At 30.8% G+C, this 144,179-nt stretch overlaps 1 protein-coding gene across 2 annotated transcripts; it reads right to left on the reverse strand.

Annotated features, from left to right (window-relative positions):
• Positions 1-3,928: 3,928 nt before the first annotated feature.
• LOC138931612 (zwei Ig domain protein zig-8) lies at positions 3,929-110,833 on the reverse strand. 2 transcript variants are annotated; one of them, XM_070292564.1, is made up of 6 exons: positions 110,765-110,833; positions 49,749-49,851; positions 34,091-34,227; positions 7,850-8,002; positions 6,299-6,632; positions 3,929-5,134 (listed from the first exon to the last, which is right to left on the reverse strand). In XM_070292564.1, the coding sequence occupies exons 2-6, from the start codon at positions 49,801-49,803 to the stop codon at positions 4,986-4,988; spliced, it is 828 nt and encodes a 275-aa protein (XP_070148665.1). In that variant the 5' UTR covers positions 49,804-49,851; positions 110,765-110,833; the 3' UTR covers positions 3,929-4,985. The 2 variants fall into 2 exon arrangements, with proteins under 2 accessions (XP_070148665.1, XP_070148664.1); XM_070292563.1 differs by lacking the exon at positions 110,765-110,833 and adding an exon at positions 86,417-86,650.
• Between the last annotated feature and the right edge of the window lie 33,346 nt (positions 110,834-144,179).

The raw sequence follows: 144,179 nt of genomic DNA on the forward strand, positions 1-144,179 counted from the left end.
TATACATATATAAGTGCTTTTGTTGGTAGAAATTTAAAAGATAAATATTTTCTGTATAAGAGAACAGAGAGAGATTCTATTCCAATAAATTTGGTATATCTTCGTCCCTTAATTTCTCTTTTAATATGACGGTGTTGTAATATTATTTTATATTATTTATATGTATCTTTATACACACATAGATGAGCTCTTTTCATATAAATAATAAAACACACTTCGCAAATAACGTATTAAAGGAAGCAAGATATCTTTAAAGAAATAATTTTTTTTTCCTGTACATATATATTTATCATTCGTTAATTATTTTATATTTTCGTTGTATTTTTCAGAGATATTATTTATATTACTAGTATATCTATGTATATAAAATCTATAGCATAAAAATTTCGTTATAAAGTAATATCAAAAATTCTTAGGAAATAATCTGCATACTTTTATAGTCATATATAATGCGGCCATATTCCAATGAATTTTTATTGTGTATTTTGTAAGTGTGTATGGGAGCGGGAGGAGGGGGGTTGTCGCGTAAAACAACATAATCTTTTTTTGTCGATTAATACATCGATTCATATTATATGCATGTTCGTATTGACTACAATAATAGAGAAAAGGAAAGATAAAGAAAGATAGAGAGATAAAAATCAATTGCAGGTCTTTTATGTTTTACGATAATGTTATCTTATGATTGGACGCTACGGGAATTAAAGTCGTTAATTTAAATAAGAAAATAGTCGTATATATATATATATATATAGTACCAGAGAGAAAACTACTATCACACAACGAGATTTAAAAGACAAACTATTCTCGAGTCACTCGCTCTGGGGACGCGTTTAAACGGGAATTTAATTTTCTGAAATCTCCCGACGATTTGAGTATAGCACGACCGAGACTTATCGGATGACTGAGTCGACGATTAGTATTTTCTGCAACAATGGCTTTTTAGTCGGATCGTTGAAAATTATGTTCTCTCTTCGCCAACTAATTGCGCAAAAAATAAGGCAATTTTACATGTCATTTTTTTGACATGTACTTATATCATGCAGATTATAATACCACCAACTGCTAATTTATATTTGCTACGAAAAGAATTTTGAATAGATTTAAAAGATTGATTAGATTGATATGATACCTCGTATTGAATACGTCAGTTTGATTCTTAATTCTCTATCTCTTGTCTATTACATATTAGCTGCTATCAGATATAAATATTATGGATAACTTTCTATTGGATTTGGTGTAATTGAGCGAATTAATCTGGCGAGAAAAAAAAACCAATTGATAATTGGTTCAATGTTATACGATTACAATTCGATTGTTAGTAATTAGTCTTCAGCAGAATCGAAGAGGAGCAAATGTCACACAATTTGCAAATATTGAAATTATAACGTAAACGCGCATGAACTCTCGTATCTCCAATCAAGTGTGATCTATTAACGTAGTATATATGAATTATATCTTGCGTTGTTGATCGATAATTATTAAACATCCTGTGTACTGCGATGCAGCGTGTTCAATTCTGAATGTGGCTTCATTGTACATCAATCGAAAAGGATTATTATTCGGCTTGGCGAAATGTCTCGGTTTGGACCACTATGACATGCGATGATTCATCTTATAAGCTCGTCAAGCGGACTCCATAGAGATAAAGCGATATTGTATCGCGATATTAAAACAGTCATGACAGTTTGACACATTTAGCACCTCTCGCGTTGATGAAATCGCGAAAGCAGCTTAAGTTAAAATATAATTGTCATGTGACTGTAATTACGTTAACGCTTCATGGACGCATGATATATCCTTAATTAGTGAAATTATCTGGAAAACCTGACACAAATTGAATAAATCTGTATTCAACGAGTCTTTAGCGATGTAATTGCGTGTGATATAATATATAAGTTAACGAGTAATTAAAATTTATTGGTCGTTTTAAACATGAAATACAGATGCATCTAAAATACATCACGACGGTGAATTATAATATAATATCTAACAATGAAAAATTTTAACAGATATGCAAACAATTATAGTTGAAAAGAAGTTATTAGTTAATTTATTATTGAGTAATAATTCTTTAGTATTTATAAACAATTTAATTTTTGTCATTTTTTTTACAAACGCACAAAATGTATGTGAACAAAGCATAATCATTCCTTAAAACAATCTAATGTTCCCCATTTGCTGAGATAATTTCGTTGTAATGTTCGGAGTCATGCAGACAACTATGACAACTTTGACAAATAAGAAAAGCACTTGGAGTTTTCCTTTCAATCACCACAGTTCTGAATTTGCTTTTACTTGTAGACGCTCGTCGGAATTTACCGATAAAATACATTCGAGGCATTTTAGTTGAATTACTTTGTCTGAGCTTTAGATTGTTTAAGTAATTGCCATTCTCTCAGAAATCACTATGCCATTGTTTAAATAGCTTTAACACAAACAGAGAAAACGAAGTTCTTTCGTCTTCTCTTTTTCTCTTTTCTATGCAAATTATATTTCTTAAGTAGCTAATTTTAATTAATGTGTTTATTAATCATATGATTTTTTACTTACCCCTTTTTCAAAATATTGACAATATATTTTCTTAATGGATATTTAAATTACTATAATATTATAAATTTTTATACATTTTTATTCAATTGCGATAAAGTAATATAATTAATTTATAAAACTTTAATAAAATCTTTATATAAATGCCAATATAAAAAAAATCATACTTTAGGAAAATGTGTTCGCTATTTTAATTAAAATATCCGGATATTTTTTATAATAATAATGTGTGTGTGTGTGTGTGTCGCAGTGTGATCAGCATTCAATTTTATATCGATCTCTGTTAATTATTTATGATTTTATTAACAATTGAGCCTTACCTACATTAACAACGCTTTATTTGCTATTCGCACAACCGAGAAATCGTAAGTATTAAAAGTAGTATTTTATAAATTTTTCTAATTTGAGATAAGACATATTTTATTAAGTTATACATCTTAATTAAATAAATATACTTCTTAATTTAATACATACAAAGTCAGTAAAATGTCATTGAAAATATTTTTTCTTAGATATATAGCGGACATATACATATGTAATTATTACACATAGTATTAATATAGGAATTACCATAGTCTCTCTTATGGTTACATTATAGTAATAGTTTAATTATAGTTACATAACATCTTTCTTACACAATTATTAATCTAAATAATTTATTAATAAGTTTTTAATAATACATGTAATATATCTGTTTTTCTTATAATTGTAAGATACCGAAAAAAAGTGGTATAATATGGTCAGATGTATATTTATATCCAATTGTATTATATCATTTGTTCTCGATATCATACGGAATCAATATATAATATTCAATATATAATATACAATATATAAAGATTTATTTTAAATCTTATTCGCACAACAATATGTTCCTAAAATACTAATTAGAAAAAGTTAATACATATATTATGTACGTGTGTATTATTATAATTATTCACATATATTTTAACATTATTAATTTTTGTTCAAGCACATAACAGTATTTTAATTTTTATAAACTCACAATTTCATTATATCATCAGATTAGAGAAAGAGTTTTTCTTATATTAGTAAAATAATAACAATTTTTTTAATTGTTATATATTTTTGTCTGAAATATTGTACGTGGCAGGTAAATCGTTGTTACTATAAACTCGAATTATTGCCTCTTTTATAGTTTAGAATATTACTTAAAGTTGCTTTAAGATAAATGTTTTTTCTCTATGAGTAATTAATTTGAGCTATCAACTGGCAATATATTCATGGACGCAATTTTAATTGTAATTTTTGAACATAAATGTATAATTAAAATATTAATTATAATTAAAAAATTAAAAAAAAATTTAATTGTTTTAAAAGCACTTAAAATCTGATATCAAGCAATTTTTGTCAGCTTATATTATTTATGTATTTATAATAACAGGACAATCCTAGATTATAAATTAATTATATCATCAATATTAGTAACAGCCACGTAGAATCAACGGGACCAAGCACAACTTTTGTTTACAGAACTCAATGTTCCATTTGTATCAAACTACTTGTTAGAAACTTGGAAAGTTATAAGGAGTAAATAATACCTGATTCTCTGATGATGAAGTGTTGCCTGCCTCGCGACAAGATTTCAGCGCTAAATTCATTCGCCATGATGTATATTTCGCGGATGTAATACTCTACAAAGCATAAAGATCTTTGAGAAGATTTTAAATTTTACGTTTGAAATTTAAAAACTTTTTTATAAAAGAATATACATTGCTAGATAGCAGGTTAAAAAATTATTTTGTTATTACTATATTCATAAAAATATAAATGGAATTTACGCGCCTATACTTCGCGAATAAATTTAGTTTCTGAAGATTTTACTTTGTTATAAATATAGAAACGATAAGTTTCCATGAAAAAAAAAAAAAAATCATATGTTTCAATATGTGAAAGTTTATGATGTCCAACGACACAGGACTGCAACTTGGTTCTCGAAGTTTGCGAGTGAATTTGTCCACGTCGAGAAACGACCAAATCTCATTCCGCGAATATTATTCACTCGTTACGAGTTCAAGCGGAGTTTCTATCAAGTAGTGTCACTTGGATAAGACGTTTCTTTAAACGAAAGTTACATGGTTACGTGAAACTTTGCAGTCCTCCTTGAATTTCACCACCCGGGATACGGAGACTCTTGGAAAAACGTCTGCAGTTGAATCTCTCGCTTTAAGTTTATTTGCAAATAGATTTTTCTTTGATCCCGAGCGGAATCTGTCACATTTTTCTTCGCGACGGTTGAATTTCATCGTCAGAGTCAAATAACATCAACGTACGAGAAGCAAGATATGTTGTAGGTCAGATTAAGAATATCTTTTGATACGTAAATATAATATTTCGAATCATTGAAAAAAATTCTAGGTTGCAAGCTCATTTGCATTCGATTTTTCTTTCGCGAAGATAGCGGTTTATGCTAATCACGTGGCATGGCAGATGAAAGTCTGGAAGTACCGTCTTATATCTGGAATAATTAGGAGAGCCGTAAGAATCAATATGGTGTTGCTCCATGTAGTTGCCGTGAAATTTCGTTGATCATCTCCGTGCATGGCCGCTGGTTTCTCTTCCTCTGTGAAAACAGATAATATTGCTAATGAGATAAAACTCAAATATATGGGAGAGAAAAGCGATTCAATATTGCAGAATGTTTTAGATATATTCGGCTGTGTATTCTACTGATTTTACTGATAAAGGAAAATGTCATATAAACATTGATCGGTAAACATTTTTAAAAACATATTAAATTAATAATCACAAAATGTATGTTTATATAATTGCAGATAATATAAAATTAAAATTATATTTAGGGCATACGTTTAATTTTCAAATAAATAAAAATTTAAGGCACAATTCTTTATGCGTCAATTACGTTATTGATTGTTGTATACTGAGTGTACATACATAAAATTTTACACTGTATTTTTACGTAAATGTACATTTCCCTTTCGATACATGGAAAACTTTGAATGGTCGTCCGTGATCCCGACCGGGATTGAATAACCAAAGTTGGTTAACTCTCCCTGTTGACTAGAAAAAATGGGCGACCGGTCTCATATACAGCCATCCTTCGAGATTGAGGACGGTTTGCGAATTTTACGGCCCATAAGACTCGCCCTATACTCCGACACAATGTCTGTTTTTGCCCGAATCCAGATTTCGCGCATATATATGGAACATAAATAAACGTCTCCTTAATGGTTCGAGGAGAGAAAGGGAGCTAGTGCTCGGCAATCTCGATGATCAACGAGAAAGTTTTTTGAAAGATTGGGCCGATGGAAAGAGAATGCAATGAAATCGATGGGGCGTAAAGAGATATGATAGAGCATTGTTGAGATGTATGTGTTACATTGAATCATATAAACATAAATTAAATGTGTACATATCCTTATATAATTTTCATTTTGATTATAATATATATTAGATTATATATGTACGCTGATATAATTGTCTAAAAATCTAAAAACATATATTTAATGTTTCTTTCATATTTTCTCATGTCCATTGTTAATAATATTAAATTAAAATAATTAGATAATAATAAAAGTTGCGTGTACGTGTACGTGTGTGTGTGTGTTTATGTAAGCATAACATTGAATGGATTATACATTATTATTGTCATGTATACACCGGATAGTCTAACTGATCCGATCCAATTGATCGAATGAAATTGTTTGAATATCCGGAATGAGAGAATGGATTTGCGATGCTGTATCCGCGCTCAACAATTGCTTACCCTCGATAACGTGTATCATGATATGAGCCGACCTGGCATTATTCGGCGAGCATGTGTAATTGGCGCCGTGCGAAAGCTTCACCTTCTCCACAATGAGTACTGAACCGTTTCTCTTCATCTCGAATCTAACACCGGATTCGTTATCATAATTTATCATACGTATTCCGCGATACCAGAATACGTAGTTGGGCGATTCCGCAGCTGCCATCAGCTGGCATTCCAAACGCAGGCTGGAGCCCTGTTTCACATGGAGATCCGGACCACCTGGTATCACAGAGTACGCTTCCGTGATGTTTAGACGTACAAATCGTTGCTGCACTGGTACCGTTTGTATCTATTATATTAGAACATAAGAAAATATATAAATTACAATTATATATATGTAGTATATTGCCTTTTAAAGACATTAGATATTTAAATCAATTTAATAATTAAAATTAAAAAAAAAAAAGATTAGTCAATTTCAAGTTTTATTTTTTAATTTTATCATAACTTTGCATACAACCATAATAATTCTTAATTTATCGTTTATTATGTAATCGATTTTTTTTTCCATAATGTTATTTAATTCGTTAAATTTTTTTATTATCTTCACTTGTATTTATCTAAGATTATTTTTAAATTTTTATTTACATATTTAATATAATTATTATTGATTGCTATGGGGGAAAGCGGTTCATTATTTTTTTTTTTTTTTTTCATACGTTCGTTAACATATAACGGTAAGTACGAAAGATAATAATACTATATATTATAAACTATTGTATGATTAAGAATAAATATCTAGCGATATTACATATAATTGTATTATATTATAATCATAAATTATATCGTCGAGAGAAATTTTTAACAGACATCGTAAAAATGCTGTTAGTATTAATCACACATATAGGATATGTTACTACCAATGTCTGACCGCGATTGATCGTCACTACTAGTTGAGTCGGATAAACGTAAATTTGACGCAGCCAGTAAAAAAGGTTAGCGTAATATAAATTAGATCGATATGTTGAGCGATTGTCCTGTTAACTTGTTATTCTTTCATGGATAAAAAATTTTCTCTAAAAGTCAGGAACGAAAAGAAAAAAAAATGGTACCATATAAAAGAGTCGGCAGCACAATACTAGTTGAAATAAATCAGGTTGACATTTAAAATTACATATCTTTATGGAAATAGATACCTATTTTTTTCTAGCTACATTTGAAATACTTAGATTTAATTATTAATATGAAAAAATTTAACATATTATAAAAGTATACTATTGCAATAATTACGTTTAATAGCATTTATGATTGAAAGTTTAGGTTAAATGTTAAATTCATAATTAAATTTAAAGAGATATAATCATATAATTGATTTAGAAAGAAATGATTGTGTATCAAACATGTCTAATCTCTTTTAAAAAATATCATATTTCGACGCAGAGGTATACATAGGTATTATAAGGCAATACTATAACTCTTTTGATCAGTACCATATCCATGTTCGAAAATGGCTAGTTTTTCTGTAAACATTATAATAAATATAATACAAACAATAGTGAGCATTACCTGACACTCGTAAAGGCCTGCATCTTCCTGATTGACGTTTTTGATTAAGAGACTCCAATCAGGATTGCTTAAGACAAGGAAACGCTTATCTATAGAGTGAGTGTCTCGACCCACTGTAAGTAGTTGTCTATCTTTCCGCCTAATCCAAGTCACCTGAAATATGAATTTTATTTTATAATTCGTTTTGATGAATAGTTGCGAATTATAAGTATTGATGATATGTAAGCAAGTTATTCATATAATTTATGCTTTACAATAAGATTACTTTAGTGCATGAAAAAATACTATGAACAAATAACAAGATTAAAGACGAATGTAAATTATAAATCTCTCTCAACTATCGTTTATTTTACTTATTTGCTAGGTGTATATTTTCTCTGATATATTTTCTTATATGTATGCATTTTCTCTGTTATTTATTCAAGTATAGTATATTATGCACACTTGCAGTGTATACAGGTGTCCTAGATTTTATTAAATCAGTCGATTATCATATTTTTAAAACACAGTACTTTGTATTCTCGACTGTGAATGTTATATAATTTTGTTTTACGGTTACTGTAAGTTGTAAATTACATTCAAAATAAATTTCTAGAACCGTCCTAAAAATCATTTTGCATTATTTATTTGCATCCCGGCAAAGCGACCGCGTATAGTGAAGAGAAACGACCTAAATCCGTATGTATTAACTTTGCTGGCACTCGATTAAATTTTCAGTCTCGTAGGTAATGGGAACAGAAGTACCTGTTTGACGGATCTTCTAAAATATCCGGCGCGATATTCTGCTAGAAATATATATTGCGTAGATTTCGCTCGACTGACTTCAAAGATAGACATCGGCGGTTATTTATGAAAAATGTCACCAAGATAGAAATAGATCTTCTGCACGGAATCTCAAGATATTCTCAATCGTCGGTCGATCGAGCGAGAAGTTTCTCCTCTTCGAATGTATATTTACTATAGATATATTTCGTTCAATATCTGAATCGTTAGATACTTTTCTTACAGTGCAGGGTATCGTATTATATTATAGTTTATATAAGAGAATACTCTCCTTTGTATATGTGTGACTTTCTGTGATCTTTGTATTACAGACTTTTTATATTCATTGTCACTGGAAAGAAGTCAGTTGTGAATTTTTAAAATTGGATTCTACGATGGGAAGAAAATCCTTTTTATAAATAAATATACGTAGATCCGGCTTTTTTCGTTTCTCTTTCTTATATATAAAATTAGATTTTTCTATCTAATTACAGCAGAAAACATATTTGATTTGAATTCAGTCATATCTTTTAAATGTTACGACATACTATATCGCGTGTCTAAAAGCAAGCTACGAAATAAGATATGTGGAGTAATTTCGCAAAAGACGAAAATATGTTTCAATATCGACATTTCAACGTTTATATTGCTTTTTGCAATCTCCAGGTTTACTCTTTTTAAACATCTTATATCAACACGGAGAATGCATATTCATTATTATGCGAATGACATTGCATGGTGATGAACAACATTACATTTAATATCTGTATTTCATGATATAAAAATTCAAGTAGTAATGGCCAAAGTTTTGACTGTATTAGAGAAGTTGAAACAACCTTGTAAATTTGCTAATGTAAAGAACAAAAATATATATACATCTTTAATAAAATATCTGTTTCATATATTAATGTATACTCTTTTAAAAATTGTTTATTTTTGTTTTTAATCAGCATCTCGTACGTGAGCAGGCTTTTCTATAATATTACTTTTTAAATTATTTAGGAATTCCCCGTTTTTTTCTTATTTAATACATTCATTCTGCAAAATAATATTATAATCTCGAACAAATTTTGGAAAAATTCTAGATATATATATATATATATATATATATATTTATATACGTATTTATAAAATGCGAGAAATTAGTGATGTTGCTTTTGGGAGATGCGTGATTGCCAGTCGGTTCAATCTGCTGATCCTGATAAAATTAAGCGGATTCGCAAGGATTATGAGCGGCATACATGTTGAAGCTAATTACCAGCAGGATATTTCAATCATAGAGGTAGATTTAATATTGACGAGCATAGAATAAATAATTCGCGGATAACGAGTGGGGGCGATGACGCGACGGTGCGTCCATTGTCGTCGATATGTAAAAAGTCGCGTCGCGTAAAAACAGACTTACATTAAAATTTGGAGAAAATTCTAACTTTCTCTTCTTTCTTTCATCAAAAATCATACGTATATGCGATGATTTGAATATTATTACAATTTATTGTCTCAATCCACCCCTTTCATCTCGTACATTCTTTTTACCTCCTTTATTCCTTTTTCCTCATTTTTCTTTTATCGCTAATTTTATTTACGATTGAGCTTTAAAGTATTTGTAAATCTTTTATCTGCAAACATCAAAGTACGATTTTTGATAAAGATTTGTCTTTAAAATTAAAACAAAAAATATATCTCAAAATATTCAAGTATTAATACAATAAAAAATCTTTATCTTATATTAAAATATAATTTATGTTACAATATATAATCATAATTTAAATTAAGAGAGAAATTATTATACTGATACCCAAAAATAAAATTTGTTTTACTTATGTAGGTAGGTATATTCCGCGTTGTGTTTACACGCGCATATATATGCATAATTAAAAAGAATTGCCTTTAACTGTAACTCAAATTAGCAATGCGCTGAACATACAATACTTTGTAAAGATATCCGTTATACGTATAGATAGAAAAAAACAATAAATGCGTGATACAAATATGTATGAAAACAAACAGGCTGCAAAATTAATTATATTTCGAGTCGAAATGTAATGGCCGACGAATAGCTCGTTATCCTCTCTTTTTCCGTTCATATTGTTTATCGGCTTCACATACTCATTGTTTCCGGTTTCCACGTTTTATACATATATGTTAATTAAATTATATGTTTAAAAATGAGTATTGTTGTCGATGTTATAAATTATACTATCCCCGAAACATATATATGTCAGAAATCGTACATATAGAGCTGGGAAGTAACGCGTTATTTTTTGTAAAGACGTTACTATAACAGTTATTTTTTTTATAGCTATAATGATAATAGGGTTATAAAACTTGTTTTTAACGGAAGAAGTAATTTTAATATATTTTACTTTTAGTAATGAATAATAAATAGTTACTTCGATGATTATTTTTAAAAATCTTCTGACTTTTCTCATCCTTATTATCACATTTTCAATATATTTTCTTCTATTTACGATACACGGATTTACGATAAACTTTGGTATAAATAAAGATCGAGTGTGCCTTACGATTCTACGATGCATTCTCGTCGCATACGTGACGGACCATCGCGAATGGCTTGGACCGTTCGCATGTCACGCATACCGTAACACGCACGTGTTATCGTGTAAAATGACACGTTCGTTGCAGACGCGTTACATTCGAAAGCAATTTGGACAGAAAGACAGAAAGAGTGCCCGAGGTTCCAGTCGATGCGACATGAATAAAAGATCGACCGTGCTACTTTCTCGGGCTATTTTCCTAGCGTGCCGATATCCACCGATAACTTTTCGATATCTTCGGTCAAACCTTTCGACAAAAGCTCTAATTAATCCTTTGAAAGCTCTTTCAATTGTTTTTACATCTTTGCGTTCGAAGACGGCAAGTTCAATGAATATACGGACGGTAGCGAAATATTCTTTCATCTGATTGGTTGTTTTATCAATTTAAAGTTGAGTTTTGGTATTTACTAAATAAAAATCTTGGACGTCGTCGTATTATATTTATAAGTTTTTTATTTTTAACATAAAAATTTTCACTTCACTCAAGTCTTAATAAGAAAAATTTATTTAACGTTTGATGCAAATATTAATAGTTGTTTATACACAATATTTCATCGCATCCATGAAATTTGATTTTCCAAAACTTATCATTTTCTAAATTATAAATGAAAAGCTACTATATCTTTCATATCTTAATTTTTAGTATTATTATTTAAAAAAAGTATAATATATCAAAAAATAGAAGGACTCTAGTCATCAAACTTTTCTACTTTAAATCTTTCTACTTAAATTTTTTATTCTTTTTATTGTAATAATTTATAACTTGTGATCAATAATATATAATAATATATATATATATATATATATATATATATATATATATATATATATATATATGAACGATTACATTGTGCAGTGCAATTACTGATCAAGTTATATATTCCCGCTTAACAACACCTGCTGCCTAACGTGCTCGAGTCTGTTTGTCAGCTGGTATGCGTGCGTTGGTGTATAAACTACTTCATCGCATTACATTAAGCACCAAAGGTTAATGATGTCAGTAATAAACAATATGGTCCGTAACACTATGTTCTCTTGCGAAGGATCGCGTTAGGAGAAATGTCACGTAATTGACCCTTCTATTCATATGTACTACAAATGTTGTATGTAAAATTATTAAAATTTTCGTCAGTAAAAACATACAGTATTTTTTTTCCTCTCTCTCTTCATTGATATCGTCCTAGTAATTTAATACTGTGCATAATGTAATTAATTTTCTTCTACTTCTTTTTTTCTACAAAACAATTGTAATTTTAATGACAACATAATCATATTAATCTGGATAAGCTAATGATTTTACGAATGAATTGAAAACTTTATACAATTGTACAACTATACAATTGAAGAACTTCATACGATTATACAATAATACGTTGCGGAAGGCCGCATGAATGCTGCTCGTTTAATTAAAGGGTCTCGCGGTATAACGAAAGGCGTTTGCTAACAGCGAGGCGTGTTTTAGTGACTATAAATTTCCAGCATAGTTACATAATCGGGCAAAACGTATGTCGTAACAAGAACCGGGATGTTTTAGCATTCGACTAGGGAGAATGCGATTATAAAGTTCCATGCATGTAATACTCTCATGTTGATCGCTCGTTAAAAGAACGATAGAGATCTTACTTTTGATATTTATAAGACTCTCTGTCAAATTTTTTATTCAAAATTTTGAATAAAAGAGAAATAATGAAGAGCATATTAAACTCACTTGCACTATGCTTTTTCAAAGTGATTATAAAATGATAATAATAGATCTTAAAAATTAATATGTGTATTAATGGAAAAAAAAAACTCTAAACTATAATTAATATACGCTTTGAGATTCACGTCCTTTCTTTCTATTATTGATAATTAATGTCTAAAGAATTAATATTAATGAGACGGCAACGGGGTAAAAGCAGTAGCGCTATTACGCAACTTTCCGCACGATTAATCGTAACATGGACTAAATAGGACCGTAATAGGAGGTATAAATATCCTATGATTTATTCATGTGACCCGTTTGAACGCAGTCACGCTACTAATTTTCCAAATCGTGGACGTTAAGTTGCATCTCTTTAAATGTTGTCCAAGAAAATCTTGCATTTTGACATCGTTTAAATTTAAATATTTTATGTTTAAGTTGTAAAATTATAGATGTTTTGTCATATGTGTTGTTATTCTTTATTGTTTTATATTAAATATATATATATATATATATATATATATATATATATATATATATATATGTATGTATGTAAATAAGTAAAGAATTAATAAAACATTGTAGATCTCATATGAACTATGTTTTTCTATCTTCTGGTATTTTTTAATTTAACTATCAATATTAAATATTTTTTATTTTTTCTCTTATTAGATTTTACAAATCCGTGAAAATTTATCGATCAAAATTTATTTAAGAAAAATGATTTTACTCTCTATTTGCACGCGCACGCACACACATGTCTACATATATTATATATACATTCAAAGCAGCGCTTTTCATAAATTTTCTTCATTTTTAATTTTTTATAATTTGAAAAATATTCTGATTTTTTTTGTGGAAAATGAATCGATTTCAATCTTCATATAGACGACGTCAAAGAGTTCATATAAAAGGTGTATCAAATATCATTGATAGGTAACACGCATCATAGGTACAATACACGTATAATATAGCGAAACAAACTCGTCAATAATTTTCGTTTCATAAATATTTTTCGAAATATCTTCTGCTAATTATTGTTACCATTATATTTTGCTCATAAGCTTTTCTCTCTACTTTTAATTCTTCGGGTTAAGAGAGAAACCTCGGTAACTGTTGCAACTCAAGAAATAGTGGGAAAGAAGTGACGCCTATTCACAAAATCTTTAGTGCAGCGTCGGGCTAGAAAGAAAATCCTTCTTTCACACGAGCATGATCCATTAATCATGGCTTTTCTTCGCACGTGTGAACCCGCCGCTCTGCGATAACATCGGCGCACTTAATTAATGTCCCCTCGAAAGAACGGTTTCCAATCGCAAGAAATTTATTGGTCCTCGACTGTCGCGCGGTCCAGCTCTCGGTCTCGAGACCACTTTTCTCCCCATTTTATTTATTCCGTTATCTTACGAGAGTGTTTTCTAGACCGGATAAACTTCGAAGATTTGGACGAGATGCGCGTTTTGTACTCTTTGACCGTTCCTCCATTTTTGGTTTTGTTTTTAGAGTTGCGTAAAATGGGGACGAATTGCTTTAGACGAAAAATCTAGGAACTAAATACTATGATTATTGTATATTTAATGCGCGCGTAAGATGCCTTAATACATTTGTAAATATTTTACTTTTTAAACAACCCGAAGAAAAACATTACATGCCAGATTGAGAAATATTAAAGTTCCTATTTTATTAAAATGTTATAAAAAGATTGTATAATAAATTTAAAATATTTTTCTCTAGCAAAAAAAAAAAAAAATAGAATAATTATTAACATCTTAAAATTTAGCAAAATTAACTATTTTTAATTACATATTTTATTTATAATAAAGTAGACGTATATTTTTTCGCGAATTATATTCTTAGCGCTATCTTCCAAAATCTACACAATACCGATATCAAATAGCAATTAAAATTATAATAATCATCATCAATTACAGTTACCGTAAAATATTCTATTTTTCTTTGTCTTGTGTCTGCGTCACCAATTTCCACCTCTGATTATTCTGTAATCTCGAATACGCGACCTTTGGTGCGTCGCGTTTCTCTCGCTTTCAGCTTATTACGGGAACTTCAGAATTAAATCATTCAATCTCGTAAATATTTATCGGAAGACTCGCGAAACGCGACTCGATCGCGTACTCCACTTAGCTTCTCGTATTTAAGCGTCATTAACAGCGAATTAATAGGCAACGTGAACACCGCACACCTGTACATTATCGGCTCGTGGTGTGTCATGCCGTCGGTTTATGGCCGTTGTTCCAGTGGTTTACATTTAAGGGTACTTCTCAAAGTTCTTGTCGAGCCACAGAGTATTGTTTAGTCCAAATGTCGAGTATTCCTCACGGAATCGACATCAATCGAAATAATTGCGCGACAGAGAAATTAATTTGGATTGATGGTATAATTTGTATCTTCTGATAATAATAGAATAGTGATAGGAAATTAAAAAATAATTTGTATTTAATTAACAATATTTATATTCGAAAGCTAGTATGTTGTATGTTGACATTCTATTGAATTTCAAATATTTTAACATAATTTTAGAAAAATTAAATTGATAAAGAAATATATCTCTAAAATTAAACAGATTGTAATCTATTTTGGGAGAAGCCTTTTGCATGTCACATTATAATTTGCCAATGAATGGATTTGCGTTTGACCGACGCGACGCAATGGACACGTTTAATTTGTCTGTTTAGAAGTAAATGGCGCGTTACATGGGAAACTGAATCGCTTCATCTCTCAGCTCGTCTGGATTGAGTTTCGGCAATAGGCATGTCTCTAGCCTGACATTCATTCGATGATCGGAACCACGCCAGCGTACGCTCGTTTGTCTTGTTACCGCAGATTCAACGCGCACTTGATTCGCTGCACCAAATTAGCCGATGTTTCGAATGATGTCCGACACTGTTGTTTCGGCCTATCGGCTCATTATCTGCTCTTTCAATGTGACAGATGAGGCGCGCGCCGTCGCGTTTGCATCACGGTACGTAAAGGACAGCGAATTTTAGAAGAGACAATTTATTTAAAGGGATGTTTTTAAAAATAAAAGAAAAAAAGAATAGGCGAGCAGAGCAGAAATTCATATTTTTAAAAAGCGTAACATAAATAAAAATTATGTTTTTTTTATCAATAATGCGCACAGATTTGTGAGGAAGATTTTATAATTCTTTCTTAAGCAAAAAGATAAAACGGGAAAATTTGATATGATTTGATGTTCTATTTTTCATTGATCTCATTTTTTTTACTGCATCGATGCACCTGTAAAGTACAACATTTTTTTTTCCAATAAAACGCCGCATGATTTTTGTATGAAGTCTGATTCCTCTCATCAATTCTATATACAAAAAAAGATTTTATAGAAATCTTAATGATTTACAAGACACTTTACACTTTATGTAAAATCTAAATATCCGCACAATTTTCACATTTTTATTTGATATCAATTAGTGGTATACAGTTTCTTTTAAAAGAGAAAGATTTTTCGGATTTAAAGAGCACAACAATATGTACGCAGATCGCAGATTAAAATGGAAAAATACCGGTTTCAATAACTTGAGGAATGTTTCATAAAAATCCTATTTACTTTTCTTACATAATTGAGCTTAGATCGAATATTCCTATCGCGCTTCTCGCGCACGTGTATGTACATCTAGCCATGCGTGATCGTGAGCGTTCTGATATGCGCGAGTGCATACGCGAAATTCATGGGATATTATATTCGGCCGATGTGTCGCGTATAAATTTCGCAGCAGTCGGCACCGATATATGAATATTTCGGAAATCGGCACACGCGCGTCCTAAAATCCTTGCGGAAATCCCAACGGAATGCGCGGAAACTTCTCCAATTTTCTGGCTGGCGTGGCAAATCGTCTCTGGAACGCGATACTAAGTTTGCCGCGGAATAGCGAACGCGAGCTCTTTTTTTTTTTCGGATGTTACTTGCCAATGGAAGATTCGCGTAGCTTTTATAATTTGTATATTTGCGATGAGACAAAAAAGCTGTAAGTTCTATAATTTCTAAAAGAAGAATTATTTTTCCTAAAAGATCTGAACCAATTGCATTATAAAAAGCTGCAAGTGCCATTTACTGTTATATTATATTTATGAAATGAAATGCAGATTATGCAGATTACTTTTTTCGAATTTTTCTCAAATAAATAATGTTAATTGAGAAAGCAAGATATTTTTTTTTCTGAAATTTACTAATTGTAGCTTTCCTTGTATCAAGCTTTTATTTGTTGGATTACGTAAATTTATCGTATTAAATGTGAGTTGGATAGAATTTTACGATAGCTGATAATCTCGTGATTCTGAAATACAGAATGTAAATTACCTCGACGTTGTGTGAACATACGAAGCAAAAATATTCATCCGTAATTGTCTGTTATAGCCAGGTATTTCTCACGAGCTTGTTAAAATGTATGCTATTATAAATTCTGGAACGCAAAATTTCTGTAATTCCATAATATTGCTTATTTAAAGAGTTTTCGATTAATATCACAAAATATAATTATCTCATTTTATCCGCTCACGTAAAAATGCCGTTGTTTCGATGAAACATGTATTTGTACATCGCATGCTAATAAATATTAAAGCTTAACAAAGCATCTCTAATTAGCGAGATTGTCGAATTTTCAATAAGCAGATAAATTTTGTGCAAGATAAATTCTGCCTAGACAGTTTATTATTTCACGATACATGAGAAGAGAGTTTTTAATAAAAGTCACTTTTTTATATAATATCTTTATAAAACTTTGATATAGAAACAAGATATAGACGAAAATATATAGAGTCGTGCGATCAAGTTGCAAATATACTTGCATATATAAAGGTTTTGTTTGCAAAAAGGTATTTTGCCTAATGAACATTCATCGATATTAGCTGATCTAAATTGTAATTATAAATTAATTACAATTCTATAACATGGATCTGAGCGATAAAATTAGGACATCATGTTTTCAGAAGCATACAAAGCGCACATATATAAAGCGTGGCCAAAAATATAATTATTAGTAAAATTATTGTATTACATATAATGCGCGTATTGTGTGCACGTATTGCATACGATTGTGATATTTATTCAACGACTTTGATGTTTTCAGATTTTATGGTTTCAAATATTTGATTACATCTGATTTAACATATTTCTAAAAGTTCTCACCTTTATTTATAACATGTAAATTATTTTTAGATTATTTTATCATAATTAAATTATAATATGACGTTGTAATATTTACAGATCAAATTAAATCGACAAATTTCGACGAAATAAACGGAGATGTGGTGCTTACAAAATTGAAAAACATAGTAGTTTGTAAGAGACTTTTACTATCTTGACATTGCAACGGCAATAAATGAGAACGTTTGTGTTTATTCGTCTGAAAAACAACAGAGATAAATTCGGCAGAGTAAGAGAACGCTTTCTATCGTCATGGAATAGGATATATATGCATCTGCGTGCGCACGATGCGTATGTGCACGTAACGCATGTGCGTCACTCGTTGCGTGCGCGCCGATATCACACACCGATACACGCGTCCCCGACATAGAAACATTGAAAAAGCCGTGTGGCAAATATTTTTGCCACAAAACGCGCCAGCAGCCCGCGACATTTTCCGGTACACGTTGCACGGTAAATTTCCCGGTGAAATTTACCGGATGCGAGTAGCGTTTCGAGCGAGGTTTCATCTCGTGTGCAGCACCGTGAGGAAGTATCAGCCGTTAACATTGGCCGATGTATTAGTGCTGGCAATATCGCGATAAGAAGTAAAAAGTATTATTTTTCGGATATCTAATTTACGATCGAGACATTTTAGTAATAACGGTTGCAATAAATGCGATATCGGAAGTGCTGTGCTAATAAATACGCTTACCGTAATAACTCATTGCAAGAATTAGAAGTGAAAGATGAATTAGAAAGATTATTAAATTACTGATATGACTATTGTATTAATATACGAACAACTGCAATATTAATTCTTTGCGCAAAAAATTTATATACCTCATTACTTAATTATCGCCATTTCAGCAGCTTATTTTAATAATGTTATAAGCAAAACGCATATATCGATAACTTAACGTTTATCTAATTTTTAATCGGCCATATTAAGATAAGATATTAATATTGTTTTCTCACTTAGCTCGTACAAGATAATCAATATTTATCTTTTATCTAAGTTTTAATGAAATATAAACGTTTCCTTGTCTTATACCGATAACTTTTCCTGTTAAAGAAAGAATTTAATCTATTTTATTATGTGTTCTAAATATATACAATATATTAAGTTTATTCTTGAAATAACAATGGAATTGGATACAAACGGAAGAAATACACGGATTCATAATTTAAAATTAATTTCTGATCATATTACTCAGTTTGCATGTAAAATCGCGAAGCGCTCTTCATGGTAAACCCTCGTTGTAAAGTGCGCGTTTCACCCTGTAATTTCTGCCCCGAGCGCGGGTGCGTGCACGCTTATATTTGCCGTTTAACTCGGTTAGGCTTCAGTTAGACCTATGCACCGGAATACAATAGGCTTCAGAAATAATTACGAAATTGCGAGAATTATTACTCAAGAGATCCTATATTCTTCGACATTACATCATACCAGCGCTTAGAGAGCTATTAAAACTCACAATGGCCCATTCATTTGGCTCACCGACCACTTGTAAATTCATTGTATATGTGCATATAAATGCAGACGCAATTATGATAAAAATTATATTGTAAATTATATAATGCTAAGGTATCTTATTATCATAAATATTTAAAATTAAAATTATAAATATTTAAAAGAGAAAATCCAAGAGAGAATATAATATAGTTATATTATTATTTTATTATTATATTAAATTCAAATCACATTTCAATAATTTACGTAATGATGATTTATAAGTACTTAAGATGTACAAAATATTCCTAGTTTTATTAAATTGGGTAATTTTCTTTAATAATTATCAGGAGATATATAATTTATTATTAAATGTATAATTATATAAATTGGAGTTGTAATATATTTCCAATACTAAATATATTATAATTTTAGTTTTACTGATGTGTGTCAATTAAATAGCTAAACTATATTATTACTATCTTTTATTTTGTAGAAAAGTTTAGTTTTTTTAAATAAAAAATTAGTCTATTTATTCTATTACCTAATAAAAACATTTTATTTGTTATTTATTTAATTTGATTACAATAATTTGACAAAGATTTGATAATAATAATTTTTTTTTTGAATAAGAAGATATACAAATTTTTTTCTGTCGATTTTTTAGCAAAAAAAATCATTACACTTTCATTTTATTTCATACTCTATTAAACTCAACTTGCGACATAATGTAACGATCGTCTCACGTACATATCGCATGTATACTTAATCAAGCCCGCCTGTGGAATAATTTCTGCAGTTATCGCGGGGATAAGACAAGCAGGAAAGAGATGAAATTTCAGCGATTGTCATCCCAATGTCATAGGACACGCAATAAAGCGCGATCGCAAATAAAGTAGTGTGCACCTACCATGTTATTCACAGAAGGGATGCCCTATAGGCATGGCGTTAAACGTTACCAATTCTACGAATGTACGAATAGATTGCAATTTCTCCATTGTATATGCGAGCACGCAAATAGCATTGCAACAGGTGTAACTGACATAATGACTTCTGCGTGATTTTGCCGCTTGCATTAGTTAACGTTGATAATATAAGTTAAACAATATTCCTATGATTTCGCACGTAGACTGCCTTATGCTCGGTGCGGTATTCGTGATCGATCACTATTTCACAAGTGGTTACAGTTTCACGAATCTGCGATTGTTTATGTTGGGCTAGGGTTATATTTGCCAAATTGATTCTTCCAAATAATTTTTAATACAAGAAATGTCGACTAATTGGAGATTAACGTGTATATTTAATACTTTTGAGTGTTTAAAATCTCTGCTAATTTGATCCATTTTTTTAATATAATTTTTGTAGTTATGTGTCGTCACCCATTAATTAATAACATTCTTGATATATCTAATCTAACATATACAATTAACACAATGACAGATGTCTATTGTGTTTATGCAACATAATTTCATGAAGTACAAATTCACAGAAAGCTCTTAATAAGTATCTATTATATAAATACAAACAAGAATTTGTAATTGTTCTTAATCAAAATAATTAATTTATTTCTATTTGTAAATTAATTGTTGACTATAAATACCGTTTTAAATGACATATGTAATGAAAAATTTTCTAATATTTTAAATTTTGTAAATTTTTATCGGGGATAAATATTTTTAAAGGCAGATATCGACAGCATTGTACCAAAATAAATTTAAAGAAATTGATTTTTATTAGAATTCATATAATAAACAGAAAAGTGCACCTTCTCTTCGTCGCAAATAACTGTAAAATATATGAAGTATGCAGGGTGAACATATTATGATGCCAATTTTATGATATTCTTTCCTCTTCCTAGCTTAAAATCCGTTTCGCGCAATATCTATTCTACATGGAATTAAGACATCCGCTTGTAATATATCTATTCATGTTAATTTATACATTGACAGATATATCTCTAATATATGTACATAAATGATCAACTATGTACATGATGCATCAAGGGCAATGTCTGGAACGAAGCGGCGCTGATAGCCGAGCTTGTATGGTCGATAAGCGCACATACGGATGCTATATATAGCAAGTGTATATACAGTTTAATATATGACACATCCATCGAGATGGTTAGGGCATATTCTCGAAGGCGCCCCGCTAACAAGCAACGTCGCCCCCCGCCGGGGGGGGTTGCTATGTCCGCCTGATGAGACAAACGATTGACCCGCGCAACGTGACGTTATATCGCTGCAGGTGTAACCGAGAATTTTGCCGCCGAATCTGTTACAGTTGCAAGCATGAAGCGTCTTTCAAAGGGACAATGAGGTGCCGCTAAACAGCGCAGACAGATCTGTACCCGAGCGGAATTTCAATTTCGATCGGTGAGAGAAATAGTTCGGTCGGCGATTCTGGGAAAAATCGAATACCCGCGGCACATCCTCGTGAACGATACTGTTGCTGTCACGAATTCGCGGCAGGTCTGCTCTCTATAGCTACATTTTTTCCATAGCTTCCTGTATTGAATGAGAGTTTACCGCAGTAATACTTAGAAGTAAAATAAAAGAAATATATAATAATAATATGGCATGTCTATGGAAAAAAATGTATACAGAGAATACGAAGCTTGATCTCAATTACAACATTGCTTACTTATTTTAATTATACTTATTTTTAATTTATCTTAATTATAACATTCAGTGTATGCATGATATTCCTAAAATAAAATTTTATACTTTTGAGCGATTTTATTGCGTGTTTTATAATTTATCTCGGTTTGTCCTTTTACGAAAATTAAATCTATTGACATTACGTGCATTATTAGAAATTGTAACTCTATAATTATGATCTAATACGTAAATCCTCATGGTAACGTATTTTAATAGGTAAAAAGAAACATATGGAGATAACGTTATAGACAACATTGTTTTTATACTAAATACGTAGCTAGTTGTTATTGCTGATAAATTTACAAGTAGATATCTCGGTGAAATAAAAGTATTTCTTCTTTATTTTTCTAGCGATATAAATTTTTATCGCAAGGAAAATGCAAAGACAGCGATGATAATGCTTTGGAGTCTGATGTTTTTCGAGATAAATTTTGACAAGCTTTCATAAAAATGACAGATCATATAGATATTTAAATATTACAATATTAGCTTTTTCAAAATGCTGCTTGTAATTATAATAGGAAACTCGTTAAGTTTTTCGGTAATACCTGATATGACAAATCTTCAGCTTCATTGTCTTTTTCATTCTGCGTAGATTATTATATATATGAATTCAATTATTGTATTTTTGTTGTAATTGTAAAATCTCAAGTTTCAGTTTTTGAGCCTGACCGATCACTTCGTTACATAATTCACTAAGAGAAAATAAAATCTTCATTAATACTAATTCTATTTTTTTAATATCGACTGAACCCCTCTTTATATCAGGTATAAGAACTTTTATTGTTTCGAACAAATTTTTTTGAATCCGTAAATATTTCAATATCTGATAATTTATCGATAGTATATTAGAAGATAATTTAGAATTAAGCTCTTTTAATATATAGTTCATTCCTTGTAAACTCTTATTAGCCCATATTTCTATGTCTGAAATAGATGACATATTCAATATTTTACGCGACGAATCAAATATCAACATATCGGTCGAGACACTGTCGCAAAAATATATGTAGTTTAGAAACTGTAACATAAATGTACTTATATACAAATATTACATGTAAGAAGGACAGAGATAGTAAACACAACCAAGACGCGAGTGTTGAAGGCAATATACAATTTTAAACACTATTTCAAGATCATTACCCGAAGAACTGTATACAATTGAAAATCCTCTGTTTGTTTAATTTCCAGTTTTAATATCCAGAAATAAATTTCTTCAAGTTCAACGGCTCAGGTCTATAAAGTATTAAAAATATTTCCGATGGTGACAAGATAATTAGGAGGCGGGAAGATCGATTATATGATATGAATAATACACTTTGCCTGCATTTAATTGCGATTTATATCTGCATTCGAGAGAGTCAAATATTCGAACTGCACATTTCCATCAATACAAGTAGTTCACTTTGTCTTAAAAGAACCACAGCAAAGCTAAAATAAATGTTCCGCAAAAATTATAGAAATGAAAGAACTCGTAAGAAACACGTCTGTGCTCGCATGTCTCGTTTTCACGTCTGGGAGCATATTAACCTTTTGTGATGTACGGAAATATACAAAGTCTGTTATTGTGTTCTCTGTTTACGATGAAGTTATTATGAATGTCAAGTCGTCAATATTATTAAGTTGCATATCATCTCTATCATTTCTCTTTCCAAAGCGTTTATATAAGAAATTCGATATAACTTTTTATTAAAACCTCTATTTTCTTATATATATTTATTTTTATTGCAATATATTTAATAATATGTTCTTATATGAATATATTCACACAGCACATTCATATTAATCTTTATTTTATCTAGTATATATTTTGATATTGCTATTACGTAATAGTTAATTTCGCTCATAATAAATAGCCAGTTTTCTATTGTTACGTTAATTGTTATTGCATTTATAGCGACATCGATATAACCACTTCCCAAAAATAAATATGATATCTGCGAGTTTACACATTTACAAAAAAATCCAAGTCACAATTTTGAAACTTATACAAATTTACAACTTTTTATTACGTAATAATTTATCATTTTAATAAATAAATAATTGTAATTGTGTTTGAAAGTACCGCTTTTGTCTCTAGAATAGTTCTGTGCTTAAAAGAATTTGCGCTATTTCTTCGGCGGTGGTTACTCCTAAACGTCAACAGCTACGTTGTGCGTCAAAAATTCCGTGCGAGATTGCACACATCCGTAAATGCTGAATCGAGCATTTCGAAAAACGATAGGAAATATTTTTGCGAAAGAAGGGGAAAGTATATGAATATTTACAAGAAATAAATCAAATAAATAGCGGAAATAAATCGAATGCCAATAGCGTATATTTACGGCAGCGATAAGTCGCGATACATTCGTTGACAAAATAGAACATATTCTGTCAATGCAATTCATTATAGAAATATTGAGATCGAAATATAAACACTTTAAATAAATTTTTTTCTATCATTTGTTTTTATGGGGAAATCATTAATTTTTATAAAGACATAGATTATGTTACTTTATGTGCACACATTCTAAATTTTATGGAACATTGAATTTCTACAATATATACAATTTCTCGATACCCTATTTATCCTCAGAATCTTAAAGTTTGTATTTTTTTTTTAAATTTTATCTACGGTTTCGACGATCAGTTTAAAATCAATTTCAATAAAAATGTTATAATTTAACGATATTATATAATTTAAAGATGTTATAATTTACGATACATTTGACTGCATCGGTAAATGTGTCTTATGATGCGAATGCATATACGGTGTCTTGAGTTATAGATACCGTGGTAGTGTAAGTCGAGGTCAGCTCTTGTGGCTCAATTATATCCGGTAGCCGCGTTGTCCTGCGTTGGCAACAAAAGCAAGACCATCGGAACAGAGTATCGATATATTGTCAGAGAGGGGCGATTAAGTGGGCCATTTCCGAGTGCTCGTTGCCCTGTCTATTGTTTCCGAGAGGGCCCATTTGCTGCTCTTGCCCGTATGCTCCCACTAGAATGAATCGGAAAACGAAAAAAACAAAAAAAAAAGAACGTACGATTCAATAAATTTTTCAGTGGACGCACCGGACTACGCTGTTCATACGCGTGATCATTGTTGTTACGTCTAATTCCTATATCGAATAAGAGCCGGATGAACAAATTTGAAACGTTTATATCGTTTACTATAAAATGCATTAACTTGCAACGCTAACGTGCTGGGTAACGCTGTGATTAAAAGTTTTACGCGTGAGATTAGTATTATCTCTTATCTGCCAGTTATATGGTATATATGTTTAATTCACGTCATTGTCACATTTTCGGTATTGAAATAATGCCGTATACACATTTGACATAAATATATCCACCAAAGTATATCGTCCGTGATAAATCGGTTAAGAATTTTTTATTGAAAATTAATTAATTCAAAATATCAATATTCCATCTGGTTGGTAATTAAATATCGTAATATCAAAATAATAGTAGTTGATCTCTCTTTTCTTAAGAGTCCATTTTTTTTAACCTGTCATGCTATCAATTAACCAAACCTTTGTTCAATCTTTTAAGCAGTTCTTTACCCCTCCCTTTCTATAGGATGAAGGATGAAGGATGAATTTCCTTATTTCGAACGAGAAAATCTCGACAAGGCTCGCTTTGATAACGCCCATTAAACGAAGTTATTTAAAAAGTACTTTGAGTGACACTAATTAAATGAAATTATCTACTATCCAACATGATTCTATCATGCATTAATATTGCTCTTATAAATTATTTCGGGGGGAAAGCTATTTTAACGTGTAATCAGAGATCATTTGTTTTATTTTGTTCCAAATTTTTTATACATATTAAAATTTTTATTAAACGTTTTGAGTGATATTTAAGTGAATAAAAATTTGATGGATTAAAAAAAGTTTTCTCTACATATGAGAGATTGCATAGCAACAATATGATATTTTCCAAGACGTTATGTTTAGTTGCAAAAGAATGGATATATAATAAATTTCTTTGAGAAATATCAAAAGTAATAATATAATATTGCAAAGTATATTATATATATATATGTGTGTGTGTGTGTGTGTGTGTATGTGCGCGATTGAAATAGTGCGTGTTAGAATAAGTACAGTTGCTAACATTTTGCAATTTTGTTAACCTTTTGCAATAAGTACAGTTTTGATACATATAAAATGCGAAATTGATCGGGCGATTTGGATCGCAAGCCGGTTGCGGAGATCAGTGACTTCGAAAGGAAGAGAAATATCTCTATATCCTTTGTGAGCATGAATTTATATGGACAAAGAACGCCTTTCTTCATCGTTACGGTCCAACGGTTATTTTACGGACGCGTAGCTACTGCCTCCATAATATCGGATTTCTTTATCCTGCAATAGAGTACCGCTGCCATCCGCATTCACACATATCTGTGTGTTACGTACTTATCTATACGCGATATAAAAGAGAGATCAAAGAATGGTGTTTTATGCTTTGTACGTATAACGTACTAAATTGAAGATACAGCAAACACGAATAACTCTTCGTATCCAATGCTTATCAAAATATAAAACATTTATTATATATATATCCATTTTTTTTTTTCGTTCACAAGTTTGTAATTGTTCAAGTGTTGTACGATCAATATCTCTTCATACAAAAAAAAAAAAAAAAAATTATATATCAATATGTGTAACGAGATAAACGAGAAAATTTTTTTTTCCATATAAATTTTTTCGACATTTTTTTGGAAGAGTTGTAAAACTATGAATTGTATTCAAATAATTTCAACTGAGATAATCACGTATAAACGGATCGCTTGTCGATAATAAAATCAAGATATAAGTTTACTACAGTATTTGTGATTTACGTACGTAAAATTAGAGCGATTAGAGGTATTAATTCATGTGATAAAGCGATCTCGTTTGCATAATCCTAGTTCATTAATTTATGAAGAAATTGATAAGGATATAAAGCGACTCGCTGAGAAACGATCTTGGAGATTCGGAACAAAGGGAATCCTTGGCTTTGACAGATTGATCGTTGATACGTATCGCCTTAAAGAGTGTCTTGACAGTGTCTATGATTGCTCTGGCAGTCAAGCGACATAGAGATATCAATGACGAGAAGCATATATTACGCGCATTTTCAATAAACAAATACTAAAAAACAACTTTTTGTGCATTTAAAGATGCAAGAATCAAAAAAATTTTATAAAAAGATTCTATTTTTAAAAAATTTCTGAGAATATCAAAAGGATATGGAGTAAAATATATATTCTTTTCTCTGACTTTGAATATGTATATCTCACAAAGAGAGGACAAATTGATTTGAGATACGATGTGTCTTCCGGTTTAACTCTAGGTAACGCGTGCAATATTCCGCCCTTGCATATCCGAGTTTACATATATGTATGGCCACTGCATTCTGCTTGTGCATTCCGAACGTGATTCTCGGTAGGCGTTCCGCATAGGAACGCCATCGTCCTTTGAAGGGATAATAAAGGGATGATTATCACGATTAATGAAATAATGTAGAGATATTGCTATCACATTGCATAATTATGTGGTAATAATTATCGCTTTAATATTTATAATTATTACGTAACACGTCAATTTATTTCCTTAAGTTAGGTCCAAGGATTAATATAAATTATTAATTACTTAATAATGTATGTATAATTGAAGAGATAAGCATAAAAATAAACTCTATATATCGCATACGGAACAGACAGGTTTTTAAAAACCAGCATTCGAAGAAAAGTCATAATAATAATACAGAAAGAAAAATAAATAATATAACATGTTTTACGATATAAATGTACAAGGATTGGAAAATAGAATAGAGTCTCAACCATTAGTTTTTGACATTTGCGTTTCGTCTTATCTTGTCTTGCGCTCAGCGTAGGCAAAATTACATGCAGCAACGAGAGGATTAATCGCCCGTTCTCTGAGACGCGGAAAGCGGGGGTTTTGCACTTAATCGCCAAATCTAAACTAACGAAAAGTGTCTTGGGATGGCCTGCACGCAGTATCTTCGTGCGCGCGCGCGCGTACGGGTTTCCAATTAAAAGTTGCTTGTTTTCTCGGCTGCGGCCTTCCCAAGTTTTCGACACGATCCCTCCTAGGCTGGTCCGTCGCGCAATTACCTCCGCCAGACGCTCCGCGAAAATTGGGTCGAGCAAACGTTTAATTTCTCTCCCGTCCCGTTCCCGACGTGACCAACTGTCATCTGTGCGCGATACAAAGAACCTATGTGACCCCGGTATCGTCATGCGTTCTCGATATCTATGTAGTTGAAGAATCGCCAATCGATCGTTATTGACGAATTTTATCCTTGAACTGTAACGGCATAATCAACGAGTTCATTTAGGTGACGTAGGTATCGATATCGAAAGAAATGCGACATGAATCGAAAAATAGTCCTCAAGGCTCGTTAAACTCTGCATTCTTCTTATATGCTAATGTCTATTTTACGTCAGAAACCATAAGAAAATGACGTTTGATGATATACGTAGTTTTCTTTCCCTTGTCTGTAATTTTATTATGCTTCACTTCTACTCATGGTCTCTTGGCACGACTTATTAAATTATATATTGCATAATGAGAATATAACGTTGCTATTAATAATGCTTAAAAAAAAAAAAAAAAATTTGTAGTTATAAAATTATATAATTGAAAAATTATTTTATAATCATAAAAATATTTTAATATATAAAAATTTTAATATATCAAGATTTTTTTTTTATAAGCAAATGATTATTCCATTAAGAATTCTATTTTAGTTCAGATTGCATAATATCAAGAATTTAACAAATTTCATAACACTAATTATTATTAAATTTGAGATTAGCACTCGACGAAATTCGTGCGAATCCCAGTTTAAATGTCTCTCTCCCGGTGAAACGCCCATTTGTCTGGGCACGAGGACGGTCCTCGGGCCATCCTTGTAAGCGTATACTGAAATCGGTGGCGAGCGTTTACGCCAGGACACCAGAGGATGGAGTCCTTCCGGTCACTTCAACTTTTGATGGCGGTATGCAATTGTCTCCGAGGCGTCATTCTTTCCCCGCTAACTCGTCGTTTCTCCGTTTTACAATCCCTCTTTCTCTCTCCCTCTCTTTGACTCCGTGGCGGTGTAATTAACTGCTGTCAGCGGCACGTGTGCTCCAAACGAGGCTACCGAGCGGCAGGGAATGAGGTGGTCTGAGGAGGCGCGGGCAGGTTGGTGAGGTTGTCGGTGGCGAGCGAGCACGAAGGAAGATAGCGAAGAGGGAGGGGGATGAAAATTTCGAGTCCTACCGCTTCTCACGCTATTGCGCCCCTCGACTGCCCCCTTCTTCTCCCTTCTTCTACCTAACCCCCTTCTCTTCTCGCACCCCGTTGTGATCACATTCTCGGTTAGGCGGCCGGATCGACGTCGGACTTTCACGCCCTTATCTATCCACTTACCCCACTTTGCTATCCCGGGCGTGAAATTGATCTCCGTTCCCTTGTTCACGTGTTCGTCCGACTAACGAAATTTCGAAAACTTTCTGGAAGTCGGAAAAAGTAGGTGTGTAAGATTAGATGTAGCGAGATGGGTATTGAGATAGTATTGATTGTGAAGCGCACTATAGAATGGCAAGTACTTCTACAACAGGAAATCCTTGATATAACGAATCTGAATAAGACACAGAGAGAGAGAGAGAGATAAGACTCTCTTATTAAGACATTTGAATAAAGCATAATAGAATATCGTTTGTACATGATGCACATCTCTGACATATAGCTTTCTTTTTAGAAAAACATATTAAAGCTTAGACTTCATATTTTGCTTTTTAATTCTTTTATATATACCTTTTAATATCAACGCTGCACTTTTTATGAAAATACAAAGTTACAAGAAAACCAATTAGTGTCGGGTCTTCAGATTTGATATTGATTAAAATTTGCCTGTCTCCTCTAGAATATTTTAATTTTGCAATGATTAATCGATTTTGAATATAATTTATTCGTCTTCTTTAAATAAATTACGTAAATGTGAAATGGTATGGAAAGTATTAGTCAAATGAAGAGGGACACTTGCACGGGTAATTTCATCGTGGTTATAAATTAACGCGCTGACAAATTGTCAAGAATTACGCTTAATTTGATTCGACTGGTCTGTGCCGAATCTGGCGCTTGCATTAGAAAGCAACTAGATTCCGTTCGCACGTACTAATAGTCGATGATGGAAGCGAAGCTTAAACTGTAATTATATCAGTGACTGTCGCCGTCGAGTGTAAAGCTGCTTCCATGTCCGCATGCAATTTATTCGTCGTTCTCATCTATAATTGGATCATTTCTGGCTTAGTAGTTTAACGAACGATGCAACATCGATATCCGACTGGAAGATGTCTAATGCGATTTAAATAATATGTATACGTTGATACATTTAACATCAGGATTAGATATAGATTGTTTAATCGTTTAAAAAATTTAAATATTTGTGGAATAGATATTTTTATATTATTATTGTAATTGGTTTATAAAGAACGCTTATATGAATAATATGTTTATTTAAAAAAAATATTTTGTTTTTTTATACAAATTTTTTAATTGATAGATCTGGCGTAGAAATGAAGATACATGATTTAAGAATGATATGATTTTATTATAATTTCTTATTCTTTATATTTTTTGAATTTTTAATATTTCTATTGAGATATCCTGCTATTTAAAAAAAAGTAAGTCATTCAAATTCTATAAAAATGAAATGTTCTTTTTAATTATTTTCATTAACATTATTTTTAATCATTTCCCGGTCAAGAATTTTATTAAAATCCTGATATATTATAAAAAAAGAAGCTGACATTTTTTGCTTTGTATCCCAAATATGACAGTAATATGGAGAACTCGCAATGAAAATGTTACTCTCTCTCTAGATAATAATAAAGTAAAATAATATTTTTACTTAAATGAGACATTATAAAACAAGAACCCTATCTAACATTTAATTTTTTTATGCGGATGGTATAGAATATATAAATTTCTATTATTTTTATTTCCTATGCAGCAACGTAAAATAAAAAAAAAAGGGGAGTTGTTAAAAGTCTTACGCGTATCTAATAATCATAACGCGTATTGATCATAATTTGTCGACCACGTGGAACTTGTTACAACAACGAACAGGAGTGAGCATTCAATTGAACGTATCCTATGTTTGAATGGTAATGGTCAACGACAGGTCAAAGGTAACCCGCGATACTCTCCGGTTTAAAGAACAAAGGAAATGCAATTCTCTCATGCAATTTCCTCGCTAGCGCCGAATGAAGTGGCGGAATTTGGCACTTCAAAGACCGCAGGAATGGCATTGTCGTTTCAGTGGTATCTACTTTTCATTCCGTTCTTGTTAGCTTTTTGTCGTGCTCTATCGATCGCGTGATGGTCTGGAATGAGACATCAACGCGTGAGACACATAAATCAAGATTACTGATATAAATTACATACCTATGGTATAAGACACATACAAGGTAATGAAATAAATTTTATTTTATAATAAGATTTTTTTATTGTTTTGATCGGAAAATTAGTTATTTTTTAAAATATTTATTATAATTTTATATTTCTTTGCTATGCTTTAAATTATCAGACTTATTATATTATGTTATACACCCAAAATATTTTTCCAAATTTTTTTCTCTTTTAAAATAAAATTTTCATAAAATTATCTTTTATATCTCTATTTTTAATTTCACTGCACAGTATATTATTAAATTTCTTTTATTTAATATATTATTAATACATTCACTAATATTGGAAATTTGTAGGATATTACAAGCAAAATAAAATTTGATATCATCCTTATATATTAGTAAAATACAGACAAATGAATAATAGAAATGATTTTACGAGAGATTATTGGCAAAACGTTAGCGATTCAATAATACCGTTCGATACCTGAGGTCTATTTTTTGACAATTTAACAAGTTTTAATCAAAAGTTATTACATACTACGTTTTGCGCGTGGATTGCCAGCGAATTTCGACACGGCTATCTCATCAATTTGTTGCGATGTGTGTATGATATCGGGCCTTTTCAAGCAAAATTGATTACCGCAGTAATTTATCCTTGTCCGGCAGATAAACGGAGGAGAAAGATTACAAATTGCACGCGTACTCTCTTCAATCATTTACTCTCGTCTCGGATAAACGCGATCAGTCTGATTTTTAACTTTCAAAAAAAATTCTGATTGTATTAATTGCTTCGCGTTATTTTGCCGGAACAATGTCAAGTGTGCACTCGTCGTCAGAGAAGCAGATAAAATTAATTCAGATTTTTTTTTTTGCAACCGCGTTAGTTTGATGGTCTCTGACAAAACGGCTAACCACCGTTGGATCGCTGTTGAATTTACCATGTAGACAGATCTAATTGGAATTGGTCGGCAGCGGTCGCACTGACAATTGCACAGCAACATTTCTGTTTATGCGATGATGATTATCATTAAATTCATCCTCTCTAATTGTCCGCAGTCGCATATAGCGTAAGGAAATGAATTGAGATTAATTTGGGTATATCATCAATTGTTAAATATGATGGATCCACCTTTATCGTAAAAAATTTTCTCTCTACCGCGTATTTTTATATAACAATATATTTCAATAAATTTTAATATAAACATTGCAGGCAGATGCAATAATGATTTATACTTTTTATTATATACTTTGTTCAAAATTTATTTTTTAAAGCTTGTCAATCCACTTTAATGACGCGCTATACAAAAAAGCTTAAAGATATCGCGTTTCTTTTTTTATTCATAGATATTGGAGGAATTTAATTGAGAGCAGTATTGTCTGTTGAAGATTTCTGACTTATAAATAATTAAAGACCTTTGATAAAGTTTCTTCGTGAAAAAAAATTGATTGAATCAAATTTTTAAAACCTATTATAAATTATTTTATTACACATTTCACATTGACAATCTTGCAAGATTTTTTATTATTTGATAATATTGCTCATATTGCCATTATCGATAATAGATTGATCTTATGAAGACCCTAATGTAATCCGTTTTTTACGCCATTATTGCAGTTCACTAGGTATAATCTATCCGATTCTCTTTATCAAGTCATCGTGAGGAATGAAAGAAGCAAAATGGAAGAAAGGGAGATCGGGATGCAATTTTTTGGCATTAATGTTGCAGGAGCGTTAACCATGAGCGATCGACTCGCTGAAAATTCTAGGTTTCCTCCCTACTGACAGCTATTTTATATTCCGTGCTGAGAAACGAAATCGCACGTGAAAATTTCACATATTTTTTACATATTTCTTTCGATATATGACGAAAGTCATATGGCACAAACGAAATGTTTTAAAGAAACTTGAAAACAGAAATCGCGCAGAATTATAGAATTTTGATATATAAATTAATTCTCATGTAATCAACGCAAGATTTAATTTAGCGGTCGAAATTATTTTTGTAAGAAATCACATAGAGACACTAGTAACATGTAATTGTGTTAGAATAGATAATTAAATCGTTCAATATACGTAAAATTCTCATAGAATCAAAATGTCAAATGATATATATTTATATCATATTCATAGAATATTTAATAAGCGATAAATAATATAATATATGCATTTACTTAAATATTATAGGTAATATTTTTCAACTTAATAAAATCTGTCATTTAATATATAAATAACAAATCAAATTTTTTTAAATTGTAATTGTGCTACACTGGCAAAACGATTGCCTTTAAATCATAATTAGCATTTTAGCAATTTTCTATCTACTTACAGATTCTACGTATCAAGATGATCAGGCGCGTCTCATAGGCATAAATATACATATAGTCGCGTATAGTTCTATATTAGTCGCGTATAGTAATATTGCTAAACACAAGCTAAATTTCCTCCATGCCTATCGGCCGCATATAATGCACATACACGTACTGCATCATGTGATGCCCATATACGCGCGCTTTTAGGCGCGTATACCCGTATTAAATGTACATATTTGCGCGTCGTCGGCTATGTATATGTACTTACTATTCCGGGATTGTTGAATCGACAGGGCAGTATAGCGTTTCCGCTGCTTTGTGCTAAAACATCCTTGACGGATTTGGATCTCACATAGGGGTCAATGTCGCTTTCCTTCACCGATCCACTTCGTTCGATTGCACCGTCTATAAATATTCAGTAGAATTTAAATGTTTATATTTTTGAAAAATAATTTGCGGAGAAATTTATATCTAAAAACTCTTTCTCATAATGGATACTTGAAATGTGTCTTAGAAAATTAATTATAATAAAAATAATTACATTTTATATAAATTATAATTTAATTTAACATAATTTAATAAAAATACTAAATTTTTTAATCGTCTTAATTTATTAACACTTGTAACGGGGTCACTTTTCGCGAGTGCGTGGATAAACTCGGTCGGGATCAGGGCTCGTGAAAAGGTGAGACACACGAAAGATTTAGATATTGTCTTTATTTGCCTCTTTCGGCAATGGTCGATTTACAATAGTGAGCGCGCGGCGGATGATGCAGCGCGCTAGATGCAACGGGCGTTCGTTATTCGGTGCGTGATGTTCGATATATATCGAACCGCGTATAATATTCGTAACCGTGTTTATTTTGACGGCACGCTAGACGCGCAAGAAATCTGGCGCGGTCGGTCGGCGCGTGTACGGCAAGGCCGTGTTTATTTTGACGGCGCGCGAGACGCGCAAGAAATTGGGCGCGGTCGGTCGGCGCGTATACGGCAAGGCCGTGTTTATTTTGACGGCGCGCGGAATAGAATGAACTATTAGGCGGTAGATATTTCGGCGCGATAATTATAATTATAGTATTATAATATTAGGATTAGTGTGGTCGCGGGATTAATCGCGTGTTCCCAGTGGTCGGGGAATTCGAGCGGAGATCGAGTACCCTCGACCGGGCGGAGAACTCTCCGTCCCTGCTTCCGTTCGCGGAGTGGAGGAGAGCGTGTCGGAGTCGAGAAAACTCGACGGGGCAGCGAACTCGCAAACCCACGATCCGGCTAGCTGGAGCGGTTGAATGATAGACCGTAGTCTCGGAGAGCGGCGAACACTCCGCTCTCGTCGAGTCGGTCGGATCTGTGTCAGGAGTTCGGAGACTGCACGGAAGCCGAGAATGCTCGGCGGAGGCTGCGAACTCGTCAACCCCACGTTCCGTCGTTGCTACGACTGTTCAGGATCGGTTTCTGGTATCTCGGAGCGTACAGCTCGAGCGGATTCAGGAATCGTTCTGGTCCCGAGATGCCGAAACGCTGTCTTCTTATACCCGAGCGTCTATCGGTAATTGCGTCGTTCGCCCCCGGGTGGGGATAACGACGCGTTGTTTTTCGGCGGGTAAATCACGGTAAACGCGTCGCTTCCCCTGGGCGAAACGACGCGGAGTTTCGGCGGGTGACGCTCGGGATCTTCCGGCAGTGCTCGGCTATGCTCGGTCTTCGGCGTACGGCGGCCGTATAACGGCCGTATAGTTGTTTATCACAACCGCGGTTTTGAGAGATTAAAAAAGGGCGCTAGGCGCCTCTGCCACTGCCCGGCTGGTGTTCGCCGGGCGGCAGACTTCCGGCTGGCTACGTGCCGGGTAACGATGGGGGGTGCATCGTTACACACTATTAAATATTAATTTTTATAAGCAACTTTAATTAAATCTTGTAATTTATCATTAAATTATTGATGTCCCAACATATATTTATAAAATTAATGTTTAAAATAAATAATTAAAGTAGTTATAAATAAATATATATATGTATGTATAATAAAATTGAATTTAATAAAAATAATAATGTTAAACTAAATATGTATATTTTAATTTATTAAAGTATTAATTAAAATGTATTATATTGTATATCGATTTTAAAATTTTTTAAAGTAACGTTAATTAAAACTAAATATTCGTACTTCACCACTTCGGATCGTTGGTGAATTTCGATGACAGTTACGTAAATTAGACCAAAGAGACAATCAATTTTTTTAATCAAATAATGTTCGCTAAGTCTTTAACCATTAATTTCCTTGTTCTATATTCGTTAATTGAAGATGGTTGTTAAATCGTTTCTAGCTTTAACAATCCATTTAAAGATAGTAAATGGTCAAGAGAGTGGATTGTCAAACTAACAGTTTAGTAAAAGTTTTTGTAGAATTCGAAATTGGAAATAGATTTCGAATCGGAAGAAAAGGTCAAGAATGTGTCGAGCATCCTAGTTATTTTTGGAAAAATTCAGAGATAGATTTCGTAAAAATTTATTACAACGTGTACTAAATATAATTAATCGAGGAGAAAAATTAATATAGAATTATTAAAAATATGCAAGATGTATGCCATAAATATTGAGAAAGAATTTATCCGATACTCAGATATTCGATTACAAAATAAATTCCACTTTTTGTAGTAAAAAAATATTATTATATTGTATAATACGATTTATCGCATTACGTCATATAATGATAATAATGTTATAAATAAAATATATAAGTATACTCTTAAAGAAAATGGATATTTTCAATATTTTGTTTCTCTAATTCAATTAGTAATGAATTTCAATAATAAGTACGTTACATAATTGGCAAACATTTTTCCTCCATTGGATAATACTTCAAATTTCATAATGTTCGCAAAATGTTTATTGCATAAAAGGATTATTAATGTAATTATTATATTTAACAATAACACGCGCAAATAATATAGCTTATTTTTAAACGCGTAATATTTGAAATTTAATTGTGCTATTTTTTACTTGTTAAAATTATTATTTGATATCGAACATATTTATAATCCGAATATAATCCGTGAGATATAACAGGTCACATACGAGAAATAAGTACAATACGTGCGTGTGTTTCATTAAAATTTCATTATTAATACATGAGTTCGCGCAATTATTACATATTGTTTCAATCATAAATAATTTTACGATGTTCTTTTCTTTAGCGAGGAGCTGGCTATTTTTCGTGTATTTTAAATTTACATAGTATTTTTAATAGAAACTTTTCGTTACAAAATTTGTATTTATAATATCAAAGAACTTTGGCGAAGAAAAATATGTTTTAAAGATATTTAAGAATTTTAACGAAACTTCGTTCTCTCAATTGAATCTTGTCTTAATAAAAAATTTAACGTGGAACTTAATTGCTAAGATACTTAACGTTGAAAATTACAATTAGCAGATTGAAATTTAACTCGCCTGTTTCTGCTTTGTTAATGCTATCGGCGTTGCTACGGAATTCTGACACGTGTGTTTTCATTATTGCAAGAAGTCATTTGAGCAATCAACACGCGCATGTTTGGACTAAAGCGTTCCAGCTTTCCCTCTGGTGTCTACACCTATCTACATTCAATATAGACTGAGGATATTGAAGATTATGTTGCCATACATGTGTATGATTAGTTCAGATTAGACTCAACTGAATCGGTAATAGCTGCGTAGAGTATTACATATCACGCCAGTTCGCCTTCGAGTTCGCATTCATGTATATTGCAAACAATGAATAAAGAGACAAGAGGAAATTGTGTTCAAACGTTACGTTCTCAGTAATCTCAGCGCTGTATGTTATCCGACACAGCGTACTAAAATAGTGGGCGAACACAGTTAGCTATGTATATTGGCGCAATGTCGGTTCTCTGCTATCGATAAAGTATTTATAATAGGTTTACAAGATGATATCTCTCGGCGTCATTACGAGGATAATATCGTGATATTATGAACACAGAGTATGTAATCAATTATACGCGATCGGTACGGAGGATTTTAATGACAAAGAAATTTTTTCAAGAGTATGTTATTGAAGCGCACTTAAAGATGTTAAAGATGTAAAATGTATATATTGAAGATGCATTTTGCTGCGTTGACTTGGCATTACAAGAATTTCATAGATAAAAAATTAAATCCATCGATATGATTTAACAAAAAACTAAAAAAATTAGTTATAAGCGACACAAGCAGTTAAAAAAAAATAATAGAATAGAATAAGAATAAATTTGCAAAAATGGTACTGTAAATACTATAAATATTGTAAATGTAAATGCTATATTTTTTTAATAGAAAAAATAATTAATTCAATTAATTACTAAAAATCTCTCGACGCGAATAAGAAATAGAGTTTAGAATATTTTTAATTTTTAAGCTTAATTAAATATTTTAAATAAGATGTTAATTAACACACAATTAAATTATCGTTTCACTTATTAACATTTTGTTAAATTAGTAAGAAAAATAGCTTATACATGAATATTTTTATTTTTTATTAAATATATATTATTTCGTGTTGTACGTGTTTTCTCTGGAAGATAATCTTTCTCCTGCCACTTCTTATTGATATTTATCTTGCTCGGTCAATGAAAACGTGGTCGTCCGTTGACTTTAATACACGAGCGTCAAAGTGCGAACGGTCGAACGAGCAGGAGAATGAATTGGCGAAGATTCGTAAGTAGGTGTCGCAAGTTTGTTCCGCGCTTCGGTATTGCCAGAGTTCAACTCCGCTTCGGAAACAGCCGAAACTTTTTCACCGTGGATTGATTCGTTTCCGGCGCTCCATCGTACATATCGCGCTTTTCCGCGATTGTGTTCCATGTCGCGGAAACTCGTACGGTTCTCTCTCGATTTACACTGTGAATCGCTTTCCAAGGACAACAATGCCGTTTTGTGGCTTGTCCGTCCGTGTGTCGTTGGTCCCCCGGGTTCATGCAGTTTCCCCGGACCAGGTTACCGTCTTGTAACGTATGTGCAACGACTTCGCGAGCCACCGATCGTAAACCGAATCGCGTCGGTCCGAGAATATTATACGGCGTCGACGTCGCGTCGAGTTGTGCCGGTGACGTTTGGCGCATCGAATGGCTTCGCAAGATCGAGAAATTCGCTTTCGGTCGAGTGTCGACGCTAGATGGAATTTTTATGACCGAATGTATTAAAAATATTATATCGCTCGCGCGCGTGCGATGGGACAGCCAGTTTCCGTGTCAGCTCATTCGAAATGCATTGGAGAATGCCTATACGACTGCGTGTACTATGTATCTCGCAGTGATGAAACATTCCGAAAATGTTATTTTATCGGTGTGGAATATCGCGAGAGAGGTAACTCAAATAAATTGTCTTTTGTGATGTATTTGTCGCATGACCGAATCTGAAAGAAGGAAAGATAGCGATGGTTTTGGAGTATCTCGTATACTTCGTAAAATTTTCATATATAAGCTGACAATGAGTTAAGTTCGTTCTTTTTTAATATATAATACGACACATTTTAGTATGTTATTAATAGCTTTATTGAGAAATAGCACGAATATGAATAATTTACTATTTTTATTTAAAAATGGAAAAATTTTAAAGTTGATTTAAGAATTATTTGTAAAAAATGCGCGATATATATAGTATATGTCCGCAATACAAGTGTAATGAAGCCCTTGTAATTTTCGAAATACATAATTACACAGAATAGCCAATGTTGTCGGAAATTGCTGTGTTAAGCTACACTGCGTGTTCAGAAAGTATAAAGCGCTTTTAGATATACATTACATCGCCGTCGCGCTTATGCATATGCAGGATGATAATTTGACAACTCGAGATATTTCATGCTATATATTCTCCACTATGAGATTACTGGCCTTTTAGTACATGAATATGTCGAAACTTCCCTTGTCGACCTTCCATGTACCAACTTCGAACAGTGTCGTAAATCGAAGTATAGGCATCATGCGGAATTGTTATACAGAACGTTGCTATGTCGTAATATTGTAGCAAAGATCAAGAAATGTCAATAGATGATAAATGATGATAAATATATACAGGATGGTCTACGTAAAGTATTACAAGCTGTTTTTTTTTTTCGAAATTAATAAAAATGATAAGAAAATTCTTTTTTGAGAAAAAACAATTCCTTTCATTTTTAAAAGAATAGAGCCATATGGTTTTGTCTTACAATATAAATATGAATATTATTAGGAAAGAAAACATTAATATTTTGATAAAAATGACAAATGATCAATAAAAATTTATATATATATAATATATAAGCATTGTATATTTATTACGATCTGACCGTGTATTTTATCAATATGCAAGCTCAATATTTTTATCATGCGTTATTTTCAACTGCAATATTTACATTTTGATATTACTTATTATAATCTTTTTACTATCTATCTTAATGGAATCAAAGTTCGAGTCTTGGAATACAGATGTATTTTATGGTTCACACATATATCAAGTTGACGACGTTGCCCCATGATATAGCGCGACAGATTATTACACCGATGGCACAGGTGTTGCTTCTGGTTGCTTGTCAACAGGTTTGCGCATCGCCTGACTCTGTATGCGGTCAACATTACTAGTAAAGCATGTACGCGAACATATGTAACAATATGCCTCGGATATGGTTTTATTGAAAATAATTTTCATCCACTTACAGTTGATTACAATTTAATGTTAAGATAAATTGATTAAATTTTTATTAATTAATATAATTACTATATAAATAATTTTATAAAATTATAAAATAATTAAATTATAATATTGTATTATTATTAATTTTATATTAATAGTTTATATGTGCCAGCGTGTATACGTGTGTAAGAAAAAATTTATTTATTATTATTTATTTATTTAAGTGACAATTTGAATATTTCGTAAGTAAAAACTCATTGTTTTCAAATAAAACTCTTCCGAGACTTTAGAATCTCGTGATTCTAAAGCGTAATTCTATTTTGCTCTTATTGTTAGCAGTGACAAATTAGTGATAGAATTTTCAGAAAAGCTGCAGGAGAGAGAAAATGCAATTTAGAATGTCTCAGTAATGCAAGCAGCTCCGTAAGCGAAAAGGTGACGTCGCGAAAAAGGATGGAGACAACCCCTTGCGGCTTGTACATGCACGGCGAATCTTAAATTCCGAGCCTACCGCGATAATCTCATTTCCTCCACCCCGCTTTACTTCCGAATAACCGAGTGAATAACTAGCGTAATTGCCGGCGACCTAGTTGCAATCGACGCCGGTGGTTGCATTTCGAATACGACAGCTAGCGGGATAGAGAAGGCATGGTATACATACTGAAGGCTGAGGGCGACGTATAAAGGGCTCGCCGTTACATTGCGCGTCAAGATTACACTTCGCGATTTCGTATCGGGGGATTAATCATCCGCTCGCGCTTTAATTACGATCGCCGGTGTTTTACGCGCAGTTGCGGTATACGCGCGAATAATTGCACAAAGTTACTTGTCTTGCAAACGATTGCCATGCACAATATTATATATATATTTATGTAAGTAACTCAGCGTTCAGAATTTTCCCCTGTGTGTGTAGCAAATCTTTAATATATACGAGAAGTGAAAGAGAAAGAGAGAGAGTATATAGTATTATATAGATTTATATATGATAAATATATTTTAACGATAATTGATTTTTAATTCACAATAATTTGATACAAGTTATGAATAAAATGAATCAATTTTTAACTGACGATAAGATGCGATATATAATAAAAATTTCCAGACACATATTTTAAAAAAAAAACAAAGATTATTTTAAAATATAAATTATATAATTTTTTAAAATTGGATGATATAATTTTATTTACACGAATTCTCGATTCTTCTGGTCATTCTGCATATAAAATTGTTAAGGTATATATTGATTATGAAAAAATGTATGTAAACTTGATTGGTAGATCTATTTTGACGTAACAAAATATGAATATATATTTATTCGATAGATCGATAAATCGATATATTGATAGATCGATATATCGATAGATCGATATATCGATAGATCGATATATCGATAGATCGATAGATCGATAGATCGATATATCGATATATCGATAGATCGATAGATCGATAGATCGATATATCGATAGTTCGATATATCGATAGATCGATAGATCGATCTATCGATATATCGAACTATCGATATATCGATCTATCGATATATCGATATATCGATCTATCGATCTATCGATCTATCGATCTATCGATCTATCGATATATCGATCTATCGATCTATCGATATATCGATCTATCGATCTATCGATATATCGATTTATCGATCTATCGATATATCGAACTATCGATATATCGATATATCGATCTATCGATATATCGATCTATCGATATATCGATATATCGAACTATCGATCTATCGATCTATCGATCTATCGATCTATCGATCTATCGATATATCGATATATCGATATATCGATATATCGATATATCGATCTATCGATATATCGATCTATCGATATATCGATATATCGAACTATCGATATATCGATATATCGATATATCGATCTATCGATATATCGATATATCGATCTATCGATATATCGATATATCGATAGATCGATATATCGAACTATCGATATATCGATAGTTCGATATATCGATCTATCGATATATCGAACTATCGATATATCGATATATCGAACTATCGATCTATCGATATATCGATCTATCGATATATCGATCTATCGATATATCGAACTATCGATATATCGATATATCGATCTATCGATATATCGATATATCGATAGATCGATATATCGAACTATCGATATATCGATATATCGATATATCGATCTATCGATATATCGAACTATCGATATATCGATATATCGATCTATCGATATATCGATCTATCGATATATCGAACTATCGATATATCGATATATCGAACTATCGATATATCGATATATCGATATATCGATATATCGAACTATCGATATATCGATATATCGATAGATCGATAGATCGATATATCGATATATCGATCTATCGATATATCGATATATCGATAGATCGATATATCGAACTATCGATATATCGATAGTTCGATATATCGATCTATCGATATATCGAACTATCGATATATCGATATATCGAACTATCGATCTATCGATATATCGATCTATCGATATATCGATCTATCGATATATCGAACTATCGATATATCGATATATCGATCTATCGATATATCGAACTATCGATATATCGATATATCGAACTATCGATCTATCGATATATCGATCTATCGATATATCGATCTATCGATATATCGAACTATCGATATATCGATATATCGAACTATCGATATATCGATATATCGATCTATCGATCTATCGATATATCGATCTATCGATATATCGAACTATCGATATATCGATATATCGATATATCGATCTATCGATCTATCGATATATCGATCTATCGATCTATCGATCTATCGATCTATCGATCTATCGATATATCGATCTATCGATATATCGATATATCGATCTATCGATATATCGATCTATCGATCTATCGATATATCGATCTATCGATCTATCGATATATCGATCTATCGATATATCGATATATCGATCTATCGATCTATCGATCTATCGATCTATCGATATATCGATCTATCGATATATCGATCTGTCGATATATCGATCTATCGATATATCGATATATCGATAAATCGATAGATAGATATATCGATAGATCGATCTATCGATCTATCGATCTATCGATATATCGACCGTTAATATATGAAAGTTCCAGAGAGAATCCTTTAGATTGATACAGTGGTTTATTTCTGCGAATATATATTTTTGTAATATTGTATATATGAGGCAGCTTTATTAAGCGTACATTCGTAATATAATAATGTATGCGCAATAAATTTTAAAAATAAGTGCAATTGAATTCACTTTGCGAAGGGAAATTGTCTAATCTACGCCTCGTGCATATATACGATCTTTCATGCATTAATACATTTGTGCGCCCTGTCGTGATTCTATCGCTCAATTGATCAACTTCAGCGGTTAAAGTTGCCGACAACTCACGATAGAGACACGATCGATAACGAAAGGGCTTTGACCAACGTCGCACAAAGGTCTCGTGCGCACATAGGAAAGCCGTCAGCGTGTCTAAAGATCTATTTAGACGAAACGGTTTTTAATACGTTACGACAACCATTATTTCGAAACTCTTTCAAAACCGTTTCGAAATTCTTTTCGTAATCTGCTGATTTAGGGCAATGATTCTAGATAAATCACTAATTTCAAAAAATGATTTGCCTATTAGCGGAAATTTAATGAAAACTGAGATAAGATCTTGATATCTCCATTTTTTTTCTCCAATTTTATAACTGAAATATAAAATTTTCATCAATGTATCGTAGAGTGTTGGAAAATTCTGATATGTACAATGTGACATATATGTATATTTGATACGCATTAAAATATATATAGGAGTATATTTTAAAAGTGAAATTCTTGACAATAGGATCAATCTTTTCTTGTACAATATAATATAATATTACACAGCACGTTATACAAAATCAATTTTATATTATGTTTCACAATATGCCGTATTTTATACATATATTTTATATATATATATATATATATATATATATATATATATATATATTTTTTATAACATATAAAACTTATCGATATTGTAAAACATCGCGTTTTATAAAAATATTTAAATGGAAAATAGCGTCACATGTAATATGTATTACAGCTTCGTGCGATAAAATCTCAATAACAGTTGTTATCCAAGGGATAATATTCATATCTGTTCGAGTTTTTAAGCTGAAATGTTTTGCTAGAAAGTTCAAGCGTTTTAACTGATCCGACGTATAATATTGTGCGAATATAATTGAGTTTTCATCGAAATACGTATCTGCTGTAATTCTAAATTGACGTTTAAAAAAGAATATGGATACACATACTTTTTATTATATATATAACTACATATCCTGTATCTTATTTCACAGAATACTGGTAATTCGCGTGCGAATAATATTTTTATAGACTATCGTACAGTTTACGAAAGATTCGAAAGGTAAATCGAATGAACTTTCTGATTATCGATGGATATAGGTTTTGTACGAAATACATCACGCTTGTATCTACACAATTCGATATCGTGCGATCAATCTTTGTCCTTTAATAATAAACTAGTATAGCAAATTAAATAGCAAATTAATCAATAAACATAAAATATAAACTCAATTAATGATATTTAAAAAAATGAAAAATGATGGTAATTTATTTTATCTTTTCTTCTTTCTCTTTTTCTCCATCTTTTCTTTTTCTTTTCTTTGCTTTATTTTTTAAAATTTTATATAATTCCTTATTTTGTATTATTACAGATATATATAGCGACTACTAATGATAATAATTTTCAAAAGATACCGATTTTACTTGGCTTCATTCGATATAAATTATTATTGTTTGGTAATAGCAGGGTTTTGAAAATAACTGTTTCTGCAGCAGTGATAAATATACTATATAGGTTGAAACGCACACGATACCGATGTAATCAAAACGCCGTGATACCATTTCAAATTGCGCTACGATTAAAAAATTATGACGATGGGATTCGATTTCGTTTCCTCTCGATTTTCTTACAATAAATTCGCAATTAATGGGATATTAAATTCTTTGACGTTGGCTTGGCTTGCATGTCTCTTCTAATAAATCAGACACATGTTATTTGCACGCGAATGGAATCAATATTATTTAAGTTGCAGGTATTTGAATCTAAAGACGATTTTAGACGATCTTAAAAAATTAAAAATAGAATTCTATTTATAATTTTATGTGTAAAATCCGAAAACATACATATTGATATAATTATAAATAAATATACATATATTGCTGTAGTTTATTTTTGTATTAAAAAAATTATTAAATTAACAACTTATTTTGTTTAAAAAAATATTTTACATGCTATTTTACAATATAATTTTGTAATATTGGAGGTTAATTCTTTTTTATCGCTATTTTTATGCTGAAAATATAATTTGTATTAATAATTTTGCAGTTGTACAAATTTATATGTCAAAAGTGTTTCGTTAAATTGGAATGTTCGTGTTGCGGTTTCGTTCCTAATCACCGCAAGTCCTATTATTGACTATAGCTGCTAGGAAAGAAACCACTACGTGCTCCGCAGTAATTAACTCCTACTAGTTTGTCTGTGCAAAAAGCACATTGCGCGATGGCAGTTAGTTAGAGGTAATTTACTAATCTAATTGACAGCAACTTTATCATTTTATCATGAAATAATTAAGCCATCTTTTCAAATAAAAATGTATCCAAAAAATGTGCGATATAAATAGAATATTAATTCAAAGACTCCATAGTAAAAACGTTTTAGAATTATTGTTTATTAAATATTTCTTAAATTCTAATTTATTGTTTAAAAGAATTATATTTCATTAATAATTTTTTCATCTTGATTTTGTATTCTTAACAGAGATTTTGAGACGGCAATTTTCGGATTTTAATGATAAAGTTGCAAACAATAAAATTTTGGAAAATAAAGGGACGATTTTATTTTGTAATGTTCATTGATGGATTAGTTTAATTGTAATTTGCTACACAAGTACCACTTCTTTTGAATAGGGCGGTAGATAATGACGGGATATATTCGATTCTGTAGGGCTGATTGTGCAAATTAAGTTTGCTCGTCATTACGGCACTCACTGTGTACTGTAGTTAAGCAATACCGATAGTTTCGTTTACTTGTGCACATTTCCGTTGCTTTCAGCTTCCATCTTGTCAGAAACAATGTTTTCTTTACAGTTCGTTGGTTTTCTTCTATTGTTTCGTGATGTTACGATTTTATTAGAGACAATATAAAATAACTCGATAGACATAGTTGTCGATAGACGTTAAATCATAATAAAAATTATTTTTTTGAAAACATTGCTAAAGAATATGATAGTTTATTTAGACGAACATAAAATGTTATTAATTTTAAAACTCAAGTCTATAAAATTTGTCTATGTATTTTACAAAATATAGTTTCATTTTCGAATATCTAAATATTCTTCATTATTCTTTCACACGCTTATTTATTGAAGTGCATTGATTGCGGTGATTTATTGAAAATGGGAATAGAAAAGTGTGAAAAATATTAAAATATCTCTTTATAAAATAAATAATCGTATAAACAAATCTTTACTGGATTAAGAGAGAGAAGAAAAGTGTGCGTTGATGGAATACGCAGATTGCATAATCCGCACGCGTGTAATTGCAGGTGCACGAAATAAGTCAAGAACCCGACGAGGTCCTACGACCTACTAAAAAAATGAATGTTTTCCCTGCTGAATATACTGATGAATATACCCTGCACGGAGCTTTACGACGTTTGAAATGAGGCGCACGTTGCCCCGGAATTTTGCAGTTTTATCGCAATCGTTCACCGACTATTTTCCCTTTTCCTCCTTCCTCCCCGCGCGTATTATATTTGCGGGATGCAATAAGTTGCGTTAGCTCCTCTCGTATTTCTTCTCTCGATTACCGCCATGCATTATCATGATCTGGCTATATTTTGTTGGGATCTCGAATGATCCCGACGCGTGCAAGATAAAGTCTCTCATGTAGTATCGAGGATCGATTTGTTCGGCATACTCGATAGCATAGAATTTCTTATCGTTCAATGAAAGGCGCGGAATGTTAACTTTATAATGAGTTACAAAAAGGACGCGTAGAACGCTTGAGTTTAAAAAGTTCTTTTACCTATCAATGAGAAATTTATTAAAAATATAATTTTTGGAGAGAACTATTGCTTACTCGAAATTAAATATAAATTTTATATTTGATTACCGACATATAATGTTTCATTATTTTTACATTGACATGTTTCAATAATTATTATTACAATTATTGTTTTATTATATATTGGTTCTTTTATTATATTGGATATTCTTGACTTATTAAGATGTCGTAATAAATATATTTATAGCAAGCTATTCGATTAATAGCCTTTCGTCATCTCAGTCGTCAGTTAAATGATTTTGCTAAGTTCTAACATTTATATTTCCGTTTTATATAGAAGCATTAAGATTTACACATCATAAATTAACTACTAAACATCTTGCAGTTAAAAGTGTTTGCTTTCATCGTGGTTTTCATATATATATAGTATATTTCTGAAAATAGGCTAAGTCAAGCTAAAGTTTCGTCCTAGATACGCGTATGGTGATAAATCTGTATTTAACGTAAGCGAGACAATATAATATAGCGTGTACAGTGCCACTACATGTTATTTAGAATTTCTGCTTTTATTTGCTCCATTTGCTCCAATTGTGGTTTGTATAAAGAATAACAAAATATACTAGTACTGATATCCGTAGTTAAATATTTATATATAGATGTATTTTTATTCTATGATCTTATGAAAATTTTGGATATACAGAAGGAGAGACGTGGGAGGAAAGCATAGAAATAAAAACTCGTAATAAATTAATAAGATTCATCATTCAGCTAGTTTTAACATTTTCACATGCAAGTTAACATATTTTTTAATATTTTATACAAGTAAATTTTATGACAATATTTTTCAAGCTTTTATTTAACATCATATAATATTTCTCTAAATGTACTTAAAGAAGTAAATAAATTTTTTAAGAAATTAATAATTTTTAAAAAAATATCTTTCTTTTTATAATTATTATTTTCTTCGTTTATATTTCATATTCTGCTAGATCTTTCAATTATGTGTGTCGTGTGTAGTTAATATGCAATTATTATAACAATTTTTTTAACACATTATTCAGGCTATTCAAGAGAAAGATAGTTTTATATTAAATATATATTATTTAGATTAAAATATATAGATTAGATTAATTAAAATGTGTTATATTAGCCAGGTCAAGATATGAATTTATTTGAGGGAAATAAAAGTATGCGGAAAAATGATAGCTCCGACTTCCTCATCATGAATATAAACGAGCCAATAGTCGATCGAGCTGAGTCCACTAATTGAGAAAGTTAGTCATAGCCGTTGGTCTTTTCTATGGATAGAGATGAGTGACTATTTCTGATCGTAAATCTTTTATTATGTTCTTCTTAACTATTAGTTATTTTCTTTTATAACTTTTATAATTTGTCACTGTTCACTGCTCACTGTTCACATTTTCCGATACTTGTCGCGACCGTATTTAGAAAAGGAATTTCACACGGAGCGTCTCGCTACATTACTACATTACTGTTCAAGTGTCGCCGTAAAATAATAATAACAAGGCCGTAAGACGTAAACAACAGAGTGCTATATGCCACCAAGGCCGAATGTTATTGATATTTTGCTGCCGAAACTTTTTATTTACTATGAGCTTATCGTTGTGTTAATTATTTCAGACTTACAATTTATTATTATATAATATGTCTCATATACATTTAGAGAAGAGTTACCTATATCGTACCACTTAAGATATTTTACATTATATTTGCTATTTGGCTTTAATGTATACGCAACTTAATATTGGACTTAACATGCTTTTTTTAAGAGTGGATGTATACCATAGTATCATTTTTGTTTATTAATGTTGAGCTTATTTAATTTAATAAACTAATAATATTGCGATATCACTGCTAGATAAAAATTCACGTCTCAACAACTTGCGAGATAAATGCGAGGTGTATGCGTTGCAATTTGCTGCATCTTCCGATCTCGACCGTAAGATTTTCAATTCGTGTTACGCGAACGAGGGCGCTCGTTAATCACGGTAATTTGTTTAACATGTCAATTAATTATCGACTCTAGTCAACCAGATGCGCAATTTTCAAAGAGCGCCACTGAAAGCGAGAGAGATTCGTATTTCAGGACGCAGCGCTTCGCTTTTTATCCCGACGTCATTGCATTTTCCGGCGAACGGAACATTGAAGAAGAGCTTCGCTTACCAATCGGGTGTATCAATGACGCCAGTAACGGCAGGATCAATAGGAACGGGGCCATGATGGCTTCGATTCAAACGTCCATCTCGCGTTCATTCACGAGGCCGATCTATAACAGAAAAAAAGCGCATGCAACCGTATTAATAGTTCGCTCCTCGGAAGCAGTGAACGCACCGCGATAGGCTCTTCATGTCGCTGAGGCGTTCATTATTTCAATAATCGATCAAGTATCGCGTCGGATGCGAATGAATCAATTCATCCGCTCCCGTTTCATGCACCACCATCTGCCTTTCATCTTCTATCCTCTTTACTATCCGATGCATTTATTGCATTTTTATTGTGCCATTTTTGTAGAAAATAAAGCTCTGATTTGGTTGCAAATGAATTATCTTTCATTCTCAGCAAGATTGATATTTTAATATGAAATATATACAATATTATTATAGTTTCAATTTTTTTTTGGTATGTTATCTTATTTATATATACAATAATATTTATATATAAATTTATTTAGTTTAACAGCAATATCAGCAATTAAATATACTGTATGCGATAATATAAATTGTATATAAACTTACTTATAAATTTATAAACTTTATATCCTAATATCTTTATATGATATTGGCGTGTATTTTACATTTTATAGTACAGTTATAGGTATAATATAATAACTTAATGTTACAATCTATAACACTGCGATTATAAATATCGTGATATCGACGAGATACTGTTAAAAGACTTGTAGCCCTTTCTCTTTCCCTCTCTTTCTCTCTTTGTAGTTATTTTATATCAAATAATAATACAATATTTATATTCTACACACAACTAATATTTTAAAAAATTTTATACTTTTCTGTTTTTTTTTTTTTTTATATTTAATGTCTGTCAAATGTTTGCAACTCACTAATTATCTCGATATTTCGTATGTAAATACTTGCTTTGACCTATTGTTTTTTTTCTAATCACAATATTTACTGATAAGACATTTGCGCACGATGAAGCTCTCAAGCTATGCAAATTCTTATAAAACTAGCGATTTTTAATAAGTATCTCGTGGGTAATAATGGAGAACGACGGAAGCTTACTCGTAACACGCTCAACTTTCCTGCACTCGAAGCAGCAGAGAGCTGTCTAATGTGGATCATGTTCGACGTTATTAGTCCAAAGGAGAACGGAGAATGAGGGTTATTGTGGAAGAGAGAACAAAAGATGGATAAGGAGTATAATGGAAAACTAAGGGGTTTTCAACGAGCCTCGCTTATGGTCCTCTAAATCCCATCATATTCCTTTGCCGAAATGGTCAATATATGGCCACTGCGATATTGGCTGCAATTACAATTAGTGATGGAATCAATTTAATATATAATACTAATTTTTGTTTAATTCACTTATCAAACGTTTGTTCAAGAGAATCACATTGATATCAAAATATGGAATACTTAATTTCAAAATTTTATGCTGCTATGTATTAGAGTGTTTACTAATTGATACTGATCATAAAATATAATATATATCGAGAGCATCAATGGTATTATCAAATGTTTCAAAGCAATAATAAAATGAAGACCTCGTTGAAAATAGTTGTTAAATAGAAAAAATTTGCATATTGTTGGTAAGAATAAAATATATTTACAAAATTATGAATCAAAGGTTCAGGATAATCGATCTTTCTCTTCATTTTAATTAGAAGATAGATGAATAAAGCTCACTTATGTATTAGTGTTATATAATTAAAAGTATAAATTTTGAAGTTAATAAAAAATGTTAATAAATGGCATGTGAATAATATGTTTATCAATACTTTCGGATTTCTTGATTTTTGTTACTAAAAAATGATAGATTTTAAAAAATATATTCACCTTAATAACTTGCTGAAAAATATCGATATTGTATATAAAATATCGAGTTGCGCAAAATATCAATTTGTTTTTCATAAATTATGCAAATTTTTGATTCGTCCAGTGTATCGCATCTTTGTTACTAATTATATCTTGTAACCTGTACAAAACTATTCGTATCGATGGTCTCGTAATACTATCCCACTAACAGATATAGCTGCGATAAATGCATTCCTGTGTCATGGACGTTGAGCGACATCGACGATGTATCGACAATGTTAATCTATTTCGCCAAAGGGCTACGCCGTCTGGTCTCATGTTGCTTGTATCACACAGCAACAGTATCGGACTATAACTTAATTTCCATGGAAATGCCGTAGAAAACTTTAATCAAGTTGCGACAATTTTTAATGAACTGGCGTGATAACGAGTCAGTTAAATTGGGGCTTACATAGGTCCGAATGTTTAAGTGCTACAGATGTGTGCGATTGCAAATATTTGTAATTTGTTTGAATGATACAATCGAGAAAGAGATACCTTTAAATGCAAGAAAGAAATTGTAATAAAAATTTTTTGGTGGATTTAATAATAAATTTATAATAAATCTGCCAAATACACGAGTTTATGAAAATTGGATTTAATCATTTCTGAAAGAATTAAAATTTGCTTACAAAAATTTATAAATTTTGTTAATTATAATTATAATTATTAAAATTATAATTATATATATATATATATATTTATATTTGTCAAAAAACCGATTTGAAATTTTTTTGTTGAAATTAAACCGACTGCTCTTAAGTAAAACGAAAACTGAAAGAAATTTCCTAGAAATAAGAAAATATCAATTGCGTGTTATGTGGTGTCGATTCCAATATGATTGAACTTTTCCGTTTCAAAGCGCGAATATTTCTTTGATGTCGACAAAAAAATATTTTTTTGTACAAATTTGCTAAACTTGCTGGCCAAACGTTTATCTTGATATTTTGCATATTAACCCAGATTACACAGAACCGGATTTATTCAGGTCTACATCACAAACCGTCGAGGACCTATCTCGAATTACGTAAATCGCGAACGAAACCTATGTCGATCGGATTGATTTTAGCGTAAAGCAGCTTTATGCGGCTCCGCTTCGATCAGCCGAACGAAAGTGCACTTCGCATTACGGGAAAATAAAAATAGCACGTATGACATTTTAAAAAAGTGCAATTGATATATGATAAGTCGAGTTGCGAAGTGACGTATGCTGTAAAATCTTTTCGTTTCATATTTCATATCAGAGACGCGTACGTCGGGCATTACATCTACTTTCACTACTGTCTTGGCTGGTTTTCTTCGACTGATCTCGCCACAATCGCTTTTGCTTTTGAAATACTTTTTTTGTTTCTATTCCGAATGTTTGCGATGATAAATAGTTAGTTCTACCAAATTGTTCAAGTCGTAAGGTTTAGAAATTATTAGCGTTACACGTTTTCTCGGCATGAGCAAAAAGAAAAAAAGAAAAAAAAAAGAAAATAAAAAAAAATGAAACTGGTGCTATTTCTCGTTGCAACATTATCGCCAACTTTATATCTACTTCCCTCACTCAACGAAATTTTGTATAATGAACGAACATTCATTTACATCTCTACAAGAGTTAAATTTTAATTCGCAATTTCTGCAAAAAGAAATTAATTGATATTATCGTGATAGTAAGCTAATAAATTTATTATTGATTAATGGCGTTGATTTGCAGCGTTAGCTTAATTATCATCATTTCTAAGTTAATTAGAATTTGATACGTATATAATTATAAACTTTAGATGCGATCAGCGTTAATTAATATTTCATGTTTCAATCTAGTGGAACAAAACTAGTGAACAGTAGTCGATAATGATCTGTAACAATACATAATAGACCGAAATAATCTCTTCCTATCTTTAATTTAAATTGAAATCACACACTTTTACACGTTCTTTGTAAAAAAGTTAAATAAAAAAGTTATTATTATAATTAAAATTTTTGTCAATTTTCTAAGAAATATAAATAGAAATTTTTTAAACAAATCCTACTGATTCAAATAAAAACTGTATTATCAAACTAAATAAATAACTTATACTAACTAGCTCATAATTACTGACGTTGTCTGGCGAAATCAATATGATTTTAATTAATTAAATTTTTAATAAATTTAAAAAATTTGTTATTCCATCTTCTGTAATAAAATTCCATCTTTTATAATAAAAAAAGTTCTCTAATTTAAAATTTTATAAATTTTAATTTAAATTCAGGTATTCTAAATACTAATAATAATATATTTAAAAAGATATTTACTATATTAATGTAAAGAGAAGCTCGATTAACAGCGATTAAATATCTCATGTTTGTCATAATAGAGTGCACATAATACATTATGATACAAAGACGGAAAGTAACAGTTAAATAAAGAAAGCTAGAGCTTCATGATTGGCCTTGTTGTAACGTTAATGGTCGGTCGGAAATGGCGTCGTAAAATTTGGGTTGAATCGGGTTAGCGATGCGCGATTTCTCGAGAGCGATAAAACTATTTCTTCCCATGAGATATCCGGTGTCGATTTTTCATAGAACTTGAAGGGCGGGTAATCAAACACTCGGGAAATTCTCGAGATGTGTGAGCGTTGGGGAAGAGAATTCACTTATCGATCGGCAAATGCCTAGCAGGCTTCGCGTTAATAATTCGCGAGCGGGACACGATAAATGCAAATCGCACGGAGACACCGTATGAATATTCGCGACTCGCCGCGGGCGCGATTTGCAATCTGTCAGATAAGATATATTTTGTGTGCGAAGAACGATTCGAACGCGATGTGCTCCGCACCGGGAATCTCGTTTTGTTTTGCGTAAACGTAAAATTGAACTTTATCAATCAAATCAATATACAAACTATTAAATATCTTGTTTGTGATGTATATCATATAGTAAATTAAAATTATGATAGACATTGATAATATTGATGTGTTATTGACGCGTATTATTCATTTACAAATTTACAAAATAAATAAAAGAGTGCGATTAATAATATATGTGATACTGCCGTATAATAGTCTCCTTATAAAAAAAAAAAAAAAAATTGTAAAGTAAAAATTATTGTATATATAAATTATTATATTATTGTATAAATTATATTCTTTTTATATTTTTTATATTTTTTTTTACTAATGAGAAGAGAAAGAATTTATATTGTGCTTCAAAACAATAATGAACAAAAATTGATTTTTATTAGATTTGATTAGAATTAGATTTTATTGGACGATTACATGTCAATTACTTCATTGACCATATGTCTTTCTCTGTTAGAAAAAAGAATCACTTGTATTTGTCGATTCTAATTTGTTGGCGACGTGTTTCTTGATTATCCGGCAGACGCAATATAAATTCCCCAGGTGGTGTTTCTCGACGAAAATCAACGAAATTTACGTTCATTCATTTGAATGTTTCTGAACGTAATCGCGTAATAAAATGCGCCATTGAATGTGACAGCGACAGACATTGTCTCGCGACGAAAATTCCAGGTGTCTTATGAATCATCAGAGCATCGAGACTATACAAATTGCTGGCGACAAGAATATTCGACTCGACCATATTTGTGCACGTCGAGCTTGGAATAATTCGCGAGCCCGTGGTTTGCGACCGCCACGGTTTAACACGTATGGTTTAATAGGTCGAATGCCACGGTGAATATCACTGTCGGCTACGATGTTTGACATTGACGGAATTTTGATGTTGTCCATACCCACGTATCGTATAGTTGTTATTATAGAGTCAACGAAATAATATTGCCTCACTGTTGTCGGTTGTAATCTTTAATGTTAATTTTAATTAAACATTTTTCTCATCTGACGTTTGTTTTTTTAAGCCAATATTTTGACTAATTATCCATGCTTGACGTAAACTGGATAACTAGTAAAATAGATAACAATGTAATACATCGTCATAAAGCGGATTAAAAACAAATAACTTGATTGTCAATATCCACTTTTGCTGGCGCGGAAAAATTCCATCTCGTACTTTTATATCCGGCTTAAAATGAAATAAGAATCGCTATCAAAATCGGAAACGTGACAATTGAAACGGACATTGTGTTCGATCGGTGTGAGGCTGATGAAAAGTATTGCCGAAAATTCTTGGCCATGCTACGATATTGCTAGCAAATCATCCGGTCTAGCTGGCGAAATAACATTGTTAATCGGGAATTAAATTATTTCAACGAGCCGAGAACTATTTACCATCCAGCACGATTATTTTCCGCATCGTATTTTGCGCAGAAGGGAAAGGAAATAATGAACAAACGGCAATTATTCGAGAAGTATTGTACGCGCGTGCGTTTCAATGCGCATCTCACTCACGATTAATCCGTTGCAAATTTACGCCTCGCTGGCCGACAAATTTGCCGACCGCAAATCAATGATAATCCCTTCATCGACATGTATATGGTATACGAGCACGGCGTAAATTTGCAACGCTTTTGTAAATCGGTTCATTTTGCTGCCCGTACGTACGCGGTAGAAATGATGTATAAAAGTTATAGAAACGAGCGGATATATTGGATGTGTCACTTTTAGATTAATATTCCGATATATTAAAAAAAAAATCAAATTTTTTCAAATGTCTTTTCTTTCGAAGAAGAGAATATTGTAACAAGTTTATACATATATAATAATAATCAAAAATATTTAAATTGTATTTTATTCGAAATTTTATTTTTACTGCGTAATGAGGTAATAACCACATTATCGTAATAGCAATTATTAATATTATGTTTAATTATTATCAGATATATATATAATATATTTTGTAATATATAATTTATTTATATATAATATGTATATTGTTCATTTTTTATACTTATTATAGAAAAAAAATTAGAATATTTTCTCCTTTATAGCATATATTTTGGATTTTTTTCTTGAATAACTGATGACTTGCTGATTATAAAAAACTAAATCTAAAAGAAACAGAAGAAAACAAATAGTAATCGTGCCGTATCATGCAACAAGCAGACTCCGATGTAACCACGATGTTACTGAAGTGTTCAGATCGCTCAAGTGTTACGGATATTCCCGTAGAAAGTTAACCGGAACTTAAAGGAAGGCACCGGAGAACTTACCTTAATCCGATTATACGCGATACGAGATAGGGAAGCGGTTCGGAAGGTCGTTCTTAAACGGAGCAACTTGCGTTATTTTGCATCGTTGCGGTCGGGTTGCATTAACGTTATTTTATCTATACTACGTCTATCTTTTGAGCGAAATTCAAGACGAGGGATTAATAAAATCGGAACGCGCGATCTACTAGAGCTTCACTTAATCCGTTGTAATTATAATATCGATATTATCTGGTGCAAAAAACATACTTTTACAATTTTTGTAAAGGAATTATAAAAATAATTATAAGCATCTTTTACGCTGACACATGTGTTTAATTATATTATCGTCATTATTTTGAAAGAATTATAAACGCACGTTATCTGCAACACCTGACTTCATAAGCCGTACTTTCTCGTTCTGCTCGATTAAATAAATATATCTGTTGACTACCGAGATCCGGGTTGATGTTTAATAAGCTCAAATGCAAACGGACATTATTAAACCTGGCGATTTCCCGTCGCTGCAATATTTAATCTGTGCAATGGCCTTGCAAAAAAAAAGTTGAACGAGCAGGTGATTTAACGTCGACCATGTCGAATTATTGATCGCCGCTCGTGTCGATATATTAAGGGCAATAGGTTTTTGCCGCGAGCAATAACGCCATTGTAACGAAAATAATAATATGTTCACGGCAATATTACGTCATTTCTTCGCAGTAATATAAGAAAAATTCTCTTTCGAAATACGTGTCTTTGAACATTAGATCTTCAACATTGTACAATATAACACCTGATAATGACTTATCATCAAATTTTTATCAGAAAAGATTAATTATATAAATCTGTAAAAATATTTAAAATTAAAAGAAATTTCAATATATATTTAGAACACTCGGTGCAAACGACAAATTTAAAACGTTTTTAGCTCTCGTTTCCGATGTCATTTCAAATATCTTGGAAAATACAGGATTTATTGCAACAGCGAATATATTACATGAAAAAGTTTATTTCTTCGCTGAAAGCAGTTCTCTTTTTTAATATTAGAATCGGAAAGATTATTTTAAATATCCAAGGGAAATTTTGATGAGTTAATTTTTTTTTACAGTGGAAGAATTGGGTACTAAAGGAATTATATATATATATATAAAACAATATTACTCGTATCTATTTTCGCGAAAATGACAACTTGATTATACAAAAGTCATTCAAATATAATAAAATTTGTAGCTATAGATATCTAGATTTATATTGTTACTTTTCATCAATTCAAAACATTTTATCTGAAATATGGGAATATTACTTTTAAAACATAATTTTTTATGTGTTGATAATTATGTTTTTTTATGTATTGAGGAATTTCAATGTGTGAATAAAATTTCAAAGAGTATATTGGTTTAAAAATGTAAAATAAATATAAACACTGCCGTGTAATAATTGTTAAAAGTAATTTCATTAAGTAAATAAAATGTTTGTTTCGTCATCGATTGATTTTGTCTGTTTTCTATGAAATGTTCTGTGACATATAATTTTATTTGTATCTTGTATCCCATCGGATAAGCATATTAGACACGTGAAAAAGAAGAATAAAAATTTTCGAAATATCGATAGAAGCAGATTCGCCAAAAATGCGAATAAGCGCCGAACAAAACAATTAAAAGTTTAATGTGATCAGCGAGAACTCAAAGCTTATGAGTGACCAGAGACTGATTGCAATCAATAAGAAAAATATTCTAAACATAACTTGGATTTTCATAAATGTTTAACCGTGTTATTAATTTATGAAGTTGTCGTTTGCTTTTCATTAATTACTATCAAATATCAATTTATGTTACATATGTCAATTATACTCTGAAGTTGTGATAAAGCAATAAATAAACAACATGTTCGCGTCATAGAATGATTTCGTACGTTATCCACAAATCGCATTCCGTAAAGTCGTATTGAAAAAAAGAAAACAATAAAGCTTTAAAAATATCGATAGAAGCAAATTTGACATATGAAAATACAGACGCGAATAGAAATCAAACAAAAAAATTAAAAATTGAATATAATCTGTAAACTGTCAAAACCTATGAATAAATACCCTGATTACAATTAATAACAGATATGCACGGAATGCAATGATAATAATATTAAGAGATCAATAAATTTATATCATAAACTTTTGTAATACTTCGACGTTAATTCAATAGAACTCAAGCGCGATTAAACTTTGAGAGAAATCCTGAGAGTTCCTTTGTCAAAACTTTTAAAGACTTTAATTTCTGATATTGATAACTAGACATAAAATGTCTTGAAATTGAATTTTTTAAAATTTATTTTAATTTATCTATACACGCTCTTGTTTTTAGTATGCAAATACATATATTCACATGCAAGTTTTACGAAAATGGAAGAAAAATGTGTAAATTCTCAGATCAGATCTATAAAATGTCTTTGTCTTCAAATTTTTTTTTGAAAAAAGCGTTATATTTAAGGATTCTTAATTCGAAGGTTCTCCATCTCTGTGATCAGGGCAAATCTCACGTACATGGGAAATACATCTGGTGCCGGACGCCGGATCGTCGTGGATTTCCAGAGCACGCCCGTCGTTATCACGTACGGGTCGTTAAACCTACTGTCGGATGTGAACTTTCGAAATAATTGCGAATCCGTGGAATTCGATTACCGCCGCGACGCGGACGCATTCGTGGAGAACGATAGGATGGACGCGATGGAGAGAGTTAGTATGAGAGAAGGAGAAAAATGCAGTCAAATGCATCTCGAATTTGTATACTCATCAGTCGCAGCCGCTTGCGTTGCAAATGTTTCGCTTGTCAAGCACTCAAGCGATCTTTCTTTCGTTTCTTCGTCGCACGAAACTTTTGAAATTTTTATATTGTAACGCCAAAGCTTTTCATCGTTCTTACGTAACTTTTTGTCGCTTCTTTCTCTCGCGGGGATGAACGCGGCGATTGGTAAAGCGCGAGAATCGAGAGAGAGGTTGAATCTCGGAAAGTCAGGATATGGAATAAATAACCGGAGCATACAGTAGATTTCTCGTCGGATAGCAACTGAACGGTGAATACATAAGTGTATGGCTAGTAAAAATGGGATGAGTGTAAAATGATATATGTATCTGTTAAGAAATTAATCAATATTAGAGTGTTTTTTTCATTAAAGCTACCGAATATATAGTATACGGAAAATAATTGATTATAGTCTTAATTCGATTTAAGAGAGTACGTTGATGAATTATAACAAAAAGTTTGAGATTAAGTAAATTGAATAATAATTTTGTGAAAAGCGTTTCGTGCATTATTTCGTACATAATATATTTTACCTTCACTTCTTTCGTGCCTTTTGTTTTACTTTCATAATAATTTATTTCTATTATAGTAGTATTATTTATATTAGAAATTTTATTTCTGTTGCAATGTTAGCAGTCCATTTTATTGCAACTTTTTATATTGTATAATTTATCTACATAACCATCTTGCACTTAAGACAGCACATTTTTCATATCTGATATTCGACAGCACATTTTTCATATCTCTTTCCTTTTCCCTTTCTTCTTGGCTAGAATTTATATATTTTGTTGAACATAAATCATAAATGTAAATCAATAAGTATCTCTTTCAATTAGTGTATAATAAATATTATAAACTATACATCGTTTTTGTGTGCGTGACATGATGTTAAATAATAATAAGATCAATACAACTTATATTTCCAAAATCAATTAATAATTGAATAGATTGATCGGAAATTGTATTTGAATCGTCGACCGCTTTCTTGAAAATTGAATTTCGTTTTGTTTTCCCTTGAGGTCACCGAATAATTCTTTCTCTCTACAAATGCAGACTGCAAGAGTTGGACATTGATCGAGAAGAAATTAATAGACTACGTTGCCGATACGTTAATGCGTGTTGCAAACCGGAGAATTTCCTGAAATATCGTTCGCGCTTGTTATATCTCTTGCATTGCTTAATTAAATTGCGATAGAGAAGTCTTCCGATGAATACGACATCGATGGCGAATAAACATTGCGGATAATATTATTGCCACTTTTAACCAAGATTATTGGATTTGTAACGATACAAGGAAGAGAAATGTGCGATGTTGAGATTTTTAATTTTATGATTGGGGGATTTTATGCTGATTATTCGTAACCTGATCGTACAATCCACATATTATCTAGATATTAGTAACATTGCTGGATTGACACTTTCTCATTAATATGCAAAACGAAAACACACACGTAAGATATATAGATATAGAATATAAAATATAAATTATAAATGTAATCTTTATTATATCGCGCTTGAAAATTTTCACAAAATCGGATATAAAGATATTTTAGATTGAAGTTGTCACTATCCAACGTGAATCAAACTTCTGCTTTCGTTTGTGGTGAACGTCGAAGGAATCTGGGTTGCGAAAGGATCGAAGACGATGGGACGGCGGAGTGTCGGGTCTATTAGAAGGAGGCAAGAGTTTTATTGCCAAGCTGATAACGAATGAGAAGCTTTACCTCCTAGTAGGTGTCATGATTCATGAGTTCCTCGCGAAAGATGTAGAAGAGTACGATCCACTTATCGTTCTTTCTTTTGCGTTTGCGGTTTTTTTTTTACCTCTTTTTCCCGTCTCTACCTCGTAAAATCCGGTGAACATATTGTACTTGACTCTCATCCTGCTTTACCTTCGTTTATGGAAATAGTTCTCAACTATGTCTATTTTTCTTTTCTTTTTTATCTTATGAATACAAATTCAGCATTTTTATAGCTTTTTCGTTCAACGGGAATGAATCATACAGACTACGAACATGTTTTTATCAAAATCCGAAGTTATACCCGGTAGCCTTGGTTAATGTGCATTTGTTATGTAAATATCAATTGTGCAATTATTATTTTTATTTCAATTATTTTTGTGATTCAATTGATAACTGTGTCCACACAGTTATCAATAGCATACTTTCTATCATCTTTAATAAAAAATTGATAAATTATTTTATCTAGTCTAATATAGGTCAATTGACGTATCAAAAGTACAGAATTCCTGATATGGGGCACTATTCGCGCGCGCGTATATCAATGAACCTAATACGATTCCCATCTATCGAGCCGCAATCTCAGTAATTTTACTCTTCGTATTTGACATTGATAAGATATAGAACGGTTAGAGCCATTCTCCAATACCGTTCAGAAAAGTGTGGAACTGCTCAGGAGCAGAAAAGAAGAAACGGTGAACGAAAGCAAAGAGATTGCTACGTGCTTTTAACGAGACATCGCTTGTCAAATAGATTGCGAACGTTATATTGCCTGTCGTTATCTGATACGTCTGCTTAAATGATATTTGTGTCCACTATCCGCGATCGTTTCGTTTTCTTCCATTGATTCTCTCGAATGCAAATTTCTCTCGATTAATTTAGCGTTAAATATACTTGTATCATATTTTTAGCCCATTTAAGCTTAAATTTTAAAAACAATGCAAACGGATAGCATAGAATTAGTCCAAATACATTAGATATATAATTGTAAAGATATGAAGCTAATGAACGAAAACAATAAGATTATTACAACTTTGAATGAAATTACTTTTCTAAATTGTTTAGCCGTATTCTTTTCGCTTTGCCAATACTTGGGCTTGCAAAAAAGTTTAACAGTTTCGCTTCGTCAAAATATTTCGCATCTGCTCTTTACTCCATAATTATATTTAAAACAATTTTCATAAAAATTACATAAAACAAATATTTAGACTATTACATTTTACTTTATGAGTATTTAATTTTTAATTGGAAAGCTAAATTTTTTAGTACTAGACGCAATTATTATTTAGAAAAATGTTATCTAGCCTATTGTATAATTAGCATGTGATATTCAAATTTAGTTGACAATTTCTAGCATTCAACACAGTTTCAAATAAAACTATTTCTGCAAACTATTGAACAGTTTTTATATTGTATTAAATTTTAATTCTTTATGTCCTGCATCGTATATTTTATAGAATTATTTTTAGTCTGATATTATTTTGCGAGTTTAAATATTTTGCGAATATAAGTTATTATAGTTGATTTTCTATCAAATCTATCACTACTTTATTTATATATCATTTCTTTTAATAAATTTCTCTGAAAGTACGTATTAAACGGAAACAACGGGAGACAATTTAGGGAGAATATGTATACCGACGATAAATGGATAGAGAGAAGTGATTGAAGGACATCTCATAGTCGTGGGCCGTTCCGTGATTGGTTTAACGGGATTTAGTTCCTGTAATGCCAGACTCGACATCTGTTGTTGCGGTCAGCTTTGGTCAGACGCATTATCCGAGGATCGTTAGGATTAACGTAGTAGGGGCAAACACGCTGTCGTTTTGAATCATTAGACATTTTAAAACTGCATAAAAATCCCGAACGTGCTTTCAATCGTGCTAAAATTTTTTATATCTTTTTTTGTATTTTGAAATAGCTACAATTATTTCAGATATTTTATCGCAATAATAATTGGAGATAATTGTTAAGCGAGCAAAAAGTGTTCTCATCACATTTAAATTTTACATCTAAATTAAAAGATTAATTATGTGTTTCAGTATATAGTTTAAAAATTTTAGTGGAAATCTATATGTTTCATTATATAAGCTACAAGAATGAGATTCTTTACAAGGTTAAACAACAATATCTAGAGGAAATTTATTCCCTTTCTAAAAAAGGCATGAAACCTCGAATTCGAAAATATCGAAGCGTTGAAGCCTCTTTTCCGCGATGCTGATTGGCTGTCTCGCTTGTGCGCTTCGATTTGCTTCATTCGTGTTATTTGCAATTGTCAAATCATGAGAATTTTGACAGTTTGACAATTTGTGAAAGAAAAATTCAAAGTTAGGAAAGAAAAGTTAAAGAAATTGGAAAATGTCCATAAATGAAAGCGTGCGCGCAGCGCGCGTTTGTGTTGTTCTAGTTGAACAAAAAGCATGAATAATTTATAGTATTAATAATTTATTAGCATATGTTCAATATCTTATGCATGCAGTGTTTTGTTTGATTTTTGTACCTCGTGTACAGAAGTACTCGTAACGAATCCGCATATACCATACGGTAACCGTATTTCTAGTTCGTGCTCATTTCGCCCTCTTTCGTATTCCATCTCATCCGAAAGGGCTGCATTATAGATCGTGTGAAATCCAAGTGTCTGACCTCGATAGGCAGCGGTAGGTCCCGTTAGAAAGAGAACGAGAAGAGCAGCGGCCTCGTGTGAGCGAAGGATCGAGCGTGAAAGAGAGAACGAGGGGGCGAGTCATCGTGCGAATTTTACGTTAACCCGATAGCTGGTTGGAATAGATTACATCGATCGGGGAGTAAAATCTATCTGTGCGGATAACGCTTCTATAAACGGTCCAGACATTGTTAGCACATTTTCACTTTTTATTCACGATAACTGTAATGTCTCCTTTCGCTGCATATGATTAGATAAGATAAATTAATATATATATATCGTGGCTGTATATTATTTTTCAGAAGAGCAATATAGCTTTCTTAAAGAGCTGCTATAAATAAGATAAGACAAACAAAATTAAAAATTAAATTATTATATGTATATATAATATATAAGGCTAATTATTAATCCTAATAAATGGATATAAAAAGTGTTGTTATAAAAATTTATAATTTAATTAATTTAATTAACATATTTAAAAAATATATTTAAATTATATCTTAATAATAGTTTTTTAAGCGACAAACTTTATTTTTAAATTTTTATATTTTATAATTGTCATCAGTGTATCTCATTTAATATGAGAAACATACAAACATTGCAAAAAGATGGCATATATAAACAAGTAATTTCCTTCTTTTATAAATAGCTTATTTTTTTTTGCTAAATATACAGAACACATTTCCTGTTTTAATATAGATCTTATAATGATATTGCGAGACATATATGCAAATACAAAGTGGTCGTGCATATGGAATAATGAGTTTTGTGCATTTTTGGCCGCTTATATTTTAATTAACAAATCCACCTCGCCTTTGTGTTACACGAGACAATTACCACTGTTACGTGATTCTATCTGATATTAATCGCGAAATCACTTTATACCGTTTACTTTGTACTTAATCGCGTTATAGTTTCATTGCTTTTCTTATAAAACAGTAATTTTTATCTCATATTCGTGTATTTCATCGCGGCAGAGCGCGAAAAAAAATGAATTTTTATGCCACTTCTGAACACTTTTTCTAATCTCGTTAAAATACGCAGCAATTAAATTAACTTTTCTGCAAAGAAAATGTTGCTGAGAAAATTCAAGTTTAATTTATTTATTGTTGGATCTACTTTTACGTAGAATTTCAAAAGAGGAGATCACAAATTTTGCAGCATGTAAAGTCATTTATAGAGATAAAAGAGCTGACATATGAAAAATAGTCATCTATCTTATTTCATCCAAAGGCATAATTTTTAACGAATCGAAAAGCATTTAAAAAAGAAAATTTTTTTACAAATTAAAGAACTTAATTTTCAATTTAGACTTTTAAAAATGATAATTATGTGTATCATAATATGTGGAGCTATAATACATATAAAACTTCCTTTTATCTTACATTACAACAACGTTAATTCTGTGATTAAATTTAAAACAATTTGAAAATAAGATTCTGTTAATTAATATATATAAGAGATTGTATCAAATTTTATCTTAGCACTAATAGATTAAATTATATAAAATTATTATATTTGATTATATTGTTTCCATGTAATTATTTTAATTATATATTATCCTAATTGTATTTTCTGCTAGAATAAACTCGATAAATTCACTAACTTTTTTATATAAATTTGCATTCACACCGGTTATATTAGGCAACCCTTATGCTTTAGAGACTTGTATTGGGAAACGCGCTTATTCCGCTCCTTCTAACCAATTAATTACGCAGTACTGCTGCACGATTAAAGCACGAGTTCGCATTTCCCGTGTCGCAACCGCGAAAATTTGTCGGTATAGATGGCGGCATTAAAAAGTTTTCCGCTCCGATCGTGAACTTTCCGAAAGTAGCGTACTCTTCTTTGCCGCGAATCGCGAGGAAACAGATGTAAGCTGATCGCGGGTAATTACGCTTGAAAAATTTTTCCTACCAAAAAATCTTTAGCTTGGCGCTGTTCAACGCTGTTCATTCATCGCTGCAAATTTTTCTTGCTATATTGGCAGCAACAAGATACATATAATAATTTATTAAAGTGCACACTTTTCTCCTAACATGTTCGAAAGGAAAGATTATTACTCTTTATATAAGAGATTAAAATTTGATTTTAAAGTAAAGTATAAATCTCTATAGTTTATGTTATATTTAATTTTAAACTTTTAAAATTTATTAAAGTATTAAGTTTTTAAAATTAGTTTATATACTTTTTTTTTTTAGAAATAAACATGCTCAATTGAAAATTGCTAAAAATTCAGAAATCATTATTACTCGCCATTGTGGCGTAGAAACTTCCCTCGTAATCCATTGCAATTAGTGGGTCGCCACAGCGTGGGCACGCGCGATATCCGACAATGAAATAAGTAATCGTTATTATCGGAGTCGCTCTAAGGAAAAAAAGTGAACAGGAGTGACAAAAAGTTTTAATCACGTCGTGACGACGAGTCGTAATTAACGGAAAGGGCAAAAAGAACAGTCAAGTAGAAGAATTAAGAGAAAGATCAGAGAAATCGGTGAAACGAGTTCTGTGTGGCAAATTTTGATTAAAATAAAAAAAAAACATAGAAAAAAATATTTTATGTCTGCTGTGGAATTTACGGTATGTTTTGTTATTTATGTAGAATTGTAATTATTAATTTTTAATCTTCAAACTTAAGATGAATTCTTCATCTTTCTGCGTTGCCGTATACTGTGACGAAATTTATCGGGTATTTCAGTTTAGAAACCACTGGGTTAAGCATATTCTGTTATCTGGACCGTGTCACCCTATCGTCGATGCAGAGGTAGAGTTTCCACTTGTATGTCGCGCAATTCGACGATAGTGGAAACTCAACGGCAACGAGAATCTGGTAAATTTAGTTGCGATTGTGGAAAACGAGAGTCGTAGGGCGAAGGAACTTCGTATGTTTGCTAGTTGTAATTAACTGCTCGCAAAATGGCAGGGAGACTATTTAGCGCGTTTTGCTATTAACAGATAAGTAAATTCTAAGTTTCATTTTTCGTTATTATCGACTTTTATATTCTCGGTATTTAAACTCCATATATATTGACTTGTAACCAAAATACAATTATCCCTTTTTTCAAATCAAATTTCTTTATAAATTCTCGTTTTTAAATCAATTAAAAGTTTCAAGGTAAAAAATGAATGATTTTTTTTTTATTAATTGTTACATAATATATATAGTTGTCGCGTGATTGTCGTACTAATATTACGTGATAATTTGTTATATATTCTTCATCCTTACTTTTTATTTTCTTTTTCGTTTTAACATACATATGTATATACAATATTTGAAAAAAATCGATATCTTTCTAAATTTATTCTTTTTCTCAAGTGCATCACGAATACGGAATATTTCGCATGTTTATACATGGTAATGCATTCAACCTATTCTAAACGCAAACAGTTCTTATCTCGCCGCCGCCAGTCGTGAATTAAGTATCAGAATAAAGTGCACTCGGATACAAAATTAATTGCTAAAGTTTCTGCGCCGCTTTACTAACATGCTTTTTTGTACTTCGAATATACGGAGTTTTGCCGTTCATGTTCCTGACAAATTACTTGATAAATGTAAAATCAATGTTTTCTCTGAAAAAATTTCTCGGATGGCCTAACTATCGGATTATTTAATCTCGAAACTTCGAAGGTTTCTGCGTAGATTAATAAACATTTAATTTTTTGTTATATATGACTTTTTTTTATTTTTAAAGTATATAACGATATATTGAAAGAGAGTTAATGTTTGCGATCTAGAAGTTATAAACAAATTAAGAGAGAGAGAGAGAAAGAAAAAATTGACCTTAAATCGGTCGACGAACTCGTCATCAACAGAAACAGCGGTAATCGCTTAGGAGACTCCCTCCACAGAAAACAGCGACCATCGAGTACAAGTTAGTAAGATGCACTTGGCTTTTTACATCCGGCAGTAAAACTCGCGAGCACCACGATAATTTTATGCAAACGGCCGCCAACGATGCGCGTAACGAGCTATCTGCAACGAAACGCTAGAACTCTCCCAAATTATCATTACGCGCGTCGTGTATAATGGTGATAGTTTATGAAGGTTACATTGCGTGGATGGGTAGTTTGCTCAATCGCACGTAAAAATATATTCTGCTGCTCGGATCCTGTTTCAGTAAAATTTTTCATATTTTTAACGCAACGAAAATAAACGTTACGTCGCAACTCGTTTTCATTAATGAGTATTCTTCGTAATTACCCTCATTCTAAGGATATTTTCTCCCTTTAAAGCACAAATAAAGAAATAATGATTGTTTTCTAAAAGATCATGTTCTTATTTCATTTAAATTCTTCTCTGTCAGATAAAGAAGAAAAATTTTAAACAAAAACTTTTGATTAAAAAATGAAATAGAATTGAAGTTGTATTTAATTAAATTATAATAACTTTTGATATTTTAAACTTTTCTCAAATCACAAATAATTCTTTTGGAATTTTTCTTTTTTATCTGATAAATATATATTAATAAATGCATAAATGTGTGAGTGAAAATTTTTGAAGCTTAGAAATCGGATCTGTTTTTAGAAACATAATTAATTAACTTTTAATCATTCCTGAGAAAAGAGATAAAAATAAGAAAAATGTTTTAAGATAGATATGTATAATATTAATGTTATTATATTATTAATATATATTTTATTATAATATTAATATAATTCCAAAACTTAAATTTTTTGAAATATTAGAAACATCTGTAACTATATAATTAAACTTTTCTATAATGATTTTAATCTGTAATGCTTGCAATATAATCGATAAAAGAAAAAGAAACCTGCCTTCTAATATGTCTCTTAATCGATCATTGTAAGTAAAAGAAGAAACAAAAATAAGAATTTTGTTGATAGCAAAATTCGCAGTATACTCTTTTATACGTGCAGAAAGCGTGCTTTTTTGTTTATTCTTGTTACTCAACTTTTGCGAGTATTACTGCAGTTTGCATGTAGTTCATGCCGCAGTTCCTGTATATAAAACACGAAGTGCTCTATGCTCTTTTCTCTTTGTAATCCGTTAATTTTAGAACCGAGTTTTACTTTTATATTTCTCTTTTAAAATCTGGAAATTTTACTCGTCATAGTTATACGTTATTTTCAATTATTTTTAAGCTACCTATTATCTGTAATATATTTTCGCGATAATTAAAACGTCCACTCTTCTTCCCGTATGTATAACTATTAAAAAATTAACGAATATCCATATAAATTTATTATTAAATAACTTAATTGAAATTTTTTTATGCCTGTTCAATCAAAATTTATTTTTATCGAGAACGTTGGAAGCTTAAATTTTTTAATTTATATTTGCATTTTTTTATCAATTGATAATGTGTCCTACAAAGTAACGTTATATTTTAACAAATTGAATATTGATCGTGTAAGCCAATTTTATTATACATCTCATTTTTAAGTTTTACAGCGATAGCAATCCTCAGTCGCAAAATTATCGTATTTTGGTTAATTGTTTATTTTGCTAATTTTTAATTTTTTTAAATATATAATATAATGCTATAATTGTATTGCTACATTTATATGTATTTACGCATTATATTGTATGTAAATGTACGTATATTAAAATGTATGCATATGTAAATGTATGTACCATATATGATCTTTGTTTATATATATTGCAATATGTGCATTTTATTGTTTAAATTAAGTTAGAGATAGCGAAATTTTTGTGAGAAGATGAGAATGAAATTTAGCCATTTATTTTCATTATCTCTCTATTCGCGAGAATCTCGTAATCAGTGCCGCAGAACCGGATGACGTAATCGCTCGAAGACGATACATCCTGAAACGACTGCAACTTGCATTCAACCTGCTCTTCGTGAAATTACGAGAGAAAATGCCGAGCGAGATGAAAAATGCGCGGTTAAAAAGATCTGCGAGCACTTTGCAGAAGCAATTCTCGACAGAATATCTTGTAGAGGAATAAAACTGCGTTTGTTGAATCCTCATATAATTCTCTGGTTACGACATAGTAATTTTATTAAAGCTATTCAAATCCGTTAAAAATTATGGAATTGAAATTTACGATATTACATGTAACGCCAATCATACTATGTAATTTGTTGAAAATATGTATGTGTAGATATATTATTGTATATAACATTTTTTATAATTAGAGAAGGAAATGTTCTCTTTTGTATTATATTTTTCATAATTGAATAAAAGACTTTTTGACATCAAAATCTTTTGATATTTATTAATTAATATTAAATACTTAAGTATTTTAGCAAATTAACTCTGGACGATGTGAGTAGATCCTTGTACAATTTAATTAAAAACCGTATTTTATTTTATTTACGATACATTGTAGTATTTTATTTAAGATACATTGTATTAAAATTACAAAACTTGTATTAGGATCCTTCATAGATATTTATTCTCGTTAAAATTGTGAAATAGATTGAGAATTTATTGTGTCTCCATGATTGATAAAACATAAATAATCCAATAGTTTTAAAACATTCTAAATATAATTGAAGCTTATGAATTTAATTGTTTCGCACAGATAACGCGGCGAAACGCAAGAAATCCATTTTTTACGCTTTCTTTGCATATTGAACCATTTTCAATCCACTATTATTCAATAATCTTCGATTCTTTTCGACTAGTTCGTGTAGGAAACGAGGGCAAAGAGACCCTCGGAAGAGACATCGAATTGGTTTTCTCGCACTTTTCTTTAGCCGAGCACCCGTGGGGTCCTCTCGGTGGATGCAAAACCACCATCCTGAATTTTCGCTTCATCCGTGCGTACCGGAAACGAGCGGAACTCGGACCGTTTCCGCATCCTGTTCGCTTCTGGCGTTTTCCTTGCCGCGTGATCTCTCGTTGAATTGCGCTGCAATTGCGCTTCTTCGTCGGCCTTTTTCTTTTTACGCGACCTTTCAAAGTTTTTTTTTTTTCTTATTGTTTCAGCTTGTTCGCGCTCGAATCCGTTATACTTACGAAAGGCCCGTATCTTGTGATATCTCTCGTCGAATACGCTTCATATAAAATTATATATATCGCGGATTTAATTTGGGCAAACAATTTGGCATTAAGCTGGTTTTAATAAATAGATTGTAGATGTTTAAGCTACGCTGTTGAAGAATATTTAATGAGATAATAAGTGTTTTATTGCATTTTTAATAAATTTCAGCAATATATTGTAATTCGCTATTGACTCTTGTTTTCTTTAGAGTATGATCTTTTGTTATCTATTATTTTTTAAAGAACTGCAGTTTTCCTAACTGAATGAATTAAAAAATTTAAAAACTGTTCTCTCTCGAGAGCCCTAAATTGAACTTTTCTTTCTTCTTTTATAAGGAAAGAGAGAATACAATTCCACAATAACCTGCATCTAAAAAGTTTAAATTATTATCTAAAATATATGTGAATACATTTTTTCAATGTTACATAATTACTACATTAAAAATTAGTACAATTACTTCGTTTTATATACGTTACATTATGAAGAAGAAATACGAAATAGGACAATATTTAATTCAATGCCTCATCAGCGGCTCGTTCCGCAAAGCAATAGAAATCTCATTTATTCTAATTTTAACAAGAGGCATTAGCACGTAATACTACTGTATTTCACTGACTTTGATCTGCCAACGTAACGTTCGTTCCAGCGTGTTCGTGTAGAGAGATTAGCTTTTTGCATAAATAATTGATATTAAAATCTCTCTCTGTAAACCGATTGCACGCCTTCATTGTCCGCTCTTGGCGCTTTATTATAATACACAGTGTTGAGTATTGATTACTAATTTGCGTCAAATTTACGAAACAGAAAATTTTTATTGAAAAAACAACTATACGCATATACGCTGTTAATTTATATGTACGTGTATTAAATAATTTCTTCCTCAATACAAGAATTATGAAAAAGAGATAAATATGCTATGTATTTTTATCAAGATATTGATAGGATTTAGAGTTTATTAATGTTATGTTATCTAGAAACATACATATTTTTTACGAAAGATATATTAATATATATGAAAAAAAGAGAGAAAGATAATTTATATATATATATTTCATATAATACAAACTTGAGATTGTATAATATATATTCAAATTATCCTTGTTATTCGCGAATGCATTTCGTCCAATAATCGCCGTGCACAAATCATGCTGCTTGCGATCATTCACTTGCTTTGAATACCCGATGACAGAATTGTCGCGGTGCAGCGCGTGCATCATGCGATTCCATATCCATTATCGATGAGCAAACGAATTCAGTTTACGAGTATTTGTACAGGATTTCCTAGCAGGGTCGCGCCGTTAATGGCGGGTTAACGATTTTCCGTAGCGCTATTATTCATTGTCGTTCGTATCATAAACTTCATCTACGCTTGACCGGGCTAATAGCGATTTTCGCTAAAGTAAGATTCGACCGTTTCCTAAATCGAGTATCAAATCGCGCGATAATAATCTGTTGATCGTGTTAAAATCGCGAACTCTTGTCCTTTAGAGACATAGAATAATTGAGGAAAAAGGATTTTCGATAATTATATTAAATGGATATATTGTTTGTTTATGTGAATACTGCTTGATGCTTTTTTAAGCAGAAAAATTTGCAGTAATTTGGAAATTTGCGATTATAAAAACTTTTTTATTTTTTCAAGTAATACGTAATTAATCTATAAAAACGCAATGCATATCGACTTACATAGAAATACATAATGTGCTATGTAATTAATTAAATTCGCTATTTTTTATGATTAACAGTTTTGTATCTGTATCTATATTTATGAAATCATTATTGATCGCAAAATATATTAATTTTGAACCGTTCACAATTTATAAGTTATTTATATTTAAAATAAATAATATTCTTTTACATATTAAAAAATAGATATTAATAAAGGAAAAGTGTTTACTATAATATATAATCTGAAATTCTATATATGTGTATTCAAATTATATATATATTTATATATTCAAATGTATAATTTAAATATAAAACAATATAATATTCATTTCGAGAAATGAATATTTCCATTATAATTAAAATCTTTTGTTCTGGTTTAAATTTAAATTGAAATACAAGTATAGCGTAGCGTTACAATTTCAAGATCCTAATCAGATCCGTCTGATGACATACGTGTTACGACTACGTGAGCAGAGTGGAACAGATGCACAGAATATGTTTCCGATTTCCACGGGAAATCTGTACATGCCTCGGGTAGATACTTATTACTTTATACGCATATAACAGTATTTATTATCGGATCTTTGATACGAAAATTTTTGCGATATCGAATCCGAGAGATGCACAAGCATGAGTTTTTATACTTACGTTAATTACAATTAAAAATTTGATACAATATACTTGATACATTATAATATATACATATCATTATTATCACGAGATTCATATTTAAGAATTCCACGTTGAAATATTATTATTATTTTTTATTTCTCTTTTTTTTTTTATATATGGCAATTATTAATTCTACGCTTATCTTATCTGGTTATCCAAGCAAATATATTTATTAGATAATACAAAACACGAACGAAAATTTACAACATGTTGTATCAATTTTCAATAATCGCACCAAACTCGGCGTAATGGCTGTTTGATTATCTCGCGCGATCGCAATAAAATTGTTTTGATCTTATAAGTGTGTATGAAAACGTTAAATTATGTTTCCATTGGCGCGATTTATCTTCATAGAGGGGTTAACCTAATAGAACGGAGGAAATTAATTACTCGCCCGTTAATTCGATATAGAGTTAGCGGCGAGAATCCATCAGAACTGTAACTGCAATTACCGCATAAATTAACCACGGAGGACCGAGAAGAGACCTTGCGGATTGCAGACGTTTCGAATGATACACGGTAAGCAACCATGCAATCTATGAAAATTAATTCTTCGGGAATTCCATTGTGCTCGATATGATCGTAATTTTCATTCGGCAGTGAAGGCATGTGATGATAATGAACTTGCGGTGAGAATTAGAATATATTGTACATAATTCACATTAGCAATAAAGTGCACGATGCACTCCAAGTGCTCACATGTAAATCTTCAAGTTTACATCAGCTCAAAATTAATCCCAATTATAATAAGTGTAATTATATATATATATATATATATATATATATTACGAATAAACTTCGAATAAACTAAATAGTGTGCAAATTGTAAGAATGGTATATTTAAAACGACAAATTCATCAACTGGTTCAATAATTAATTCGGCTAAATTAGCAGAAAATGCACATGTAATGTTTATTTCGCGCATTATTGTGTACATTGACGTTACACGAATAAAATTTATCCGGCGTATAAAATGCGAGAGAGAGTAGAAAGAATTATTAAAAAGCTGTTCGCTGATAGAAATAATATGACTAGAGATAACCGAGCCGGAATTCATCGATATGCGGAATATATTTGCGTTAACTTGCATTTTCCATAAAATATTTTTTAGATTATAATGGATTACGAGAATCTATACGGGTTTGTCATAACAATTATATCCATATACTTCAACTGTATCTAAATTTAATTTACATTAAGAAAATATTATATAAAAGTTTATAAAAACACACGCGCGATCGTTGATAAATCATTGTAACATTTATATTGTCACATTATGCTTGCGTTACTTTTTCCTCGCTCCACGGCGTCGTGTGTCACCGGCCAGTAATTAATAACTACTATTTTTTTTTCACGCGGAACATCACGTAGAAAAGCGCGTTGAATAGGGATATCTCAGCCAGCAGTTCTGTCGGCAATAACGATGTTTTATATCGCGGATTGTGAAAAAGGATTGTCACAGCCATGAAAAATATATTTTTCCCGTCTCGGCGGCCGCAAACGAGATAAAAATTTTTTTTTCACGCCTGTGTTATACAGCGCGTATGTCACACAAGTATTGTTCTTAGTATAATAAACAACGGCCGGCTGCCGCTCGGTCGTTTGATCATGCGCGCGATATTAATTAACATATTTTTCGCCGCTGCGTGTTATTCGTTTGCGCTTTGTCTCCGCTTTTTATATCAGGATAGCAGTCTGCGAGAAAATGCATTGCAAACAATATATGTGGCATATGATTAATATCGCAATAAGCACGTTACGAGTAGGACCATCTAACATTTTACCTTTTTTATTCCGACGATTTATGCTGTTTATGTTAAAATGATGAAATAAAATATTAATTATGCATATTGATAATATAATTTCTTCTTGCTATCTTTATTGATTTAAGCCTACTCTTTGATAATCAATTCATAATACAATACAAAGCAGAAATTTATTTATCTTATGTAATGTGAAAACATTTGAAAAGAGTAAAATATTAGAAGACATAATGCAATTATTCAGTTATAAATAAAATTCTATCGCGGCTTTATAAATCCTCTAAAGTGGGTTTTAATTGGGTTAAATGTATGAGACGATCATTTTTTGGATTATTGACATTTTCAATAGCGATCTTTGCATTATAAGTTATATAAATGTTTATAATAATTAATTTTATATTTAATATAAAAATATATGAGCAATTTAAATCTTATAAACAAGTTTGCTGTTTTTTAATGTTCAACATTATATTCAAATCTTGTATCGTAATTTAGATATCGTATATCATAATTATATTATATTGCATATAAGAGATATTTAGTCTTCCTATTGTAAAAAGAAATTTATGAATAATTCGTATTGTATTGCAGAAGAGCAAATATAATTATTAGAATGTCTCATCGTGCAAAAATGACGGAAGAAAATGATAAAGAATCTAATGGCATGAAAAAGAAGCTGAGAAAATAACGAATCTTGGCGAAGGAAGTGAGAACAATAGCGGATAACGAAGAGATAGAAACGGAAGTGAATGGTACGATATCTCAAGACACTTTACTTAAGCTGCCTTTCGCTTTCAGGTTGTTAAAAGGATTTAATCCACGTTCACAGTGCAGAAAATAGACTCCCGATGGCCACGGAGAATAATTTCTTAAACGAGACGATTTATCAAGCCGCGACATAAATGTCATTTCGCCTGTATTATGCATCTCATCGAATTGCGACTCGATAAATTCGAATGCAACGTCGAGCTTTCGATGTTTTCATTTGGCGTCACATTTACTGCTTGCTCGAATAAATTTTTAGTAAAAGAGATAGTTTATGTAAATATTTTTGGTTTAAATTTGAAATATTATTTTGCTTATTTGCCGATACTGTTATTTCAATAATTTGTTTTTTTTTCTCTCTATCCACCATTTTTACACGGATAACGCTACGCAACCATAAGCGCAGACTATTTTGTAGAAGCGCTTATGGTCGTGGCTATTCGAAATAAAGTGCGCGAAACACGTACCTCTCTTACAAACGCAAACCCACGAACGGTTGGCTTTCGTGCGTGAAAGTGACGAGAAGCGACGAAGCAGCTTGGAGTTCAGTGGCTCACATCGAGTTATTCACATCCGAAAAGAGCCGAGTACGATGGTACGCATATTGTGATTGACTTGACAATGTGTACTGAGTTGCAAGTGAGTCAAAATAGCGAGACATTTTGTGATTTTAAAATATTGAATTTTTGATATTTTTATTATATTCACAATTTTTATCGATATTTTTGTTTCGCATGTAACAAATACAAAATCGAAGAAATAATATTTCTGAAAGTAACGGAAAAATAAATTCTCTCTTTCTCTTCTTGCGGTAGAAGTATAAAATAATGTTTTTGGAATATATCACAGAAATTAAGAAAAATGTTATCGGGGAAGCTCAATTTTATTCTCATTATACTTTTCATTTTTTCTATTTCTTTTATTTTTCTGCAAGTCCTTATATTGATCTGAATACAGAAATTGTCATCATTTTTCAGTTTGAAAAATGAAAATTACAGCTCGAGGCTAGCATAAATTTTTACGAGGCTTATGCGACGGTGATAATCTGCGCGCGTGCGAATAAAATTACAATTGCTGTCAAGCATGGGCCGTAATTTTTGGCCCGACAGACGAGAAGTCTCGAGAGGCAAGTACCGGAATTCGGTAACACTTTTGGGCGGGTTTCCAGGTGCTAACCGCGAAATTAACCAAAACTCATCCCCGGGCTATGCTAATGGCCTTCCTGGTTAACTCGTTTCTCGAGACACAGCGAGTTTCACTTCAAAACTTTGCTTTCTGCAAGCTACTCCTTCTTGATCGGATAAGACATCTCGTTCAATGAAATACTATCATGCATTTTACCGTTTTCTGCTATTTTGTAAAATTTATAGATATATCAGCCACTTTGTAGAATTTGTGGATCGAAATGAGATGCTGAAGTTGTCATGGTGACGCATGAATGATTGGAAAAACCCGCCATTATTCGCGCCGCGATATTTTCCCGGTTCGTTTTTCCTTCATTTATCAAATCGAATCGAGTTCTTCAGAATTTCCGATATCGCACTATTTTTGAGTCCACCATTCCAATATTCGATACGCGAAAACTGCTAAGCGTGGAGATTATTTTTTGCCGGAGAATTTGATATAGATAAAGAGCTCTTATAACAATAACGAGAAATATACGCGCGAATATAATCCACCAATCGCGAAAAGCAGCGCATATTGCAACGACGGAAAACAAAGATACATTTTTATACCCGTCGAAGAAATACAAACAGTTCTAGCATTGTTGTTACTTCTGTCGTAAATTAAATTAAATATTTAATATAGTAACAACTTCAAAAAACAATGTCAATATTACTATCATGTGAGTATCAATCTTAAAATTATCTTTAAACAAAATGTTCGAGATAATTTGTCGTTATTTAATTATAAATGTTATTTATTAATTGTGTCGCTTACTTAAAAACAATTTTTAACCGTTTTAACTATTTTTTTTTAAGTCGTCGATAAATTCAATTTTCCTTTAGTCTAGTATTATTAGCTCTTTTACACGCCCAATTGCCATGTGTGTTTTGAAGCGCCGATTTTTAACGTTAATCCAATTATCCGTCTAATCTCATTCACCAGACGTTACTGTATTTCGAAAGAAGATACTGGGTTATTTCGGTAGTCACCGAAAATCCTGCTAGCAAATAATCCGATTCAGCGTTACAGCCATTTTCTTCCCAATTTTATATAACGTTTAACTCTGTGTAATGAGCTGTTTCTGTCTTATAAAATAGGATCGGACATGAAAAATTGTACACGACACATCTCGCAAAGAAATTGATTGAATTTGTCTTACAAAAAAAAAATGAAAATCAATGAAAATCAATGAAAATCAATGATTGACCCAAGTTTATATATACGAATTCTCTCATATATTTAATATCTCTGTTATTTATTGTTAAATAAATATTATATTTTTAGAAAAAAGTATATAGATTTTATGCTTGATATTGGCTTTATATATCCGCATTTAATTAATAAATATTTCTATAAATTAAATTTAATAAAATATAAATTTAATATAAATTAATAAAATATAAATTTAATATAAATTAAATTCTCTACGAAAATTATTATATTGAATTATATCTGATTTCTAAAGAGAGATTTTCCGATAGACTATAGAGATTACAAAATGACAGTGGGGGTAGTGGGGAATATTGACAATGACATTATCTCGAAATTAAATCGTTCTAAGCCAGATATATACACTTTTATCGATATGCTGTTTCGTTATCGCGCTTATGGCATGAATTGTCTGCCCATAGAGCGATTCTCTTTCGCTACAGATGCTATTTATGATAATCAAATGGTCTCTCTTGATGCGGATCGCTGGTTGGGGATGGAGTTGCGATTTTGCGTGTGTGTACATATGTGGTCTTTAGGGTTGACTCGCTTTTGTGCTCTCGTGTAATAGATGGGTCGAATTGATACGTCCATTTGCATGCCCAACGTGCGTATATGTCATCATCAGCGAGATTATAAGCAATAATAATATGGTTATTTTCTTTATCGAAATTTTTAATCGAAATATTATATTTATGATGTACATAGCATAATAAGCAATAAATATAAAATTGTATAATTTTGCATGATGAGACAAGCGCAATAATTAAGATTATCGAAATAAAAGCGAAATTTAGTGGAATAAGTGGGATAAACAAAATATGCGATAAATTTTGCAATAAAAATCGAGTTTGTATTACTCATCGTGTTAATACTATATTCATACCATAAAACCAATCTGATATCACGTATTGAATTTTTCTATATTTTAAATAATATTGGACGCGCGTTTGGTTTATAACCTGTTATGTAATAAAAAAATAAAAATATCGAGAATTTCACAACAGATAAGCCGCTCGAAATAAAACGGTACTTCTGATATATCAAACTATATTTTTTTACGCATCTATACCCGCTATTATTGAAAATATAGATTAGGTGAGGCAAATCCTTTTGTTTATAAAGCGAGGTTTGTTGTGATTTGCTTCTGTGTTTAATCGAAAATGAAAAAAAATATTGTTTAGGCAATCGTGAAATTTCCATTTCTTACAAACTAGCAGCTTTTTATTTTTTAATATATCTATTCAATAAGTAATCCAGTTAGAGAAATTGCTTCCTCAAACTCTAAACTCTTTTGTAATTTGATGAATTATAAAAAATATAATTTATCATTATTAGTTCTTAATGAATTTATTATAATAAATTAAATGTTAAAAATATAATTTTTACGATGGATTTTCCCGAAACAACGAGAAATGACGCATGGACGCTCGGCACGGGAAATAGGAACTTTTCGTAGTTTTATTTGAATTCAGTCACATATTCAAGAAAACAAGATGAGCGGTCATCAACAAGATCCGTCAAGACGAGATACCGAAATCCCGGTCGACTTTCCGAAGTGTCCGAGGATTTTCATTGTACCGAAGGGGATGCAAGTGACCGCGTGCAGGAAACGATCTCGGTTATTTCGCGCGTGACGGTGCAAGGCTCTGTAGAAGCCCAAGAGGAAATGGAATATTCCACTTGGCAAGATATTGGACGAACGAGAAACCGTTCGGCGAGAATGATGGCAAGATGTCCGTTGGAAACTTGACGGCGATACCTTCGGTGCAATAATTACAGACGGCGGATACGCGAATATAGCGAGTGGACAAGTTAAGACCTCGATTTAGACTTTCCATCGAGCGTACCGGATGGCTGACAGCTGACACTCGAAAATGACAGTTTGCGAGGAAATTGACGCGGTGGCGTAGATAAACGTAGGAAAGCTTCGCGCGATATCGATTGTAACATCAGTAGCGGGAAACTTAAGGCAAGTTAAAGCAAATAATTCTCTGCTAAAATTTTTTAGCATCTGCAATGAATCTTTATCCTCAATTTTTATTACATATCATCGCAGTGATATAAATTGATATCATGTTCTATGTTTCTTCTTATGCGCTATTCGTGAAATATACTTATCTTTTTGTGTAAAAAGTACAAAAAAATAAATGCCAAAAAAGATTAATGCGTGATTAACGAATTACTCTCGCGGACTTCGCGCTATTTCATGCAGCATGCAGATTCATTCCTATGCAACTTCCCTGGTAATTAAATTTGCAGAAATACTCCTGCGAAATTTTGCACGTTAATCATATTAACAGGTACAGTACCGTATTAAAATTCATCTTGAGCAACAGCTGGAACGGGGTAAAAAGTTTCCGACAGAACCAGGAAGCCTTGCGAAATGGAGGAAATGGAATATTCTATTTCGTGGGATAAATGAGCATGAGATCTTTCATGAAAGACAATGTAACTAGTAAATGACATTGTGCTCTATAATAAGTGTAAGTTGGTTATGGGGAAACGAACGTAAAAGTTTCAGTTTTGCATGCAACCGCGATTCGGAGTATCGGAGAAAGTGCTAGATCGCTCTACGTCGGGATATTAAAAATGAGTGTCATAATAAAAGTTTCGCGTATTTCATATTTTATCTTTTTTATATTTATTCATTTCAAATTAAAAATCTGTTGATTCAGTTTCATACGCGAGCCTTTTAATGATGCAATGACATATGACATATGATTCTAACTTTATTTCAACATTGGAAGAAAAAAAACCGTTACAGTAAATGAAGTTTATTTCTAGAAAATAGATATAATGTTTCAAAAAATACTTATTTTTTTATTTCTACGTAATCTAATTTAAAAAAGCATGCACAAAATTAGCTCCGTCGCGACACGTTGTTTTATGATAATTGCGTGCATAGCGATAGACACTCCGGTTTCATTATAATTAAACTTTAGAACGACCGAATTTCTGTGGATTCAAAAATTACACAATTGTCTTAAAGGCATTTTCAAGTATTTCGGGAGTAATAAAAGAAGTAGTCAAAAATGGGATATGAGAACGGCGGAGAGAATAGGATCCTGATAGAATATTCCACTGGGTAAACGAAGCGGGCGCTTTGAGGGCGATGTGCGACACGATAGCTAAGGGTGTCTGTTGCAACACGCGTTGCATAGATGCTATGTAAGTAAAGTATCTACGCTGCGCGTAATTGTGCTGCTATACGTGCTTTCGAAAATGGCGTGAATAGAATGAAGTTTCGCTCGTCGTGGCTTTATGTGGGATGAGCTGATTTTCATCTGGGACAATATCGTGAGACACTGAAGATTAAGTTTCGGGTTGAGCAACGTAGAAACTTTCGCAACGCGGTTTTCGCAAAATTACAGTGAATTTCCCCGCAAGCTCTAATTATCTATGCGTGTTTCTGCTAACGTAAGTTTTTGTACCAACATGAAGCAAAATCTCTTTGCATCAAAAATAATAAATGTATATATTTTCTTACGATCTAATTTCATATAATCGAGAAATAAAATATTCTCAGATTATTTTCAGTATTTGCTTAATGAGGTAGTCGAAAGAGAGATAAAGAAAGAGTCGTGTTAGAAAAACAAAATTTTTTGTTAAAAAATTTCTGTTGAAAAAGTCACCGGGAATGAAATCTAGATTTCCTGCTAGAATAAATGTTTTGTTGAAGATCGAATCTCTTGTGTATTTTGCAAAGAATAACTACAAACGAAAATCCGATAGCAAATATTTGTTCGAAGTATTACGACGGTTTGTGTAACCGGATAACGACGGACGTGTAGATAATAGGTGCTCGCAGAATCGATGTTACTGCGAATACGCTGTCAGTTATTTACATATCTTTTATTCAACTCTTTCGTTTTGTATAATCTCTCTCTTCCAGGATTGTGACTTGATATTAAAAATACATGTCGTTAATAAAAATGATCCTTTATATAGATCTTGTTTCTCTTTTTGGGTGCGTTAAAACATCCGTAAGAAATATTTACGTCTCGATTTCATCTAAAATTGCACGTTAATGCATCGTCGAGATTATGGAAGAGTATTAACGTGATGCAGTATCGACAATTACAAAAGACCATCGTTATTACGTTCAGCAGAAAGCGGCACAACTGCGCAGTACATATGAACGCTATTAAACGTTTCCTCCGAAAGCGTACCGGTTGCATTAAATTTCGTACGGTTCGAGGCGCATCGCCTCATTCGCAGCATCCGCCGTTTCAATCCTATCCCTTTGTCTTAGGTAAAACGCGTAGGCGTGTTGCGTTCCGTGTTCGCGTAATAGCGCGGAATAACGTCGCAGGCGAGACGATGGCTCTTAACGACTCCGGATGATGCTAGACGACGAGAATGAATAGAATATTCCACGAACGTCGAGGCGCTCGCAAATCGCGATCGTTTCGCAAATGGTCCACACCGATTCGCGGTGGAAGGAGAAAAAAAAGCGCGAAGAAGAGAAAAAGAGAGTGGATGTCTCGACCATCCCGGTCCGCAGATGTCGAGGAACTGCGCGGGCTCCCGACAGCGCGCGGTTTTTTACCAGTTTTCCCACCCTGTGTAACTCGTATTTCTTTCCTAAATGGGCTTTTAGGATAAGGCAAAGCCCTCTCTCCGATTCGTCGCAGATTTTATTCAAATTCGCCCTTAAGCACCACAGCTGCGTACTCTCTCGTTTCTCGTCCTTCCCTTTCTACGCTTCTCTCAGCGCGGCTGATTCGGAGGAAAAAAAAGTTGCGCCGAGATTTGCGGAATCGCGTGACCGCGCGCTGTTTTGCCATTACGGGGCTGTCTAACTCAAGTATTCGAGACTCTTCGCCGGGAACGGTGATAAAGTTCCTTACCTTTTCTAATGGAAGAACCAAAGGGAGATCTCCATGGAATGTATAGTCGAAAGTTACAGATTAAACGCGATGGAAAGATTTATATATATATTTTTTTTTCAACAGCTCGCATATTTTTAGGCTTCTAAATATGCACTGGTAGTATTATATTTATCTCGCTTGATTAAATAATTTATTTTTAATATTCCCGCAAGAAGATATCACTATATGTCGAAATAATATAAAAGTTTACGTACAGATAATTTTTTGGAGTTTGCCGTAAATTTATACTGTTGATTATTATAACGTGTTTCATATAAATTAAAAAATATTGTTAACTTTTTTTCTCTCTCTATTTTGTATTAATTAATATTGAAATATATATCCAACAGCAAAAAAATAAAAAAAAGATAAATTTGATTTTTTTTTTTTTTTTTTTTTTTTTCATTTCTCAGACAATGGAGAAATATTTCGTTCGAAAAGATTCGTATTTTTCGAGAGGTTTTGTAAGATAAATTAAGATTAATGAAAGTTATATAATCTTATAAGAAAGATATTTTACTTTGTTTGCAGTATGCTAAAATAAACGAAAATTATATGCACGTTTTCGCATTGAATCGTTTAATTATTTATATTATCAAACTTACAACTATGAACAATGTTTGATGGTACTTTGGTAATATATCCGAAGACGTATAGCTTTCGAAGATTGTTTAATCTAAACGTACACGTTGATAATTAATGAAAAGACAAGAGCAATGTTCATCGCAAAGATTGGGGGAATTTTATATTTTTTTGCTCCTCAACTTATAGAATAGAAATCTGGTCACGTATAGAGTGTTAGACCGACGTTATTAAATTGAACGAGTAGACTGGCATGAATATTTTCTAGTGGTTTCTTTATGTAGTTGAATAAAAAGCGTCGCGTAGCGAACATTTTTTCACGGATAAACATTTGCACAAAATGTCTCTGACTATTTCGGCCTTAACTTTGCACAAGTTTCATTAAATATTGATGCATGACAACGCACATGTATCTCTTAAAAAAGATTTAATAAATTTCTAAAATACATACAGTAAAATATATATATTTAATTTGATTATTTTAAAATGTTTTGTCATTTCTTTAAACAACATTATATAATTATCGCAAATGAAGTGACCATGTTACTATAGTTCCCTAGTTTTCGGTAGTTGGCTGTAAAGTTTGTGTGAGCACGTAATTGCGGTGTTGTAACAAGTCTAACGAAGTATATGGCAAGCAAAACAAATACAAAACAGTACACATGGAAGTTGCGCTGTACTGTAAGTAATTACTGATAGAAAATTAATCCTTTAAAAGCTTCTAGTCCTTTTAGAGCCTGTTACATCTTCACGTAATCTTCTTTTATAAAGCTTTACTAATTATAATTTAATATATTTAAATTTATCGTGAAATTGTTTACTTACTTACGTTTCGTACGAGCAAAATATTATAAAATTGTATACAAATATTATATTATTATTATAAATGATTTTAAAGAGATAGAGCAACACAAATATTATGTTAATTAATTATTAAAAATAGATTACATAATATATAAACATAGGTTGTGCAATTTTCATTTTCTATTTATGAGAAAACATTCGAAATATTCGTAAAGACTTAGAATTCTAATAGTTTTCTTTATTATGTGTGTGTATATATATATATATATGACAGCAAAAAGTATATATTAACAAACAAAAATAATTTGTAACATCAGATTAATGTCAATAAAAAATAATTTTTAAGACATTTTAAATTAATAAAAAATTTTTTTAAATCAATAAAATTTATTGTATTAATATGATTTATAATAGAAATGGCACAAATTTTTCGTATATTAAATTCGAAGAATTTTATGTTTATTTCTTGGCTAACTGACAGTTATACAACACGAGTTGATAAAAATATTCAGAAAAATATTCAATATTATGCCGGGCAGTAGTTATACCGCGTCGGTGGTCAGACATATTTCACAGTAACCAGTAGTTGCCGTTACCGCAATTCATACATTAGGAAATCGAATGAACCGATTAGAATCTAGATATGGTCGACACTCGCGGCGATACAATATAGTAAGCAATGTTCAATACTGCGCAAGCTTTATCTAAATTGCAAACTTTGACGATATATCTCGGGATGTTAGAGCTGTTTCAATTTATATTAAAAAATAAATTTTACAACGGGGTTTGAAACAACGGCATTATTGAATAAATCTTATACACATATAATTATATATATGTATATAAAATTTTAATTTTTTTATCAGAAATTGTTAAGAAATTGTTATATTTCATAAAATATATCGTTTATTTCTGTTGCAATATATTTCATTGGATTTATCGATCTTAATTTGAATTGATCAACTATCAAGAACTCATGGCTTTATTTTATTAATAAAAAAACAGGGAACAATATATCGACATCGATTATTCTAAATTGAAATAATGAAATTCTATTTAATTCTCGTTTCGTATGGGAATTCTCGTGTTTCATAAATTTTATCTGGACATTCATAGCAATGCGATATTATATAAATATAGATTGATACACAGATGAGACACGGATAAATATACACATACTAAAACATGACAGTAACAGTAAACGATACATATTTTTAGCGTTATAGGCAATATATTTGACAAAAGCATTAAATGTATAAGCGACGTTAGTAGCAATACTGCAACTTTCGAAAAAAATCATTTGTTAGGGAAAAATTGAATTTGATATTTTTAATTTTAAGTGCAAAGAGACTGAAAATTTTTGTTAAATTTTAATTTTCCTGTAGGATATATCAAATAAAATCATTTTTTTTTTTCACAGCTTCACTGAGAAATCTAAAAGTTTCAAAAATTAGAAAAAACTTTTATCGTAAAGTATCAGAATATTATCAAATAAAAAAGTAGAGTCAAATCGATTTTTAAAACCAATAAATCTTAATTTTCTATTAAACAAGGAGATCTTATTTCATATATTTAAATATTTATACATATTCTATTTTTTTTACTTTTCCATTTACGAACTTTTTGATTAAATTGAAATTATTTTTAATTTGTCGTTGCTATTTAAAATAATTGTGTCTTTTCATCAATAGAACATTAATTATAATAATATAGAAACAGAGAGAATGTATATATTTTAAATTAATTATAATAAATTATTATATTAATTATATTAATTATTTAACATATATATATATGCTGTGCTTAACTTTATAGTTTTTAATTTGATTTTCGGCATGATTGACAAAGTTACACGTATTTAGAAATGTCTTAAATCGGTTTGGTATATCTAAAATTTCATTGGTTTTTGAATTTACAAAACAAAAATAGAAGAAAATTACATATAATACGCACACATACACACATACACACACATTTTTGTTCTTTAATAAATAAATAAATATACACCCTGTATGTAATTTACGAAGAAATAATATATACAAAAATACGAATCAGTACTCACTTTTATATATAACATTCACAACCGCAAGCTGGACTGCGAAATATATTGAATCTTATCTATACTATCGCGTGCGAATAAAAAAACATTCGTCCAGTCCGTATCGCGGCGTTCGTTCGTCGCACGGGGATGGACTGTTATTGTAATATATTACACGAAATCGTCGATCCTTGTCGATAATTGGCGCGCGCAAAATGTATACATCTACAACACCGTTTTACGGTCCACCAGCGGTCCCGAAGCCGCACGTTTCAGCTTCCGCTGACGACTGAGGATCGGTCTTGGGCATGGCGCCTGCGCCCTTTTGCACTTCTCTAGACACTATGGCCCTGCCGTACGCAATCACGTGCCTTCGTGAATCCGGAGACTGATTTGGAGTTATAGTAGGGTCAATTGGGATAGCTGTGATACATGTGAGTAAACACGTATGGTACAGGAGAATTTTGAAAAATCGATATCTAACACAGTTGTCAAAAAATGATGTACGTAGTTATATATTGTTTAGATAGTAATTTTATAGCGATTATATGTAATTGCTTTAACAACTGATTAATAAAATAATAATGATAAAATTTATCGCGCGTTGATCAAGTAACCATTATTAATTATAAGATTAATATCGTTATAAAATTGTTAAGAATAATAATACATTCTAAAATTATTAAGAATGAATATTAATATCATAAATAAAATTGTGTTATATCATCGATTACCAGATTATTATCAGATTAATCTTATTTACTGCAAAAGTACCACAATATCCTATTATATAGAATAGATATGTAATAACATCGATGAAAGTTTTCAGATCCATAAATTCTCTTTTAATCGATGGATGCTTGAATATAACAGTGAATCTATATTCGTGGTTTATTACAAAACTGGTTCGCGGTCAGAAATGATCGATCGTCTGTGATTTTCGCAAATTAATGTATAAAGTGAAACTACTCTGATATTACCGTTTGTATATTTGTTGGGATATGAATGATAATGTCGCGTTATATAGAGACGCGGCATTTAATGACATATTCGTCCCAGTAAATTCGACGAGAGCGTTAGAATTATGATGGGTGAATAAATAAGGTCCGTTAACCAATCGGCGTATAAACGCGACACGACGACGCGACATGGCGAAACAAAGTGTTGCGTCGAATAAAACGCAGTAGATACGGATTTTGTCGAAGTTTTTGACCATTGTTTGAGATTAAAATAAAGCCGCGTCTTCGCTAACGAACCGTCCGCGTTTAATTGGCAACGAGCCGAGCTTGGTTGGCTTCGCGAGAAATCCGCGAATAAGGATAATACGCGAATTTTCTGTCTTCTTTGTCTTCCTTGAAATGCGATGGTACAAGAATTGAGATAATTCAGGTTTATCGTTCAGCTCCATGTAATTCACTCTTGTACGTTTCATACGCGTATTCGATATGCAAGAGATTTATCAGGAATAAAAAAAAGAAAGTAAAGCACAATGTAATAATGTTCTTAAAATAATTCTTGAATTTGGTTTTAAGAGTATTAGATTTTTAATTAGAAATATGTTATACATATAAAAAATAAAAGATGAAAATATGAAAAAAGTGGCCAAAATTTGATCGATAATGTTTCGTTCACTGGTACAACACGAACGCGAAAAAAATGATGTACGAAGATTCGAGTTATGGCAGGAAGCGGTAACGTTAGACAAAGAAAAACGCGAAAGAAGAGATGAAAAAAAGCGCACACAAGAATACTCTTTCGCAACTCGGTAACAGATTGGCAGTGGAACTGACGGGTCAGCATTTCCTTCTGCAGGTGCGGAAACGGGACGCTTCCGATTAAAAGGTTCGGTGCCCGCGCTTGGCCGTAATAAGAGTCAGCATCTTTCTCTGGGCAATATTTCACGTCATTACACACCATTTCACCGCAATTAAGATTTGAAAATTTTGGCCGCCCGCGGTTTATCGAAGACGTCGTCGACACCCCTTTTTTCCCGGCTTTGTCGTATCTAGGCGCATGACTCTATTCGTTGGTTAATTATTCATCGCCCAGACTTTTTTGATAACGCTTAAATACGGTATCATTGTGGAACTAACAAGCAAGTATTATGTTAATAAAATTGTAATTTATTTGGTAAAATTAGAGAGAAGAGAAATTGTTTCCTTTTAGATTTTTTTTTCTTAATAATATAACAATCTTCTTTCATATAAAAGGAACATATATATATATATATATATATATATATATATATATATATATATATATATATATATAATTAAATTATTATAAAAATGAAACATCTAATATATCAAACAATTTCTCATCTTTATGTAATAAATACATACAAATAGAATGCCAGAGCAGGAGCGAGGTTTATATCCGCACTACAGAAATTTCAATTTTGCTTGGGTGGAAACCCCGCGGATTGTGAAGGCAAAGATAGCGCGACGAAAGTGCGAACATAACAACATGTAAATCCTATGAAAAAGCGAGGAATAAGGGATAGACACGTACAAAACTTCGGAGAGAGCGACTATTACGTGAACGACAAATGCGACGAAAGTTGAGAAACGCCCGTCGTACTCGCGAGAAACGTGTCCCTATCTTTTTCTTCTTTATCGAAGTCGCACTCTTTGACGTTATCGTGTCGGATCGCAAAGCCGACAAACGTCGACGAAAGTAATGTTCTTCAAATTCCGTCAGCTTTTCTGCATGGTGATTTTTCTGAACTTCATGCGACGCTGCACGTCGAAAGTACGAAGATCTGGATCGTTGCGCATTGTCGCAATCGACGATTTGACTTATTGTTAGATATCTCGCATTGCCCCTGTACTTTCGGAAGAGTTCGGTGTAATCTTGTATCATACTTAAATATATCCGTATGAGAGACCGCATTGCTCTCTCCATAAGATTATTCGTGCAATCGTCTAGCAGCAATTTTTGCAGCTGCAAACGGTGTGCCCTCGATGTATAGATATGTCATGCGACAAATTTTATATTTTATTTTGATATTTATTTAACGCGATATGAGATATTTATTAAAATTTCAAAGAGCTAGTCTTACAATTAGCTTTATTATTATATATTTTATTCTGTATTATACGTGTATTGGTGTCTTATATTTTTTTGTAAATTATATATACATCAAAAATATCATATTAAAATTAATTTTAAATTTCTTGGAAAAGGATTTATAAATTTATCTACATTGTTTTTATATCTTTAAAATTGCATCGATTAAAAATCAAAAATATCGTATTTTATAAGCCATTTCTAAGCAATAGATGCCGTTTGGTGTATCGTACCGTTGCTATTTATAAATCATCACTCTCGAAAACATCCGTTGCTAGCAAATCGCGTTTAGACTATTCTAATCGGATCTTCGACGGCTCTTGCCTTCCGGTTACAGAGCCGAGGATAATCGCCTTTGCTGTTTCCAGCGAGGGCAGTATTAGTTTATAGTGTTGATTCCTTTCGTCCTTTCTCTCTATCCTTCGTTTCTGCTCCACGATACGAACGCAACGCGTGATTCGATTTTACAGTTTACGTAGCGAGTACATCCGCGATAGCGTTGCGAAATTACGTTACTCTAATTGCGAACATCTCTGGATTGATCGTCCATCTATCTGCATCAGATTTGTAAGCATCGCTTTGCGAGCTCTCTCTCTCTCTCTCTCTTTCCAGCTTTAGTTAAGAATATCAATGGTTTTTCTCTCATAGCACTAAAGAAATCACGAGATTCCGTAATCAAATTAATCTCGTTTAATCGAAACGTTAGCCGACTGAAAAATTTGATTACGAAAAATTTCATTTATGTCCCTATTGTCGCGTGGATGAGAGAAAATTTTGTTTGTCGAATTGATTATATTACGGTTGATTTTTTTCTCAGTATTCTTTCGTGGTATAGTATTTTTTTTAACGCACGTGACAGATTTTTGCAACAATTTTTGTTAGTCTATTGTTCAACGACAGCCCCGTGAGGACAAATTTCATTTATTTTTTCTAGTGAGATGAATATTTACATCTATGATTGCATCAATTTAAATTTGCCGAGTTCGCTGATACAGCGCAATTTTTCGTTATTTCTTTTTTATTTGTGACAATTGATTTGTTATTGATTTTTTACGTTTATTATGTATAATAAAAGAATTCTTTTATTAATGTTACTTTTAATAGTTTTATAATCTAGATCTTATCCGCAATAAAGATATGTAATAAAGATGTTTTTATAATTTTGAACATTTAAATTTAGTGATTCATTATATAAATAAGTATATTTATAAATTTATCAAGAAAAAATAAATAATTCTCGAATTTATTTTGTTTTATAAAAACTGAAAAGAGAAAGAGAAAAGAAAGACCTTCTCCGTTCCTTCTTTAATCGAGATAAAGAAGCGCTACCTCTTTATACCGTATAACACCGACATAAAAACATTCAAGCGATTTTCTCGTTAGAGAGAAAAGCTATCTAGTGGAGCCTTGATTCATAAACGACGATTCATTAAGCGTGCATTCCTTTGGCCCGACTCTTACATCGAATTTCTTCAAAGATAGTGCCAAGGTGAAGAATGCGGGTGAATAATGAAATTACGCTAGAAATGAGGTGTCTCAAAGGGTCCCGTATTGGAAACCCGGATCGAATTTTACTAGCAACAAAGAAAGCTTGGATAAAGAATGGTTTCGCTTCACAATAATTTGAGTTTCACAAGCGCAAATAAAATAGCGGTTTTTTTATTGCTCACTAATAATCTAAAATTTTAATTAAAAAAATTCTCTTTAAAAAAATAAAAACAAATCAATATACCATACGACTGTAAAATAATACAGAGCAAGACGAACAATTTCTATTGCTTTGACGAAACCAGAAATTGCAGCATGTGTCTTACAAGTTTTTCCAAAATATAATTCAGTTTTTTAGATGCACTCGAGCTCTCACATTGAATTGGGAAACTGTCCAAGCAAGCACCGTAACAATTATATGTTCTCGGTTTCGATTTACAATAGTGAGCGGTCGTGTAAGTTAATTAACCTCGGTTGGGACATCTGGCCGTTGTAAAAACGTTTATTCAGAGTACAGGAAGCTTTTTCACGGCGAAGGTTTACCGGAAGAACACTACGCGAACAGGACGCAAGAGAATAAAGTTGGCTAATGAACGAACGGCCGATTCAAGTACGAATACGTGGATTGACCGTGAAAGTTCCTGCGGGCTTACTTGATGCAAAGTTTCTGAGGACTACAACGATTTCTAAAGTTTCCCATGGCACAAAGTTTTCATAGCGAAATGGAAATCTTGCCGAGCGAATATACACAATCAAGAGTAAGTAGCATTTTTTATTTATATTCGTTTGTTAAGAACATTGATACGACTTTATTTGAAATTGTCAAAGAAAAAGTTGTTACTTATATTCTTGCTTACGTAATTTATGACGCTTTTTGATGTATAATCTTCGTAATTTTTTTATCAATTTTCTGATTTCGCAAGACAACCAATTTTTAACTTTTTTAATCGATCTTTTTAATAATAACTATTTCTTTTTTCTGCCTTTTTAGATAGAAAATTTAAATAAATTTTTAAATTACCCGTTCTTAAATTGTATATGCTAAACCAAAGAGCTCTATATTTTGTATAGAATTTCAGAATTATAGAAAATCGAAAATCTCTTAGAAGATAAATATAAAAAAGTCAAAAAAATACTCTTTACTTTTGTCTATTTTTTATTATTACTATTTACGGGATAGAATAAAATAATTTTCGGTGAGAGAAGCAATCCAATCGAGAGGTTTTTTATATATAAATACGTGTTCGATAAACGATTTATACAATATTATGGAGATGAGAGAAATTTGACGAGTATACTATACAAAAATACAATACGATCCCATAAACGAGCGCCGCAACGTTCACTCGAAAGTCATACAGGATCGCGCCTTATTCACCAACTTTTTACCGCTGAATACACGACGTATCTTCGCTAGTATCTCACACGTAGACACTACACATCAAATAATATCCGACATCCGGATACGTAAATGCCTCGTACGAGATCTGTACTCAGGTTGCGGAAAGAAAATTGGACGGTAACATCATTTTGTTTAGATTCTTTGTGGGCCAATTTTACTCGGATTTATTTCGAAAAACAAGCGCACACATTACAATTTTCTTATATTTCTATAAGTTTTCAAAATTAATGCTCAGTGAGATAGCCGTGTATAAAATCTAATATAGATATATATATATATATAATTAAATAAGTAATCACACACACATACAAAGAAGAATTAAGAGTCTCATATAATAATTAAAATAACTTATATCATTTGGACATATGTGAAAAGTTGTATCTCTTGTTGTGTTTTTTATTAAAAATAGAAAAAAATTTTAAATAATATAAAGAGATTTATTCCCCCCCCCCTTTTTTTTTCTATGTGAAACCATTCATCAGATTTTTATATGAAATCATATGTGTATGTTTTTCTAAATTTATTTTTTCAATTTGTAAATAAAAATACTAAAATAAAATCAATAGTTTGCGAGATATATTGTACTTCATTTTATCATATTATAACAAAATACAGAAAAATATTTTTTAAAATATTAATTATGCTTGTATATATTTATATTTATACTGTGCTTGAGAAAGTTTAACCGAAAATACATAATCAAAGATAAAGTAATATAAAAAACAAATAATAAAAAATAAATAACGTAATTATTTATACAATTATGGCGAAACGATCGCTGTGTTTGTTGATGTACATATTGTGCATTCCGGATAACGAAACATGGAGATCCGTTGTTTGTCAACCATTCCGCGACAAATACCGCAAGCAAGCAGCAACGGTTTTCACGTGCGCTCACGTACACATGGAAAGATAGCTATGCAGCCGAAATAAAAACTGAAGGACATATGTGTCGCGGCATAGCTAAGACATAGCTATGCGCGCGGTGTTTGATGTCGTTAAGATCGATTCGCGGCGAGATGTAAATCGCTAAGAAATTCCGATCCTAGGTAGATGTAGAAGATTGAGGAAGAAAACGCGCGCGGAAGAGGGTATGACTACAAGCTTATGTAGGGCGGCAATGACGCCGGCGGCATCACGAGAGAGCATTATGTGTCACGAGTAAAGATCTCGAGCAGGAAGGATATAAGATATATATGAAGCGTCTTGAAAATATAAGGATTACTCTAAAACGTAGGTTATAGTGATGGCTAGTCCAATAGCGATAAATACTTGCTATTTTCAAACAAATCACGTAGATGTAAGATCGCGCGTCCGAAGATATCTATGCTTCTATCAAAAGTATGGTCAGACTGAAGAATTTGTAATGCAAGGGTATAAAATAAATGCGCTAAACTGAGTTCACGAGTTTTGTAACAAATATTTTTGTTTAGCATCGTGTAATAAGATATACATATAAGAGGGAAAGAGAGAGCATGTATGAGAGAGAAACGTAAAGCTGCAAGAACATTAGAGATAAAAGAATAAAAAATGTAAAGAATAATTAGTAAATAATTATTGAATAATTAGTCATAAAATAGATCACCAAAAGATAAGAGAGAATAAAAATCATTAAGATTATACGAGAAAGTGATAGTGAATTCAATAGTGAAGTAAATGTCTAAGCAAAAATAAAATATATATAAAAAATTATAATTTAAATATAATTAAAAATAATATAGAAAAAGCAAAAAAATGTGACTTGTGAACAAGATTAGATTCGATATAAGGAAAGAAAAACAAAAAAAGGCGAGGAATAAAGATGTGCTCCTAAATATTGTTTCAAGACATTTCTGAAAAAGTACAATACAAAAGCGGAATGTAATCAGAATAAGAAACAGAGATAAAAAAGAAAAAAATAATGCATATATATAATTACATATAGAAATATTAGTCGCATCCTATTGACTAAAAAAATAATATACATAGATTTATAAAAATAACGATTTGCAGGAAACACCTGCAGAAAATATATAAAAAAAAAAAAATGAAGAAGGATATAGAAGATTGAAGGAGATGGGAAGAAAATATCAAATGGTAGCACGAAGTCGCTAGAGAGAACATTTTTAGAAAGAAGAAAGGATACAAGCGCTATACAGTTACAAAACATTGCGTACAATGCTACTTTTCAGCGTCGCGACAGGATCAAGCAACGATACAAGGAGGCAGGAAGAAAGAAAATAAGGAAGAGAAAAAGGAGGATTGGTCGAGTCGATCGCAATAAAAGCGACGATATCACGGAAGATAAAGCACGGAGGATTGTACGAGGAGTTGCACTTTAAGCGGAACAAGGAACGGGGCGAGCTCCAAAAATAAGAATCTCACGGAGGAGAAGGGAAGACTCGTATAGAGGAATAGGGTGTAGAGGGTGGGAGAGATGGAGTAAAAACGTGCGTCGCGTCGTCGTCTTTTGGGTTGGTTTCTGTCGCGCGAGCGAAATTGCGGCTGTTTATCTAACCCAACCGACAGAAATTCCATTTCATCTTGCGTCTTGCGTTTACCGCGCGCCACGTTCTTCCCTTATTCAACATTTCGCCCTCTTTCTTTGCCCTCTCTCTCTCTCTCTCTCTCTATTTCTCGTTGACTCTTATTTATTTCATTCGCACCATTCTCGCTATGTACGCGACTTATCCTCGCCCACGTCGGGCCGCAGCTCACAGAGATAAGTTGTGGCGCGCCCGAGAGAATTATTATAGAGGTATAGGTAGAGGTAGGTACCTTCGTACTTTCATACCAATCCTCCTAATATGCCGCCTCGAAGTGGCTTTCCGCATCGTGTAGTCATTCCCTCCTGGCCATCGGTCCACGTCTATCTAAGGATAGACTGCGTCATCTGAATGTGCGCGACGTGCCGTTTCCCGCCGGATGCTGTCTCTCGTTGATAAGAGCTTTTCCTACCTCCACGTCGCGCAAGGTATCATTTATGATACGTATCACGAGCTTGACGAGTATTTAGCATGCAACTCGGGAATATTTTCACGCTTGCCAGTCATCATCCTTATACCCAAGATTATTTTTTAGTTTAAGCACGCTGTTTCATTGAATGCGACTTTTTATAGTCAGCAATTTGAAAAAGAAAGAGTTATTAATTTTTGCGCTAAAAATATTTCACTTTAAACAATTAAGCTTGTAAATGATACGGAGTGGTTTCTCGGATAATTAAATATATATGTATATATCGTGGATAATTAAATATATAGGTAAAGAGAGATATCGTATAAATATTTAAAAAATAAACAATTCTCTTTTGCTCGCTTTATATGTATCTTTGTTAAATAATTGTTAAAAATATCGGCATTGAGTATAATAATATTATTTTATGCTTAATTGTTTACTGGCTAAATTATTATTTCCAAACAGTGAATATGGTGAATATATTCTATACGTAAATATATAAATCATAAAATCCTAAATTTATATAAAATGAAAGAAATAGCTTGCCTTTTTCAAAAATGACAGTATAACGTTTATTTCATATGGATTTGATGTCACGCGCTCAGTGTTTGATCGATAACATATCTCACTTTCCTCAACTGTGTGGCGAAATCACGAAAGAGCCAGCCATTCATGTAGGGGCAATATCTGTCGGCGCAATTTCGCGGGGAAAATAAAGTTTCACGCGGTCTCAAGTTTTCGCTCCCGCGTGACCCGCGAACAAGAAACTTATTCTAGAGTTCGCTTCGAGGTTTCGCGAATGTGGCTACTGTGAAAACGTTGATAGCATCGCGGATTACGATTTTTTTGTTATCGCCAATCGGTGCGTGTGTGCCCTCTCGCGTATAAGGCGGATTATACGGGGAGCAATTTATGGCAATTGCCCCTCCGTATTTCTTTCTATCGAATTGTGACGATACTTGATTTACAATTATATATTTGATTCGAGCTACTATATAGCGGTCTGTTATATTAATAAAATAATATTATAATGTTGCATCTGTTTTTTATTTTTAGTATAATTTTGAATATAATAATAGTAAATAGATTTCCTTACATTTGTAAACGTAATTATCATTTTTAAATGTGTGTAAAAGCATTTTGAAAAATTAATAATTTCTGATGTAATTTATATTTCATAATCGTCGCGATATTTTTAAACATATGTAATTTACTCTGAAATTGAAGTATGCGATATTCGTTCGCGCGAAGAAGTTGGCACGCTAAAGTATTACAACTAATGATGAATGCTTCGCGATAAGTGTTCCGTATTATTCCATCGCGTCGACATTTTAGATTTTCTTTAACACGATCCCTCATAAAACGCTTTTTATCGCGTGAAATATCAATAATGCGGAGTAAAATTCTTATATAATCTCCCTTTTCATAATTAATTTAAATATTTAGAGATTTATCTTAAAATTTAAATATTGGATTATAGAATTTAAATATTACAAAATTTAATATTCAACATTAATTTCATTATGTTTACGTATACCTATAATAATGAAAACAAATATCAAATAAATTATGATAACAAACAATAAATAATATTATAACGAGCATTTCTTTTATGACAGAAATATATTAAATATAGAAAGTTTAGCTGAATAATGACTAGAAAGTTTTCACCAAATTGGGAAATTATTGATCGTTGCACTAATGAAACTTTGAGTTTGGTGAAATAGGATTTTCGTATCAAATGTGCAGAATCAACCGAATAAAGGATAAGGTACAATTTATGAATATGCGAAGGATAAATATAAACGGTTTATACGTCATCGACACAAGCATTATGATTAAACGTGATGTACAGCTTATATAATTTACAGAAAAACGACAAAGTATTTTTCATATAAAGAAATTATTTTACGATAAAATAATTATTTTTCAAAACAAAACAATATATAATATTTCAAAGTTTTAATTATTTTATTTTAATAGATATTCTTTCACATGCGCGTAACATCTTTTTTTTTCTTATATATTTAATATCAAGTATTCGTATAATTATAACTAAAGTAACGAAAATAAAAGTAACGTAGATAGTGAGGTTTTTCATTCCAGAAACGATCTCTTTGACGTAAAATGAATCGATAGGAAAACAAACGTGAGAATCGCTCTTAACTGTCTTTTTTATCTAGCATAATAATGTTCCGATGCTATGCAAAATCGCGCGCGTATTAATGCTTTAGTACGCGACCGGATGATTTATCGCGGTCGACGTTTATCGCCCTTGGCGGAATAATGTCGGGGTGGTTTGAAAAAGCTCTAGATCTTCACTTGTCGCTTTCATCGCGTAAATATTTCTGCTCGGTTAAACGTACAATCAGCATCAAGTATGCCTTAATATTCAGAGGGAATCAATCAGATTTGTAAAGATAGTTTTTGCAGGGATCACACATGTTTAAATAATGGGCATATCACACTTATCTATAATAAAGATAAATGTACACAATGTCAAGTAACTGACAGTGTTTGGATAGTTGTTCCATCTCAAGTTTAAGATTAATAAAAGATTTAAACTACATTTAAGATTTAATTATATATTTGATATATACAATATCTTTACCTTTAATTAACGCTATCTCTTTGCTTCTTTAGATAAATCATTTTATTAAAATATACTTTCCTGTAAAGTGCAATTACTTTTGCCATTGAAAAGGATTCGAAAAAAAAATCGTATCTTGAATTTGAAAAATCTATTCTTGATAGTCATAATTGACTAATTCTTATTGCAATTTTATGTGTATAGCTCAATCTCTTGTCTCCATTAATAATCTACTACTTCCCCAGGAAGCCTATTACAATAAATCTGATCTATTCAACTTAGAATGTAAAGCAACTTACATATTGTGTGTATTGGAAATTCTGGTAATAATATTATTATTTTTAGGAATTAGTTAAAAATATATTACGCGGTTTGAAATAAATTGTTTATTGTTTAAAATAATATTTTATGTATTGTATATAAATGTTGAGAGACATATGACAAGCGTAAGCGTAATGTATAGTCGAAGTGATTTACGCAAATGCAGCAATAATAGCAACATAATTATACACACATAATTAGATATACATAATATATAATTACATAGTGCTATGATAATTGACAGTAAACACTAGCGCATATGGTAAATTTCTGCATTTATTTATATATGACGATAAATGGACATATGCATGTATTGTTGTTTATTATAGTTTAACGAAACGCTGCATCTAATATTAAGCATCATTTAACACAAAATGACGCGGGTGCAAAAATGGTATTTGATAAAGTGACAATCATTCACTCCGATTAAATCCCTGCACGATGCTTTAAAAACATATCTTTTTGCTTAATTAATTTATAGTTAGTTATATAATTTAATTATTTTATGCTTATAAAGAAGACGAAAATTCTAAAACGATCCCAATTTTTAGCGAATGCGCATTGCACGAAATGCAATTTTCACATATTTTTTCGTTCTGTTAAAGAATCTATTCATTAGTTAGTCGATGTTCTTGATCCCGACAAGCAACGAGATAAAAATTGTCGCTTTACCAACGCCAAGCTTTAAAAATAACAGCCATGGATTTGAAAGACGTTTAACGTTGGACGAGTCTCATTAATCTTTTGTTCGCTGTCTTCTGGTGTATAAAAATCTGGCGACACGACGGCTGCATGAATAAAAATCCGCACTTTATCCTTACGCTTTTCTCTGCGTTCCCTTTTTCATTGCCTCGTTTTGCATAAAATGGCGTCGGGTTGTATTCTACTGTTTATAACTAGTTATTAAGCACCGTTTTTCTCCGAGCGATTTAGGACAGTCAACAGACACTATCGTGGCCGTGGATGCTTCCATCGTTAACCTGGCACCGTTGGTATCTCCATGAGAAACCATCTCTGTTGTAACTATTCCTCTCTCACCATTATAGTATTTTGCATCGTCCAGCCGATTAATGCTCAGCCGCTAAAGCTTTAAAGCTGCCAGGCGAATATAAATCTTGTTACTGTCATTTGACTATTATTTTCAGCGTTCCTCAAGATAAAAAACCAGTACAGGATTTTATCAATCGGACAAATAGCAACAAAACAAGTATGTAGCCATTTAAATTTTTTGAATGTTTTAAAGCGACAATAAAATTTTGTGTGATTGTTATGATGAACAATAAATTTTACTATATCAGTAGTTGTAAACAAAATGTTTTTCATGTCATGTCTTTTTAAATTAAATTATTAATTAATTTTTACTAATAACGAGTAAATTTCGTAATTTACCACAATTGCAAAATTAAGCTTTTTTCTATATGTACAGATTTTTTTTGACAGTTTACAGTATGAATTTATTTTAATGATTTATTGTATTTATGCTGCCCAGAAATAAATTCAACATTTTACATATATCTCGATAGTTTATTAAAAATATAAATTATAGATCTATATTTAATTTGTTACATTATCTAATCTTACGAAATTTTGTATGTTGAATTCAGTATAGAACTCAAATAAAAAATTTGCCGAGAAAGTTACAAAAAAAAAAAAAAATCTTTTATTTTGCAGTTATTCATCATAATCACATATAATATCAAGAATATATTAATACATTCAAAACAAAAAATTAAAAAATTTATAGATGTATACATAAAGATCCATCAGAAAAGAAAAACATAATTTTTATATTTCCTTTAATATTTTCTTTTTATAGTCAACAATAATATTTTAATAAAAAAAAAATTTTTTTTAACGATACAATTACACACACTGTATATATTCCGAGATTGTCGGAAAAAGATATGATATAGCCGACAAATATTTAATGCTAAGAAATTTTGTATACAACATTAACAACCAATAAGATATGTGCAAGTAGACCAATACATTTATAATATCTCACGTTCGTTATTATGATAATGTTGTTTGTGGATAGAAAACGTAAAAATAAGCAAATCATGATTTGGTAAATTAAACAAGTTGATATTGAAAACATTTAATTTTTTAAAATAATTGAAAATAGAGCTTTAATATATTATTATTTGCCACATTGAATGATTCTTATATTTTTTTTTTGTAAATTTTGATGTTGATATTAATTATTATTAATTATTAGTTTAATGAAAAAAAAATAGTTATACGTTATAGGTGATATTTCGTTATAATTTTATGTTATTTATTACATTAAATTTAATACATATATAAATCAAAATAAATAATAAAATCTTCTACGTGATAATAAAGTATAATAATCTTTCTTATAATTTATAAATAATATTAATCGAGAATAAAATTTTTTGCAATAAATGTTATAAGCTTTTATTCAAATTAATTTAAATTATTGATTTATAAATTTGAGTAAAATAATTGTTATGATATAGTCGCATACCGTGCGACATTTAAAATTTGTTTTGTTGATATGACTTTGTTTACAGATAGCAAATATAAATATGTTGAACCTTTCTTCTCTCGTTATCTCATCGCGTTTATATTATTATTTTTCAAATATTTCGACAGCTGTAGAATTTTGTTAATTGTAACGGATACCCATAGCAATAGAAATTTATTACAAATTTACATCAAATATCGTAGAAGATATAAACTCAAACTAAACAATATTCTATCTTCTTCATTATTGATCATATTTTATTATAGTTTTTTTTTTCAGCAATATGATAATTATGTTTTTCTCTCGATACGGTGATAATATTTAATCTTTCTGTTATTTCGCAGAGATCTGAGCTATTAAAAAAGTAATGTTTTTAATATTCAAAATGTTTATAGATTTCAGCCAATTGGTGTAATATCGCGAGACTGATAACGATTGTTTGGACAAAGAAAGCTGCGACATTTCTTCGTTAGATTTTTTCTAGAGAAGAATTAAACACATTCTTGATGCGCTTTATGATACACATATTAAGAATTATTATTTTTGCAATTTTTATCTCAAGTAAGATAATCTATATCGTAACTCCATAGATAATTACACTCTAATTCTGTAATTATATGTATCTATAATATAAAATTGATGTTTATGTTTGTGTTTTTATTCTGCTTTTCTATTTCTTTTTCAATATCAATCATAGAAAGTGATACAAAAATGTATGAGCATAACTGAATATTATTTCCGTAACTTGTACAGAATATAATGACATATTTGTATTTTTATTATGGGAATAGTAATTTGCTAATAATATGCTTTTATTTCTATTAAATTGATTTATATATATTTAATTTTTATAATTATTTCTATAATTTCTAAAATTAATGTATTAATACAATAAATTTTCTTTTTAGAATATTTTTCATATTATAATGGACTTTTGTAGCTAATAAAGTTAATCAAATAGATTAATTGATATTATATTTTCACATATTGTAACAAAACTTGACAATTCATTACTTAGGTTTGATAAACATATAGAAGTTGACACCAAGGAGAAAATCTATAATATTACTACATCGAGAAATAATAATATAACGATGGAAGAATCTAATGATGATGAACATAATTTTATTAATAATAATATAGAATTCATTATTGGATGGATTTTAATTATTATTATTTTCTGTGTGCCCATGGCTATGTCCTGATACAATTAGGTACATTAATTTCTACAATAATGTATATAATTTTATATTCATTTAATTTATTTATACAAGTTGGAATTATAGTGATGGCAAATATTTAAAATATAAAATACAAAACAATATTAAAAATTTGTTACTATGCTTATTACTTGCATGCTAGTTACTTTAATTTTATTACTTACAATATAAATAATAAAAATGATAATTATAGAAGTAAATAATTTTAGAATTAGAAAAGAGTTTCAGCACTAAGATGTGTGTTTATTACTAACTTAATTGAGATGAAAACTTTATTTCAAACAAAAAATTATTTAAATATATAGAATTAGGTTTTATCCAAGTTATCATAAATGTTTTTATTATTAAAAATAATTTTTTAGTGAATATAATAGACAATATGTCAGAAGAAGTTGTCTTTGCTTTAGCGATTGTTGTCGTCGGTTCGTTCGTATTTTTCGTATCTTTCATAACTTTAGGCATATAATCATTCCTGAACCCGTTCATCAAGCAGAAGCAATTTATTATCAAGTTGTAAAAGACGGGCGTAATGTAAGTAAAACATAGGTAAAAAAATAATAATATAAAATAATATAAAATAATATTATAAAATTATTTTTATCTTACATTCAACTTAAATATTTTTTATTTTTATTAATTATGTTTACATGTTAATGTTATTACTAATCTATTTTTGCAGATTTCAATTCAAGAGGAACATATTTAATTGGAGAGCTATGCATTAATATTATTGTAAACTGATTTATAAATTTAGAATATAATTAAAGTTTCTAACACATATTGTTAAAGTATAAAAGATATACTATTTCATTAAGTTCAATCTGTAATTTTAAGATATCAATAATTGACAATGCGTATCTTGTGCGTGACACTTGTTCATCAAATATTTTTTGACGAACATACAGAATGCAATGACAAAAAGGAATGTATCACATTATAAAGTTAGTCCATTTCAAATTGTGTTTTAAGAGATAATCTTAAAAAGGTTAATAACATTGTTAATAACTTTTTTAAATTTATAATTATATAACAGAAAAATTGTATTACAAAAACAATTTTTTACTTTGTTCTTTATAATTATTTGTCATAAAGCAAAATTTTAATTTTGTTTATATTTTATCGTATGAAAAATTAAAAATAGTGTTCTTATTTATTTATTACATATAAGTTTGAATACTTTGTCACATGTAGAGTTGATGCATTTTAAAAGCATTTTTATCTTTCCAAAATAAAAAATAAATAATTTATAGATGTGTATGTATATATAGATGCAAAAAAAAATCCAGACAAAAGAGAGAAACATATTTTAATAGTTCTTCCTTATTGTCAATGTATAGTTTGATATAAAAAAAAATTTTGAGCGGTAAAACTGTATATACTGTATATAATTTCGAGATTCTTATTGAGAGATATGATATAATCGACAAGTATTTAATGATAAACAATTCCGTAACTACACCAAAAATCAATAGGATATCTGTAAGCAGACCAATAAGTTTATAATATCTACGTGTCTCTCTTATAAGTCGTACTTCGTCATTGTCATAGTGTTGTTCATGGAGAGAGAACGTAGAAATAAACAAATCACGATTTGGTAAATTAAACAAGTTGATACGAAAATCTATAATTTTTTTAAATAACTGAAAATAGTGCTTTAGTATATTTTTTGCTGCATTAAGTTATTCTTTAATATCTCTTTTTTGTAAATTTTGATACTTTGATATTAATTATTAGTACAATGAAAAAAAAAAAATGTTTATACCGGAATATACTATGATCTATTCTCTCAAATTGTACCTTTTGTAAAGAATCTCGCTCTTTCTTTCGAAGTTTCCTATTATCATTTATATATCATTTGTCACATTTTTTGTTTAGATTTTTCATAATTTATGATAATTTTTGATGCTTGGTGATATTTTGTTATAATTTTATATTATTTATTACATTAAATTTGATACATATATAAGTCGAAATAGATAAAACTCTATGTGATAATAAAGTACAATAATCTTTCTAACTTATAAAACTAATTGAGAATTATATTTTTTGTAATAAATGTTATAAGTTTCTTTATCAAATTAAATTGCATTATTGATTTATAAATCTAAGTAAAATAATTTTTGTGATATAGTACACCGTGCAACATTTAAAATTCTTTTCGTTGATATGACTTTGCTGACAGGCAGCAAATATAAATATTTTGAGCTTTTCTTCTCGTTATCTCATTGCGTTTATATTATTATTGAGAATCAAATATTTTAAAAGCAGCAGAGTTTTGTTAATTGTAACGGATATATAGCAATAGAAATTTATCATTTACAGCGAATATCATAGACGATATAAACTCAAACCAAATAATATTCTATTTATTTCATCATTGATCATATTTTATTATAATTTTTATTTTTTTTTGTTTTAGCAATATGATAATTATCTTTCTCGATACAATCACGAATTGTTATAATATTTGATCTTTCTTGTCATTTCAGCAGAGTTATCAAAAAAGTAATGTATTTATGTTCAAAATATTTACGTTATAGATTTCAGGCAATTGGTATAATATCGTGAAACTAATAACGATTGTTTGAATAAAGGAAATTGCGATTTTTCCTAGTTACATTTTTTTAAGAAAAGAGTTGAACACATTATTCTCACGATGCACTTTATAATAAATACATTAAGAATTATTATTTTTGTAATTTTAATTTCAAGTAAGATAATTTATATTGTAAAACCATACATAACTACTCTCTAGTTCTGTAATTATACGTATTATATGTGTACTATATATATGTATGACGTGAAAAATGATGTTTATGTTTGTGTTGTTGTTCTGATTTTCTATTTCTTTTTCAACATTACAAAAAGTGATTCTACAATGTACAATATAATTAAATATTGTTTCCTTTACTTGTGCAGAATATTATAACATATATGTATTTTGATTATAGGAGTAATAATTCGCTAATAATGTACTTTTACTTTTATTAAGTTGATTTATTTATATTTAATTTTTGTAATAAACTTAATTTATTAATACAATAAATTTTCTTCTTAAAATATTTTTCATATTATAATGAACATTTGTATCTAACAAAGTTAGATTAATTGGTATTATCTTTTCAGATATTGTAACAAAACCTGAGAATTCATCAATTATGTTTGACAAACATATTGAAATTAATACAAAGAAGAACATTTATAATACTACGTCGGGAGATAATACACATGTAACGGTGGAAAAAGCTGACGATCAATATGATAGTTTGTATAAAATATGGCCTCTATGGCTTATTCTCATAATAATATTTGTAACGTGTTTATGGACTATATGGGTTAATACCAGGTACACCGATTTTTGCAATAATTATATATATAATTTTGTGTTCAATTAATTTATTCTTACAAGTTATTTTATGTACTCAATTGAATAGTAAGTTGAAATTATAGTGGTAGCAAATATTTAAAATTTTAAATACAAAACAATATTAAAACAAAGCTTCCTCTATGAGGAAGCAAAATTTGTTACTATGCTCATTACTTCATGTTAGTTACTTTAATCTTATTACTTACAAAATAAATAATATAAAAATGATAATTGTAGAAATAAATAATTTTAGAATTAAAGAAGAGTTACTACACTATAATGCGTGTTTGTTATTAACTTAATTAAGATGAAAACTTTATTTCAAACAAAAAATTATTCGAATATATAGCAAAAGATCTTACCTAACTTATCAAAATAGTTTTATTAACAAAAATAATTTTTTAGATTTAAATGTAACATACAATATATCGGAAGAAATTGCCTTAACTTTAGCGATTGCCTTCGTAATTTAGGTAATTTCAATCCTCCCGACCCTCGTCCACGAGAAGCAGCTGATTTTCAAGATATATATGAAATGCGTAATGTGAGTAAAACAGAAATAAGTTATATATATATATAATTTTACAATACGCTCTATTTGACACAAACACACACAATAATAAATATATATATTTGTTTTATTTTTATTAATTATGTTTACATGGTAATGTTATTACTGATTTAATATTGCAGGTTCCAGTAGAGCATCATATTTAATTTCATTTATGCATTAATATTATTGCAAATTAATTTATCAATTAATAATAATTATATGAGGGTACAATTATAATTTCTAACATATTGTTAAAGTGTAAATACTACTTTATTAAGTTCGATCTGGAACTTTAAGTCCTCAACTTTAGACAATGCATGTTCAGTGCGTAACTTGCTCATACGATAAAATATTTTTTGACAAACATATATAGGATGCAATGACAATATAGAATATATCACATTGTAAAGTTAGTCTATTGCAAATCGTGTGTTAAGAGATAATCTTAAAATACCTAATAACACTGTTAATAACTTTCTTTATGTTATGATTATATAACATAAGTTTACAAATTTTATTATAAACACAACTTTTTTACTTTGTCCTTTATAATTATTTGTTATAAACTTTAATTTTAATTTCGTTTAAATTTTTCTTTTTGGAAAATTTAAAAAAAGGATAGAAATTAAACAAATCTTACAATTAGGGATCTGTATAGTAAAAGCGAATAAAGTATATAAAAATAATTTATTAATAACAATGAATAAGAAGTCAGTTATTAATAAAAAGTAAAGTTTTGATAAGCAATATAACTTTTAGATATTTAGTCTTAGACTTTTAGAAAGAATATATAAATATTGAAATAAACACGTACGCGGAGAAGCTCGCGTACAAATATATAAATGTATAAATATGTGCATATATATAAATATATAAACACATATTAATATGTGTTACTCATATAATATATGTGTTACATATGCTTACACACAGTAGATATATATATATATATATATATATATATATATATATATATATGAATATGAATATATAGATATATACACATATATGAATATGTTTATATAAGTGTATTAAGTTATAAATATATAAAAGTTATGTTTCAAGATTAATATTTATTTAAAAGAATCGATCTTCTGCAATCCATTTAAATTAATATCATTTATGTGTTTATAATAATGTTGAACAAATAATATAAACTGATTTAGTTAAATTTATTAGCTATTTTAAATCATTTTTAATTATTAACAAAATTTAAATTAGTATTATTAAAAATATAATTTCTCATGCTTGTCATTGTTTTATATTCATATCAATTATATCTACAATATTTACAACGTGTATAAATATGTATAATGTGATATTACATTATAATAATTCAATAATACATTTTTTATAAGTATACTAATTTAGGAATGATGTGTGAATGCTGAATTCTCTTAAAAAGATATACTTTTTAGCAATTAATTTGTGTATTGAAATTGGTAATTAATTATGTACTACATTCTTATTGCTATATTTGTATTTTTACGATTTATTATTTTTTCTGTAACCAAATGTATAATATAAATATAAAAATAAACAAATTATGAATAAAAATAACTAATTCTTGACGTTAGCCACACGAGAGAATCTTACATCTGCTTTTAAATAATTATTTTAATATATTTTAAGTGTTTTCATTTGTTTGCTGCATGTAAATTTGAATATTTTATCACATGTAGACTTGATGCATTTTAAAAGCATTTATATATATATATATATTTTTTTTTTGTAAAGGTTACAAATATTTTTAAAATCTTCAACATAAAGGTATCTTTTTTCTAATAACATTTGTACATTAACATTTTTCTTCAATATGTACAATAAGGATCGATGATATATCTCAAGTGTGTTTGCTAGCATCCAATTTTTTTTAAACATTTTATATCTTGTTTCTATCTCTTTTTTTCTCTCATCAATCCAGTTTTCGTTTTGATCATTAGACATTTGTAGTTTTCGTTAATACAAACAAATGTATTTTTTTTTTTGTTTGATATTTTTACGGTTTCAAATATGCAGAAGCGTGTGTGTGTTATCGACGAGTACTCGAAGCGATCCTGTCAGCTAACGATTTAGCGCCGGTCGTGCTTATCCCGTAAAGTGTAAAGCAAGTTTAACGCCGTGGCGCGGATCTCAATAAAATCGCGAGGCAGTAAATAACTTAACGACGGTACGGACTGCTCTCGCGGGAGAGCAGCGAGACACAATCCGGGAGTTGGCGAACTTCCGGGTAAGTTTGACGTGCCGTAGCAAATGCGGTTCGGCGTGATGGTGGATATTACGAATCGGATGGATATAGGTACGACAAGCAAGTTTCTCGCCAGAGAGAGAGAGAGAGAGAGAGAGAGAGAGAGAGAGAGAGAGAGCGCAACTGACTTTCGATATTTCTCCGTCGTTTGCGATGCTGGCTAAGCGCCGCAATGTTTTTCATAGCGGAATCTCTAGAAAAGCAGACCATATAACGCGGTTTATCCCGCAATCGACCTCCGTTTAACTTGGTTGGAGGTACAACAACGAGAATGACGTTATCTTGCATATATTTGTGACTCGCGCAAACAAATCTGCCATGTATTATTACGGACTTAATAGTCCTAGTTTCATCCTATTTTCTTAAGAAAGTTGATATTTATAAAATAATAGATCTTTAAATGCAATTCTTTCATTTTGTACATTCAATTATAAATAAAATTAACATTTCTAAATGCCTAATCTCAGCATAGGTAATTTATTAATGTCAAAGAAGTAGAAGCCTTAAGATTCATAATTTTATACGTAACAAATGTGTGTTTTGTGTTCATTATGAAGGCAGATAATCAAATAATATGTTTTTTAATTAGTTACTATTACTTAAAATATTATTAAGATATTTTTCAATTAGTTAGTATAAATATATTTATTTATCGCAAACGCTTTCCAATGGCAAACGTGTCACGCGCGTCGCGATTATTAATTTAATTAGCAAAGATAAGACTTTGAAATACACGTACCGTTACGCTTTACAAAAAAATATGTGCAAGAGAATACTGATGAGCAACTCATATGAATACTTCGGAAGGGACGTGTTAAGTGTAGTATGCGAACATAAAGGAGAAATGGAGCCGAAGAAAAAAGTGCCGTGAGTTCCGCAAGGAATTCTGGACGGCGCGGTAAAATGGTGATGTAAGGTGCGCGGTAACGGGATAAGAAATCCGTTGTACGTGTTAATGATTCTTTTTACGAGGACAAACGACCGCGAGCGATAAATGCCGGAGGGTAGATGGCAAGTTGGTAGATGTCCCTGGAATGGGTGGCAGGTAGACGGAAATGGGGATGTCCGTGAATAATGATCTCCTGATCGTGCTATCAAGCCGAGTGCCGTTTACTACACATTTTTACATCGCTATCATCGATTTCTCTACTGTACGTATTCAGTGCGTCTTAAGATACAGGGAAGGCAAACGTGTTTCGCAAATTGTCGCACCAAAACTCCGGAAGCATCGATTTTCGCCATTTTGTGCGCCTTTCGTTACTTATTTGAATACCGCGTTTGATATTGATATTTCGCGATTTACTTATGTAACATAATTCTTGGATTTCTTGATTCAGGAAATCCAATTTGGAACAAAGTTTTACATATTGTTAATTTTGATCTAAAGAAGACGTGTGAAAAGATTATAAAATAAAGTTTAAATAGAATCAAATAAGATGAAGATAATACTTTTAAAATACTCTTTATAAATTAAATTGTGTGTTGTAAATAAGTATAAAACGATTAAGCAATCATTAATTATAAGCTCGTATATAATTTGCAACTGAAACATTATATATAGTTTTATATAGAAAAACATGAGAATAAGTGAATATGAGAAAAAGAGAACTCGTTAAAAACGTAGCTATAAAAAAACAGGAGTTTAAAAAATCCTTGAATACAAAAAAAAAAAAAATTAAGAGTGAACGAAAAATATCACTTGCGTTGAGTAAGTGATCTCAAGGAGAAAAGTTCCAAAGCTGATATTATTTATATAATTAATGACATATTACATTATAATATAATATATTATACTATAATATAACACTATGACTACAATATGAATATATTGAACTTTTCATTAATTCGATAAATCTCTCGAATTTCGAAAATCCAATAAAAAGTAATCACAAAGATATAGACTCGAAAAAAATTACATACATATTTTCTTCATTTAAATCACCCAAGGTGTGATAAACATTTATATTCGTATGTGTTGTAAAATTATTAAAATATTAATTAAAAGTTTTGCTGTTAATAATTAGATGGTACAGTGCTTTTTTGTAGATATATCAACATTTCATGAAAAATTTCAATTTTCCAGCGTATAATAAAAATAAAATTTTAATTTGCGTATTTTATATTTGCTGTTGCCTTTCTATATGTCGAGCTACATGATATATTACTTAACGTTAATGAGTTTGGTGCGTAAAGGCATATCAATATCCGTGAGTAAAAAATTGATTTTATTAATTCGTTTGAAAAGTAGAGCGCAATGCCAGCGTATTGCTAAGGATTGGCAAAACGTGCGATCACGAGTTTACCCTCTCGTTCTATCGCGTAAAGCAGATTCCTCTTTCGCGATGCATTCGCCACCGCACGTGCTCTGCATCGATGCGTTCCCGCGTAAATTCAACATACGCCTTTTGCGAGGTTTCCGCCTTGCCTTGCCTAGTCTTTACCGTTTTTTATCGAGAGAATTGCTTTATTTTTTTAAGAGTATTCCTTTAAAGATTAAAAATATTTTGAATTATTAAGACATGTTCCACAAAATACAATAAATAAATAACCCTTTCTATATATACAATTATAAATTGCAACATGCTTTTGAAACGTTTCATCGTCGTATTTTCTTTCTACAATCCCATAGGAGAATTTTTTCGCTATCGACGATTCCATTAAGCGAGATAGTTTTGTTTTTCTACTCTACCGTAATCCGCATTCTCTCTCCGATGCTCGATTCGAGTATCACGTTCATGCACAATTCGATGCCGCTTTTTGTTCCCGAGCCCGCGCTCTCTCGTTCGCGAGACGGGCTTCTTATCGAAGCGACGCGTATGCAGAAGCGAGATGCATCTGAGGAATCGAGCTGTCTTTACGCGAAGGAGAAAAAGCCATATATATATATATATATGTATATATATATATATATGGGTTAAAGTAGGAAGCATCTCCAAGTTTTGTTCCATTTCGGAGCAGTGCTCCCAGGTGGCTTTGATATCGTAAACGTCTCCGTGCATTCCGTTTCCCCAGGCTCTTCAGTATGTCTGCTTGATATCGGGGACATAGATCCTGCCGGACAAGACCTATGCCGGTGATGTGCATTAAATTTGCGACTGTCAAATGAATGAACCTGCATTTAACTGTCGATATCAATTCTAACGAGCGTCCGCGCGACGAAACTTCTTTCTTCGCCTTTAACTCGAGCGTTAGAAGGAGAACGAGAGTAAAAATGAATAGAAATAGAAATCGAAGATGCATTGTTTCTACTGACATTAATCTTTCATTATTTCAACACAAAATATGCAATTAATGCAAATTTGAGTTGTACATTATTTTCCTCTTTATACGTATAAAATTATTTCCGATCTTCTTACTTTATCGCGTTTAGAGCATAGAACGGATACTCTTGATGCGCATGTTTCGAGAAAAATGCTACCGATCTCGAAAGCATTCGCTCCGTGATTTCTTATTCGCAAGTATGCATCGATCTTTCTTCGTACCTATCCGGCCGCATAAAGTCCCACACTGTTCTTTTTCTTTTATCGAACAAAGATACATGCGACAGTGAACGTATAAATCTTGATAGATAAATCTCTGTACACAGGCTGAAATGATGTTCGTTTCACCGTTCGATCGACAAACTGCATAATCTTCTCTATCAATCTGATTTTAGTGAACGAATTTGAATGTCTTACACAATTTGTTTTATTCTTATGTCTTATATAACTTTTCATTTATTTTATTCTTTATTTATTATATGTAGATATATGTTTTATTTGCTACTATAATAATTGCAAATTCTTTGCTAATAAAATAATCTTTTATAGTGCATAATATAGTTAGCCTCGAAAATGTTGAAATATATAACAGAGAAATGTTCACACACAAATACACGAACACACACATATGTAATTATTAAAATAAATTTATCATAAATGTGCGTTATATAATTATTTTTCTAGCACTTCTTCAATTTATAATTTTAACTACATTTATTTCCAGTGCTATAAAATAATTATTTTTAAACATAAATATATAATTAAATCTAATTTTTATGTGGCGCACACGTCTCCGCATAGTAACTAAACTCATTAAAATCTAGTAAATAAATCTCATTAAACATTTTATAAAATTTTCAATACGTAAAAATCATGTCACAATGTTACAATGTATATAACGGAATCTAAAAGAGTATACTCAATATTCATACATATCGCGTTTTACTTTACTTTGCAACTTTTATACCCTACCTACTCTCACTGTGGCTACCATTCTTTCACTGTGGCTATATAATCATGAAAATATTTCTGAGAAATACTCACAAGAGATGCAAGTAAGCAGTGTATTTATTGATATTTTTATATGCGCAAGAATATCACAATATACCTCATTCTTAGTATATATATGTGTGTGTGTGTATTTGATTATAAATCTATATACATGAATTTCTAACTTTCTTCACCAATTTGCGAGCACGAGTAAATTTGGCGGACAATACGTGTACTCCATCGAATAGACCTCCGTTAAAAAATCTATGGTACCAGACAGCTATTGTATAATATATTGTTTTATATAAAACATTCTTTATAATATTCTAATAATATGCCTTGAACTGCTCTCATCGAGATATTTATTTTTAAATCAATATTCGCAAGTATTGTTACCTCTTTCTCTCTCGCGTTGCTGGTTGGTTATCTCGACAGTGCGCTCTGTGCATTATTTTATATCAATAAAAGCTTGTCATGACTGAGCGACTCATTTGACAGTTCAAATATTGTGTGTAATTTTTATTTAATTGATTTTGAAAAAACAGAGAATTAGAGTTAGTTAATATGTAAGTAATTATATACACACACAAGAATAAATGGCGCACGCGTAGCGCGCGCTTATAGTGTTTTAGTTGTATAAAAGAAATAGTAGTGAAAATTAAAATATTATAACTAATAAAACAAAAAATATATAATTATATATATAAAATATATATAATTTGTATCTCATTCATATATGTAAAACAATAGGCAAGAGTATCATTTTTAATATATTATATTTATCTCACTATTATTCTGTCTTCATGTGCTGCGTAATATTGTATATAAACGAAATTGCGAACATGAAAAATTGGGTCGCGAGTGTTGAGTATCCGTGAAATCCGACGCGCGTTAAATTTTATTTTCTTACATTGTAGTCATCGTAACGGGAGACGCGGAGATTTCACTTTGCTATTTTATCGTTGGAGATCCGAAGCGGTCCGATGTCGTTACTGTCATTCCTTGCAGGCGCAGAAACGACGGTAAAATTTACGAGCTATCGTCAACGAGAAAGCGGTGTCTCAGCGTGAGAATCAATTAATGGTCGCTTCATGAAATAGATGATGGAGCAAACGGAAGAGCGAAAGAGAGATCGGGATTCGGGATTTTCGAGGAGATGGAGAGACAACTCGTCTCGAAGATCTAGAAGATCTTCGAAACTTCGTGGTCGGTCTGTAACCGTCGATAGACCGCCGCCGTATTCCCTGAAACTATGCAAACGTGTTACATCCGATGCATATGCATCGGCTACTTCTGCCTGGCTTAGCCGCATAAATTCTAATTGGCCCCGTGTGTTATGCGCTGACGGTTTGCAGATCAGACGTAGGATAGTCTTGCGGTGTTCGTCAAACAGCTTCTCTTCTTCTTGTTCATCAGCATCTCGTTCATCATATCGGTTTACCAGTTTCTCTCATCAAGTCGTTATCATCTTTAAACTATCGATATATTGTAAAGGTTAAATATTAGCCTTGCACGTTGTTTAAAATATATACTAATAATCGTATGCGTACAAACTTTGATATTTTGATATTTTCAAAAATAACGAAAGAATCCGTCTTTCCTATAAAAAAATAAGTTCATAGACCTTTTTTTAAGTTGTGAGCAAAAATATGTTTCCGCAAAAATTTGGCTTTCGAAAATATAACCATATATCTAATATTTATTTCTCGCTTATTTAAATATTAATGTAATTTAATTATCAAAATACTTAATATTAAAAATGAAGAAAATAATTGAGGAAATTATATAAAAGGAGAAAAATGTATAATACAAGAAGAGTGTGTCGATATTAAATTTTTTCTAAAAATTGACTTTAAATTTGTTTTAAAGAAAATAGCAAAAAAAGTGCGATAAAATATTTATATCTGCGAATAAAATATATATTCTGTAATATAATGTGATATCTTTGAAATATATATATGTGATATGTTGATACAATTAATTTTAGGAACATTGGTTTGTTCACACTTTTATTTAAATTATAATTAACCAATAATTGTCATTATAATAAAATGATTAACTACTAATAATGATTGAAATATTAAATTCAACCGATTCTATCTAATTATTTATGCTACACTAAATAAACGATAAAATTGATAGCTCATAATACAATATAATATATACGAAGAGATAATGTATAAATAAGAAACAATACTTATGCGGAATGTTAGAAGATTGATAAATATATAGAATAAAATAAAAAAAAAAGATATATAACACTTATAAATTTTTTTTTTCCTATTTCTGTGGCTATTTTCCATAATAAATATGGAAATAAATAAAAGACTTTTCCTTCTGGTAAAGGAAATAATTGAAAAGATCTGGAAAAATCTAAAAAATTTATACATTACAAAAGTATTCACGAGTTGTTCTCTGTTAAATCAGTGGGAAATAATTTGTTGATAATACGTATAATAACAAAAAAGTCTAGCGGGAGAGATGAGCGCTAACTAAATTATATCTACCCTAAATAACTTGGTAAACATTAGCAATAACGCACACAGACCGTAATGGCGGCGTATTAATTATCCATAAGTGGCTTGATGTGATCACGTAATTGACCGATTTAAAGTAAATATATATACTCGGACATACCATACATTATTGTTTTGCGAAGGGGAGAGAAATAGCCAACGACTACGATGCGATTAGTTTCGGACATTTTAAAAATATATCCAAAATGTATTATATCTCTTTTTCTCCCGTGCATAAAATCTCTCTCCGTCTCCCTTATTTTCGGCAATATTTAATCGAGCGAGGAAACGCTTTTTTATCGGGACGGTGAGCAATTAGATTAATAAATTATTTACACAGATAAATTATTTCACGCTGCTGTTTCGCGCGAAATTTCGCGGATTCTACAAGGCTTGAGAATAGGATTTTATCGCGTATTTCCGACGCGCGATTAAACGTTCGACCTGATGATTATCGTATTACGATTGTTATAGCCAGCTTGTTTTTCCGACGACGACGGAGGCAAATCGTCGAAATGTGCCGGTGAATGCGTTTGCAAATTTTACGGCCGGCTGACTTTCTCCGCTCACGATGCGACGAGGTAATTACGAAAAGCTCCGCTTTAATTCGGAAGCTGATTATTTTAAATCTCGCACACGCGAGGTACGATGTAGATATTGTTATCTGAATAAAGTAGGAAATACTCGACTTGCGGAAATTCGTAACGTCAGAATTAGAATTCATTGTAGCGTGTATTTTAATTACGAAACTACAATACATATATATTGTAGTTCTATAGTAATATTTATCAAATTTTCGGTCAAAATATTAAAATTTATTCACACCATAGAGATTCATAAATGTGCTTTAACGGTTTGAATGTACAAACTACAATAAAACAAGTAAAAAATATTATTTAATGTCTGTGATATTAATTATGTATATTTTGACAGTAATTATTATATTGACATTTTAAGAAAATATTGAGACTTGAAGTTTTCATCCATCAACATTTCATTTATGATAAAACGAAATAAATTACTGAAAGAAATGACTAAGTTCTTAATATACAGAGTATTCTAGAAGTTACGTAATTACCGAGATATGTTTGCTAATGAAACTTTAAAATATTTCTAAGTATTCTTTTCGCGCGCGCGTCTAATTATTTTTGCTCAGATAGAATTGCTTTTAAAGCCTATAAAAGAAAAAAAAAATAGCTGGAAGCGCAAGAAAAGTTTATGACCTTAATGATATCCGCTCTACTTTTACACATACACACACATGACGCATGCATTTATATCTTTCAACAAGGCAACGAGCATTTTTTACAACAATTATAATTATTTTTCTTCTTTACACGTCATAACCGAATGACAAAAAATATGCATTTGTATGCATCGCGCATGTTTATGTTTGAAAAATTATACAAAAACTTAAAATATATGTATGTACGTATAATAATATACTTAACGAATTTTATTTCCTAAATATCAAGGATATTGTTCGCTATGCATTTCGTTTCGTTTGTTTCTATTTCCATCTTGGGCCTCGGCATTGTTTGCATCGTAAGTTCACATTGTACGCCCGTCGTTTTGCGCAATGAAATTTATGGTATTGACGCCCTCCGCGTTCATATTAATAGATGCAACGCCAGCGAACTGAGTGCACATACGGACGTGTCGCACAGAATGCGCACGTGCAGTCTCCGTGCTCATGCAGTTGCTTCGATGTTTGGATACGATTTAGGATCAGGTGCATCATATGTCCGTATCGTAAGGAAACGCGCAAATGAAAGTGGAGCGCGCAGAAGTATGTTGGGTTTGCACATGTCAAGCAGGAAATTATATCCAAGCCATAAAACGGTTAAACGTTAATGTCCTTGTTATATTTACTATTTCATTCATTCTCGCGATCGTAAATTGTGTGCATATGTGTGTATAGCGTATGCCACGTCTATGGAACCATAGACCGTCTTTAATATTGTATAAACAAAATGATCGATGCACGGAGATCGAGAAGTTCTTTCATTACATTTATATATTTTTCTCTCATTGTCGTTTTTCTTATCTCAATTTGAACTTTTAATAATTGTGAAAAAATGTATAATTGATATTTGCGGTAGAATATATATCGTCGTTAATAACAATCTTTTTTTGGAACGCAGTTCTTTAAAAAATGGCTAAGTAATAAAATTTGGAGAAGATACGTACGTGAAAATTGCATTCATTTAAGCGAGAAATGAAAAATTTTCCCTTGGCACTTGGGCAAAAAAGCTAAGCTTTTGTTCCTCTAATTGGAAATTTCCCGGGAACTTTACACATTTTTTATAACGTCCGATTCAATTAAATTCGCGTTAGCATTTGAATTCTACGATTTTTATATTGGAGCAGGAAAATGAAGTTTGAGGGTGATTAATAACTCGATAAAAACGATAGCCCTGCCAATGTGAATCATTTATGAGGTGAGAATTAGAAAAATTTAGATTAAAAAAAATATATCTCAACAATTGATCGATTGTAATATTTCTACTTAAATACTGCTCGTTGACTGATGTGCACGTACAATATGTGTAAAATTTTGTTTTAGCTAAAGGAAAATTTATCGTAGCAGTAATTACAGCTATTCTTAATATTATCATTAAATAGAAGATTCCCAATATTGTGTGGTTGCGCTACTGGCATGGAAAAATATTTAATTGTCCCGTCCGATTACATCACTGACTAAAATAAGTTCAAGTTCTGCACTTCAGACCGCAACCATTCGCCGGTTACGAGAGAAGCGGATGGCGGATCTACCATACAGCTTATTTAACCGTAAATCGCCGGGAATTTACTATCAGGATAGGCGTGGATAGATTTTGTAGTATGAGAGTTGTTGATTGGATACAGACATTCAAGAATATAAATAATGCGTTCATTAAACTGCGTACTACACATTCGCGATATCAGTCTTAGCGCTCGAGTTAAAACAATACTTCTCTCGTATGGCAGTCGAGCGCGGTCTCTGCATTTCACGGCGACGATTATCCTTTAACCGAGCAGCAAGTTTATGCGGCGAACCGTTTCGGGAATTTCAATTCCGTTGGCGGAATTTCGGAGACGGATTAGGTATATTCGCACGCGTTCACGTAGACATCGTTGTGAGCGCTTCACGAAATGTCGTACGTTGCATCGCGACGGGATATTCTCGTCCCAGCACGACGGAAGGAAGATGATCGCCCGGATGTCGATCTCGTCATGATCCGATGTCGACGAAAGAACGTACGAACGTATTCCCTGACGCGGCGAAATCGCTGGGCGAGCCCTTCTGCAACGTATCGACGTCGATTTTACGACGACGGGTCTGGAGAATACGGGATTTTTTCGCGAGGTCGTTTATTTTTATGAAATCGACTATTGCTATCGACATGTACAATATGTACCGTATGTATGATCACTGTATGGGCCTAGCTGAGAGCTGACGATTGAATGCCGGTCCGGAAGTTGTTCTGGAGACGGTGGACAAAAACGTGCACGAGGTTGCGCGAGAAAGCCGTCAAGAACGGATAGCGTGGAGGAAGAGGACCAGAGAGATGGCGACCGACAAAAGAAGGTAGATTGATAAAGACAAAGATGTGTAGTTCGCTGGACAGGAAAAGGAGAGATGTAGGCAGAAAAAGAGGAAACGATTGGGAAGAACGGAGATATATACAATGTGTCTTATAATCCTTCGAGATGCAGAGATTCTATAGCAAATTTAGAATAAATTTTATCGTAACAATATTTAACATTAAATATCTTGATATATAGTTAAAAGTTAAAGTAAATAAATTGGTGTATATTTAATTTGTAAAAAATTTTTTTAATGTACCATCAAATAATTTCGTATCTATCAGTGTAACGGACGTATTTAAAATAAACGTTTCTGTGTGACTCTCAAAAGCAAATATATATTTTAGCTAAAATCTTAATTCAAATACAAATTAATTATTATTTTCTATAATAACCTAACTATTTATGTAATCTAAAAATTAATTTATATAAATGTGCCATATTTATAGTTCATTTTTGATAACTCGATATTTTACTATCAAACAATTAACATATTCGTCAGTTCAGTTTTTCATTATTTGCTGTTTCCAGGACACCTGGTATATAAAGAGGCGACGTAGGGATCAGATAGAGATAGATAAGGATAGGAAAGAGGGTAGATTGATAAGGACGGAACACGTACTCCATAAGATGCAATGAGCGAGGAAATGAGAGAGGATATGAGGCGGTGGACATAAGAGGCAAGGAGAGAAGGAAAAAGAGGCAGGAAGCAGAAATTTTCTTACGACGGAGGAAGGAAGATGGCCGGGAACCACCACAATGCCGCACATACGACACGGACGGTACGTGAACCGAATAAAAGTCGATGCCGAAAATATGCTCGGAGCCAAACATCGGCGAGGAGAGCCAACCAATCGTCCGGCTTCGATGCGGGATCTTTATTTCATGTTTTTATGGTCTCACCCCGATCAATCGACTCAGTTTCCCTTTCTCCCTTTCTCGAAATGCTGCTACGCTGCTTTTGATCCGCTCGATCAACAAGCACACGTCGCTGTGAGATCAATGCATATGTAGACAAACGGATGTCGAGCAGCGAAGTGTGGACTTTACTGCTTCGAGTAACATAGATCCATATTATATATATATATATATATATATATATATATATATATACGTTAGTCTGAGAAAATTTTTATCCACCTGCTCGCGGAGAAAGATCATGTTTCTTGCACAATCTGCGAAGAAGGAACCTTTGCGAGCATGCATAGAAGAAATAACAGAATCTATCACGAAGAATATAAGAAAGATTATTATTTTATAAGAAAAATTTAATTAAAGTCGATATATATATATTAATAGTTATATAAAAAATTCTTTTAAGTCAATAAATTTATTCAGTTTTCGCCAATTAAAGAGTAAGATACAATTTTCGAATGATTTATTAATAATAATCATACAAAGTCTCATTTTTGTATACGCAAAATAATAAAATCTTTTTTGAATTATTTATATTTTACAGTTTATAAGAACTGATTAGCTTGTCCTGTAAAATAAAATATTATTAAACGTGCTTATGGCCAAAACTGTATACATATATATAGCTTATTGTGAGATTTCACAAATTGCGAGCCATTTGTTTTAAGAAACCACAAAACAGTAGCTAACAAAAATAGCGGTACCTGTTTTTTTTCTTGTTTTTTTTCTTCTTAAAATAAAAACAACAATAAAAATAGCAGTGACACGCGAGGCTTGTACTATTGAATAAAAATGAGTCGTCGTGTGTTGTTTATTATACAAATAAAAGATTTTCACAATTCCGAGAGATATCTGCGAGTAGATTTTTTTTTCTCGTGTTTATTAATAGATTGTATTGGGGCGGTATTGCGTTGTTTTGTAAACAAAGAAATGAGGAATGTTCGGATGGTTCTTTTTGTATTTGTATGACGAGGGTTATTAAAACTTTTGCAAGAAAAATTGTAATTAATCTAACGTTAATATTAATATTATTATATATATGTACGTACATATAATATAATGGCGCATTAAAATATAATAATAATAAATTAAAATCGCATTAGCAGTAAAAGCCAGTAAAAGCCGTACAACATTCGCAATACATAAGAAAATTATTCTGTGCACATCCCAGAAATTTCTCATGTACGTATCAAGTTTTCTTCGAGTCTTGTCCCTCGATCTTTTTCTTTCCCGTATGAATCTTTTCCGTTTTCTCACATCGAAAAATACTTACGCTGCTTTTACGCAGCGGCTTGATAGAAGTGCCCCGCAGCTTTCCGAGGAAAATACGATCTGAAATATAATCGGATTAGTTTTCTAGCCTACCGAGAAAATCACTTCGCTACTGGCTGACCATGTCAGATCTCCTTTACTCTGTAGAAGATCACCTCGGCTTTCTTTTTTTTACGTTCCCAGAAAAGTCGTGAGTACGTGCGCAAAATTACCACAAATACGTTTTTGAAAAACAGACATTTTTATATCGCACAAATAATCGGCAGATGAATAGCGAGCGAGATGGACGAGTTGGCGAGGTCGCGTGATCATGCCGGCTTTATAGGAAGTGACGACAGAATGAACTCTCTCAAGGGATCAAGGGATAAGAACAATTTCCGGGGGTTTCACGGAACGGAAGTGACGTCGGCGCCTTGATCCCCATACTCTCTCCGTGACAAGATCGCCACCTAACTTTTCACTTCCTATTCTCCTTGTCAATTTTAAACGTGGAAAAAGAAACGTGATTAAAAAAATTAAATATATATCGAGTGGCTTTTTCAACGTTGATTTTAAGAGAGTCTTTTTCTTTCAATTATATCGTTAATTAAATCGTTAGTCAATTATCTTAATTAAAATTAAAAATAAGCTTTAATTAAATTTGAATTTAATGCTTATTAGAAAATACAAGTCATGATATTTATATTATATCATTATTACATAAAAAATAAGTCTCTTTACATTTTCAATATACTTTATAACATTTTTCTTTACGCTGTCGATTATATAACATTTTACTTATAATACATAATTATAATATATCGATATATTATTATACAGTCAGAAAAGATTTCAAACATTTCTTTTCTATTATATTAACAAAATGCTTGATTAACTTTTTTATTTTTATCTTTTTTTTAAGTTGGATATATATAATATGTAAAATATTTTTATAACATAATTTCTGTGTGTGTGTGTGTATTCCGCAGTTATCACATCAACATTTTGATTAAAGATACTGTATACAGTGAGCAGAAAAGCGTGTTAACACATGTTAAAATTTGTAGTTTCATATCTGTTCTGCTCGGACAATTTCATTTTGAAAGTAACGCGTCATATCGGCTACGTACATTCGTATCATATCACAATGTGCATTATAATGCAAATTTAAGCAACATACGTTCCGAATAATTCTCGCGAGTAGAATCAGTCTATTTCTATACTTACATCTAATCAAATTTTCGCAAAACCAACTAATATCCAATCAGAATTTCAACACGTAATTATCTTATAGTTTTTATTAATTGAGAATTTATTAAGATAATTTTTTAACCATATATTCATATCTTGACATAATTATAAAATGGTTACAAAACTATCGTATGAAAAACTACTTTAATTTTGTAATATATATTGTACTATTTGTTATATTATTCTTGGATAATATTAACGATTCTAATTAAAAGATAACGAAAGTCCATTCAATATTTTACATATAACTGCAATGTAGACATATAATTACGTTAATACGTAAAAATAGTCTATTTTTCAAGAAATAGAGATCTATGGTTCAGCATTTTTAGCGAAATAATTTGCAAAATAGTGCGACTTAGAACGTTTTATGGATATCGCTAGGCCCTTATTCCCGACGCAAAAGAGAGCAATTAGGGGCAGACGTAAACAGCCGGCGATAAATCACGAAGGGCGCGAATTGGGCCACTAGTCCTCTGTGACATGCTAGGTCAGAGGGGACTACGAAATGGGTCTTTGTCCTCTGCAGCATATGATGTTTACACGGGCGCACATATATGGGCGAATAGTTCCCGTGCACACATGACGTGGCAGGCGAAATAATAGCAGGTATAGTGAAGTTCATAAACTCAGAGCTACGTTAAAAAGTCACGAATTGAGGTAAATCATTTTCTTAAACTTATGTATTTTTATAATACAATATATGAGAATATCCAACTCTTATTCTCTCTTATTTTCTCTTATGTTTTTCGTTTATATATTAGTTACGCACTGAAAATTAAGTGGTGCAATTTATAAATCGTCGAGTTTAAAAGTTAAATAAAATCTGCAAATATATATTGTGTAGAATCGTAGAATTGCGTGAATAATTAAGTAAAGTTGAAAGTTTCTTATATAAAATTTTATTCGCGCTCTCTATCGAATTTAAGAAAATTAGATCTTCAAATAGCTTTAGATATGCATATAGATAGAACACGTCTTTTATTAAAATTTAGATACAGATAAAAATATTACGATCTATGTGGAAAAGGTTTATCAATTTTTTTCAAAGATATATATTAATTATATTTTTTAAAATATTATGATATTTAGAATCGTGTTTGCAAATTTTTGATATTGTGCGTTATTATAAAGATCGTCATGTCAGAACAGCAATATCATTACAAGTGGAACTTCTGCTTAGATCTGTACACAGGCCGGTAAGCAAAGACCTAATCAACGATCGATACGTATGCGATAATGTGTTGACACTTTGGTTCAACGTTTACATATATATTGTGCTTGCCAGTTAATTATTCGTATAGCAATTTTCCATTGTTCCATCCTTAATGACCTCGTTTAATAAAGGGATTCGTCCGTCGTACGGAGGACTTCATTGCTTATAAGCGCTTTGGTAAGTGACGTTTGCTCACTCTCCGATAGAACAATCACGAGTTTGCCCAACATATCCCGAATACCCATGCATTGTTGCCACGATTATTGCCATCTTACGCGGATTATTGCCATGGATTAGTCGATTATCACCTTTTATTGTAAGAGAGTCGGTTAATTCGAGCGTGTGAGATGTACATTTTCGCAGAAAAATCAGAGTCTATAATGCTAATATATGATATAATTTTTAATTTTTATCTCCAGTTAGCAGAAACAAGAGATTTACATGTTAGAAATTTATTTTGCAGATGGCAGATAAAACGTGCAAAAATAAAAAATAGAATTCATCTATAATATTTGGAAAAGAAAGAATATACTATAAAAGAATAGAACATTATTTTATCCTATTTGACAGTATCAATAAATATCTGTTATCTAGTTGCTCTTGCTTGAAAAATAATATATATAATAGAGAAACAATTTTGTATACTTTAGCCTACTAAAAATAGTGTATATCTCTACTCTCTCTTTGCTCATTAAATAAGGATAATATTTATATCATTTGTGGGATTAGCAATTGTTCGGATTTTCTCGAAATAGAAATGTATTTGATGACGCGATTGTGCGTGATATTGAATTTACGATCGCTATAGCTTTTCGTATCGGGACGGAGCTCGGAAACATTGGTTCGCGAGCCAAACGACCGGTGGTTTCCGCCGATGTGACCTCACGATAAACATTGGATTCTCCCGGCGGATGCAGGAGTGCTTTTACACGGATACATACCAAGAAGTATCTGTAGCTGTTGACACGAATTTCCTTTAATCTTCAATCCCGTTGCACGTTCCTTCTGATCAACGTCTCGCTTTGTCGCCATTCATTACCGTTTATCGATTAATTACACGACTCATTGACTTCTGCGTAAAAGTAACTACGATTTATTAATGTTTAAACTCTCTGTGTCGGACAATCAAAAATTGACGCAAAAAAAATGAGAATAAAAAAGATAAGTAAATATATATATATTGTATTCTCTGTACTTATTATGAAAGAAAAAAATCATCATTATTACTACATTTAATATTGAGTTTTAAACAGATTAATCATACAAATTGCGATAATTTACTGAGAAAAATATTTATTTTTTTTAATAATTATTTATTATTAACGCATTACATGATAATTTTTATCAATTCTCAGCTTGTCGTGGATTGTTAAATGTTATATTGAACGTATTGGACGAATACTAGAAATGCAGAAAAAATGAACGAAAATTCGTGGCATATAGAGCGATTGCCTATTCAGGCGATGTAATGGCTTAAGCTAGCGAATTTATCCTGGAAAAAATATAATCTGCACGATACCGTACGGTGGTACCGGACTGTAAATGGTTAATACCGGATCGCTTGCAGCTGTATGAAAAAGCCGAATGAAACACCCATGAAACGCGATATCGTTCGTTTTAGCTTCTAAATTGGTTCAATATCGTGATACGTGTACGTTATAAGTGAATACGTGAAGTGTCCATTTGATTCTCTTTTTATTTCAAACATCTAACGATATGAGAACGGTAATATCGAAAAATTCACGGCAATTCTAGCTTTGTGACACATACAAAGGATTTCTTGTTGAAAAAAAAGAAATAATCTTCCTTGAAAGTCGAAAACTCTCTTTCGTACGCTACTGTCTCTTGACATAAATGAGATCAGAAGAAGGTCTAGAATTTGCAAAGTATTGCGAGCGAAGAACTAACTTTTGCTTGAAATGATACTCAAATATCATAGCCTAAATAAGGTTTATAAAGTCTTTTTCTAATTTACGATATTTAAAAAAAATTATTGATAAGATCGACTTGGAGAGAAGTTTCCATTAAAGAAAAATTATCTCAATTTTCGACAAGAAATGCATTAACGGCGATTATTGAAGATCTTGTATATCGAATAGTTAAAACAATGTTGGTTTTGATGAATCTACAGAAGGGCGAGTAAATAGCCAATTAATTTGTTAACTTTCTCCAACATATTAATAAGGATATTAAGAATCTATTTACCCTCTTTCCACAGTCTGTAAATAAACTTAACTCTCTTACATTCAATTTTAGGTACGGGTTTTGATACACCCTGTGCCAAGGAAGTGGAAACAAGCAAACAACTTTGACTGCTAATGCTCAGAAGACGAGGAGCACTCACGGATAAGAAGGTAAACAAAGACACGGTTCGTAGATTCAAATAGAGTCCAGGATGCACTCTTGTAAACAGAATCTTTGGAACAGCGATCCTTGAAACCGCAACTCAGTAGCTACGTCAGGTAGCTCTACGAGAAGATAGTAGAGAGAGGAAGAGGCAGTCTCAAGTGGTCTAGTGATTCACTAGAACGTCTACTTATCTACGTGAACGTCTACTTATCTAAGATTAGTAGTAAGCCAAGTAAGTATAGAAAATTGCAAGCTAAATAGAAATCTAAATGAATATCAATATTAATATTTCACTTTGGTGTGTATTGATATATTTGCATGTTTATATATATATATATATATATATATATATATATAGCATATTAATATATAATTCGTAAAAAGTTTAATCTTGATAACGTCACCGTAGAAAGAAACATTTAAAACTATTCGAGTTTTAATTATTGATTGGATAATTATTATGGAATTTTCTGTATAATTATTTGTCTCTTTTTATTGGTTATTAGTTATTACTTATCAATTATGTAATTTTATTTAATCTTTATTATATATATGTTTGAAATAAAATTTTAATTATACAATATTAAAATGTCGATAAATTTTAAAATAATTTGCGAAATTGTCGTGACAACTCGAGTATTTCTTAATTATTCATTTTGTATAATTTATATTTCAATCTGCAGAAAACATACATATACATCTATACTAGAAGCTACTTATTTATAAAACTAAATTAAGCGGGATATTTGCTATACAATTTGTGTATGTGCAATTTTTGCGTTAAGTTTAGCTGCTAGAAACCTATCTATATTTGCGCTCGAAAAGTGTCAAACAAATAATAAATTTTTAACTGTTAACGATAAGGGAAAATAGAAAGAGAAAGAGAGAAGGCTTTTTATCGATTCGTGCTATGATAAATTCTGAAAAGCTCCACAGCCGTTGAATGTTTCACGAGCGTGGATACGGATCGGGCCCGTGTTGCTGCCGTGACATTCGCGATCCATTCGGCTATGAAAAGACGCGGTATCGTCGTGCGGATTCAACGGATAACGATTATGGCCGTGCCACGCTCTTTTCTCGTTCCTCTCACTCTATCTCTCTTCCTCTCTCTTTCTCTGCGGATTTACGAGCGGACAGTATCGAGATTCGGAGTATAAGGCGGATTCGTATATCGGATATTTTTATCGATGCTCGACCAAAGAGAGGGGCAAGAGAGGCTCTCGATAGCGCGGCAGATCCGGAGATTGGGTCGAGCGTGAGCTGAATCGCGTCTCCATTTGAACGCAGATGAGCGACACGAATAAAATTTGCACGCGCACGATTGCGCAAATTCACGCGTGCTTTTAACGCGTTCGCGAACTGCCGTACGCGACCAATTTGAATGCTCAGGCGAATTTAAACTGCCACGTGGTTTCCAATCGTCGAAATCGGGAGCGCCTAATGCGGGACATTTTTGAAAATCACGTACCAATTGTTATTATCACGATATACATATAAATTGAATAAATCACGCGAAATCTGCACGTTTTCGCATACCAGGCCAATATTTATTATTATTATTACTAGATACGTGTTTCTTTTATCATTTTTTACGTATACGTTTACGTATTCATTATATTTTCTAAATAATGGATTTTTGAAACTAAAAATTTTTGTTTAAAAATTACTAGTGTTTGTATAATTTATAAAAAATTACAAATTTAATAGATAGTTATTACATATTCTTGAATATTAAAAAGAGACATTAAAAAAAAAATATATATATATATATAAGTTTATATGTCGAAATACATAAATTTTGTTCTTTTGATTCAATGTAGATTTATTTATTATACCGTTGAGATATCGTATAAAATAACAATAGCTAGCAGTTAATAGCATCAGAAACGTCGATGGTAATCTCTGGAGATAAATCATGAAATCATTAGAAATCGTACGAGACTTGTCCGGTGGGATTTTCTGGACATACCAATGTGTTTTGTAATTTTGCAATATAATTTAATTGCACCTCAGTGATATTGGAGCATTTAAGAGTGCTTTTAACTTTATTTGTATCATAAATTATACGAGAGTACATAAAATCCAAATTATATCTCTTCTTGAAAGCTATGGTTGTTTAAAGTCGGAATAAGTTTTCTCTAAATAAAAGTTTAACTTATAACTTTATTTAATTTATCACATTTTATTAATATAGAGTACAAAATATTATTTTGCTTTTCTCCCGTTATTAAATTTTTTTAAAGCAAATATTAATTTCAAATTTGTAAAAAAATTGATTATAATACATATTTTGCATACTTACAGTAGTAAAATATCTCAGCTAACGTCTTAAGCGAAAAAAGTTATAATTACGAAAAAAATTGCAAAGGAGATAGCTGTAAGGGACCGAGTAGCAGCAAGAGATCAATGTCATTATGATAAGTGGCGAGTCTGCGAGCCTAACATTCGAGAGTCGAAAGATTTAGGATGTTCACATTTCCTTTGTCGACTTTGTAGTTTCGCTCTTTTCCCTTTCTTTCCAATTCTCCCTGTCCTGCCCTGACCCACAGGATAACGCGAGATCTCTTATTTTCTTGGCACGTAAATCACGTGACAGACGTTCCAGTTTGTACGAGAGAGCTAACGCGCGCGAGAAAGAAAGAAAAAAAGATGATAGGGCAGAAGAGGATAGGGCGCGACCGAAACTGGAGTAATCGTCGAAAGAGTGGTGCAAAGAGTGCGCGTGACAGAGATAGGGAGACCGGGACGATTTGCATATCTCACAGGAGGAATAATCGATCGCTACTTAACGTACCCTCTCTCGACTAGTCGAGCCTGGAGATCGCTCTTGTGGCATTTCAGCAGGCAGCAATAACCCGGAACGAGGTGAGGATGCCATGTCGTTTAAATGATAAGCAGCGAAGTGAAAACAGATACAACGTAACAATTGTGAAAATAAATTCAATCAACGAATAAATGGCTTCATGACAATAATAAATCTGTGTATGGTAATAGATACTCGGTACATTAGTATATAAAATACTTTATACAGATACAAAATACAACAATTTAGGCATATTTCATGAAAGATATCAATATTTTTATAATTTAGAATTATTGCGTGAAAGCTAGGATCTTATTACACATTTACAAAAATCGTGTGATTATTTTTTTTTGTGCATGCAGAAAAATTGGATCATATGTGCGAAATATGTGTGCTTCAGTAATTTTTTTTATATAAAAAACTTTTTTTTAAATTAAAAAGAATATATAATTTTAGCATTATATAAAATGTCTAAATTTCCCCTGCATAAATATCTAGATTTCCATTAATGAAGAACAAAGCAGATTATTTTTCTGAGAATCGAACGAATTTATTTTTGACTATTTATATTTTATAAGATTTTCACATTTTTATATTATATAAAATAAAAATTGTATTCAATATCTCTGTTTTACAAATGCAAATTTTTAATAAAAGATAAAGTTGCAATGTTTAAATTAGAATAATAATATTATTAAATTACTTAAATTAAAATTTCAAGAAGATATATAATATTTCACATGTATGAGAGAGATATTTATGATTAAATATTGACTAATTGAAACTATTTTGATAAAATTTTGAAACCTAATACAACTTTTTCATCTGAGGTATTGTACATGTATTATATACAAGGTGTCCGACATGTAAGTAGCCAAACGAAAAGTGGAGATAGATCGGGGAAACTACTATAAAAAAACGCACCAAGCTATCTACCGCAAGGTGGTGTGGAAATGATAGGGCATCATTGTCTTGCCATCGAAAAATCAAAACAATTCGAGAGGATAATTATTTTCCGGCGCGGTGACATCGCTCGTCACTCGTTGCCCGATAATTATTTTTCGGCGCGGTGTCGCTCGCCGCGTGACTTCGCCTCTCTCGCTCAGCTGATACTTCCGACACTAAGAGACATAAACAAGTAAGCCATTTTACATTTCTATCGATTCCGGCCTACCGCTTCCCACGCGCTCATTGGCTCAGACATTTTAATTAATAACATAATAATTATTGCGAATTTAGCAAAATGGTATAGGACTTTTCGCTTCAGGTTGACCCGATCTATCTCCACTTTTCGTTTTGGCTACTTACATGTCAGACAACCTGTATATAAATAATATGGAAAAAAGTATATTGATAGACGATTAATAAAAGACGTTATTAATGTTTTTCTCGCCCAGTTAATGAAGTATATACAGAAATATTGAAAGCATTATCGATCAAATTATCTCATTTCTTGTCAGCCTTTATTGAAAATTAATAATTTTACCGAACCAAAGGATGAACTTATTTATAATGTTTTTACTTTTTAATAACTTGTTATACAACTTATTCTACCGAAGAAATTAATGATATGCTATCCATTACATTAGTGAGTATAAGAGACTGCGCAAAATACAGTAAAGTGCTTGCACTTTATTTCATGATTAAATATTTAATAAACTTACAATTTTTTTCGTAATGGTACGTAGAGTTATAATCGTAATCGTATAAATTTAATTCTATACAGAATATTGTATGTTATTACAAATTACTGTCGCACACACAAAGAGCAAGGAGGTTTGTGAAAATTTAATGATAAACTTTGTCGAAACCATTTTCGTCAGCATGCTTTGTATCGATAACGTATGCTAGTATATTATTATTAATTGCACCAAGCTATTAATTAAAAGCGCCGTTAAAATATTTAATAATACATAATTTTATTCGCGTATTAATTACTAATCAGCTATCGACGCAGAAATTTATTCTCGGCGATCTGTATTGCTGTAATTGCATTACATACTGGTGTAACATATAAACTGAATTATATATATCTGACTCCTTTTTAATTACTTCTCCTGTTCTCATTTGTTGGGAGAGATAATTATATTTTCTTATTATGGAATTTTATTCGCGTAAACGAATATCCAAGAAATAACCCATATTTATTGACATTTAATTCTTCTAATTTTCATATATTGCTTATTGAAATTATTTTACAAAGTGGAATATATTATCAGGATATTCTTTCTCTAAGACGAATAAAATAATTTTCTCTCTTATAAAAATAATTCTACTTTTCAATTAATCGAAAAGGAGATTTCTCATTGTACATTGATATATATTTATCTATAAATAAATGTAAATTATATGAATATCTAGATGTGCGGAAAAAGACAATTTTAAATATTTATATTTTAAGAAAATAACAAGTACATTATGTACATACACTCTTTTAATTCATACATATACTGCACAAAATTAGAATCAGATTCTTTTATCATATATATATTTCACTAGGAAAAATGTGTTTGCAAAAATTTTGTTGGATCAGTTTAAATGTTTTTCGTAATTACTTTCGAAAGTTAAAATTGATATTAATGCTCACCAAATCCGAGAAACTTTTCGTATAACTTCGAGTTGCTTTTAATACGTAAATTTGCAATTTATTTGAATAGTGATGATTTTGACGAGAATTAATGCAGAAGAAAACGTGATTGCGCGTGCACGCGATGAAAGTTTTTATGTTATTAAGACAGCTACAGAATACAGCAATAGCGATTATTTTTTCTGTGGTCCATATATCCATAACATAGATAAATTATTGCATAATGAGTAATATTATATGAAAGAAAAAAAGTAAAAAGATAATAATATCTCTTAACAAAAATTATTGCTCATATAGTGCATTAAAATTTCTACAATACTCTCCGCAATATATCTAGTTGTAAAAGAATAAAAAAAGAATATACAATCTAAATATTATACATCTCGGTAATGGTTCTTGCTTTCGTAATGCATACAAGCTCTGGAAATGTTTGAATAGTTATGCAGCAGAAAACACGATTAACTCGAAATAAAAACTCCGAACCTCTTAGCTAGATGTATATGGATACCGATAACATAAAATTCAACGACCGTAGGAATAGCTCGGGATAGCGTGTTCCTTTCAGATTCAAAGTCTTATAATACAAGGATAGCTAATACCAATAGAATTGTCCGCAATACTCGTATAATAAATAAAAAAAATCTCTATATTTTTGTTAAAGCTGTAGTAACAGTATTTTATATATATTTTCCTTTCTAAAAAAATTTTAAAGTTCAACAGAAAGATACTATTATTAAAAATATTAGAAATATGCAGAGATTATATTAGATTACGTAAAATAAGCATAAATTATTTATTGATTTTTCAGAGTTTAAATTTTCACAATTCGAACTTTTATACTTAAAATTTTTGCAATAACAATTTTCGGAATTACAATCTGTAGAATTTTAGTTTGCATTATTCTTTGCCTAATTAAATCTGTTTTATTTCTACTAAAGTGCTTATATTAGAAGATACTTATTAATTTTAAATATTTCATTTTTTACATATTTTATTTTTTATTTTTAAAATTTTTAAGAATGAATCGGATGTATGATGAAAGATATAGATCTACAACATTATTATGTTTTGTATCATTAATATTAGATAATTTTTTATATTAATTTATTAGAGATTCATATATATATATATATCATCCATTTAAAATATTATTATTAATTCTCTTAGAGTTATATCAATTTCCGCTTTACTTACTTCAATTTACTACTTATATTTTATTCTTGATATCTTTATTCTTACAAAATACACTCATCTTTTATATTCGTATGGACATAAATCACACGAGTAGATAGCATTTTTCGAATGTTGCTTCGCGGAATTTTCAATTTTTATTGCGTTTAATATAAATTCGCGTGTTACACCGAAGAGAGAAATTCAAACTCGAAGATTGTGCATTTTCACGTAGCAATCATATTTAATTATAATATAGTAGTCTTTTATTAACGCCTAATGTGCTTCTACACGATTTTATGACCTAATTGCAGTGACAGAAAACGAAATACTGCGCTTACGTGTCGTCGGGCCGTTGTAACATTTCGACTACTTGTAAATGCGAAACGATTATATTCTAGAATTCGATATTAATATTTTTTCTTTAATAAATAAGTTGTATATATATTTTCTCGTTTTTCTAAATTTAAAAAAGATTATATTAAAATAATTTAAATTAATTTAAAAAATAAACAAAAATTTTGATAGTTGATTGATTTTACGAAACTTAATACATGATGTTTTTGTCAAAATTGTGGCAAAAGTTTGGCTCGAATAAATTTAAATTTTACAGCTGCGTCGTATACGCTGTTTTTTTTTTTTTTTGTCGAATGTTCTCCTCGCCAATTATAAAATTCAATTCCGACTTACTCTTCGTGTTGCCTATTATCCACACGGAAATATATTTTACGACGAATATTTCATGGCTTGCGCATTTATATTTTATCACGCTTCCTTTAGTTGCATTTCCTAATTACATTCTATAAATCTTTAAATTTGATAAATTTTAGACATCATCAGACAAAATTTGAAAGGAACTATTTACCTTCTACGTGATCAAAGTATGAACGAGATATTTGAAATGAAGGAGACATAATATATTTTGCGTAATTTGCGATGCGTTGCTACGCGATTACACGATTATATTCCTGTCCGAGTTTGCGTAGCTTCGTAATAATTCGTTCGCAAAATTTTCACAGTTAAAGCTCATATATATTTTATAAAAACTGAAATGTTCCAATTTCTCTGTAAATACTAGAATTTTAATTAGTGCTATAACATACAATTCATATACAGAGAAGTATAATAAAATAACATAATAATATTTGTTACTAATTGTAAGTATAAACTTTTTTGCTTATGATATTATATTTTTTCTACAATTAATTTTAAAAGAAAAATTTTAGAAGTAGGAAAATGCAGAATTGCATGCAAATTTCTTTATATCTGTTCTATTAGTTCTACGACGTTACATTCTCTCTTTTTCTTTTTTTCTCTTTCTTTTTTTCCTTGTTAGTTTCAGTTTGTAAGTTACGACATTCAAAAAACGAACAATAAAAATTTTAGGGAAAGGTAGTTTGTTTTAAGTCGTTAGCATTCTAATATTCGATTTTATCAACAACAGTGATATATGTATTTCTTTTATTATGATTTCTCAAATTATGTATATTTTTGCTTCAATAAGTAATTACGTTTGCATATCGAACAGATCAATTCCTTTGCTAATAGCTAATTGCGCAATGCTAGATTAATCCGCTTTTGGATCAAAGAGTCCTCTCGTCGTACGTAAGCAGAGCACAGTAATCAGGCATATTCGCATCGTGTGTGCAGTTTATATGATTACTCATTAGGTACACTTAATTAGAAAACTTTCGCACCATTAGATATATTGCAAAGAAATAAATCATATTACAGCATCTTTACTGAACCCAATTGATCTTGCTATACATCATTGCATCATTTATTTAATAATCACGAATTTCTGCAAAATACCTTAGTATTTTAAGACACGACAACATATATATATTATTCTTTTTACCCGCAAATATTTTAATCAATTTAATTTCAATTTTTTTAAAGATAGTCTTTTTGAACTAAAAATAAGAAAATCTAAGAATTTCTGGGATTATCATGCTTTATGTCATTTCTTGAGTTGATTCAGCGATACAAGTAGTTCGTAGTAAATGCATGAAGTCTGTATCTATAAAAAAGAGATTTCGCGTTGATTCTGTTGAAATTGTGATAATGTTTTGCGCAGTGTTTCTTCTTAAGACTTCTTTCTTGTAAATTTCTCGAGAGAAAGCCAAGATAAGCGAGAAACTGTATTAAGTCTCGGGAAATTTAATCCTAAAGCAATAATAAAAAAATTTGAAGAGTTAAGAGTTGATTTTACTTCTTATTCCTTCATAAAATTCGCTGAGCTTATGCTGCTATTTACAATTTGAATGTTTACAGAGAAAAAAGTGCTCATCTTTATATCGTGATTAAATGATATATTTGTTATTTAACGCTTACACGAGACTTTTTTTTCCGCTAAATATATATAAATTATTTTCTATTCGTAGTCTTCTCGCATTTTTTAGCTATAAATTTATCGATCACTTTTGTATTTCAGAAATTTTCGAAAATATTTGCCCGTTAGATCTTCAAATGCAAAATATAATACTTTTATATACTTCATTGTTTCGTTTAAAGTTTTTATTATACATAATAAACTTCTCGTTAAAATAAAGCACAGAAACAATATTTTCTAGCAACAGCGAAATAATTAAGGTCATCATTCGTTAACCAGTTTAACTTAAATTTTGGATGTAAACATGCTGCTATTATTAATTCTTTTGTTTCAAATATTGTAAGAAATTTAAAATCAAATATAGTAAATTAAGCGACATTGTTTGTTTTATTGAAATTAATACTTTTGAATCAATAGTTTAAAATAAAATAATATTTTTCAATTAAATCCTTATTTAAAATTAAATAACATATGTATTAATCAAATTAATAAGTTACCTTTTATTTAAACCTTGCTGAATAGCTTCAACTAATGAATGGCAATCTATAAGATCAGATTTATTGAGATTTTCTAATTTTCGTTGCAAGGTACTTAGAACTGGTAGTAAATGAGATTACAACATAATAAGAATGCTAATTGGTCGATTTGCTTACGGCTTTACGGTTAAGATAAAAATTTTATCACGCACAATAGCAAGAATAATATCTTAAATAAATCAAAAAATTTGAAAAAAGTAACGATAAAAGTAACTGTTAAATTCGTTACTCGTTACCGAAAAATGTAACGAAGTTACTTTTTCCGTTACAAATAAAATTTGTAACGCCATTACCGTTACAGTTACCGAAAAAAAAGTAACTGTAACGGTAACGGCGTTACAAGTAACGCGTTACTTCCCAACCCTGGATAATGATTTTCTGGATATCAATTTGGAAAAGAATGGGAATAGTGTCGGAATAGTTTTCTTGGACGTTATTTTATACGGCGCATCCTTGGCTGTTAATCTTGCCAATTAACGGTCTTCAGATGACACAAGAACTATGGTAGCGGCGAAGCAGAAGCGACGCGTAAAAAGGAAGGTAACTTGAAACTTGTAGTGAAACGAAGGAAAATTGGAAGAATTAATGGCGTGTACCTGCGCCCGTCATAATCTTTAAATAATTACGCTCGTAATTTCACGATTTCTCGACATCCTACTTAAACTTCGAAAGCAACGTTCTCGATCAAAGATTTTGCACGAGTTGGTTCTTATCACAATTTTTATTCTTTAAAAAAAGGAAGGGAAAGAATGACGAATCTTTTTAACATTAAAAATTGAAGAATGAATTTAACTATAAGAATACAAATTTGAGTCGTAATGTTGTTTCTGAACGAATATGTCAAATGGGAAGATTAAAAACTTATTTTAGTATAATTATTATAAATTCTAATATATTTTATATCAAATAATTGAGAAAAAAAGAATTTAGCAGAAATTATGAATGAAAAAACCTTATAAAATATAACTCTTATGAGATATAAAAATAAAAAATAAAGTAAGAATAACACTTTTAAAGATACAAGATTTAAAAATTAATGCAGGGAATATCAGTTTACGCGGCAAATCGTTTTTAGATGAAAATAGCCAATTCTAATAAAGCAGGATCGACCGGGATATGATGATGGAAATTATCCGAATGAAATGCAGGACATTTCAGTAAATTGCGGCAAAGTGCGGAAATTCGTTGTTGCTGCATGCAAATCTCCGGCTATTTATCGCGCGCATTTCTCTCTTTCTCGTATATTTCCGCTATGCAAGAACTGTCGAATTAAGCTCGGCATAATCGGGGTAACGAAAGGCGTGTGCTAATTAAGATATAATATTGACTAATGGCCGCTAATTCTAACGCGTATAAATGAAATATAATTCATCCTGCGGCGGGCTGTATTACGCCGTAATCGGTTTATGCGGAGCACTTACTTTCAGGAACGTGCCGAGTGATTTAAATGCCTGCCGTTAATAAGGACAGCTACTATGCCGGGATAAGCCGTGTTTGATGTTATTCTTGACTGCTATTAATTTTCACGGCAATTTCCTCGATGTAAGAGGTTTTTCGTTTCTTTTAAATTGATCTGTATCTGATAAAGTTGACACTCTTTGCATCATGATGAAGTAATTTTACGCGGAATGTCCTATTTTTTTTTCATATTCGAATTTTATAACATATTTAAAGCTGATTTTCCTTAATAATAATGTTGGATGTTAATAACTTTTGAGTGACAAAAACTTAGATATAGAAAATTTCTCAGATGTAGAAAATTTTCGATAGTCAAAGTAAATAAGAAAACTTTTACTTCTTTTATTTGACTCAGTTAAGCTTTATTTTGATGGAATTTTAATCTGAGGGATTATTATCATCAAGATAGTCTTTTGTTTGGATTATGTAATCAAACTGTACTCAAATATTCTACATTCTTATACCTCTTAAATCTTGTTTCGCGACAATATCTTTCCTAATAAATTATTTTGCTCAATTTCTCATTCCTAATAGATTAAAAGATTGCAATCGGCCACAAAGATATTCAGTCCACGTAGAGCTTATATACAAAAAAGATATATATAAGGAGAGCTCTCCTTTCGCCTTTTGCTCCGAGGAAAATTCGCGGTTGCGCGCCGCAAAGTTTATCTTGCCTTCCTTCGTCTTTTTCTCTTCGCGAGAGAGAAAAAGGGAAGCGAAAGAACCTCGGAAAGTTCCGGCGACAGAAGAGAGAAAGATCCGGAAAGAGTGCTCTCTCGGCGTGGAAATGGGAAAAATCACGGACAGCGTGGCGCATCTCAAGGATTCTCGGGTTAAAGTCACCGTGCACGCCGAAATCCCGGTCAGGGCAAAACGAAATTAGGAGCACGGTGAACTGCTCCTTTGCTATTACTTCAGCTCGTAGTAGCAGACGGAGCAGTCTGAGATGAGCCCTGTTAAAATCCGATAAATCTCGCGAATACGTCGGACGTTCCGTTGAACACGAAGGCACAACTCTCAACACACTGCTTTCTCTCGCAAAACGGATTACTCGTCAACGGCGAGTAATAGGATCAAACTAAGATATGCTAAACGTACGGAAGATATAGATTAGTCCTAACGCAACTCGAAATCGTCTAATCTTAATGTTGATTTAAACAAACGTAATAAAATCTATTAATGCCAATAATTTCTTAAGTTGTAAAATGTTCTGAGATTATATTGTAATGTTTAGTTTTATATGAAATGTAAATTGATATGTGTGATATTGCAGAAATTGTTGTTGCTATTTACACAATACTTTAGTTAATGTTATATCTCCATAAAAAAGTGGGACAAGTTTGTAAGAATTAAAGTGTTTGCTCTTTTAAGAAAAAATAAAAATTTTTAACGATATCTACTATGACAATCTTTCAATATGATAAATAATTTTCTTGTGTGTGTGTATAACATAAGGATTAAAAGAATTGTTAATAAATGCCTAAAAGAAACTGCTTGAATAAAAACATTATGTAATATCCAATAAGATCACAAAATGTGAGAAAGCACAAAAATAAAGAAACAACCGAACACGATTTTAATCAATAGTGGAATCATTATGTTATACGACATTTGATATGTGAATATAAATATTCTTTCAGTATCGTCGAGATAATTAATTCGTTACACTGCTGTGTTTTTACAGCATGCTCTGTATTTTTAACCGTATAAAGAATACTTTGAGCAGAAATCTCGCGCGATATGTCGCGTTATAAACTCAATTAAAATGTAAAAAATAAAAGTGTCTGGAAACGATTCTTATGCGATTCTGAGTTATCTTTGTGGGAACAAATTGATTGGAATAAATTGTTAATAGATATAAAGATTTCACATAGACATACACACACAAATACCAGCGTAGTCGCGGCTTTTTCGCTGTTTACAGAATCGTCATTAATTCGAAGTGATCGCATATATATACATAGCGTCCGTCAAATTGAAACGTATTGAATAATCATTCGATCGTTCGATGCATATTTTTTGTATACGAAGCGACACGCTGCATACAACTTCGCAAATTAGAACTACTTAGTGAACGCCTGCCGAAAGAAAAGAGAAAACATAGTTGGCGCTTGTTTTAGCAACAATGAGAAATTTCTTTTTCATCCATCATTTGCCATATTTGGTTACATATCTCGCATCTATGTGTGTTGTGCGTCTCATTATTCTTTATTTCTCTCTTTTTTCTGCGAAAGTTGAGAGAGATTACTCTTCGAGCACATTGCTTGAAATATCAAATATAAATCGATGCAATTTGCAATCGCTGACATAGAAAGATTTTTTGAGATTGTGTATATATTTAAAAATATAATTTATAGGTTTTATTATGTATACACATATTGTAAGGATACTGATAATTGTTGGCGCGGAAAATTTAAGTAAGAAATTTAAAGAAAACTGTGCTAAAAAAACCAGAACAATTGTAGTACTTAGCACTTATCGCGAACATAACGCCAAGAATACATATTAACGTATACACTCATACACACATATGCACATTCAAAATATGTAAAATATTTAAAATTTATCAGTATATGTATATACATAGAACTTTTACAAGAAAAAGACAAAGTAATAATATCTCTCTTAAAAAGTTTAATATTTCATTTTTGTGATCAATGATTAATTTAATCTAAAGGAATAATTTAGTATTTCAAAGCAAAAATGATCAGCTTAAGTTTTTAATATAACGAAAAAAAAGTTTTAAGATAATTTTAGTATTTTTTACGAGAATAAAAATTTTAAAAAACGATAGAATTACTGTATATAATTCCGAGATTCTGTTTAGAAAGATATGATAACCGAAAAGTATCCAAAGGTAATCAATTCTGCACGACAACAAACCACAATAGGATACGTACAAGTGAACCAATAAATTTATAACATCTCGTACGTATCTCTCTTATAAGTTATACTTCGTCATTGTGATAATGTTGTTCGTGGAGAGAAGACATAGAAATAAGTAAATCACGATCTGGTAAATTAAACAAGTTGATATTGAAAACCTTTAATTTTTTAAAACACCTGAAAATAGCATTTTATTATATTATTTTTCGTATTGAGTTATTCTTTAATATCTCTTTTTTTGTAAGTTTTGATATTGATATTAATTATTAGTACAATGAAAACAAGAAATGCTTATACGCGAATACACTATGATCTATTCTTTCAAGATGTGTTTTAAAGAATTGCGCTCTTTCTTTCGAAGTTCTCTACTATCATTTATATATTATTTGTCATATTTTTTGTTTCAACTTTTGATAATTTATGATGATTTTTGATGTTTGGAAACATTTTGTTATAATTTTATGTTATTTATTACATTAAATTTTATATACATATATCGAAATAGATAATAAAATCTTCTATGTGGTAATAAAGTACAATAACCTTTCTAATTTATAAAAATAATTGAAAATTATATTTTTTATAATAAATGTTATAAGCTTCTTTGTCAAATTAATTTGAATTATTGATTTATAAATCTAAGTAAAATAATTTTTGTGATATAATACACTGTGCGACATTTAAAATTCTTTTCGTTGATATGACTTTGCTTACAGGCAGCAAATATAAATATTTTTAGATTTTCTTCTCGTTATCTCATCGCGTCTATATTATTATTACGATTCAAATATTTTGAAAGCAGCAAAGTTTTGTTAATTTTAACGGATACCCATAGCAATAAAAAAATTTATTATTTACAGTAAATATCGTAGACGATATAAACTCAAACCAAATAATATTTTATCTTCTTCATCATTGATCATTTTATTATAATTTTTATGTTCTTGTTCAGCAATATGATAATTATCTTTCTCGATACAATCACGAATTGTTATAATATTTGATCTTTCTTGTCATTTCAGCAGAGTTATCAAAAAAGTAATGTATTTAATGTTCAAAATATTTACGTTATAGATTTCAAGCAATTGGCGTAATATTGCGAGACTAATAAGGATTGTTTGGATAAAGGTTTTCCTAATTAGACTTTTTTCGAGAAAAGAGTTGAACACATTTTCACGATGCACTTTATGATACAAATATTCAAAAGTATTATTTTTGCAGTTTTAATCTCAAGTAAGATAATTTATATTGTAACTCCATAAATAAATACACTCTAGTTCTATGATTATATGTATTATATGTATACTACATCTATCTACGAAAAATGATGTTTATGTTTTTGTTTTTCTTCTAATTTTCTATTTCTTTTTCAACATTAATCATAGAAAGTGGTACAAAAATGTATGAGTATAACTGAATATTATTTCCGTAACTTGTAGAATATAATAATATATTTGTACTTTTATTATAGGAATAGTTATTATAGGAATAATTTATTAATAACTTTTACTTATATTAAGTTGATTTACATATATATTAAATTTCTATAACAAAAATAATTTGTTAATACAATAAATTTTCCTTTTAGAATATTTTTCATGTTATAATAAACTTTTGTAGTTAACAATTAAATTAATTGATATTATTTTTTCAGATATTATAACAAAACAAAATGAGAATACTACATCAAAAAATAATACACATACGATGAAAAAATATGATGACAATGAATATGTTGATATTAAGAATAAAGAATCGGATAATAATATTAAGAAAAATGAATTTGAAGAATTTCAGAATTATGTTGTTAAGAATATTGATGTACTTTTGGCATTGATTATAAGTGTATTAGCTGTCTGTGTTTGCATGCTAGTGTTAGTAATAATGAATTGCAGCCGATGGGAGAATATCAGGTACGATTTCTGCAATAATTGTGCATATAATTTTATATTTAATTAATTTATTTAGTCGACCTATGTATTCAATTTAAAAATCAGTTGAAATTATGTGACGGCAAATATTTAAAATATAAAATACAAAAGAATATTAAAAATTTGTTACTATGTTTATTACTTCTATACTAGTTACTTAAATCTTATTACTTATAAAATAAATAATAAAAATAATAATTGTAGAAATAATTAAATTTAGATTTTATTAAAAAAGAGTTACAATACTAAAATGTATGCTTGTTATCAACTTAATTAAAATTAAAACTTTATTTTAAATAAAAAATTATTAGAATATATACAAGAAGGTCTTATCCAATTTATTATCAATGTTTTTATTATTAAAAATATTTTTTTAGTCAATGCAACAGAGAGTGTATCAAAAGAAATTATTTTATCATTCGCGATTGTTGCCGTGGGGATACCAATCATGATCAACCCAGTTATCATCCCGAACATTCCTGTGAAGATTTTTGCCGTTGGTGGTGTATTTATGATTATTTTAACTTTTCTAAATCTAATCCTGACCCTCATCAACCAACACGTGTAGAACTTGCACAACGTACACAAGGTGCACAAGGTGCACAAGGTGCACAACGTGCACAAGGTGCACAACGTGCACAAGGTGCACAACGTGCACAACGTACACAACGTATGGAACGTGTAGAAGTACATGCAAAAACTGAACCGTTAGTTGTATACGATGGGAGTAATGTAAGTAAAACATAGGTAAAAAAATAAAAAATAATAATATATAAAATAATATAAAATAATATTATAAAATTATTTTCATCTTATATTAAACTTAAATATTTATATTCATCTGACTCTTCGATGCTTTCTAACTGATACAAACACACATACACAAATAAATATATATATATATATATATATATATATATATTTTACATTTTTATTAATTATATTTATATGATAATGTTATTACTAATTTACTTTTGCAGGTTTCAATTCAAGAGCATCATACAAACTTTCGTAGGTCTAATTCTAATCCCGATCATCAACCAGAACATGCAGAATGTGCAGAACGTGTAGGACGTGTAGAATATGCAATAGTACGTGCAGAAGTGCATGCTGAACCGTCAATTAGATATGATGGGAGTAATGTAAGTAAAACATAGATAAAAAATGAAAAATAATAATATAAAATAATATAAAATAATATTATAAAATTATTTTTATCTTACATTGAATTTAATTATTTATTTTCATCTGACTCTTCGATGCTTTCTAACTGATACAAACACACACACACACACACACACATAAATATATATACCTATATATATATTTTATATTTTTATTAATTATATTTATATGTCAATGTTATTATTAATTTACTTTTGCAGGTTTCAATTCAAGACCATCATGCAAACTTTCGTAGGTCTAATCCTAATCCTGATCATCAACCAGAACATGCAGAACGTGCAGAATGTGCAGAACGTATACAACATGTAGAACGTGCAATAGTACATGCAGAAGCTGAACCGTCAATTATACATGATGAGAGTAATGTAAGTACAACATAGGTAAAAAATGAAAAATAATAATATAAGATAATATAAAATAATATTATAAAATTATTTTTATCTTACATTGAACTTAAATATTTATATTCATCTGACTTTTTGATGCTCTAATTGAACAAACAAACACACACACACACACACACACACACACACACACACACACACACACACACACACACACACACACACAAATGAATATATATATATTTCATATTTTTATTAATTATATTTATATGTTAATGTTATTACTAATTTACTTTTGCAGGTTCCAATTAAAAAAAAAACTGTTTTCATGGAAACTCATTTTTAAATTTATAATAATTATATGAGTACATAAGTAAAGTTTCTAACATATAGTTAAAGAATAATTACTACTTTATTATATTCGATCTGCAACTTTAAGACAACTTTAGACAATGCATATCTTATGCGTAACACTTGTTCATAAGATAAAATATTTTTTGACAAACGTATATAGAGTGCAATGACAAAAAGGAATGTATCACATTGTAAAGTTAGTCCATTTCAAATTGTACTTTAAGAGATAATCTTAAAACAGCTAATAACACAGTAATTAACTTTTTTTAGTTTATGATTATATAACACAAGTTAAAAAATTTTATTATAAACACAATTTTTTACTTTGTCTTTTATAATTATTTGTTATAAATTAAAATTTTAATTTTATTTAAATTTTACTATATGAAAAATTTAAAATAAGAATAAAGATTAAACAAATCTTATACAATTAAAAATCTATATAGTAAAAGCAAATAAAATATATAAATGTGATTAATTAATAACAATAAATACGAAGTAAGTTATTAATAAAAATGTAAAATTTTAATATAAGCGATATAACTTTTAGACTTTTAGAAAAAAATATATAAATTATAATATAAAAATATATTTAAATAAATGCACGTGCGGAGCGGCTCGCGTATAAATATATAAACGTATAAATATATAAATGTATAAATATATAAACATATATTAATATGTGTTGTATATATAACACATATTAATATGTCATATATTAATATGTTTTGTATATATATATATGTATATATATATATATGTGTGTGTGTGTATATGTGAGTATGAATACATATGTATATGTATATATACATATATATGAATATGTTTCTATAAGTATATTAAATTATAAATGTATAAAAGTTATACTCTAACAATAGTAAGATTAATATTTATTTTAAAGAATAGAATTCTGCAATCTATTTAAATGTATATCCCTTATGTGTTTATAATAATGTTTAACAAATAATATAAAATATTTTGGTAAAATTAATTATCTATTTTAAATAATTTTTAATTATTAACAAAATTGAAATTAGTATTATTAAAAATATAATTTTTCGTACTTGTCATTGTTATATATTTATATAAATTATATTTACAATATTTACGGAGCATATAAATATGCATAATGTAAATGTATTACATATTATAATAATTCAATAATACATTATATGTATACTAATTTAGGAATGATGTGTG

The sequence above is a fragment of the Polyergus mexicanus genome, unplaced genomic scaffold, assembly GCF_030449975.1.
Source record: "Polyergus mexicanus isolate NDT 795.1 unplaced genomic scaffold, iyPolMexi1.0 SCAF_3, whole genome shotgun sequence".
Lineage (NCBI taxonomy): Eukaryota > Metazoa > Arthropoda > Insecta > Hymenoptera > Formicidae > Polyergus > Polyergus mexicanus.

Coding starts and splice junctions, on each gene's coding strand:
- LOC138931612 (XM_070292564.1), bottom strand. CDS start 49,803: ATGGCCCCGTTCCTATTGATCCTGCCGTTACTGGCGTCATTGATACAC. Junction 34,228..49,748: donor GTCATTGATACACCCGATTG/GTAAGCGAAGCT, acceptor GAATATTTATAG/ACGGTGCAATCGAACGAAGT. Junction 6,633..7,849: donor CAGGCCTTTACGAGTGTCAG/GTAATGCTCACT, acceptor CTAATATAATAG/ATACAAACGGTACCAGTGCA.